General features: G+C 40.6%; 4 protein-coding genes across 5 annotated transcripts; 2 read left to right on the forward strand and 2 right to left on the reverse strand.

The window, feature by feature from the left end:
* Window positions 1-40,177: 40,177 nt before the first annotated feature.
* On the forward strand, window positions 40,178-88,280 carry tgfbr2b (transforming growth factor beta receptor 2b). 2 transcript variants are annotated; one of them, XM_063485801.1, is made up of 11 exons: window positions 40,178-40,421; window positions 51,499-51,637; window positions 51,758-51,948; window positions 52,585-52,611; window positions 65,970-66,286; window positions 66,363-66,611; window positions 66,705-66,818; window positions 67,499-67,636; window positions 69,992-70,133; window positions 85,586-85,713; window positions 87,184-88,280. In XM_063485801.1, exons 1-11 carry the CDS (start codon window positions 40,337-40,339, stop codon window positions 87,442-87,444), a joined length of 1,791 nt encoding a protein of 596 aa, XP_063341871.1. In that variant the 5' UTR covers window positions 40,178-40,336; the 3' UTR covers window positions 87,445-88,280. The 2 variants fall into 2 exon arrangements, with proteins under 2 accessions (XP_063341871.1, XP_063341872.1); XM_063485802.1 differs by lacking the exon at window positions 52,585-52,611.
* Window positions 88,281-94,351: 6,071 nt separating this feature from the next.
* On the reverse strand, window positions 94,352-111,055 carry LOC134637557 (potassium voltage-gated channel subfamily G member 2-like). The gene is made up of 3 exons (XM_063488012.1): window positions 110,792-111,055; window positions 101,736-102,515; window positions 94,352-96,293 (listed from the first exon to the last, which is right to left on the reverse strand). The coding sequence occupies exons 2-3, from the start codon at window positions 102,462-102,464 to the stop codon at window positions 95,415-95,417; spliced, it is 1,608 nt and encodes a 535-aa protein (XP_063344082.1). The 5' UTR covers window positions 102,465-102,515; window positions 110,792-111,055; the 3' UTR covers window positions 94,352-95,414.
* A 12,159-nt stretch (window positions 111,056-123,214) lies between these two features.
* Window positions 123,215-127,535, forward strand: LOC134636197 (acidic amino acid decarboxylase GADL1-like). Its single transcript, XM_063486073.2, has 13 exons — window positions 123,215-123,307; window positions 124,009-124,099; window positions 124,218-124,327; window positions 124,451-124,566; window positions 125,183-125,262; window positions 125,376-125,430; window positions 125,524-125,640; window positions 125,735-125,799; window positions 126,144-126,225; window positions 126,465-126,664; window positions 126,918-126,969; window positions 127,072-127,161; window positions 127,362-127,535. Exons 2-13 carry the CDS (start codon window positions 124,044-124,046, stop codon window positions 127,533-127,535), a joined length of 1,197 nt encoding a protein of 398 aa, XP_063342143.2. The 5' UTR covers window positions 123,215-123,307; window positions 124,009-124,043.
* Window positions 127,536-133,475: 5,940 nt separating this feature from the next.
* On the reverse strand, window positions 133,476-138,087 carry LOC134635404 (acidic amino acid decarboxylase GADL1-like). Its single transcript, XM_063484787.2, has 10 exons — window positions 137,989-138,087; window positions 137,584-137,663; window positions 137,350-137,404; window positions 137,147-137,263; window positions 136,425-136,489; window positions 136,238-136,319; window positions 134,801-135,000; window positions 133,972-134,023; window positions 133,758-133,847; window positions 133,476-133,649 (listed from the first exon to the last, which is right to left on the reverse strand). The coding sequence occupies exons 1-10, from the start codon at window positions 138,085-138,087 to the stop codon at window positions 133,476-133,478; spliced, it is 1,014 nt and encodes a 337-aa protein (XP_063340857.2).
* Between the last annotated feature and the right edge of the window lie 6,092 nt (window positions 138,088-144,179).

Here is a 144,179-nt window from a genome sequence, read left to right on the forward strand (position 1 = left end):
AGATCCTCCAGTCACTCCCAACTGCATGAAAGCAACATGTGGCACATGCTTCTCCCTGTGTAGAGTATGACACTTTGGAACCTTGTTACTGTGTTCCTTGTTATGCTCTACCCTCATTTTTGTACTCTTAAATCTCCGTCTTAATCCTTCTTTCTTCAGATCTTCACTTAAAAAGTCTGAATTTCATGCTCTCCTTCTCCAGTAGTATTTCTCTCAGATCAAAACATCTCTTGATATTCACTTACCACCATGATGGGGATGGGGGTGAATGTTTCAGCAGATGTGTGTGTGTGTGTGTGTGTGTGTGTGTGTGTGTGTGTGTGTGTGTGTGTGTGTGTGTGTGTGTGTGTGTGTGTGTGTGTGTGTGTGTGTCAGAGAGAGAGAGAGAGAGAGAGATGGCTTTGCCAGAGGAGCACAGTGAACTCCCGTTCTGCCAGCTTGAGTAATGAGACAAAGCATTTTACAAGTTGTGTGGTTCCATTACCTGATTCATGCTGTACATTTCAGCTTCCTTTATTGAATGAAACAATGTTCTTTAGTTTTTAGATTGGATCTTTAATAATTTAATGATCAGTGTTTAACCAACCATTATAGAAGGAAAAGGAAAGCAGCATCTCCATAAAACTTGTCTGCAGATTGATCAACAAACTGCTATCCTGACTTTGGACTTCGTAAAACACAATGCCCTCTCTGCTCTTCCACCTAGGACCACGATTACCAAATGAAATGCAAAATTTACTTTCATCTGAAAAGAGGACTTTGAACCATCAAGTGAGAATCTGAGTCCAGTTTTTTTCATCCTTAGCTCAGGTAAGATGTTTCAGCTGTTTCTGGTTCAGGAACGGTTTGATTTTACGAAATGCAAAAACCTGTAGCCCTGAAGACATCTGTGCACGATGGGCCATGTTGTACTCTCACTATCCTAAATCCACTCCTTGTGAAGGTCTCACGAGTTCTTGAGGAAAACTTGTCTTGATAATCTTCTCAGGCTGTGGTCATTCCTCCTGCATCTGCACCTTACCACACTTCGCTTCCAGTCAAGTTTTTTTTAACGGGCTTTGATACAGCACTGTGTGAACAGCCAGCTTTTTCAGCGACCACCTTCTGTGACTTACCTTGCTTGTGGAGCATGTCAACAGTTGTCATCTGGTCAACTGTGAGTGCAATGGGCTTCTCTTTAATTGTGATTACATGTACTGAATGAGACCAAGAGCTACCTGCTATTGCAATATTATTTATTCAAACCTGAAATTAAATATTCTAATAATTTAGGGCTTGATTCCATCCTTCCACTTCTATTAATTATCTGTCATAATAGCTTCAGAATGGCTTTGGCATTTTCAGAATATCATATGTAGTTTTCCAATCATTTGTGCATGTCAGGCAAATGGGTCCTTTTCTTCCTTTTTAGAGTTATACATGTTTATACTGTCTTATCACATTAGCTGTAAATTCTCAGTGAGTCCCCACAGTAACCACTAATCACAGTCATGTGTTTGTGGTTATTGCACAGTGCACTCCACTCCACTGCTTTGTGGTTGAGTGCTGATGGACAGTTTAGGAATCTCTGGAATTTTTGTAACATATTTAAAACTAAAGTGGTTCTGAATATGAACAGACAATTAAAAAAAAAACTTTTGTAAGATGTGATGCTGCTGTATTCTAGATGTGACCACATCAGCTTATGGGAACTAGTTACATGTTGGTATTTCATGGCACGCAAGAATGTTTTGTTTCTTTTTTTTCTAAATCATAAAAGAAAGAATTGTACACAAACTTCCCTTTTGGTAGAAAGTCCAATGATCACGGAAGACATCCAGCAGAAGGTTCCAGGTTGCGTTTCCAATGTCCACAATACCTTTATTTTGAAAGTATTTTTCAAACAAGACTTGATGTCCATAAAAGAAAGTCATGTGATGGTTATTCAGCATCACAATGTTTGCTGGGTGTCTTATTGCAGTAGTATTTATATGATCTTAAAGAATAATGGATAACTTTGAATTTTCTTCATCAATCATAGCTTCAGCTACTTCTTCATCTACAGATGTACTGGTTCTCATGCTTCAAACCTCCAGTATTAAAAGAAAACACTGCCCTACAACCAACAACAACCTGTAACCAACAATAACAAAGACTTTGCTGTGTCATTGCATCTATTTTAATATGCCTGTATTTAAATTTGCTATTTTAAGAGCACTCACATTGAGGAATATGGCTCCAGTGCACCATGAGAACCCAGATGATGTACTCACTACACTGTACACACTTCTCACCAATAATGCTGGCCCTCTTGGCTCTTGACCATTTTTGCCAACCTTTTGTCAGACTGTTGTTGTCCTTAATGGTATTTGTGCTATAATATCCTGTTTTTTTAAATTAAAATGTAATCATATTTATCAATAAATACCTAAAGGTTGGTACAGTTAAATAAGGGTCTAATAAGTCAGGCTTTTACAGGAAAGTAGGTAATACATAACTAATTTTAAGTAGTGCTGTAAATTCCAGGTATTTTACAGGAAAGGAGACACAAATTATACTGTAAGTAATTTTGGGCACTCCATAATAAGTGCTGCGCTTTTAAAAGATTTCTTGGTCATTTTCTGGAAAAACAATATTTCTCCATCTTACATTGTAAGTATGCTGTATTTTTTGGGTTGTAGATCATATTATGGAGTGGCTTAACCTTGCCTAACCTCCGGGTACTTTCTGTACACTCCTCTTGAAAGTTTGGTCTTAACAGTAATTGTGAAAGAAAAAATAAAGTTAAGTTAAACTTGGCTTCATCATTATAGGGATGGAAATATTAATCGTATAGAATAGTTTATTGTAAGTTGCTCAGGGAGAACAATCTCTATCACATATATTCAGGACAACTCCATAATACAGCCACACATTGAAAAGTACAGTGTATTCATGATGTCTGATGGGGAAATATTGCTTGTTTCATTTTTTTTGCAAAATTCCCTTAGAATTGCACACTACCTACCATTACTTACTCTGTTACTTATTCGGAAAGCAACTGATTAAGTAATTACTCCCTAGATACATAGGTAATTGGTACTTAATTAAGTAATTAAATGTCCTTACACTATATTTATTTTTGTTTCCTTTAAAAAAAACCTGACTTGTTGTCCTCTTATTCTAGTGTCCCAATGTGTCTGTAGGTGCATTTAATTTTCTAGTAATTTCAAATAAATCTGTTTGAAATTCCATGTAATTACAGGGGAATTGTGTCCTCTGTCGAAAGTCATATGATAATTGTGTTATCAGTTATCATAATCCAAATATTTAATGTGCCCAAAACTTTCACACAGTGCTGTACACGTCTGCCAGTTGGATTCTCCATGTTGTCCATAATTTCCCTGCCTGTATAAACCACAAGCAGCTGGAACTGTAAGTGGAGCTGGGACCAGGCTGGTCACAGATGTTTTGTGGTCTGTGTATGTGTCAGCCTACATGTATGTGCAGGCACATTCATTTGTCACCACATTCGTGTGTGTGTGTGTGTGTGTGTGTGTGTGTGTGTGTGTGTGTGTGTGTGTGTGTGTGTGTGTGTGTGTGTGTGAGAACTATATCATATTCTTCGTGGTCATGAATCAAGTCCTGAATGCAGCCCATTATGAGACATGCGCTTCCTCCCCTTCAGGAGTGAAAGCCTGAAGACTCCAAACAGCAGAGGTGAAAGGTCAAACATCTAAAAGCTAAGATGAGCTGTGACATCTGATGTCTGAGGTACACCACAGACACACAGCCTTCTGCTGGGGAGAAAGAAAAGGCAGGAAGGAGTAAAGACTCACACAGAGGTTGAATGTGCAGCTATGCTGAATCTCACTCATCACTGCAGTCTTATAGTAATCAGATAATCATTTTTGAATAGTATCAGGACTCATTAATGTGGCCTTTTACTTTTATAATGAACCTTCAGAGACTTTGCCATGTTCAGAGACTGTGTAAACAAATTCCAACAAGATGAAGAATACTGGATTTGCTGAGCTAACATATCAAAAACAAATGCAACAAAGAGAATCACAACTGTGATCAACAGCATATGATATATGCAACATAATGCATGTCCTATGAGGCTACACAGTTAGGACCAGGATGATTATCATGGTTGTGTTGTTCAGTATTGAGATCACAAATATTCATTGATTTTGATGACAGAAAATGTTTTCATTGCTGTTCTGTAAACAGAACACTGTTTTTTTGCATTAAAATAAAAACTAGTTCCCTTTATTTACCTACATTCAGTGCATCCCTTAGAAAAAAACAAAAACTGTACCAAAACCTAACATAAAGTTAAATCAACAGGGCACAGTTCTCACACTTATATTGTGGTACATTTATATTGCGCTAATCAATAGAAATATCTTATAAACCTCTACAGAGAGAAATATAAAATTCCTCTGAGTTCACTCATAGCAAACTACTCAACTCGAAGCTGGCAAATTAGTCCTCAACAGTTGAAATTTGAAGTGTAATGCCACCATGACAAGGAGCCAAATGCACCGGCTTCATGTTAGCGCTCTACAGGGGCTCTGCACACCAGAAAGAGAATATATTTAAATGTTTATGACTCAATGCATGAGCTTTTCATAACCATAACCAACTCAGTGAAAATGAAAACAAAAAAGGAGTGAAAATGAAACTTGAGGGAGAGTCAACACCAGTTTTCCAGGTTCAAAGTCTGGTATTTTTCCCTTTGCCTTGAGGTGATTGTTGCTGTGGTCACCTCAAGTCAATGTTATATAAATAACATTGAATTGAATCTGCAAATTAAAAAATTTCAATCTGAATATAAACTGGATTCCTTAAAAATACTCTCCACACATATGAGCAGAGGATTCTGTCATAACATAAGCCCCAAACTATCCAACAGTTCAAAACTTTCAGTCTGCACCAAAGAGTCAAACGGTTAACCAACATAGACTGCCACTGGGAAGATATTTGCTGCACATATGACTTATAGCCTATGCGCTTTCCTTTCCTTTCCTTTCCTTTCCTTTCCTTTCCTTTCCCTTCCTTTCCTCCCTCTTTGTTGTTGGTGAAATAGTCTTAATGCTCTAAACTTTCTGTATCCCCAAAAGCCCTCCACAGCACGCAGTCTTTCCCAACAAATCCACGCCCTGTGTTGCTGACGTCTCTCTTTCCTGCATCCGTGCCCGGAAAGCCCAGATAAGTGATTAATTAGAAGGGGAAATGCAGGAAGAAAAAGATTATGTCAAATGGCTTTTTACATTAGAACAACACAAATAGAAGGATACTTCTTTTTCAGGAGGAGTTTCTATTTTACTTCTCTTTTACTCTTCAACACTATCAAACACAAACAGTCTTGTGTAATCACTTTCTCTTTTTAGGATACTTTTAAAACACATAATCAATGTGTTCCATTTTGGGATTCTGATGTATGTCATTGATGACACTGTGCAGTTTGAGGCTGGGGTAAGTGGATTTAGGATAGTGTTAGATTAGACATGTGGTTAAAGTCATAGTAACTCAGTAACTCTCTAGACAGGTAATGTCTAGTTGGAGGTACATACAGTTAAGAAAAAGAAAGTTTGTACATACAGTCTTCATATCTTTTTGTCAGTGCTAGTGTTTCTAAACCATGGCGGCAGGTTTCACTACCATCTTGTAAACCTTCCCTTTCACTCTTTCTGCTGTCCTTTGTCATAAAATATCCCCCAACACTTGTCTCCATCACTCCACCCTGCCTTCAATTCAATTCAATTCAATTCAATTCAATTCAATTCAATTCAATTCAATTCAATTTATATAGCACTAAACAGCAAACAGCAGTCACCTCAAGGTGCTTTATATTTTGTATGGTAAACACCCAGTAGAATCAGGCTCAGGGAGGGGCAGCAGTCTGTTGCAACTGGTTGAAAGGAGCAGAATGAGACAGGATAAAAGATAAAAATGGGAAAGAGCCAACCTCACTTGCACAGAAACATTTTTATTTTAATCTTTAAATACTCTGACCTGCTGCACATTATTTCCAGTTCTCTCTGCCTAGCCAGTTAGAACAAGTCCAAGAACAAGTATAAGCCTTTTTGCTTCCTATCACCTCTGTATGCCATATACCAAGACTCCAAGGTACTTCATTTCCCTCATATCCCAGATTTTTCAATGCTAACCTTTTCCTTATAAAACTTTCCTGTACTTCCTGATTCTACCATCAGATCTCTTCAGGTCCTCTTTCCTCCCTCCAGAGGATGCACCAAACAGCTTCTTGGCGGTTTCCCTCACCAATTCAGCTGTACCTACCCTGTCATGTTGTAACATTTGCCTACCTCGCAGTTTGTTTCAATTCCTCTATAACCTATGTATAACATTTTTCCTTCTTCAACTTCCAACATTTAATCATGCCCTCTGCTTTCACTCAACACCTCTTTTTGAGTTCCAAAGTTATCTTACAGACTACCATCCAACACTTTCTAGCTACAGTCTCTCCTGCCACCATGTTGCAGTCTATAATCTCCTTCATATAGCACCATCTGCATAAGATGTAGCCCAGTCGAGAGGTATTATCTCTCCAGCGTGTCCTGGGTCTGCCCCAGGGCCTCTGCCTGGTGGGACATGCTCAGATCACTTCAGAATGCGCCCAGGAGGCATCCTTGTCAGATGCTTGAACCACCTCAACTAGCTCCTTTCGATGTGGAGGAGTAGCAGCTCTATTATGAGCCCTTCCCAGATAGCTGAACTCCACACTAAGGGTGAGGCCAGCCACCCTTCAGAGAAAGTTAATTTCCGCAATTGTATCCATGATCTCGTTCTTTTGGTCACTACACAAAGCTCGTGATCAAAGGTGAGGGTTGGCACATAAATCAACTGGTAAATCGAGAGCTTCACTTTTAACTCTCAGCCGACCACTAGAGTGTCCGATTCACTGCAGCCCCAGCACCAATGCGTCTTTTGAACTCCCGCTCCCCTCACTTGTAAACAAGACCCTGAGATACTTAATACTCCACTAGGTGCAGTAACTTGTTCTGACCCTGAGTGGGCGCTCCCAGTGGCGGTCCTAGCCTGTTTGGCGCCCTGGGTGAACACTCCCTCTGCCGCCCCCCCCCCCCCCCCCCCCCCCCCCCCCCACACACACACACATAAAACATATTAAGGATTGTACATTAACATAAAACTGTCGTCGGAACCATATTGAATTTCACCAGAGAAACACACACATATGAAGGGAGAGAGAGCATGCATTGTATGCAAACGGCTACCAAACAGCCATCATAATTCATCATACAATGAGAACAGGACAAATCAACAATTGACAATGACTAATTAATATTAAAATCTGTAACATAATGTATTGTTTGGAATTTAGTCTGTTACTGTTACTATTTTTACCATTTCTTCTTGGAGCAACTGTAACCCACATAATTTCCTTAGGGGTTAATAAAGTATTCTGATTCTGATTGTTTCAGGATGACCTGCCATTATCCAATGACACATCTGCTCTTGGGTATCTTTTGCTCGTTTCTCCTCCTCTTCTTTTCTCTTTTTTCTAAACTGAGCTCCTGATGGCTTTGAGCTTTTCTTGTCCATCTTCCATTGTTATAATTTTGCACTCCAGTATGAACACCTATCCCCCAACCCGAGGATCACCACAACCTAATAGACCTACACCTTAGTTCACAGATTCACTTTGTCTAGGGTTTATTTCTGGGATTTCACACAACCCAGGATGTTGCACCAGCAACAGGGCTCTCCTCCCCTTTCGACGGGTTGTGTGTGAGACTTTAAATCATCAAACTGTAAATTATAAATGTTAAATTGTTATTGATCCCTTTACCCCTAGTCCTAAAGTGTATATTTATTTTCTTACTCTTCTTATATTTATTGTTTGTTTACTTGCACTGCTGTAACTGGAGCCTCGTCGTCTCGTCTCTCTATATACTGGACTGTATGTAGCGGAGATGACAATAAAGTTTACTTTGACTTGAGCTGCAAACAGTCACACCGAGGGCTCTCGCGCTCACTTTTCGTGTACAGAATTTCGAAAAAACATCGGTGCAAGTCTGTATCATAATGTCTGGTGTTTTCGTGTTTGTTGGTTTGGTTTTTTTTTGTTTTATTTTGCGAGTTGGTTATTAGATGCTGCTCCAGCCAGCCAGAGAATCCCCCGCCGCCCCGCCCTCTCCTCCCTGTGCTGCAAGCAGCAGGCGCACCTCGCAAACGGAGGGCGCCCTTACTCCCAGCAAATGGGCGATAGAAAACCGATCGGTGCCTATGCCATTCCCAATATGCGCTAGCATGATGTCGGGGCAGCATGAGTACGAGCAATTTTTTTATTTTTTTTGCCGATGCCCGTGAATCCGCCCCCCACCACGATGCCGCCCCGGGCAACCGCCCGTGTCGCCCGTATCTAAAACCGCTACTGGGCGCTCCACCCTTTTCCAGCTGAGGACCCTAGCCTCAGACTTGGAGATACTGATTCTCATTCATACCACTTTACACTTGGCTGCGAACTGCTCTAGTGTGAGCTGGAGGATACCACCTGATGAAGCCACTTGACTAAGCCCAGAAATTCTGTCCATAAAAATTATTAACAGAATCAGTAACAAAGGGCAGCCCTGGCGGAGTCCAAGGCCCACTGGGAATAAGTCCAATTTATTGCTGGCTATACAGACCAAGCTTTTGCAAGAGTTGTACAAGAATTGAAGGAGCCAGAAACTCCATGCTCCCAAAGCACCTCCCATAGAACATCCCGAGGGACACGGTTGAATGCCTTTTCCAAGTTCACAAAACATATGTGTTCCACGACTTGGACAAAAACAGCATTGTTTGTTTCTCCTGAATTCGAGGTTCTACTAACACACAGACTCTCCTTTCCAGCACCCTGGCATAGACTTTCCTAGGGAGGCTGACCACACCCTCTGGTCTCCCTTCTTGAACGTGGGAACCACCACCCCGGCCTGCCGATCCAAAGGTACTGCACCTGATCACCACACAATGTTGTAAAGGTACGTCAACCAAGACAGCTCAACAGCATCCAGAGCAAACCTCATCCACCCCAGCGGCCCTTGCCACCAAGGAGTTGTTTAACTGCCTCAGTGACCTCACCCCAGTGTTGGGAAGGTTACTTTTAAAATGTATTACACTACAGATTACAAAATACATGCCCCCAAATGTATTTTGTAATGTATTCCGTTACGTTACTCAATGAGTGTAACATATTCTGAATACTTTGGATTACTTAATACATTATCAAGCTTTTTACAACTACATGAATGTACTATTGCTGTGTGATTTATTACTATTACTAAAGGCTACTCCCCATACCAATACCAACTAGATTTTTAAATCTTAATATAAAATGAGTAACAGTAGGGTGGACATTAGGTAAGGCTGCACTTTTTGCAGCGATCTCGTATAGAAAACTATTCCGCGCGTATATAAAACAGGTCCGCGGCTCTGAACCGTAGTAAAGGGACGTCTGGCTAATACATTGGATTCTATGTTGGGCTCGTAGCCGAAAACTAGCTTTACTTTGTTGTCTGGGTCAACTTTGGTAGCAAGAGACAGAGAGAGGCGTTGAAAGGCTGCTCCAACGGAACTTATTGTTTCGGAGGAAAACACGAACACGGTCGAGTCTTAACAGCTTACTTACAACTGGGCTACACTGCCCATGAGGCTACATTCTTTAGGGCTATGCCTGTAAAACTCTGCCTATTGCCTTCATATTAAATCATTTTTTGAACAATAATTTAAAAAAATATGTCTTCACGTCATTATGCGGGCGGCAAGTAGAGGTGACATGGGCCGCGAGATTGAGACATAGGCATTAGAGCCTCTTAATACGTGTTTTGTTTGGGTTTCCACCGGCGTGGAATTACCAAAAATAGAGAGGGCATAGCCTAACATATGAAACAGGAAAAGACCGCCGTGTAATTCCTTTATTTCAACAAAGTAACTGTATTCTGAATACCACCTTTTTAAACAGTAACTTTAACGGAATACAGTTACTCATATTTTGTATTTTAAATACGTAACGGCGGTACATGTATTCTGTTACTCCCCAACACTTCCTCACCCCAGGAGATGGACATCCCCCTCAACCCCAGACTTTGCTTCATCTACGGAAGACGTATCAGTGGGATTAAGAAGGTCCTCGGAGTATTCCTTGCACCACCCAACAATATCCTCAGTCGAAATCAGCAGCACTCCACCCGCACTATAAACAGTGCAGATAGAGCACCTCTTTCCCATCCTGAAGTGCCTGATGGTTTGCCAGAATCTTTTCAAGGCAGTCCAAAGGTTTTTTTTCTATGAGCTCCTCACACACTCGAGTTTATGCTTCAGCTACTGTCCAAGCCATGTTCCGCTTGCCCTGTTGGTACCTATCAGCTGCCTCCGATGACAGAGTCCCCAGGTGGAGCACCCTCAAGCAACCCACTCAGGGACTCCAAGAAGGCCAGGTGATCTGAACTGTCGTTCGGCGCATAGGCGCAGAAGAAAGTCAGGTGCCATTCCCTGATCCAATGGCGAAGGGACAAAAACCCTCTACTCCAGGGGGAAAACCTCAACATATAGGTAGAAAGCCGAGGGGATACTAAGGTACCCACCCCAGCCCGCCGCCAAGGGCAACTCCAGACTGAGACAGAGTCCAGACCCTCTCCAGGAAACTGGTTCTGGAGCACAAGCGGTGCTTTGAGGTGAGCCCGACTATATCTAGTTGGTACCTCTCACCCTCAAGCACTAACTCAGGCTCCTTCTAATGGGTTAGAAAAAATGTGTGTGTGTTTATTAATGTAAGTTTATGGTACGTGCACTGCAGGACATGGAAGTGCATTCCTCTCTTGCGGGGGCTGGATAATTCCTGCAAGAACAAGTGGTTGCCTTTTAAACTGACACACACACACACACACACACACACACACACACACAGACACGTACACAGTGTTACATCCTGTGAGGCTGTGGGAGTGTGTGGGCGTGGTGTTGTCTTCTCCCTCTCCTCCTCCTTCTTTCTTGCCCCTCCCCTTGTCTCTCTCCGCCCCTGCCTTCTCCGTTAGGACACACCTGCTGCTCATCTGCCCTCGTTACCACCAATTACCCTGAGAGGTGATATAAGCTGGAGGAGAGCAGTGTGGAGTTGGGAGAGGCTTCTGGTGGATTTCCCTCTGTGGTGGTCAGTGTGTGTTTCCAGCCTAGGTGTGGAAAAGGCCTGCTGTGTGTGTGTGTGTGTGTGTGTGTGTGTGTGTGTGTGTGTGTGTGTGTGTGTGTGTGTGTGTGTGTGTGTGTGTGTGTGTGTGTGTGTGTGTGTGTGTGTGTGTGTGTGTGTGTGACCAGCCCCACCGTGCGTGGCTTGCTGTGAGTAGCTCAACTGGGCAGTGGTTTTGCTTGAGTGACGGCGGCCTCCATTACTTTGTTTGGCCTGCCTAGTTATTGCTAATAGCAGCGTTGCTGTCTTTTTCTGTTGAAGCCTTACAGTTGTTTTCTTTGTTGAAGTGGCCACCATTCTCTCTGGGTGGACCTGTCTGAGTTATCATTAAAGCAGCGGTGCTGTCTCTTTCTGTTGTTACCATTTATATGATTATTGAGTTAATTGATCATAATAAAGATTTATTTTGTGTTAAATACCTCTGCCTGGCGTTCTTTTCATTTCAACCCGGATCCAACTGTTACTGTCCCCCACCCTCTTCGCCTAGCTTTCAAGTGGGGACGTAACAACAGATACACACAAATGAAAACACACACAGAATCCCCCCCCCCCCCCCCCCCCCCCCCCACACACACACCACATGCTCCTCCACCCACTCTTATCAGCTGTTATTTGTTCCCTTACTCAGATTACTCCTGGCCTCCCACATCTGTTACTGAGATAAAACAGTTTGACACACACCAGATATGCTGGCCACAGAATCACAACATGGGGTCACAAGTTTGATAAGCTAAGAGAAAATAAAGGACTGTGTGAATTTTTTTTTCTTGGGGGGGGGGGCAAATCGTGCATCCATTGTTGCAAAGATTTCCTAACCAACTGACCTTGAACAGTCTGACTCAGCCCCCACCTCTCCCCTCCACAGTCTCTCAGCATCAGATACTGAGAGGTTCTCATCCCTAACCCTAACCCTTAAAACCAAAGAACTTATTCAGGAGGCACAGACAGGTCAACACCAGTGTTGGTCAAGTTACTTGAAAAAAGTAATCAGCAACTAATTACTGATTGCTTCCCCCAAAAAGTAATCCTGTTACTTTACTGATTACTTATTTTCAAAAGTAATTAGTTACTTAGTTACTTTTTAAAAACATGATTTACAACCTGAATAGGTAATAAAGCAATAGATTTTTCAGCCCAATTCTACTTTTTCTGCATAATCCATCGTACAATCAAATGGAAAAGTCTCTTTTTAAAACTTGTTTTATTAGTTTTAATCTTTTAACTTTATGCATCAAGCAAAAATTTAATTATATGCAACATTCTCTGACTGGAAGAAATTTGTTTAACATTTAAACCTATTTTCTGCACATTCCGGCACATAAAATAAAATAGGTTTTTGTGTTTACACAAAGTCTTTCAAATAAATGCAAGTAAAACACAGCAGAAAATAAATAAAATCAAAGACTCAGCGGTCCTGTTGCTCTATTTTCACCTGTAAAGCAGGAGTGGGGCAGGCGGATGTTTGCCCTGGTGCAGGTGTGCTGCAGCGGTCAGTGGAAGAATCCGCGAGTTTCTCTGTGAATTTCCCATTCCATGGCAGCGTACTCGGTGCTTGCTCGGAAGTTTAGGGGGGTTTTTTCGCTGTAAAAAGAAGATTTCTTCCCACGCACTGTACAGCAGACGCTAATGTTTTTGTCACTTTTTATGGAATCAAACTCAAAGTAAGGTCAGTACTTCCATGCTTTAAACGCTGCACGCTCATATGCTCTCCCACACTCGATATATTATCCATTGTTGAACTGCACACAGCTGTTGCCACAAACGTCGCACTCGCTTATGTCATTGTCATGAGACATTCTCACAAAAAAAATCACGGTTTTAGTAACGCAGTAACGCAGCATGCTTACGGGAAAGTAACAGTAATCTAATTACCTTTTTTGCAATAGTAATCCCTTACTTTACTCGTTACTTGAAAAAAGTAATCGGATTACAGTAACGCGTTACAAGTAACGCGTTGCCCATCTCTGGTCAACACCCCTCCATTATAAATGGAGAACTCTTGGAATCTGTCTCCACCTTACAGTGGACCCACTGGATCCACAACACCAACGTCCTGGTAGAGAAGGCCTAGTAGCAGCTGCACTGACCGTACCCTGAGGAAGAATAATCTGGACCAGAAGCTGCTGCTGGCCTTCTACTGCTCCTCAGTGGAGAGTGTGCTCTTCCACTGCCTGGGTGTTGGTATGCAGGGGCCACAACTGAGAACAAGAAGTGCACAGGTGGTAATTGACAGCGCCCAAAAAAATCATTAGCTGCCCTCTGCCACCCCTGGAGGCCATGGACAGATTCTCCTGTCTCAGGAAATCCAGGCGGGTGACCCATTGAACCCTACCCACCTGTTTGACCTACTGCCCTCTGGTCGGCGCCTCAGGTCAGACTGACAAACGGCTTCTTCCACCAGGCCATTCAGACTCTTAACAAACACTATTGCCCTACACCCCACCCTTGTCCATTCACCTCACCAATCTGAGCCATGGTCTGAATAATCTTAACCACTCAGGCCACTCACACACTGACTGTATTCAGTCTTTTTGTTTGCACTACTTCCAAGCACTTTGCTACTTGCTCTCTATTGTGTGCCTTCCTCTTAGTTTTGCATGTATTTCTCTGCTTGTGTATATAGCCATCTTGATTGTATATTTTTTATCTTGTTTGTTATTTATTCCTGCTGTGTACTATTTATTTTTTATTTTGGCCCAGTTGGTGCCATAATTCTGTTGTGCATGTACAATGACAATAAAGGGCTATTCTATTCTATTCATATCAGACTTCCTTCTTTCTTTTCTGTCTTTACTGTAAACTGGTCGATAAAGAGAAAAGGCCTTTACTTCTCATATGAGTTCCAGAGAAAAGCTCATTTTACAGCATTGTTGGCACAGGTGAAAGGCGGGATTCATGATTTAGTTTGGGAAAGATTTTGCAATGGACATCAGACAAATGACAGAGTCTGCTGCAGGGTCTTGGCAATCACACACACTAAAATAAAGCTTGCTTGATCAGGCAAGTCCACACATATTTAGAAAGAAAAGCTGAAAAAAAAAAATACAACAGCTCGCTTAATGTTTTATAATTACAATTTACATTGATAATAACTCTCTCGCTGCTAGGGTGAGATGCAGAAAGAGAAACTGTGAAAGAGCAAAAAGAGGGGAAAGAAGATTTAGAGTGCAAAACCCAAAAAGTCTGCTGAAAACTAATTAGTTTGACCCAAAAGACCCATAAGAAACCCCAATGGCATCCTCTGTATCTTTAACCTGGACTAAGTAACATGCATGCAAGTACTAAAAGGTTGATACTGTCCACCTGGATGTAGCATTTTCAATGAGAGAAACGTTTCGTCACTCATTCAAGTGACTTCTTCAGTCTCAGTTGACTGCAGGTTTTCCTGACCATGTAGCATTTCCCCATCCTTATTGTGTTCGCTCTGTGTTGTAGGGTCCTGATGGCACCCAGTTTGTGCTCCAGAGGATGATGAGACAGACTTAAGTACTGATCCGTACGCGTAGGTTTACGGTACACATCAACTTTGAAATGTCCCCCATTACCGATGGAAATCTCACAGTCTAAGAAGGCTGACCTGCCACTTTTCATATCATCCCTGGTGAATTTGATGTGTTGATCCATGGAGTTAATGTGATCCGTGAAATGGGGTACATCCTGAGATTTGAGTTTCACCCAGGTGTCATCCACGTACCTGAACCAATGACTTGGTGGTGTTCCAGGGTAGGATAACAAAGCCCTCTTTTCCACTTCTTCCGTGTACAAGTTGGCCACAATGTGTGAAAATGGGGAACCCATGGCACACCCATGTTTCTGCCTGTATTACTGACCCTTGTATGTGAAATAGGTGGAATTAAGACACAGTTCCAAAAGCAAGCTTACTTGGTTGGTGCTGAGAGTGGTCCTGTTGCTGAGGTTGAGGTCATCCTGTAATCTCTTACACTCTTACCTCCACTGCTTCAGTGACTGGCACACAAGAGAATAGAGTAAATGGACTGATATAGCACTTTTTTACTCTTCGGGAGTACTCAAAGCACTTAATACAACATGCCATATTCACACTTTCTTCTCTTCTAGTGCTTACTAACTAACATTCACACATCAATGGATGCATCAGAAAGCAACTTGATATCTTACCCAAGGATATTTGGTGTGCAGACTATGGGGAGCCAGGAATCAAACCACCAACCTTCCGATCATAGATGATCTGCTCTACCTCCTGAGCTACAGAGAGGTATAACACCATACGAGATCATTGTTTCATCTGCCTCCATAATGACATCTCTCACCTTCTCAACAAAATCCAAGGTGTTCTGGATGTGATGTTCAGAGCTGCCTACCAAGATACACCCTGTTTATGTATCTTCGGTAAACCATACAGATTTGGTATAGATTCCCCTGGGTATAACCTATGATATGAGATCCGGTCAATAGCATTGTCTTGTTCTAACTCAGGGGTGGGGAACTCCAGGCCTCAAGGGCCGGTGTCCTGCAGGTTTTAGATATCACCCTGGGTCAACACACCTGAATCAAATGATTAGTTCATTACCAGGGCTCTTAAAGGACTTCAAGACATGTTGAGGAGGTAATTCAGCCATTTAAATCAGCTGTGTTGGATCAAGGACACATCTAAAACCTGCAGGACACCGGCCCTTGAGGCCTGGAGTTTCCCACCCCTGTCCTAACTGCTTCAGACAATCTATCACCCTCTTCCTGTAACTACTTCCTGGGTCTCGTTTCAGGGGCTCATAAGTATTTTTGTCACTGAGCAGTGACAAACTTTTTTCATGATAGTCTTTCTGGTTTAGCAAAACCGTGCAGTTACCCTTGTCTGCTGGAAGGATGATAATGTTGCTGTAATTACCAAGTGATGTGAGTGCCTTCCTCTCCTCCATGCTGATGTTGGATAGTGGAGGCTTTGCACTGCTGATTCAGGCCGAAATGTTTGTCCGCAGTTGCTCTGCTTCCACATCTGCCATGTTGTTGTTTCAAATCACTGTTTCCGTGGTTGTGATCAGTTCCACTCTGCATCACAACAAAGTTCAACCCTTTTGCTAGGATGTTTTTCTCTGCTTGGGTGAGTAGTCTGTCAGACAGAATTTTCACCCACTTGTCCCCATCCTCGGTGTGGCATCCTCCTCTCTAGTTTCAGCGTGCTAGTTGCAGTCATTGTGCAAATGTACTGTTTATAAACCTGCAGTCAGCTGATACTGAAGAAGTCACTTGGGTGAATGACAAAACGTTTCTCCCACTGAAAATGCTACGTCCAGATGAACAGAATCAACCTTTTGGGATTTACTTACCTGGATGACTGAGCAAGCATCAAGACAACATGCAAATATACATAAAATTGTGTCTATCTATCTAATTATTAAGTTATTTCTTAGTAGTTTTTATAACCCAATTATTAAAGCTAAGGACGTTTTTTATGGCATGGTGTAAAAAGCCAAGGCATATATCTGATTATTGGCAATAATTAAGTTTAATACAGTTTGACTCATTTATGTGTTTTGTATACATAATATTGTTTTTAGGCTCTCAATATTTGGAAAGTAAATTTAGTAAAAATAAATTATCATCATTTATGATCCAATAATCTTTTAAATTTAATTTTTTTTGCATATACGAATACTTAACTGGGGTTTGATGTATGCTTTTGCACCCTGACGGAGACACTGATGCTATCCTGATAGATCAACCACAACATGGGGGTCTGAGAATAGCTGTTGATGACAGTGTAAAATATACCAAACACTGGTACCGAGTCAGGGCAATCTCCTCTGCTTGCCTTTCTTTAAAAGTCATCACATATCACCAAGACCAAACTATCTTTGCTGACAAAAAAGATGGGATCAAAAGCTTCTGTGAGACACTATTTTGGCTCAGCAGAGGATGGCTCAGCCTGCATGCAAAGCTGATGCGCACTTACATATGGTCAGAACAGCACTACCAGGGAGGATTTAAAAATTGCATCTTCAGTAAAGAAGTAATTAAATCTGATAGGCAGATTACTTCATTAGTACTGTTGAGTGAATTAGTGTTGCTTCTAGCAAGTATAAAATTATGACATCACACAGTCCATCTTACTCCCTCAACACACTCCTTTGTCCTTCAGGGGTGGCAATAGACTAATCGACTAATCAGAAAGTTGCTGGTTCAATCCCTGGCTGCTCCAGTCTGTATGCCTATGAATTTTTGTCAAGATACCAAGTTGTTGTCATTGGACTATGAATTTTAGATTCAAAGCACAAAAGAAAAAAATGTTTGTATAAACATATGTGGGAATGCCACACATGTCTTGGAAGCTAAACCAACACATGGTGTATTTCTCACGAAGAAAAGAAATCATACTGTATTAATAAGCTCTCAGAGAAGGAGAAAATTGTAAGAAACAGAGGAAGATAAGACATTATTTTCAAAGCTAAGGACTGGTCAGTAAGTGACATTTGATCAACTGGAAATTTAAAGCTTACTTGTAATGTTCTAATTTATTTTAGAGCTTTTATTTTGAAATCATATCCTGGCAGTCATGTTTTTTTGTTTTCTTCATATTTTGAAACAAACTGAAGTGTAATAACTTTGTGTTATTCACAGATTAAATGAACAGCTAGGCAATTTTGTGCAGTTTTCTAGAAGAAGTAGTTTGCAGTATTGTGGTGAAGTCTAACATAATGCATGTTGGGCTGGTACAGAGCAGACTGGTGTAAGGTTGCATTAAGGTTAACAGACAACTTAAAGAGATGATGCTGATTAGATTCACTTACTGAATTTCTTACTATCTTTCTTACTAATGTCTGGCCGTTGGAAATCAGCTATTATAGCTTGTGAAATATCCACTTACATCTCATTGGAGCTCACAGTACAAATTATTGAGCAATTTCTTTCTAAGTGGTTATTTTCCCTACTCCTACACCCAGTCTTAGGGTTCCTTCACCTTCCAAATCACCCTTTTACCCCTTGTACTTAGAAAGCCACATGAGCATGAGCTAAATTCATGTTCATGCTCATGAGCTGTTGAGTTTAGAATTGTTTAATATACTTAAACCATTCTTGGATGCTTGCATGCATGTTTGTTTGACTTTCTAGCAAGAGAAGGTTTGAATTCAAGAACTGTTATCTTATATTTTCTGTCATCTTCTAAATAAATTAAGCAAAATACTCTGAACACTAGGAACATCAAAGAAAAAACATAGCATGATGCAACGGAAGCATATAGTTGAGGGTTTTGGAGCATATTTCTAAACATACTGGACTGATGATTACACATCACAGTTTATAATGATGATATTACAAGGCAGAGACGCGATGGCTGTGACAGTCTAGACTCATTAGACATGATTTACCAACCCAGTCTCGAAGCGGTTTGTGAAATAGTCATGACCTTTAAGTTATTGATTCACACTGACAGACACAAATATTTACCCGTTCTTTTTTATGTTCCTCAATACAAATTTCCCAACATTATTTTGTGTCCCTGAAAACGACTTGTCAACAGTACGCTCTCATATCCACATAGCAAGCAGGTCTGGCCCGGATCTGGTATCAAGCCGGCACTGCTGGCTGACTTCTGGCATGATAAGATGTATGTCATCCAGATTTGGGCCGGACCTGGCATAGATGTGATGGCATGTGATGGCATGCCATATCTGGCTGCAGTTCAAAAAAGCGCCCCTCCGACAGCCAAACCCATCTGTTCTCTGATTGGATTGTTACATTTGTGATTGACATGACATTGACCAATCAGATGAAAGGAAGAAAAATAGGGTCAAAATTCGTACTCGTAACTTGCAGGTGTTTTTTTGGCTAAGTCCACACACAAATCTTTTTTACGCACACACAAATTCTTTTTACACATACAAATCTTTTTTACGCACACACAAATTCTTTTTACACATACAAATCCTGATTTACAAGTACAAATTATTTATGACCACATTTTGAGCCCATACACATGGCCCACATACCACAAAGAATGACGGCCCTTTGGTGGCCCAGATCAGGTTTGCCAGACGTAGTCCACACATGGGCCAGCACAGGACCACCAGTGTGTCTGCAACTGGCCTTGTGCTGGCCCATGTGTGGGCCACATCTGGCAAAACAGATCTGGGCCACCTAAGGGCCGTCATTCTTTGCGGTATGTGGGCCATGTGTAAGCACATTGTGTGGGCCAGATCCGGGCCATACCAATTTTGCTATGTGGGTATGTATTGATTAAAAAGTAAAAAGAAAAAGAGTGGCTTTAGAGGTCAGAGGTGTGGTGGAGGAGTAACTGATGTTGACTTTCACACCACAAAATGATGACAAGTCAAAGTCATTATTTGGCCATGAAAAACTTCTTCATAAGGTTTGGAGAAATACATTAGGGGCTACTCTTTTAAAACTTTGCTTTTCTGGTTGTCATGGTGACATTTCCCCACTTTTTCTACAAAAAATATGTGCTTGTGACATGAAATATATATTGAACTAGACCAATTCTAGTGACTCAGTACGCTAAAAGAACTATTTTTATTCTGTCTCTGGAGGGTGGCCTGGACATCTGCCCATCTTACTGATCCAACACTGAACAGCACAACAGGAAGAGGCTGGGGAAGGCCCAGACCAAAATGCAGTTTTATAAGTTTAATTTAAATTACTGCAATTTTTAAATATGTTCTTAACATATTTGAAGGTGGATGCATCAAGTAAAAAAGCCAAACTATTGCTGCATGTTTTGGGAAATTATGCAAGGCCATGGCAATTATTTGGCTTAAACACATGCAATCCTAGGAATGGTCCTTCGAGCAAGTATTATTTTTTTTGGTTGATTAACAGAACTGCAGGTTTGTCTGTGTGTCTCAGAAAGCACAAAAAACACATCCTGACAAATGCTCACGAGTTCCTGTTTTCTGGTAATTACTATGGCGCTCTAATCCCATCAAAAAAGCAACAGAGGAAGGAAAGATGATCCCTGGATTACTTTTCAGGGCTTCTGTGGAGGCAGCTGCAGTGTAACAGTTCACCATGTTTTACCCAGAACTAGAAAATTAAATTGCCCACAAATGGGATTAAACCATCTTTTTTCCTTTACGGGACTAAATAAGTTGTAGATAAGTTTTTCTATAAACAAACTAAATCAGAGAAAGTATTCTCTGACTGTTAATATTTTCCTTATTTCTTTTCTTCTTTACCTTCTTCCTCTTCAGTCTTTTGTTTCTTTGCTCTAGGTCTTGCCCTTCCCAGCAGAATTTCATACTGAGTATTCCTCCTGCATATGATGGTTGCTGTAAAGAGAAACAACTTTCTTCCCTGGACACTGCCAGCAAAATGGGGTCAGATTACAAACAAAAATCTTTTTTTCCCCTCTGAATGGAAATAAAGCAAGAGAATGTGTGTGAACATGGAATTGTACCAAAGTCAGAGGGGACATCCTTGACCTTTGACCTATGCCATTTTCTCATTCTGAAACGTTGTGTATCGGCATGTGCTTGCTCTTCTGGCCTTTGTCCAAGCACCACCTCCCCAAAGAAGACAATGGTGTTTTGGAGCAAAAATAGGACTTAGTATTATGACTGACCTTAATTCGCTCCATGAGATTAGACCAACGTGATTTGTCATGTTACTGCCACAGACAGATCATCTACCTGCATTCATCATGTTAATAGCAATAAATAAATTAATAAAGAAATAAAGAACATTTTGTCCTCAAATGGGCAAGTGTAAGGATTTAAGCAACTTTGAAAACAGGCCAAACTGTGATGGCTAGATGACTGGGTCAGAGCATCTTCCAAACTGCAGCTCTTGTGGGGTGTGGGGTGCCTTATGAGAAGAGTCATTTAACTTGTACAATGCTTTGTCCTCAACCCTGCTGGCTGGAGAATACTGCTGGATAGGAGAGGATTTAGGTGTGGGGGTGAAGGGTACTTCCCAAAGCACTAAGAGCTGCTGAATGAGGGTATAATGAAAGGGTCTTGAGTTTCCACTGAGGCCAATGTGAAGTGAATGACCTCTATATCCTTATGGAGAATGACTCCTTTCTGGACTCAAAACACTGGTATAAACAATGGATAGAGAAGCAAAACATGGGGGAACAGAGCAGCAAGCTTGTGATGGCCAGTGTCAGCTGAATGTAATTGGATGGTAATGACCTTCGATTATGGTGTTCTCCTTCATAACATCGTTCCTTAAGGTCAGCAGAAAGGGTTAAAAGGTTGAAAATATGTCTGTGGATGAGCTGTGTCTACAACTTTATCAGTCATTCATTCTTTTCTTAGCACCTTGTGTTGTGGTTAATTTAATGAACATCTCAGCACAGAGCCATATGCTGAAACATTAGCTCCCTCTCAGTCCAGAAGAGAACAGGTGTACATGCACACATGCACGTTTATCTGCAAAGAGCTGTTATCACTTAGTATTATGCATGTGTGTGTGTGGTTGTGTTGGTGGGTGCATGCGTGCGTGCATAAGCGAACGCAGACCAGGACTTGTGTACACTCCCATTTTCATAATCTCGTGTCAAAATAATCAGCTCGGGATGTGAACGTCAAAGAGTGACAGAAGTAAGTGTGTGTGTGTGTGTGTGTGTAGTGGATGTCAGTGTGTGAGTGTTTTTGTGTGTATGTGTCTGGATGAGTAATGGAGCCGTTTCCATTCTGGTGGAAACAGAGCTCTAGAGTCTTTTTACACGATCCCACTGAGTTAGGATAAGAACGTTCATGAATGAACCTGAGCGTGTTTACTTTTCACTGTTTGGTAATGAGATTTTCTATGTCTTTAAGCTGACAGTTAAATTCCTTCAAAACTATCCTAAATCCTTTTTTGTTCAGAGTGAGATGGGACACTGCACTGCAAGACACAATGGCATGTATGTACATGTCAAACTAGGTAAGAAAGAGCTGTGCTTTAAGTTGTTTTGGTATTTTTATTTCTGTTTCCTGTGAAGCTTTTGGTAATTTGCTAGTAGCCCCCAAAGTAATTAGAAATGATGAATCTCTTTGTGCAAACATATTAGATCCAATAATCAGACAAACACATTTTTTCCATTGCACATTCTGCATATATTGTTTAGATAATAATTTAGATAATAAAACAATCTGAGATAAAGAGGTTGTTGCAAAGTAAAACACAATCTCAATCCACCACTCTTTGCTAGTAAAATGTGAAATGGCAGCACTGATTATAATAAGACTGAAAGTCAATATTTGGGATGAACATGTGATTATCCCACACAGTTTGAACTCTCTGATGCAGCTTTCTTGTGAATTCATTAAGTAGTCTTCAGAAATAGATCTCCAGGCTTCTCAAAAGACATTTCAAATCTCTTCTTTGGATGTTGCCTGTCTTTTGTTACAATCTCTGTCAGGACGATCCAACACTGCGTCAACAATGTTGATTTTCGGGCACTGTGGAGGCAAATCCATTCCTGATAGTGTTCCACTGTGTGTGTTCCTTTCCAGTGATACTTTCACTGTCCTGGCAGTGTCTTGGGGATCATTGTCATGGCAATGAAGTCTTTGCCAATCACACACTTTCCAGATGGTATTGCATTGTAGATCAAAATCTGACGGTACTTTTCCTCAGTATTCATATTTCTATTACAACACCACTTACTGGCATGCAGCCTGAAACTATGACAGAGCCTCCACTGTGTTTTACAGGTGGCTGTAAACACTGTACTTCTCTCCTGATCTCCTTCGTACAGCTTGCAGCAAAACTTTTAAATTTGGATTCTTTACTCCACAAGAACTGTTAACACTAGTATAAATTGGCACCTCAGCCTTTCATCCCTATTTTCTTCCTTAAGAGCGGCTTTTTGTCAACCACTCTTTCACTTAGACCATTATATTATTAGGTTTCAGTGAACAGTAAACGAATCAGATGGAGAACCAGATGCATTCCTGAGCCAGGTCTTTGTCAGATTTTTTCTTCTGTTTCTTAAGGACATGACTTTCAGATAAAGTTAATCTGCAGACAGTTTTTCTGAGGGAGGGCTGACATTTCTTTTATTCTCCAACTGTCCAATTCCTCAAATTTTTAAGGACACACTCAACATACCAAGTATGTCAATGACTCATTGAGAATCCAGTTATTGGTATGGTTTAGTATTATTATTCTTGAATCATTCATAAGTAGGGATGGGTATCGTTTAGGTTTTATCCGATACTGGTGCCAAACCGGTACTTTTGAAACGGTGCCGGTGCTTAAACGGTGCTCAAACCGGTGCTTAAAGAATGGAGAACACAAACTTTGTCCAAAAACCTCTCATGTTTTTATTTTTAGAAGTCTCTTTTTTTCTGCAAAATGATAACCAAGTTAGCCTATTCTGTTGATACAACATACCTCCTTTGGTTGGAACCGGTGCTTAAACAATGGAAAACACAAACTTTGTCCTAAAACCTCTCATGTTTAGCTGGGTTTTTTTTGGAAAAAGATAACAATGTTTGCCTTTTCTGCAGCTATAGGGCATATATGGTATCACTCTATCAAACAAGAAGACAGCCGCATGTAACTACGACGGTGTTTGCTAATTCACCTTACGTGCATTAATTTAATAACATGGTTAGCCTACTCAACGTAATTTACACACGAACAACATTAAGCTACTCACACAGAGAAGAACGGCTGCTGCTGCCATCATCATCCGTCATCATTTCTGCTACACTGGCAGGGCTAGGACCAGGACTCTACTCTTCAGGTTCTTGGGGGATGTTGCTAACTCCGGGTCCGATAACAGGCACCACACCCGTGCTCGGTGCTCGGTCTTGCAGCAAGCTATCAAATACAGTGTATTTCTCGGCTTTTAAAAAAACGCTATGCGTCGCCAGGTGTTTCATCAGATTCGAGGTTTTACTTCCTTTTCACAGTATCACCTTAAAGCACTTGTTGCAGGCTGCAGCCAGACTTTTGTCCGCTTTGCCTTGGGCATTTTTAATCTGTAGCTCTGCTCTAAAAGAACGTATGTACCTGGGCCCGCCTACTATCCTTGGAAAGGTAAAATGATTGGCTAGAATCCGAAGTGTATGACATCTCAAGAAAAAAAAACGCACCAAAATAAAGCACCGAAATGTGCGCTGCTTTTCGGTCTGGTTACTACCGTTTATATCAGAACCGGTGCCATTATGGCACCGGATACCGGTACCCATCCCTATTCATAGGTCAATGTTAAGTGGTTTGAAAAATAACAAACTATTCATCTGAAAATGGTCAGCTACACACACAAAACACAAAATGAGTGAAAAGCAGCAAAGTAATCATTCACAAAAATTATTTTCCTTCATAAGGTTTGTCAAATATAAGGCCCAGGCACCAGAATTAGGGCAGCAAAGATTAAAATTTGGCCCACTGGAAACTTTCAAAAATTTGAAGGGGTGCATAGATTTCATATATATTTATATATTTGGATCATCATGTAAAATGAGTTTGATAACCAACCTAGGACTTCGAGGAGTCCTCCTGTGTTCCCAACTCCTCATGTTAAGATCATTCATCTGCTTCCTTTAGATATGGTTCTCAGTGAATTAAAATGAATTGAATTGTCTCCATGTGTCTGTATTTTGGTCCATAATTCTTCCCTCTCTAGGGCACAGGGTGCAACATCAGTTTATAGACAGATAATTTTCTGCTTCATGTTAGACGTAGATAAGCAACAAATAGACAGATGGTTGCTCCTTTTAAATATTTAAACAGTTGTTTTCAGTCTGTCTGTCTGTGTGTGTGTGTGTGTGTGTGTGTGTGTGTGTGTGTGTGTGTGTGTGTGTGTGTGTGTGTGTGTGTGTGTCAGATACCATTGTGAGCTTAGGTTTCTATGTAAATTCTTTCGATCATGTCCACAGCTGTTCTCAACATTCCAAGCTAGAGTCTGGTGGACTTCCTGGAGCTCACATGCACATACACACAAACACATTTCTGCATCATGCTACTGTGAACAAAGGTCATCTGTGTTCTTTGATAGCTTTAGTTAAAGTAGTGTTAATGCTATGAATTATTGTAAGTGTGTGCTGCCTTTTGAGCGAGCAGTGAAACACTGAGCGCCTATGCTCTGAGGGATTACAGCCACAGCTAGCACATACAGGACATTATTCAAAACCAGGGGTCAGTAAGGCACTACTTGTTGAGTAGGTTGCCTAGGTGACAAACGATAACGACCTCAAGGAATGCAAGTGTGTTGATAGAGACTAACACAAAGGGGGGGCTGGTGGAGCTGACTCATTTGCAGTCGCTTCTGTTATGAGCAACAAATGTGTGCGCGTATTGGATTGTAGCTGTGAAACTGTCAGTGAGTGCAAGTGTGATGGTTGTAGCATAATGAGTAGCACAAATAGGGACTTTACAAATCAATTTGAAGGCACCCACATCACACCTCACATTTAGTATAAGATTAAAAAAAACGCTTTGTAGCAGCTCTCACACATTTCAGGCAACATGAATACATAAGCTGCAGTTTCCTGCGGGTGGGTTTTTCTTTGAAATGTTACTCAACTCTACAAACTCTTTTGGCTTCTCTGAAAACAAGTTAATCACTATAGGTATCTATTATATAGTATAGTGTCATATCACTGGTTTGCAAATGGTGCTCCAAGGCAAACTGGTATGCCATGAAGCAAGTACAGATAAACTGTGGAATTTGACATTTGACAACGACAGCTGCTTACTATATTACCATATACAAGTAAAGAGGGTCCAAATTTTCTGTTTGTGCCTCCAGATACTCCAGCTTCCTCCCACAGTCCAAAGACATACATGTTAGGTTATCTGATCATTTGATCACTTTTTTGTGCAAAGTAAACCACAAACACCACCTACAGAAAAACAAAGAACTGTCACTAAAGTCTATTAGAAAAGCTACCTGTTTTGGCTTCAGCTGAACAACAGATGCTGCCAGCCTTCGGCCTGAGTACATCATCTGTCAGCAGAGGCTGGGTAAATGCAGCGAACCAAACATTTCTTCCGAGAGAAACCTGCCCTGTTTAAGATTACTAGATCTCAACCAGAGAGAACAAAAATGTTTTTAGATTTTCTGTAAGTGTCTGGTAAAGAGTGGAAACGGATCATATGCATGGATCAACACTGCAGAAAAAATGCAAGTACATGTTGCTACAAATATTTTACCTTGAAAAATAGGTCAGAGGTCCAAAATAACATAATATTCAGAATCCACATATATCATTCCCTTCATGCTGTCAACACAAGTAATGGCAGTAAGAAAACAGATTTTAACATATATTCACCTTCAGATCAATCTGTTGACCTTCAAAGTGAGATCAAAGGTCAAATGTAACATATTTCGTTATACTCTCCTTTCAATATGTTGACAATACACACCACACTTGTAAGAATCAGAGTTTCTAAGTTACAAGGCTTTTTGTAAGTTTTCGACCTTGAAGACCTTTGTGGATGTAAGCCAGATATTAATGGATTGTTAACATAACCCCACTCTAGACCCCGGCAACTTCTTATGAGAATTCATTCTAAACTTTTCAAGCTATTTTATTTAGAATGAAAGAATGATGCAAATGCTACCAAAGATACAAAGATAGATTTGTGTTTGCTCCCATACGTAACAACAGAGTGAATGATGTGCTTGGCTGAATAGCAAAGTTAAATGGTAAGTTGGGGTAGAGTCTTGCTGGTGGTGTCTCTGCTGGGGAGTGACTCTAGGCTACAACTGTGCGACTTGGGGGGGGGGGGGGCTGATGATGCATTACGGACAAGCTTCAGAATGCTATGTTATGGGTGAGTATACTTGGCTCTTGCCTACTCTGGGTCCACTTGCCATCTGTCCAAACTTGGACCTAAATAAATAATGCACAACCTGCTTTCAGCTACTACAAATACAGGTCTTGATGATGTGCTGCTCAAATAGGATGACATCCACAAAAGCTGTTTAATAAATGGTCAAGTTTCAAATTCTTGATAATCCAAACTGGAACCAACCTAGAAAAGCAACAATATTGTTTTCTCCTTCATTCAAAACCAAATGTCCGGAGTATTTTCAAGTCTTGTGTCAGTGAAATTTGACACTGCTTGGAAGAAAGCTCAGTGTTAAAATGTCAAACTTGCACTTATTTACATGATTGGAGGCCTCAAAGTGGCAGCAGCTGGTTGTGAAAGCATGGAAATCCTGGATTTAAGTACATTTCAAATCAAGTAAAATATTATATAGTTGCTAAAATGTAGTGCAATTTGTAGTGCAAGTAACAATCCCTATCCTTAGAGATTTGACTAGTTTAAGGAAAAACTTTCCCAAATATACAAAGGTCTAGAAAACACAGGAAGACAAATTTTAATTAACCAGGAAAGAACGTCTTAATATTCACATTCTCTCCTGTGAAAGTACACACTGCACGCCCTCACTGTGGTAAGAAACCAAACTCCCACACAGGCAGAGAGGTAGGGGGTGAATACTTCCTGCAAGTTCTGCACTACAACAGAACATGTAGCATAAAACAAAGCAGAAACAAACCAGATCCTAAAAATATAAATATGTAATTCATTTATTCAGCCCGAATCTGTCAGATAAGCTGAAACATACATACACAATGTTTTTTCTATTCTGCCTTCACTGGGAAATCCCTTTCCCAGTCGACTTCACCTAATCCATATTTAAGAAAAAAGCCCCCTCTCATAATGTCACCATGAAAGCATTTCGAACACATTCATATGTGAGCAAAGAATGGCTGGATTGGGTTACAAGGATCTAAATCAATGTTGACATTTAGTATAAATAAAAAAGTGTGCTCATAATTGTTCTGAAAGCTTGCTTGGCAAGCATGCACTTATGGTTGCACAACAGTCTGATAAGGGAGAGTAGCTGGGACCAACAATTTTGGCCTCTATTACACTGTACATTTGGAATCACACTCAATTGCTTTAAGCTGCTGAAAAGCAAATAATAATTGAGGCATTTGAACAGCCAAACAAAGTTTGTTACTAATGTATATTATGTTATCCAAACTTTGGTAAACTTACAATTTGTTCCTGAAATCTGTTGATTACCAAGCTGTCACATTATGGTGTGATATTTCAAACATTTTAGTTTCTGATACAGAGAAACACAGTAGGCCAGATTTATTTCAACTCAGTGTTACGACCAAACATGTAATAGACACGATGGTCAACTGTGTCCATTTCATGCTTTGTCTCTCCAAAACATGAACTGGATACATATGCAGAAGTTGCAATACTCACGCAGAAGTTGCATTACCAGCAAGGGGAGATTATATATTTAAAGCCAAGAAGTTGGTTGTGAACAAAAAATACATGAATTGCATTCCAGAGTGCTTAATCATCAGAAACAATTTAATTACTGCTACCAAGTAATTAAACTGAGTCCTTAATCTCCCTCTGCTGTTACTGCAGATTACTCCAACTTAACACTACTTCTGCATACGTGTCCTGCATGCACGCTTTGGAGAGGCAAAGCGTCAAATGGACACGATGGACCAGCATGTGTATTGCACGCTTTGATAAGAGGTTGTCTGTTTTCACCTTGACTACTGGGATGTGGTTTCTACTCCTCTTACCAGATGTACCACCATGAGTCAATCCAGTTCCAGCATGGCCAAAGGTGAAAGTTGAAAGGTGCTTGCCTGCTCATAGGGACATACCAATTTCTTGATAGTTCCTTGCTCTTTGTGCCCGCTTAAACCCCTTTCTATGTATTTTGATTGTATTTGACTGTAAGACCAGAGTCTTTCTTATTTGTTTTATTAGAACGGGGTTGTCAAAACATGAACTCGAACAGGGAAAGTGTTAAAACATGGCTGTATTACAAAAACATGGGAAGACTGTGTTTCTGATATTTTCATTAATTGTGTAATTATGCCAGTCAACTCATATAAATATGTAGATCTTCAGAAAACAGTACAGTACATACCGGACTGTGTGGAGTTCAACATTTTGATTGCGTTTGTGTAATTTTACTGAGTAAAGCAAAATTTGCAATCAGATCTGGATCCAAATGAACTACAGGGCTAGATTTTGTCCCAGTGCCAGGTCCTTAAACATAGCGTATCTGCTTATAAGTCTCCTGGGGCAAAAGAAACAAAACAGATACCACATGAATCAAAATATTCTTTTAATAGCGCTCCAAAAAGTCTGTCCCATCTGCATCCAAGTTTCCATTGTTGCAAAAATTCCCCAGTCCAGAAAACCGGGAAAACATGATGAATCTGTTCTGTTGGAAACCGCATAAGGTTTTAATGTGTTGTCATTTAGTATCACGTACAGCTTGGTATTGAGCTTTTTGGGCCTGTTGTACATGACAGTTGGAATTAATACTGAAGAGATTAAACACACCGACACCTACACATACTGAGTCATCCTACACATCACTGTAGTTCTTGGGAATCAATTTACCACAAATAACCTCTTCGCCTGAATGCACTCCTGTGATCTCAGAGGACAGGTTTGCCTTATCTACAGTCTCCATGGAAATACATTTTTCCTTGTTTTCAGACTCTCTGACTGATAACGGAATTTTAGATATTATACCAGATATTATACTAGATATTACTAATTTTAGATATTATACTAGTGTCATGATCCGAGTGAGCGGTGGCCGTATCTCTGGGGCGGCTATGTTTTCCCGTGATATGCTTGTCTATGGAATTTATGATGTATCCTATTGAATCTAGTAGTGCCAATGATGTTGATCTGCTTGATATGAACCTGTACTGACTCTCGGTGAGTAGTTTATGTTTATCTATACATTTTTCCAGTCGGTTCTTAAACAGTTTTTCAAGAATTTTTGAGAACTGAGGTCGCAAAGAAGCAGGCCTGTAGTTTGTGAAATGGTGTTTGTTGCCAGATTTGTATCGAGGTACAACCTTTGCTATTTTCATTCTGTCTGGAAATAGAACAGTTTGAAATGATACGGATTATAGATGTATGTAAATGGTTTTTAACCACTATCATATCAACATCTTTACAATCCAAGGATTTCTCACTTTTACATTTATTTTTTGTTTAACAATTTCAAAAACTTCTATTTTCATCAACAGCTGTGAGGAACACTAAATAAGGATTTCTGTCTATTGAGGTATCCAGTTTTTCCTCTGCTTTCCCAGGATCAGTGATTGTTCCTGCTAAATTTGGTCCAGCAGTTACAAATTCTATTCTTCATGGTCATTATCAATGAAATACTTAGTTGTTTAGTTGATAGTTGTTTAGTTTAGCCCCCCGTTTTATAACACTGTTCAGTATTTCCCATGTCCTTTTAATATTATTTGTATTATTATCTATTTGCTTGTTATAGTATTCCTTCTTGCCAGTTCTTAGTATATTCATCAACTTATTTGTATGCCTTTTAAATCTAATTTCAGCATCTTCAGTTTTCTTTCTTAAGAAATCTCTGTACTCTGCCGGTAACAACCTCTCTCACTCTTCTGTCACCACTGCTAAACCTACTTCTCCTGTGGTGCAAACCCACTGCTTCAGTGACTCTCTGCCCCAGCACTGTGACAAGCCAGTCACCTGTGTTCACCTGTAGCCCCAGTGTTCCCCACACTGCTTTGTAAAAACTGTGATTAGCCAAATGTCACCCCAGTGATTTCCCACGCAAAATTTTGTGGTATTCCTTGTTTAAAATAGTGTGTAGAATAAAGAATTGTGAATCTGATCGCTATTTGCACATTGGCATCTGGATTTGGGTCTTTCTCTTATGGTGGTCAGAACAAGATGTATTTCTGGAAGTGCTGTAACCAAGTTTAAGAAAGTGATTTCTCAATGCCATGTGCCAACACAATGCAGAACAGCTAACTCAACGCTACTCCCACAGACGTCAATTATCTCATTAATAGTCTTACTGTGGTTCCTCTAAAAAAAAGAGGGCAAAGCAGATAACGTGTAATTTAGACTCATTTAAAAAATCTTTGTTTTATCTGGAAAAGTAGTGTGTTACACCTTTTTTAAGCCACCTGTAAAGCTAGGACTATTTCTCATTAATCAGGAAAAACAGGAACAGCCCCAAGTTTCTCTTCAGAGCTGTGTCGAGCAGAGTATTCATTTAACGTTAACTAGCACTTGACAGATGAAATTTTAACCACTGGAGAAAAAAATATTCACAGCCATCCCACAGATGTGCCATTAAACTCTTTTATTCTTTCAATCTTTCTGAGTTAACTTTAATAAGGTTTTCCTCTAAACCATCAATTTGCCGTTGTCTACAACATGGGGGTAGTTTTTAAAACAGTTAACTAATCATTTGCAGAGGAATGGTTCATTTCAAGTATTTCAGTCAGGCTTTAGGATTTTTTTTGCACAGTACTAAAAGTTACAAATGATCTTCTTATGGCTCTGACAGTGGGCTCATTTCTGTTCTTGTTCTGCTAGATCCCAGTGAAGGACTGGATTTTACTATAGATATTAGTAAACATCATTGTTGTTAAAGGAACTGCTCTACAATAACTGGAAGCATATCTACTTAATATACTTGAATTTGTGCATGTAAATGGGGAGTCTTCCCTGCAGACAAAGGTTAATCAGAGGTCTACAGGCATCTATGCTAGGATCAATACCTTGGACAGTATTATTACCAAACACTGGATACATTTTAATTGCTATGTAGACGACACTCAGCTTTATTTATCCATGAAACCAGATGATATACATCAACTAGTTAAACTATAGGCATGTCTTAAAGACGTGTCTGCACATAATCAAACTTTTTTCCACTCTTGTGTTCTTAGTGTTAGTTGTAGATCTTTTAGAATGAAAAGTCAGGTATATTAATTGATTTGCGTCTAGAATACACACCTTGCTGAGAACCGAGGAAAAAAGAATCTTCCCATTGAACTTTTTTGTGATTTCCTGCCTCTTCGGAGATAAAAGAGGCCACCCAAACACATGAGATATCAATGGAAAGCTCAGAATGTCCTCCATTTAGCACATCAGGATTTAGGGTAGCTAAAATAAGAACAAATGTCCATTACACAGGACATAAATGAATAGTCTGGTTCTCAGGAGGATACAGAGTTAGTATAAATAAAAAGCTTGCCCCAAAGACGTAAAGGCTTGGATGATCTCTAATGTCCTGTTTCTAAATTCAGACCAAACTTAGGTTATTGCACTTGGTCCTAAAAATCTTAAGAATAGTGTGTCTAAACAGGTATTTACTTTAGATACCACTACCTTAGCCCCCAGTAAACACAGAGGAATTTTGGTGTTGTTTTTGACCAGGATATGTCCTTCAGTGTACAGGTCCTACAAATGTGGGACCATCTTCATGTATTTGTGCAGTATCTCTAAAATTAGAAAACATCCTGTCTCAGAGTGATGCTAAAAAGCTAGTTCATGCATTTATTCTTTCTAGTCTAGACTATTGTTATTCTAGATTTTCCATTTAAAAGTCTAGAAAGTGATGGTCTTTTTCTAATATTATTGAGTCTTTACCTTACAATGTAAAGCACCTTGAAGTAAATGTTGTGAAGCTGAAGTGAATTAATTTAAAGTGACATAATAATGCCCACCTACTTGCCAGCAATTAATGATCAATAAAATTCACCACCATCAATCCTTTACCAGTTTATGCATAATGGAATGGGATGTCCGGTGTGGCTGTCAGTGGCCTGTTGGGACTCTGCTCAGGACAAACATGTACTTGCACATGCACTTTATGTGTTCTCAGTGTTTGTTGTAGATTCGTTAGAATGAAAAATCAGATATCTTAATTGATATTTGTCTAGAATATATACAGAGTTAGTATAAATCAAAAGATTGCCCCCCCAAATCCAGAAAGTTTGCTTAATATTGTTTGGGTCTGCATCAAGCCTTTCTATGATTACTTAAACTATGGAAAATATTTAAATTTTTGGAACGAGGTCATAAAGAAAAATTGAGTCCAAAGGTCATATAACATATCTTCTGACTTTTTAGGAAGGAATGCGTAAAACACAAACAACTGCAGGTTTGGAGTAGATACCAATGTCTAAAACACATGAAACAATAGTATAGTGTAATAAACAGCAATACAAGAGAACAGACTGCTGGGCAGAATTCTCATACCAAAATAGGATTCTGGTTAAAAACCCAGAAAATTCCCACTAACTAAAAAAAAGAGAGGAAAAAAATCTATTTTTAGACATTAAGGGAAACTCACTGTATTTGTACCTTCTGCCTATAAAACATATTCTACTATTGCTGTCTCGTGGGATCTCAAAACCAAAGGCTCGCTGGGCCCTGACCTGTGGCTTTAGGAGCAAGACTCTGGAGCACTGGTAGAGAAGAGGGGTCGAGAGGGGGGCTGTGAGACTCTGGAGACTGTAAGGCTCGGTTCCAATGTTGGTAGAGAGCAGCATGTTCAGACTTGCAGCATCAATTGAGCAGACAGATGGGCTCAGCTTCATTACCTCTCTGTCACTGGGCTCAGTGTTTGTGCTGCAAACAGTGCCACACGTCTGTCAGCAAGCTCATCAGTCTCACACACACACACGCACACACACACACACACACACATGCACAGACAGCTCAGTGTTCCGGTATTGCCATAAGAATACATTCATTTTAAAGTTTCATAGTCAGTCAGTTTTGGTTACTTAACTGAAACTATTATTGTGAAGTGTGTGCGTGTGTGCTTTGTGTGTGTGTGTATGTTAATCTTTCATCTAACAGCATGAGTTGGACATACAGACATGCAGTTGTGAAATAATCTCAGAACATCTTCTCAAATATTGTGCTTATAATGAGTTTACAATGCTCATTTGTAGTTCCCTAGTTTTGCTTATGGACTCTAGAAAAGGTCTGCATGGCTCACAGTACCAAATACTCCTTGTTTGTATTATACTGGGCCTTGTTGCAGCTGCTCAGTTCATCCACTGTCTGAAACAAGTTGTTTTAGCTCTCAGCAATGGTTTCAGAACCTGGTGCTCTGAAACCATGCAAGGTGTTACCACCTCCTCCACAGGTTAGAGTGAAGGGTCTAAAAGCAAAGTGTAAACCTACCCACCAAAAAAGAATCTCATCCTTTACTGGAAATGACAACTACACAATCACTTATTTCAAAAAGGTGAGATCATTTGAAGTAACTGAACACGATTTATGTGATGACATGAAATACAGAGTTTGAGTGATACACTATTTGATGACTAGACTCTGTTGAAGCTCCATAGCAGAAGATAGAGACTCCAAAAAGTTATTTTTTTATTGAACTTATGCATAGGTTTCACTTAAGTATACATGCATACACACTCCAGCCCTGATGAGAATGGACAACATAAACATCTGCAACAGAGATTACAACAGGAAGTCTCTGTTTAGTAACTATTACCTACTACCTACTGTGGGTCTTACAGTCGGTTTAGTCTTTTTATAACAGTCAGTGCACAACAGTGTCAGTGCTGTCCCTTTTAATAGCTGCATAAAAAGTGCACTGAAATGCTGTCTGAAGTGAAAAACCTCAGCCGACAGGAAATATCTAAGGTAAGGTACACTTTTCACTTCAGAGGAAACAGAATTGTTATGTATATTATATAATTTCTTACTGAATCACTTGCAAAAAAAAATGCTAATCAGATTATTTCCAGATGATCAAAATCAGACACTGATAAGAAATACTATTCTGTATTCATAATTCCAAGATTTTCAACACCACTAATGCAAAGGTGTAATCTGGGATGGGGTGTAACACAAAGTGAAAAAAAAACCTATTAACCACCGCATAGTTAATGTCAGTAAAACGCCATTTATTTTAAGATTAAGGCAAACCAACCAATTAGGACAACAATAAAACACAGGGAAGCGTCAGAGTCTCTGAAGCCAAAACAACAAACAAAACAGAACTTTCTAGCTAAATAAAAGACCACTCTATCTGCAAGAATACAATCTAGACAGCATACATAAGAGTGGTGTAGATAATGTACCTTCCTGGTGTGTCTGTGAAGGTTCTCAGTCATCCAGGTCATCGTAGTCTAAGGAGCTTGGAAAGAAAAGCGTCTGGACTTCTTAAAGTTGCTTGAAGACGTTTCACCTCTCATCCAAGAAGCTTCTTCAGTTCTAAGGTCAAATGGCCGAGAGTCCCAGATTTAAACCCAGTGGGAGTATCCCCCCAAAGGAGGTTCCTGGTGCAGTGTTGACCTCTCCCAATGAACATGGTGGTACTTCTTAAAGGAGTTTCTGTTTTACTCTGTGTGATGACACAGCCTCCACCATGTGTTACAGGTGATAGTCACTGTTATGCCTCTCTCCTGACCTCTGTGCATAGAGATCAGCATCATGGTGCTGATCCAGAAACCTTCCTTTATTATTTATTCCTAGTGCTATAATAAAAAAGACAAAAGAAATTAGGCAATAAATATAAAATAATACATTCATGATGATTCAATTTGTTTGACTATCCACTCTTTGTAAGAAAGAAAGCCAAGTAAATATTTAAACTGTCGAGCTATAAAAATTTTGCTGCTGTTAAATGAGCATTTTTGTCATTTTTGAAATATAAATTACTATAATCTGTTTCTTAATGTATTTTCTTTTAAAATACAGTGTGAGTATTTTTTAATATTGTAATTATACAAATCCGTAACTATGTGGATATTAGATAGTTTTTAGTAAAATATAAGCCATCTAGAAAGGCAGGGAAAGCCCTGTAACTTAGTTTAAAATGAAATATGTTCCCTAAAACGATGGGGAGATCTACAGAACCCTGACACCATTACCCAGTTAGCTAGCGGCTAATGACCAGCACTACTTTTGCAGTTAATAAAATGACAGGTAATGTTTGTCGGGCTGTTGCACACACAGCAATTTGTGTGTTTCTACTGCAGCTCCGCACCGCCCAGGGGCAAAAAATGTGCGTGCTCTTTGCCAACTCGTTTCCGACTCTTAGCCAGCACTGCCGTCAAGCTCAAGCAATGGTTAATGGTCATCATGTGACTGATGCAAGCCAGATTCTTTTATTTAGCAAAATTGTGATTCATAGTTAAATGTTTCTGTTGAAGGGTGAAGGCAGGACTCCACACGCACACGGACCTTTAAAAAAAACAAATGCCTCAAGAAAGGGCACTTGGGGCACCCAAGAGGAAAGGGGCAGGTGCTCAAGGTCTGAGAGCGAATGACTGTCTGTCTTTCAGCCCGGTGACAGACTGGCAACATGTCCAGCGTAGCTGGGGCGATCGTGGCTCAAGAGTTGGCTGTTCGTCTTGTAATCGGAAGGTTGCTGGTTCGAGCCCCGGCTCGGACAGTCTCGGGCGTTGTGTCCTTGGGCAAGACACTTGTGGTGGTCAGAGGGCCCGGTGGCGCCAGTGTCCAGCAGCCTCACCTCTGTCAGTGTGCCCCAGGACAGCTGTGGCTACAATGAAGCTTGCTATCACCAGTATATGAATGAATGTAGTGTAAAGCACTTTTGGGTCCTTAGGGACTAAGTAAAGCGCTATACAAATATAGGCCATTTACCATTTTACCATCTTTCATCTCGCCTATGATCCAGAACTGGATACGTGCACAGCAAATCTCTGGAGTTAAATATTCTGGAGTTAGGCATAAAAGTGCACAAGAGTTACATTCCGGGAGTTTATTTTTCACCTTATACTACAGTCAGTGTTGGGGAGTACTCTAAAGTGGTGTAATATTTAGGTGTTCATTCACTGAGTGCTAAGGAGTCTAATTCAACACATTGCTGGTGTTGTTTGTCTGTCGACCATTACCGCGCCTATCTGTGTTTCTTTCTTGGACTCCGAAGTGTAGGAGGTAAAAATACTTTATTTACCTTGGGATTTTCTGTGAGTGTAGTGATGTTATTTATATATATATTCGGTTACATGTATGTATAAGTAAAATATAAAGTTAACTAACTAGCACTACATGTGTTTTCTGTATGTTATGCTAATTTGGAGATAGCAGCTAGGCTAATGCTAGTCAAAAGTTAGCTAACTAACTTATCTTACTGTATTTTAAGATACACATTTCACGTTGTCAATGAAAATGTTTATTTCTATTTCTTAATTTTAACACTAACGTTTAATTTAACGTTAGCTAACTACAGTAATGTTCTGTTTAGACTCATGGTAATGGCCGTATTTAACCAAAGAGACGTGCAGCCTGCACTGATGAGATGTTGAGGTACCATTAACATCAGTTAGTTAGTCCTGCTGCACACTCAGATATGCACACAACCCTGTCTCCAGAACTGTAAAGACAAGGACACAGCAAACATACGGTCACATTGTCTGCTAAACCTAGCCTAGCTAAATAGATTTTAAGCAATATTTAGTGTGGACAGGCTAACTCAATGTAAGAAAGTGTTTATTGATTAAGTTATACACAGTTTACATAAAGTTACCATAAACAACCTCTTCTTCTTGTGTTGTGTTTCATATTAGTAAAGGTATTTTTTTCCGTAGGTGGCCAAGATGTTGATAAAAGTAAAACACAGAGAGACAAAGAAATATGTAAAATTGGAAGAAGTCAGCTTCACAGATTTTGTGAGAGCAGGTAAGTTATGGTTTGTACTAAGTCATTAAAGAGGAAATGATAATGTTGTTAGTAACTGAGTGATGATTTTACTTCAGTGCAGCAGAAGTTTCTCATACCAGAAAATGCAGCACTGAAAGTCACAGATGAGCAGGGTATAGAGGTGGATGAGGATGTCTTTCCTGAACTTGCAGCAGTCAAAGAGGTGTGTTTTGTCATCTATACAGGTGAAGGTAAGTAAATATATGCTCTGATAGATTTTGAAGGATTTGATTTGTACAGTTACTCTTAAATAAACATTTTTAATTTGTCTAATATCCTGTGGTAACAATCACAAAATGCTGTTTTCATGGCTCAACAGTAAGTTGGATTTATCACATGCATTTCAGACATCCTGGAAACACAATCATCCAAGAAGCTGCGTGACTGCTCAGACCTAACACACTATGTGACACTCACACCTTGTGGTATGTAAATTGTATATTACCATAATAAAATACAAAATAACCATCTGTTCTCCTGGGAGAAAGTATAATTTAATCAAAGCGTGCAATTTACTGGCCCTGTGTGCATAAATGGTATCTTTGTTGTGTTGTTTTTTTGATTGTATATACCTTGTATTCTAATATTTTTATTTGTCACCCTCAGATTTGACTGTCCTGAAGCAACATGTGGAAGAGCCCTCCTCTCCAAGTCTAACAGATACATTGTCTGTCTCAACCACCAGCAGTCAGAGCAGTGACACAAGTGATGCCGGACTTCAAATGGTTCAGCCTCTATTGGACAGCATACATGAAAGAAATGTAGATGCAGTACTTAATTGACTTATACTTGACTCTTTAGTTGCCATTACTTGAAAAAGCTTAAACACGAAGATAAAACAGATTAGAGAAAAATAATTTAATATAGTATTTCATGTAGTTTGCTCTGCAACTGTAGTGTGTAATAAGACTTGCTCTCTCTCTCTCTCTCTACAAATATATAGCTGTTTTTGTTATGTATGTTGACCATGAAACGTGTTTCCATGATCATTGTCCTGCTTTTCAGGTAAATGAAACCATTCCTAAGAAGATACTGGTCCTAGAAAGGGAGAAAGTAAGACATTTCAAATGTTTTGATGCCCAAATGTCATATGGGTGTGATTCACAATTTTATGTTCTGTGAGAGAGTTGCATTACTTAATTTGTTGGCTTGATGGAGACTTTACAGAGTCTTCCTCACGTTAACACTGCATTACAAGAAGTGCTTATTCTGTAGTCATTTTTTTTCTTTAATTCTGTTTTTTTTTTCTTTTCGCCCAATGTTAGGCCTATCTGACCACACGATGTCTCAACTGTTTAGCTGCCAATAATGGTGGATGTTATGCTATTACAGTACTGTTACACAGAATGTATGTTAATCCATGCAGCATTCATATTTGAATATGTTATTTTTGATAAATAAAATTCATACATTCATAATAATCAGTATTGTGTTTTTGTAGTAATTTGCACCTAAAACCTAAAACTTTTTTCATTTGATGAGTAACACTATAAAAGAGTTAATATCAAACTTAACTCTAGTTATGAGTTACATTTTACTCTATATGGTAGTAGAAATTTTACTCCATGAGAGTTTAGTTTTAACTCCTATAAAGAGTTGAAAAATCAACTCCTGGAAAAGAGTTACTCTAACTCTGCACTAGAGTTCATTCGATGGTCACGCATGTACACTCAAATGTAGTTAATCTGAACTCCCAGAGAGTTTATTCCAAAGACCAGAATTTGCTGTGTGGGGATAAAATGGATGTAGTAGTTTATGCCAATAATTTCCATTTTCACCCACAAGAGGCTGATGGGGTATTGCTGTCAACCGCTGGGTGGGCGGGCAGCATGGATACCCAACTTTGTGAACACAATAACTAGAGAATGAGGTGATGTATGATTTTTGTACCATAGATGCATCTTCTAAAAATTTGTGAATGAGTTTGAATCTCAGTGACCTCAACCTCAACCTCAAGGTCAAAGCTCAAGTTTTCTGAAAATCTTGTGAATGCAAAGAACCAGAGGGAAGTTACCTAGGTTTTTCAAATTGACACCATAGGTGCATCTACTTGGAGGCTGAAGGGTAGCACTAAGCCAATGTATTTGCACCTCATCTACTGTAAAGAGTTAAAATTAAGGAAATATGTTTCTTTAGTCTTATCATAAGGTGGCATAAAGGGTGACTGATTTAAATATTCTCATATGCTCATATAATATAGATGGTGTCCCTTACAAAATAACGATCCAAAAAGAGATGTCTGTATTTTGTGTGTGTTGTAAGAAAGAAGAAAAGTTTTTTATTTGTGAATGTAAAATATGTAATTTACTGTGTCCTGCAATCTTTAAGTGTAAACTTTCTGGCAGTTCTGTATAATTCCAGAAAATTTCCTGGCGAAGTTTCACAACTCACACACTATTTAAATATATAATGACTTGTTTACTGTTCCGATTTCCAGTATTTGGGTAGGCGGTTACACGCACGCACACACACACACACACACACACACACAGAGAGAGAGAGAGAGAAAGAGAGAGCCCCTCCTGCCTCCTCCGGTTTCCTGTCAGAGCAAAGTGAGTGTGCTTGCTTATAAACGGTGTGAGAGTGTGTGTGTGTGTGTGTGTGTGTGTGGATGGTTCAGCAGTGACTCTCCAGCTGCTGAGCGGAGTGGAGCGCACAGCGTAGCGGACGCACAAAGCCAACTCCCTGGACTCTCTTGTACTCCGCGGTTCGTGTGACTGAGAATCTCGGGCAGGGGGACACAGAATCATGAAGGCACGGCGCTGCTCTCTAACTTTCCGCGGAGTTTTATCAGCCTTTCTCATATCTGTGCTGCTGGAGTCCGGGGCTGCCGGTGAGTTACACAAACACCGAACTTTAACAAACTCTCTGCTTGTTCGCTGTCACGCGCTCTGATGTCACTATATAACGTATTTAACGCGAACTCAGAGTTCTGGAGCTGAAGGGGGCCGGGGGAAAGTTTTCTCTCTGGCGCTGTTCGCGTGGCTCTCCGCAGAGCCGCGAACAGCGAGGTGTAACAGGTGACTCAGAGCGGGCTGAGACGCTTCTCAGCTCTGCTGCCCGTGCACACTGAAGCGTACCCACTGAGCGCCTCAGAAAACTTTCCCTCTCGCTGTCAGATAACCTTTCACTGCTGAGGATCACAGGTTTTAGCAGACCGAACGATTATTTTAAACAGGAATCGGAACGATGATAAAAGGTGTGTGTGTGTGTGTGTGTGTGTGTGTGTGTGTGTGTGTGTGTGTGTGTGTGTGTGAAAATAATGGTGCAAAAGTAAGCTGTGTTGTACAGAATCACATTTCTGCCTCTTGCGCATCCATAACGTCAAGGCTTTTACTTTAAAGGGTCACTCCACCAATTTTAGGCTTGCATACAGCCTGAACAGGTTTAACGTTTCTCGTAAAACGCACTAAATAGTTATAATAGCATTATGGAATCTGTCAGCTGGAGACCTGTTAGTGCTAAAAGGCAAAGAAATGTGTGCATCTTCTGAGGTGTTCCGGTTCCTCACTTTGATCAGAGTGAAGAAATGTTTTCATCCATTAGGAGTTTGACTTTTCTCTTTAGCTGTTTGCAATGCAGTAGTGCTTCTTTCCCTCCCAACATGCCAATTAAATAGATCTGGCCACTTTCCATCTGTGACACCATGACAGCTGTCATGTCAGTAAACCACAGAAACTTCCCCTTGTTGACAAGCGGTTGGCTCAACTGTAACAATGTTGACAAGAAGATGAAAACTGGAGTCGTGTAGCTTGTTGTCCTCATTACACTTCTCCTTCCCTTCTCCCCCTCTCTCCTGTTTGTTCCTGCCCTCCTCCCACAGCAGGAGCCTATTTTGAACCTGGAAATCCCGCATACCACAAGGACTGTGTGGTCCTGCTGCATTACGTGTCACAAATAGACACACACGCACACAAGAGCAAGAAGACATACAAACTTGTACCCACATGAAGACACAAGCTCACACATAAACTTATTCCATGCCATTCCTCCAGAGCTCCTTGGGCTGCAGGAAGCTCCTCGCTGCTCTTCCACTACTGGACCAGCTTGACATTTTTGGTTATCCAAACAGCAGAGCTGGACTGTTTTTTTATCTTCTCCTTCTTTTTTTGCTTTCAACTGATGTCAATAACAATCCGCTCAGCAGGATTTCACAAGGTTTCGTTTTCCTTCTTTTCCAGGGAATCTTCATCGTGTTGAGGCAGATGTTGCTGTGCATTTCCTATTTATTGTGCACAGTACTACGTTTAAGCATGGAAAATATAACTTTAAGCTGCCTGAGTTATGCTCCTTTGATTCCTTTTAACCATATTTGTCAAGTCTTCATTCTCAACACGCTTCACTGGAGCGTTCGGGTTCTTAGAGACGAAGGAGGGATGGAGGAAGAGGGGAGGCCGAGAGAGGGAGTTAAACAGGAGGAAGATAATGACAGGGAGGAATGAGAGGATTAGGGCCAAAGTGGAGTGAGGGGTGGATTAAAAGAGGTGGGAGGATAACTTTCAGGAGCAAAGGGGGAGAGCCCAGCCGCCTGCTGTGGCAGTTATGTGGCCCCGAGCTGCCTTCTGCCAGTTGTCTTTGCACATTTCAGTGACAGCGCTGCAGGGAAAAGAAGAAGGGTTCTTGTTTCAACTCAGATTATTTCACTTTTTTATTTCCTGTGTTGCTCCAGAAAAGTGTCAGCAGTAAAATCTCTTTCAGGGTTTTTTTTATAGGATTACATCTGAAAGAGCTGTAGCTTCACATTGGACTGTGAGCTCATTAGGCCAAGCAGTGCTGTCATACCTGAAAGCATAGTTCTAATGTCATTATACTAAATACCTTAAAATGTTGTTTTTTATTAATTATTTTACAATTTTTTTACACATGAAACATTCATGAGTGAGTGTTTGAGCACAGAAATCTTTCACTTCTACTCACAGTAAGAATGCATTTAATTTGGAACAAATTAATTCAGAGCCTTGATGTGATACAAACCTATTAAATGTTTGCCTGGTTTGCAGATTTTTCCCTTTTTCCAGCACTCCTTCCTGTATAACGGTGATGAACTGCAGTCAGGTTTCCTGCCTGTCCTCCCATCCACACTTAGCTTAACGTCCTCAGTGCTTTGGAAAAATGGGGAAAGAGGAAGAGAAGCAGGGAGGAAACAGTTTAGCTGATGTGATAATGTGCTCTATATCCTTTAAGTTAGCATTTCTGTTTCTGTATATATTCGATTCAAATTAATTCAGTTTTACTTATATAGTGCCGAATTGCATCAACAGTCACATTAAGGGTAAAGACCCTAGAATGATATGGAGAAAACCCCCAACAATCAGACCATCCCCTATGAACAAGGACTTGGCGACAGTGGGAAGGAAAAACTCCCTTTTAACATGAACAAATGTCCAGCAGAAGAGGAAGCCATCTATTGCAATTGGGAGTGATGGGAGAAAGAAATAAGACAAAAGTTGCTCTGTGCAAGAGAGTCAGAGAGGAATACACAGATTTACTGTTGTCCAGATAATGTTAGAGACCACTGGATGTTATGGGATGCTGGATGTTCTTGCTCTAAACAAAGAAGAAATATCAGTACTATAAAGTAGTTAAAATGATTTATGTCCATCACACCAGTGTACAAATACGTTTAAAAAATTTTATGACTTGTTAGTATTCCTGCCAAGACTCACAAGTTGATATATCCTGTATGTATATGCCAGTCTGGATGAAACCTTACATGAACATCATCACACAAATAGCAATTATTAACAGAAGTTAATAACCACTGACTCAGTCACTCAGTCACTAACAATTGTACAGATGAAGCTCATTGATTCTTAGTGCTAACATTTTCTTCTGCAACATAACACTATTTAACATGCAAATCTTTAACATGTCAAATTGTTTGCCAAAGGTGAACAGTGATGAAGTGGCTCCTCACTAGCACCAGCGCAGACACTGACAGCGACAGTGCATTTTTGGAAATGCAGTCTAAGATTATAGGTGGAGCCTTCCGCCACCAATTGATGGTTAGCTCGTCTCAGAGGCTGTAGTACGCCAGGCCCTGCCATTAGGCCATTGAAGTTGCTCAGGTCAGTTAGTGGCCGCATTGTGTTGGCTGATTGAAATGGATTTTAAACACCATATCATTTATGCCCTTCTAAATCATTAAGCACAGTTGCTGTTAGAAAAACTGTTTAGCATCCAGAATTTTATAACACTCTTATTAAAAAATGTGCACTTAAGCATACTCCTTTATCATCTGGATAATAGATACTTCTCAGTCTTTACTTTCTCTGCCACTAACGAGTAGGTATTTATTGTGGTTATTCATTGGTCTGACTGCCAGATGGAAGTCAGTCACAGTAGCATGATTTCCCTCCTGCAGCACAGAGAGATATTACATTTCAATTACCGCTCCTTCAGAAGCCATCAAGAGCATAGTTAATGACAGCCCACACTTTTCCCCCTCCACTTTCTCGAGACGCACTGAGGTCACTTGTGTTTTCATACTATAATCCTTGCACAAGGACTCGCAGCAGGGAAAGAGTGCAGCAGTAATAAAAAAAAGACGCTTTAGAAGAGCTTTAGCAGCTGGAACAATGACCCAAATCACAATGCAGACCTTCATGCACAGTTACCCTTTAACTTGCTGCACCAGCACAGTCTGCTGAAACTTCAAAGTTAAAGCTCTAAGGCTGCCAACACCACCCATCGAAGATCAGAAGTGCTGGTAACCTAAATTCAGAATTTAAAGTGATTTTTCTTTCCTAATCTTTGTTAAGGATTCTGTTATACACTGTGCAAAAATAGACCTAAAGTCACTGTTAATGAGCTCTTGATGTGTAATCAGTATTGCACAAGAGTACAATAAAGATCCATCACCATCGTAAAATATTTGTGCTCAGCGTGTAACTCTAGCTGTGTTACTTATTCAGATTGATGTAGTCTCGGTGGCACTTTGCTTCACTAAATCAGCCACTTTTATTTGTCTCTGAGGTTGTGTGTGGGTGTGAGCGCTCTGCTATTTCACGCTCTCTGTCCTGCTCCAAACTAGGCTCAGTGTGATGGAATGTGCCTTGAAAATATATTAACTGCGCTTCCTGTTAAATGAATAACCCAGTCTGTGCAGACTATGATCGAGTGTCACCCACCCATGTGAACACACACTGCGAGCTGAGGCCTTGCAGTTGGTACTGCATAGGGAAGGTAGCGAGCATCTGTGCATCTGGAAGCCAAATCCCTACTCTGGTCTGGTCGGGTTTTACACTTTGACTTTGCAGAGTTGATCTGACAATAGTGCAGACTGCAGTTGTTTTGTCTGTACCTGAGATTTCAGGCCTGTGAGGGCTGTTGTTGTTTGGAGCTGGGGGCCCCTTTCATCAGATGGAATTGGTTATCTATCATATCAGTCGTCATCTTTCTTTACTCACTCTGTGAAGGAGTCTTTTAAGGATGTGTTTATCTGAAAAGTAAGTAAAGGAAGTAATCTAGGAATTCTTTACAGCAGTGTGGATCATTAGCTCAGGTAGAGAGCTTAAGTGGAATCTCATGACCGGCATAAACTGCTTTATTTGCACTTCTGAGTCAGTGATTGTGAATGATTGACTCAGAAGTAATTGGACAAATACACATGATGTCAAAGTAAATCATGATGCTCTCCCACTGCGACCACTCTCGTGCCATCCTGTTGTAGCATCCATCTGCTTTTAGTCTGGTCCTCGGTAAGCAGACTGCACTGCACTGAGATCAGAAGACTGACTACCTCATCTGGTGGTCAGATTTTCGACCTCTTCCTCCCTGAAACCTGCTATTGAGATATATATTTTACATCTTTGACCTGCTGGAGAGCAACCCATTTCCACCAGTAATTCAATTACATTTTCAATTCAATTTTATTTATACAGCACCAAATCACAACAACAGTTGCCTCAAGGTCCTTTATATTGTAAGGCAGACCCTACAATAATAGAGAGAAAACAGAGAAAATCCCAACAATCATATAAGCAAGCTCTTTGGCAACAGTGGGAAAGAAAAACTCCCTTTTAACAGGAAGAAACCTCCAGCAGAACCAGACTGAGGGAGGTGCAGCCACCTGCCACGACCAGTTGAAGGTGAATTGATGAAGACAGGCCAAAGACATGCTGTGGAAGAGAGCCAGAGATTAATAATAACAAATAATTAAATGCAGAGAGGTGTTTAAAGACATACTGAGTTACAAAGGTGACTGAAGAAGAAAAACTCAAGCTGAGCACCTGAAAGATGAAGACTCTGCCTCCCATTCTACTTTTGGTCATTGGACTGATTCTTATATAGCGCTTTTCTACTCTCCCGGAGTACTCAAAGCGCTGTATACAACATGCCACATTCACCCATTCATACCCACTCATACAAGCACTTTCTTCTATACTTAAGTGCAATCTATGCATTCACACACAGTCAAACTCCAATGGACGCATCAGAGAGCAACTTGGGGTTAGTATCTTGCCCAAGGATACTTGGCATGCAGACTGGGGAAGCCAAGGATCAAACCACCAACCTTCCAGTCAGTAGCTGATCTGCTCTACCACATAACCCACAGCCACCCTTTTCACTAGCTGGGCTCACAACCTCAGGACGGTGGGGCACGAAAACAAGAACAGGTGTCATATATAGACAAGAACCAGAAGGGGAATGTTTGGAGGTGTGGTCCCACTCCTGAAATTCAGATAATTTATGTCTAATCAAATACTCAACAAGTAAGCCCGCAGTCTAAAAGTGAAGTGCTCTAATGGGGTTATATGGTACTATAAGGTCATCAAGATAAGATGGGGCCTGATTATTTAAGACCTTGTATGTGAGGAGCAGGATTTTGAATTCAATTCTGGATTTAGCAGGGAGCCAATGAAGGGAAGCCAATATAGGAGAAATATGCTCTCTCTTTCTAGTCCCTGTCAGTACTCTTGCTGCAGCATTTTGGATCAACTGCAGGCTTGATCCTGATAATAATGAATTACATTAGTCCAGCCTAGAAGTAATGAATGCATGAACTAGTTTTTCAGCATCACTCCCATAAGAGTTTTTCTTTCTCACTGTTGCCAAAGCACTTGCTCATAGGAGGTCATATGATTGTTGGGGCTTTCTCTATTTTCTTTGCATTATTATAGGGTCTTTACCTTAGAGTATAAAGCAAAAAAGGTAGAAAAAAGAGGGAAGAACCCCCCCTCCCCCTTCCAAAAAACCCTTAAATAAAACTGAATTGAATTGAAAATTGACTGATAATTCAAAAGAAGGGCACCTTCGTTTAAAGCCGATTGGTTGCCCCTCATTAGCAACCAATCTCAGCAGCAGTGTGTACCTGTGTACCTGAGATAGCCAAAAGAGCTTTGGATTCATTATAAGTTTAGATGGCAAAATAAGGACAAGTGTAGGAGAGCCACTAAAAGCTTACCAAGGAGCATACCAAGTATCTTGTGCTGAACCCTCTGAGGTTTGAAATATTATCAGTTTTTGACGATTGCTACGTTCCCCCATGCTGAAGCATGATCTGGATTTTCCGCACACTGTTTGTTTACCATGGTAAAGCTTTTTTGAGAATCCATAAGACTTTTGCCAAAGGCAAAATGCCTTTGACGTGTCTGTAGTTTGAAGTCTAGTTTCACTATGATCAATACTAGCTACATTGCCCACAAAGTTTTTAGTGATAAAGAAAACATATTCAAATTAGAAACATCAGAAAGGGTCCAGACTGCAGTAACTTGGGTTTTTTTGAATTTTAGAAAATAAATAATAAAACTCAGGGACTCTTTTTGTTCTCTTTTTCAGTTATTACTGTGCTGAGGTAGTGTAGCTAGTAGAAGAGCTGCTGCAGTAGATCGAGCATTATCAGGACTGCAAACACAGACTGTACATAAACGATGGGCATTGCCACTCTGACCCTAAATCCTGGACTCGCATTTTGAATCCTCAGTGATACAGTTTTTCAAGCCTTAACCGCCATGTTGCTTTTACAGAAGTCAGAAGTGATTGGATGAGAGAGCAGAGTGCTAAGTTACCAGGAGGTTAGCAAGTTTTCAGTCCTAGGCCGTAAATATACTTTTTAATGTACTACAGCTGGGTATTTTATTATGAGTCAGATTCAAGCGGCTCCACTGCAGTTTTTGGTACTTCTGCTCATGAGTTCATTTTTCAGCCCCAAATCTTGGTTTTAACCTGAGGTGTAGGAAAAGATTAAAAGTTCAAAGTTCTGCTCAGTGAAGTTGAACCATGACAGCCTTAGGAGCAGACCTCCCAGCAGAGGAAGGCTTTCCACAACACTAAAACCATCCATGTGTACCACAACACCTGCACACTATACACAGAGCTTCTGTCCCACCCAGAATCTAAAGATTATTTGAACACGAAGCCACACAGAGAACTCTTCCTGCCCTTCCCAGATTTCAAAATACAGCCATAAAGCCTAAAAAGCCCTATGTCGTCTCAGGAACTGTCATATGACATCGTGGCTTAGCTTGTTTTTTACATTTTCTCCTAGGCCAGCAGTTTGGCAGCTTGGAGCAGACAGGTCTGTTCATGTCACGAAGCAGGGAAAGATCAGAGAGGCGTAGGCGGGTCGAGCCACGCAAAGGAGAACGGCAGACTGTGCTGATTACACGAGCCACCGTACCGCATGCAATACTTCTCAGATAACAATCATCCAGAGATTAGATCAAACAATATCTGAAAGCTGATTGTTCTTTTTTGTGAAGTAGAAATGAAGACAGAAGAGGCTGCTGTGGACGTTTGTCAAGACGGAACATGAAAACCGATCTCAGCTCAAACTTTGTAAACATGAAAAACACATCTATTAAATGACAAACGACATCACGTGACGTCATTACCACTTCTAAGTCTGTGGCCCTGTTTCTAATGTCACTACATCATGCGTCAGATTCTTTGAAAACCTTGTGAGTCACTTCTTGCACAGTTTTTACTTTACAAGTCACAAATTGGTTCTTTTATCTCTAACTTCCTATAAAACTTAATCGTTTACAACATAAAAGTACAAACTGTTTTTCATTCATGGATTATAATTTAAAAAAGACTTTGATTTATTACTTTTGAGTGCCTTTCTTTTAGTGTACAGTGTCACATGTACCTGGCAACAAAAATGCTCACATGCAAGTTTATGGTTATGTATCTGAAGCATCTAGAGGAAAGAAAATGCTGTCGCTTGATAAAGGCTGACTTTTGATTTAGTTGTGGTTGTCTGTGTTAGTGCTTAAGTGTGGTTTTGACCTGTTTCTGTATAGCTTCCTGGTTTCTGGGGTGACCGTGGCTCAAGAGTTGGGAGTTTGCCTTGTAATCGGAAGGTTGCCGGTTCGAGCCCCGGCTCGGACAGTCTCGGTCGTTGTGTCCTTGGGCAAGACACTTCACCCGTTGCCTACTGGTGGTGGTCAGAGGGCCCGGTGGCGCCAGTGTCCGGCAGCCTCGCCTCTGTCAGTGCGCCCCAGGGTGGCTGTGGCTACAATGTAGCTTGCCATCACCAGTGTGTGAATGTGTGTGTGAATGGGTGAATGACTGGATATGTAAAGCGCTTTGGGGTCCTTAGGGACTACAAAAGCGCTATATAAATACAGGCCATTTACCATTTACCATTCTGTAGGACTCATTTAGCTCATTTGTGGTGGCTGATCCAGGTACAGAGTGTGGCTGTGAGACGGAGATGTTTCCCTGCTAGTGGCTGTCTATGTTGACAGTTTTTCATGGTTCAAACCTCATTTAGGTCAGGCAGATGATGCTTTCATGTTGCTCCGCCCTACTGTTTGTGTAACTAAACTTTAAAAAAAAAAAAAAGAATAAAGACCTTACATACCAGATGCATAAAATCTGTGCAATTATTTTATGCGTTACAAATGTTTTTCAGACTCACCTATTCTTAATGTAGTACTAGTTTCACAGGACAAATGGAAATAAAAACGTCCACCACTACTGAAGTTGTCAAACTATACTACTACTAGTCGCTGCTCCGGGTCAGTCACCAGTGTGTAAATATATTACATGCCAAGTTCATGCTCAAAAAATTTGGAAATGCGTGTCGTTTATTCACAAACATTCAGTGTGTAAAGGTGTTTATTCACCAGCCTCTGATATGTGAAAAGCTCCATTGAGGAACCCACAATATTAGCAGTTCAGAGACCATTACAAACATGAAAGAGGAGTGAATAGTTTAAGTAGCAGGAAAAATAATAATATGAAATAGCTTGCTAACATTTTCCTAATGTGAACTATTCTTTTTTTATGCCTGAGACGAAAAATTACCAGTCAAATACTACTAAAGAACAATATTACCGAATTATGTTTCAGCACTCATGATATTTCAAAATTTTCAGCTGTAGTTATTCATTTAGATCAGGGGTGGGGGAACCCCAGGCCTCAAGGGCCGGTGTCCTACAGGCTTTCGATGTGTCCTTGATCCAATACAGCTGATTTAAATGGCTAAATTACATCCTCAACATGTGTTGAAGTTCTCCAGAGGCCTGGTAATGAACTAATCATTTGACTCAGGCGTGTTGACCCAGGGTGATATCTAAAACCTGCAGGACATCGGCCCTTGAGGCCTGGAGTTCCCCTACCCCTGATTTAGATTGTATCAAAGATTCTGAGCACATCTTCTGTGTGCCATTTATGTATATTGTTTTTCCTTTATACTCAGACCTGCTAACATAGAGAATGCACTCAACTTTATTAAGAACACACTGGTCCCCCTTTGCCTTCAAAACTACCTTATTTCGACCATGATAGAGAGTGAATATACTCTCTATTATTCATTACCTCCATTTTTGTCGTAGCATTTGCTTGCATGTATGCGTAGAACACGATAGCTTAAAAAGTTTAGAATGAATTCTCATAAAACTTTGTTAACAACACAGTAAACTTTGCTACCAAGGTCTTCAAGGTTGACTTAATGAGTTATTGGTCAAAAACTGACAAAAAGACTTAGAAACTATTCTTACAGGTGTCATGTGTATTGTGAACGTATAGAAAGTACTGTATAAAGATTTAAAATCATGTCACGTTTGACCTGTGACCTCTACTTCAATGTCAATAGATATAACTGGTCAAAGTGATAATAATCCTAGAAAGAGCTATTTAAAACTATGTGTCTTACTACTATTGTTTGTAATTACAACATACGGGCATATAAGGGGAATGATAATGGGAATTCTCAATACCACCTTATTTTAAGACCTTGCTGTGTAAATTAGAATACGTGTACAATGTTAATAAATAAGTATTAATTTTTTGGAAGACAGGATAAACTGCACATGTACAATATATACATATGAGGTTTATCAAAATTGGTTTCAACAAGTCAAATAACAAAAGCCTGCACTTTGCGCTTGTTTTTACTGAACTACAAACTCCTTAAAGTACTGCTCAGACAATGAGCTGCCTTGGCAGAGGTTTGCACTCTCTCAGTGCTTCTTGTTACTAATATATTAATTTGTTTTGTCTTGACTTTTTATACTGCAGTCTTATTTTATACCTACTTTTCTCATTTGTTAATCATGAGCTCTTGTTTAGTTTTGGTTCATGTGTAGCTTGGTTATGTGGTGCATTTTGTTTCAGTATATCATTATTGTCCTTACACTGTGCTGTAAACACAGCAAACATTTTTTTGTGAAGCGATTTTTCAAAAAAGTTTGGCTGAAACTTTAGGTTTTTAGGCAGAACTTTGGTAATGTTTGGAGAGTACAATTCCAGGAACTTGCTCCAGCAGTCATAACAATGTCAATGCTCTGAACATAAAGCCCGCAATGTGATTTTGTTATAATATATATAAAACAATATATCAAATTTGTGATAGTGCTTGTGTTTCCTGTACAGGCAAAAAAATTGTGACTTGCTGTATGTGACAGCAGCACTTGATGAAACATGAAATTAATGTGTGTTGTTGTGTGTGTTATTTGCAGGTCCTGTTTTTCAACTACATGAACTTTGTAAGTTCTGTGATGTGGAGCTTACCTCCTGCAATGGCACAGGTATCTGCAAGACCAACTGCAGCATCTCAGCCATATGTGAAAAACCAACTGAGGTCTGTGTTTCTATCTGGTAGGTATCCAAGAGAAGTAAGCAATCTTCATCTCTGAGATGTGATTGACTAAGTGGATGGTATCCTGATAGTTCTTAAGGTATACACTGTTAAACATTATACCTCAATGTGTGTTTAAGGAGAAGGAACGAGACAAACTTGTCCATCGAAACTCTCTGCCACAACCCAGCAGAGCCATTGTACGGCATTACCCTGGATGACTACAACAGCACCACCTGTGTGATGAAGGAAAAGAACACAACAACGGGGTTGGCTCATTTCTGCTCCTGTAAAGGAGCAGAGTGCAACGAAGAGCTAATATTCTCCCAAAGTGAGTACCTAAAAAATTTGAAGAAGCTTAAAACTGTAATTAGATTTTCCTGAAGCCAAGGAGAATAATTCCTGGAGTTCCACAGTTTAGCATGTTTCAGCTCTTTGCTTTGGTTTCCCAAACTCCAGCTTCAGTGCTCACATCTACTTCTTGCAACATGCTAGCCAGTGACTGTTAAAAGTAGTGGTTTGCACTTCCATTTATCAGAAAATTCCAAAGGACTGTAGCTTCCTGTAACTGTTTGCTAACACCATTAATTTCACAACATGTGCCTTGAGACAGTTGTTGTTGAGAATTGGGACTGAACTCTGTGTGTGACAGTGTTTACAGCTACCTCAGCTCTTTCCTGAGGCCCAAAACCTAATTACTGCTGCTTTCAAGTCTGATACTACTTCTTAATGATCCAACCCTGCAATGCCTTCCTTACCTGGTCTGTAACACTTATCCCTGCGCGCAGTTATACCTGCAAAAAGATCACCAAAAACTGTTTACAGACATGCAGGCTCAGCAGCTGTAGGGACCAAAATGTATTTTTTCATTATTGTTCTGACTCACATTTGTCGCCATGGTGATATCAGTTTCTAGTAGTTGCTACAATGGGTGTGGTTTCACCTTATTTACCTGGTTGCTCAACAGGTGATAGGATCATTGAGGATGGAGAGGGTAAGTAGGGCTCAGGTATTTTCTGCTGACCGTCTCCTCTGGTCCTGTTCTCATCACTCACTGGCTCATGGCAATGTCATGTTCACTGCCAATTCATTCATTTATTCATTTATTCCATTTCCTTCGATAACATCATCATCCGTCAATTCGTCATTTGTTGGAAACTGTTGTGTAGTGCTGTCACAAAAAAGTTTGGTTCCTTCTCTTGGATTTCTTTTTTTGGACAGCAAAAAAGTACAAGCAGTGTCATTCTTTGAAAAATACGGTGTTTTATATTCTGGTCTCAGTATTTGACTACACAGGAAAAAACAATGAACCCACTCTAACCACACCAGCTTTCAGCTAACCAAATGCAGTTAAGTGTGACAAAAGAAACAGTTAAGAGAAAAAGACGCATTTAGCAGATAGATTATTTCATAGTGGCTGCACAGCCGTTTCTGCTGACATGCTTGGCCAGTTCTAAAATAGACCGGTTGTTAGAACAGCACATCTGTATTCCTTTCTCAGTGTGTCAGTAGCTCTTTGATTCTCCACATTATTTGTTCAGTCATTCGCCCATCCCTGGTACTTTCATTTATTGATAACCGTTCATTCTGTCATCTTATCACCTCCACCTTCTTCTCCTCCTACGCTAAGCTTGCTTCCAACCACTGACAAGGAAACTGCTGTGTGTACCTTGGCATGTACAGTAAAGCTGCTTGCGAAGTTCAAAATGTTGTGGGCCTACTTTTTTTAGGGTCTCATTACGGTTGCTACTGTCTTGTGGAATGATTTGAGAATCCACCATCACCGCAAACAGGAAGTGGAAACGCAGTACTCACACGTAACGATGTTTGGGGAATCCTCAGTGTGGTCATAGAAACACAGCTGGGTTCTGTGTGCCTCTCACAGTGCTGAGAGGAAAAAGTGGGTCTTTCTCAGTGTGTGTGTGTGCGCGCGCGCGTTGTCGTGTAGGCCAGCCGCACTGTAGAGCTCAGACATATGGTTTCCTGTCTGTGTTTAACTCGAATCAGAAACATCTCTTGCACATGGTGAAAGGCTGCGTAGACTTGAAGCACCTCTATGATGAAGTACAGCTGTTTACTCTTCTCCTGCGTCAGTCTTCTTCTTCTCACCTTATTGACTAAACCGTATCTTTAAGTTGCTTTGTGCACATGCTTCAGCTAATGTGGGCAGGATGGTTACAAACTGAAACACATCAAAACACCTGCAAGCTGCATTTGCTAAGCCTGAGCTGCTGCTTTGTTTCCTTTAAATTCTCGCTTCATTTTTGTCCCTAACATGTAGCAATACCATGCAGAGGCTTTTGGATTCATGAGCTTTGACAAGTCTCAGCCTCCTGACATTCAGTTGTCTACCTTTGTTGCATTGTGTCTGTATCTAGTCACTTTCAAAATCACAGCTTAGACAGGCTACACATGCCAACTTCATTAGGTAAGACTTGAAAAGTGCTATACAACATCTGTACCTAAGTGCTTTCGATCTGAGATTCACACTCCCATGAAAAGATTGGAGACCAACTTGTGCCCAGTGATACTTTGATCAATCCATGTTTTTTACTTTCATCTCAACATTTGAGGTTTGGTAGGTATACTGTTAGTTATATAACCATGTTAGACCATTTCCTGATTTTTAAACAACACAAGTGGATAAAAACAGGGGAAAAAAGAAGTTAAAATGTGTGCTGCATTTGAATGTAAACCTAGCTACAGTCTACAGCTAGGTAAAGTAGACTTTCTACTAAAGTTTATTAAATGTCCTGGTGGATTGCCTCATGATAGGAAAAGAAATGACTCTGGGAAGTGTTATGCTGGAATTTTCTCATGTAGATTGTTAGATAATTTCAGTAAAACATGCAAGTTTATGTTTTGGTCCCTTACAGTACATCAACCTTACGTACCTTCTACCTGGGCCTGTGATGATGAGCTTCACAAATCCAGCAAAAACATATTTGTTGCCACGATTTAGTGGGTTTTTGTTTCTACTCGAGCAAAACATGACGTGCACGGCCTCCTCAACAAACAGCAATTCCCCGGGGACAAAATGAGCTCTCATTTTTCACTCACTGCACACGTTTCATAAACATGCTGAGATCCTCATTTTCTTGTGTTTAGTAAGTGAGAATGTTTTCTTCTTGTGTGCGGTCTGTGTGGGTTATAAAGCTGTCTGATATCTGAATTCATCAGCTCCTCTTTCTGATTTTGGCAAGTTCAAGTGTTCTGTCAAGGATGTATACAGCACTTTGTGTAAATCGTAATCAATCTTTCTGAAACACATCCGCACACATACACACACACACTGAGATCCCATAGGGTAAGGGTTGTGGTTCCTTCCTCCCATTGAGGATGCATGCAGCAGGAAGTCCTTGTTTGTTTGCTGGACCGCTGCCATGGCTTACTCCCCTCCAAATACCTCACATTGTTCTGCCCCTGCGTTACATTCTTGTGACATGCTTGCAACAGCATTTGTGCATCTGGTTTATTGATTGAGAGCAACACATGTGGATTCTCCCGAGTGAGAGTGAGCGTATTTGTGGGTTCAGATGTCTTAAAAGTGTCACAGTGAGGGAGTGAACATTGTGATCCCACAGCAGCGAACGCAAACAGGGCCCGTTGTGTTCAGCGAGAGGCCTGTTAGGAGTAAATCAGATGGGGAAGTGTCTGCTGTGTTGTCACTGACACAGTGTGGTAAGATGACAAAATAGATCAGTGCTGCTGTTCATCAAAGCCACTTACAGCGAGATCCACAGCTGTGTCCACTTTAGAGATTTAGCCACGGGGTATTAGCCCTGCTAATCTTTCATGTTGGCTAAATAAAGCTTTAACGCTCCACTAATCATTATTTTTATAATAATAATGGCTCACATAGCTATACTGAGACGTGTTGCCCATAATAAGGAAGCCACAGAAAATGATCACCTAAGGTTACTTAATTTCTCGATTCTGCAGAATTTTATATTCCTCATGATTGTATTTTTTTTAGGCTCATATTTTTACACTTCTCTGCATTCTCACTAACCTTGTGTCCACATTCAACACCCAGCTGAAACAGCACAAAGATGTATGTGAACGCCAAAAATCTACCCAACACTGACAAAGGGAAGTATTTAGAGGCAGATATTTTGCTGCTGATGGAGAGGATTCAAGGAGCTTTATTGTCATTTCGTTCCACTTCATGTAAACATGTGATGCAAATGACAATAAAGCTTCTTAAATCCTTGAATCCTTGAATCAAAACACTAAAAGGAGAGCAGATATTAGAGTACCTAAGTTCAGACAAACCAGACACAAGTCCTAATATAGATAAATGGACATATCCCCTGATGTGTCCTGTATCATTGGCCACCCACTGTACAACCAACAAACCAAACAGAAATGTAGCACTTTGGTCGGACACCAAACAGGATTTAAGATTCAAGACTTCTTATTGTCATTATGCAACCATAACACTGTATTATTGTAGGGTCTTTACCTCACAATATAAATTGCCTTAAGGCAGCTATAAGTATAAATACAAAACATGACATATTCAATTCAATTCAACTCAATTTTATGTATACAGCACCAAATCACAACAACAGTCGCCTCAAGGTGCTTTATATTGTAAGGTAGACCCTACAATAATACAACAGAGAAAAACCGAACAATAATATGACCCCTTATGAGCAAGCACTGTGGCGACAGTGGGAAGGAAAAACTCCCTTTTAACAGAAAGAAACCTCCGGCAGAACCAGGCTCAGGGAGGGGCGGCCATCTGCTGCAACTGGTTGGGGTGAGAGAAGGAAAACAGGATAAAGACATGCTGTGATAGAGAGCCAGAGATTAATAACAAGTATGATTCAGTGCAGAGAGGTCTATTAACACATAGTGAGTGAGAAAGGTGACTGAAAAAGAAACACTCAATGCATCACGGAAATCTCCCAGCAGCCTACACCTATTGCAGCATAACTAAGGGAGGATTCAGGGTCACCTGATCCAGCCCAAAATATAGAATATAAACTTAATATAAATATAAATATAACATGCTGACATGGCATCTATAAAAAAGTGTAAGAGTTATATATATATATATATATGTGTGAGAGGAGACCATGCAAACGACACACACAAAAGCCCTGGCTGGACGGTGGATTTGAATCCAGGATCTTCTTCATGTAAAGCAGTAGTGCTAACCACCACCACCCTCTTTGGTTTCTATGATTCAATAGCACTTGGGAAAAAAGACACATAGTAGGTAACTGTCCTCTTTGTTAAATCTTAAAGCACGTTTACAACTTTTCTATTCTTCGCATTAACATTTCTGTAATAATTTCACCCACTCATAAATCAGCCACATTACACCATTTTTAACATTTACGTGTGGCGTAGATGTCACAATTTTAAAACAGATTTACATGACAGTGTCTCCTCAGATTCAGTGTTACAGCAACAGCGGTTTTAGCTTGACTGATCACACTCTACCATCCAGTAAGTCTGACTGTTTTGAACAAAGCCCAGAAAGAAAGTCTATTCAAACCCACTCAGTTTAATTGGTTATTAATAAGTGTATATTAAAGACTGGCTTCCAGAAAACAATAGCCTCATTGATTCTTTGCACAACCATTAAATTATGTCTGGTGCATTTTATTGACCTGTAGTAGCCTGGTAAAAAAAACCAACAACAACAACAAAAAATAACGCATCAGTTGTTTTAGGAATTGGCCCAAAGCTATTGCAAATCTTACCAAATCTCACTTTTGAATCCTCATTTTGACTCCCTGCGTTTTCTCAGTCACTGTGCCAAGAGCATAAAAAGTGGTCAGAGATGATCCCTTGCACCCTGACAAGGCTGAACTTCTTTATCTGAAGTGACAGTTGCTTTTAATTAGGAGCCTTGTAAAAATGATTCGGCACAGACTAACACTGCCTTCCAGTCAGTATCAGCTGCACATGTGTTTTGACGCTTGTGGATTCTTTTGAGTGAGAGGGGAGGATAGTAAATACTGCCTTGCCATAATAACGTGCTATTTTTTTATGCTATATTCACAGCTGTGTTCTTGTGAAGCTACAATCAATTGATTTTTTTACTTACGGTATATTTTTGCACAGATGTCGCCTGGTCTCTTCCAAGTAATCTCTTCCTTTATTTTGGCATCGCTCATGATAAACGCTATTTCCTCATGACATGGAGAGGGGATTTTTGGTGCCAGTGAGGTCTCTATTTTGATGACAAAGAATAACAATAGATAAAAGTGGGAAATGGAAAAAATAATGATAATTACAATGGCTTCTTTATCCAGCTTGAAAAAAAAGGAAAGAGAAGACGACATATAAAACTGACCTTTTTTCCAAGATGTGCTTTTTTAAATCCTTCCTCCTTAACTATGGAATCTTGGCTTGTCATCAGTGAGTACATCAGTCATTCAGTTACACAGCAGAGCGCTTTATAGAGAAATGACTCAAGCAGGCCAACTCTTAGATGCATAAAAAGAAGGAAATGGGAAGGACAGTGTGAGACTAAAAGAATGGTAGCCAGAACAGACACTGAGATGGGAAGATGAGATGGAAACAGAGCAAGTTGGAGGAAGGGGATGTTGGAGCTAAAGAGATATAAACCATGTTTATGGTGTAGTCTGAGCTTTGGAGCCTGCTGTTACCATAACAAGTAAATAGTAAGTATGATACTCAGTTTTAGTTGGTGTTACCAGCCTGTCTGCGGCTGGTGAAGCATGGCCACAGTCACACACACACATAATATGATACCAGCCTGGATAAAGCCAGGTTATTTTTATACATTTGGGAGGATTCAGACTCCACCAACAGTTTAAGTCTCAAATCAAATATTCTGACATGAATATTTATTTATTAAATGGACATGTGACTCCAACGCCAAAGCTACAGTTACTTCTTTTTTTGGTTTGTTTGTTTTATTCTGTTGAGGAAGCAGATGTCCATATCAAAAGACAAATTATCACTATACAATGGCTACCATGGTGATCAAGTTTGCCAGAAGACATAAATGGGCATGAGTCATGTTTCCAGCCAGGTCAATATTCAATCTATTAACAAGTACCTTATAACACAATGCAAGTGTATTGTAATATTGAGTATTTTTAATCTGATAAATGTTGCATACAGCTGGAAATGTTGTTCTCTTTTGGCCTTTATCTGCTTTCAACTATATTATAATGTGTTAGAAATATTTGACTAATGACATTGTATCATTTCAGGATATTAACCATATTTTCTTTTTCAATAAATAAGACAGAATAATACTTTGTTAATAAGCATTTCATAAGGATTTGCAGCTAGCATCTTACCTTTTGACCTTTTGACCTTTTAACACAATAGAAATGTATTCCTTTCCGTGCACTGGTGGCTCTGTTGTGCTGGCTCCGGGTCCATTGTGTAGCTGACTCCACCAACACTTGACAGGATGCTTACATTAGAGCCTCTTATTTCGTGTTTTGTTCCGGTTTCCGGCAATGCGTGGAATTGCCAATGCGTGGAATTAGAGAGGGGATAGCCTAACATATGAAAAAAACACCATGTGATCCATTAATTTCTTTTTCTTTTTTTTTTTTGCCTGTCCCTTTTGGTTCTTTTGCCGTCAGAATTGTTGTCTGAAGACCAACAAGGATACCCAATGGATTTACTTTGCCAAATGGATCATCACGACCTTGCCATATTAGTCCATTTGATCGACCTTTGTTGTTATTATTTATTTTATTTTATTTTCAGTTTTTACAGACGGGACAGACATGACAGAGGGATAGGAAAGGGAGAAAGAAAGATGAAGGAAAATAAAAACAGAAGGGAAGCGGGACAGTGAGAGAGGGCACTTAAAAAGAGAGAGAAGAGAAAAAAAATCTCCTGGATCACCTGTTGAGAGAAAAAGAAGAGAAAACAAGCAAAAAAAACAGAGCAACATACTAAACACAACACCATCGTATTAATCTAGCTAAGTGTAAACAGCAGTAAATACTAAATATTGAATGTTGCTGTGCAGCACGCAGGACCGACAGCGCACAATGTGCTTTGAAGTAGCAGCCAATAAAGGTGTAGTTTATGTCTATGAACAGTGAACACCCGTGTGCACACCTGTGTGGATCAGCGCGCTTGTATTCAAAAGGTTTCCCCATGTAACGGTCTGCTAGAGGGTGTAGGGAGCCATAGCCCCGTCCCCCAGGGCATGAAGCAGGCATGGAGGAGATCCAGGCTCCAGACATCCAGAGGCCCCAGAGTGCGAGAGCCCAAGGAGGACCACTGGACGGGCATCCGTGCCACCCTCCTGGGAAGACCTGAGGAGAGCCCCAGATGAGGGGTCACCCAGTAGCCACGGAGCAGAAGCCAGAGGGGGCTTCACTGGCGTGCCTGCCGGCTCTGCCGGCAGCCAGCTGTGCCAGAGTGAACTGAGCCGCAGGCCCAGAGGCCTGACCGAGCAACAGGCGCCAGGCCCCGCCAAGTAGCCACCGGGAGTGAGCTGGTACATACCTGAGCGTCCAGCCCCGGACACCAAGAACCACCAACGCACCGACCCCTGAGGGCATCAGTTACCGGCAGGGAGTGTGGTGAGGGGAGATAGGCCTCCATACTTTGGAGGGCCTGGGAGTTCCCAGAGAGGTGGAGTCTAAGGCCCGACCTGACATATAGACACAGACAAACAGGCACACACAGACACAAACATGCATTCCCACCCTCATGCACACATGTACAAATACTTAACACTCACCCAACGTAGGGATAGACATACATGGACATGTACACACAATCACACACCCCAAACATACTCTATACCCCGGGTCCAGGTACCCTCACCCCCAGAGGGGGAAACGGCACCTAGACCCAGCAGATGTCCATATCAAAAGACAAATTATCACTATACAATGGCTACCATGGTGATCAAGTTTGCCAGAAGACATAAATGGGCATGAGTCATGTTTCCAGCCAGGTCAATATTCAATCTATTAACAAGTACCTTATAACACAATGCAAGTGTATTGTAATATTGAGTATTTTTAATCTGATAAATGTTGCATACAGCTGGAAATGTTGTTCTCTTTTGGCCTTTATCTGCTTTCAACTATATTATAATGTGTTAGAAATATTTGACTAATGACATTGTATCATTTCAGGATATTAACCATATTTTCTTTTTCAATAAATAAGACAGAATAATACTTTGTTAATAAGCATTTCATAAGGATTTGCAGCTAGCGTCTTACCTTTTGACCTTTTAACACAACATTTTAATATACTCATTATTCACATAATAGCATCAACTGTTTAATAATAACAAAAAACTTAATGTTACAAAGCACTCAACCAAACAATAATGAAAATAGGTTTTTGTATGATATAATGACATAACACAGATACTTTGGCTTAATGGTGACCCAGACAAACTCTGTTAAATCCTGCCTTAAGAGGTAGAGCAAAACAGCAACGTTTTAAACCTAGTTGTTGGAATTAAAAGATGTAAAAATGGCTGACAGTTAAGTGGGTCCCAGGTAACTACCACACCTAAAACAAGGTAGTTGCAGTAGGCTAACGTTAGATTTTAAAAAAGAACTTACTTCCTTATGTTTCTTTCGGTTGGAGGTGGAGTTTTTTGACGCTGAGAGCAGCTTGGTTTGCACTGCACGGTCAGATTTCATCCATCCCTTACTTCTTTAAATAAGAAGTAGTGTCAGAATTTCCAAGTAAGAAATGTATTCCTTTCCGTGCACTGGTGGCTCTGTTGTGCTGGCTCCGGGTCCATTTTTACTCAGTTGTATATAGCATTTTTATCTTATTGTATATTTTATTCTATTTTATTCTAGTGTATATAGTATTCTATTTTATTCTATTCTGTACAGTTGTGTACTGTATTTATTCTTATTTTATTTTATTCTAATTTTTGCTTCATAACTTTTGCACTGTCCACTTCCTGCTGTGACAAAACAAATTTCCCACGTGTGGGACTAATAAAGGTTATCTTATCTTATCTTATTGTGTAGCTGACTCCACCAACACTTGACAGGACGCTTACATTAGAGCCTCTTATTTCGTGTTTTGTTCCGGTTTCCGGCAATGCATGGAATTGCCAATGCGTGGAATTAGACAGGGGGATAGCCTAACATGTGAAAAAATTCATTAATTTCAACAAAGCAACTGTATTCTAATTATCACCTATTTAAGCATTAACTGTAATGGAATACAGTTACTCATATTTTGTATTTTAAATACGTCACACTGGTACATGTATTCAGTTACTCCCCAACACTGGTGCTACAGTATCAATCATAAACCTACTGGAGCACTCTCTTATCAGTTTCCGGCCAAAACTCCCTTGTCTAGACATCATAAAGCTATCACTTGTTAAACATTACATCATCCCTCACTCGTTACCTGTTATAGGCTCCATACCTGTGTTATGGTTGGTTCAGCAAATGCATTAGGAACAGGCAAAGCTGGGAGCTTTCTTTCAGAGAGCGGTGAGGAGAATTTACACCACATTTACTTTTAAATCTGAACCTTCAGCTTTCCATGACGTGACCAGATAATTACCAAAATCAGGGGCTATGAATGGAAATGTTCAAACAAATCAGGATGAATACTGATATTTAAAGTGTTTTGCTGGCACAGTAAACAATCTGGCACAGTGGAAGCCCTGTTGAAAGTGTGCTTCTGCTTACACTGTGTTTATAATGGCTGCCATCTATCCACCCATCACCTGTTTTAAACATGAAATCATGTCTGGCTCTGTCTTTTTTCCAGTGAAAATAGTTCCTCTTTAAAATCCAGCTCGTAACTTCACTAAGCGTAGTAAGCAAGTAAGTAATTAGCAATTGGTCAAAGCATTAAAAGTGTGATTCAGAGATGGCAGGTTCAGTAATCCCAGAATTCACTTCCTGACACACGAATACACACTGATGATGTGAGTAATTACAGGCCGGAGGCAGGGATGCCTGCATTTGGCCAAATTATGTGTCAAACCTCTTTAAACGCCGCCTGAGAACACTTTGGCATCCTGATTGGAAAAGGCAACATGATTCTAATTGCCAGTTTGTCTTGGCACTGCGTGATTGGCTGTTTCTACCTGAAACACACACCCTTACACACTCCAAACATGGCTGCAAGACAACGAGGAAATAAACTTAAAACCCCAAAAACCTCTAAGCAGTCTTAAAACCCTTAAAGCATACACACGTCTACAGACACTAGGAATTTGAGTAGAAATGCCATGTCTGACTGTCTGGCTGGCTTATTTTGCAACCAACTTTACTACTGGTCTTTTGAAGTTGTCTCAAGCCTAAAAAAAAAAACTAAAAAAAAACACTGCATGAGCTCGTGTTGGGTATTTTTGATTCACTGCATCTGCGGTTTTGCCCGAAGTGATCTCAAAAAGATTTAGTGCTGTATGCCCACATACACAAATACACACCTACACGCTCACAACCACAAAAATGAACACAATACTCGTTCCTCTTTTACTTTGCTGAAGAGAAAGCACATCAGGCAGTTTAAATCGGACAGTTAATGACGCTCTGTGATGTGGGCCCAGCAGTTCGCAAGTAACAAAGATCAGAGCGAGCGTTGACATGACAAATACAGTCTTACATTTTTATCTAATGTAATGGTTTAGTTTTTGCTGGGCGACATCACAAATAATATGTGTGTTTATGCAGCTCTAAAGCTGACAAAATACAGAAGTGTAGGCTATCAGATCAGTGTCTGTCTAGTTAAACTGAAACCAAACACACAGAGAACCAGACATTCCAGCAGACAGCTGTAGCCAGTCCTAAATCTGCTATCTGTCACTAACAAAGTGAGCTCGTTTAGACTAACTACAGGTTCACAGATGGCAAGCTTGCATTTTTGTAGCATTATCTTTATTGTCTTTGTCTTCTTCGGCAAGTTCCCTCTTCAAAGACAAGACAAAGACAAGTGTTTTATAGTTTTGCCTTTGTGCACCACCACAGTGGCTCTTAGGTCAAACTATTAATGTGTGATTGAAGTGGCTTTGTGCACTTGGCTTTAATTCAGTTAATTACAAAAAATTACATAAACTCCTTAAGAATTACAGCAGGCTAGCATTTTTAGAGTTTCAACATTCATAACATAAATTTAAAGAAACTTGAATGGAAAATGTTTGGAGCCTAAAGTCTTGAACCCATAGACATCACTAAATGCTCAAAAGTCCAGCAACTGGTTCAATTCAATACATTTCTATTTATATGTCACAAAATCACAATGCCAGTCACTTCAGGGCACTTTATAGAGATAGAGAAAACCCCAAGAATCAGACAACTTGGCGACAGTGGGAAGAAAAAACATACTTTGAAGAAACTTCCAGCAGAACCAGGCTCAGAGAGGTGCACCCATCTGCCGTAACCGTTTAAACAAGACGGGATGCTACAGAGTGGTCAACATAGGCAATTCCTAACTTTTTTGAGACATTACTAAAAAATGGTTAATTTTCTCATTTTGAACATTTGATATGTGAATAAATGTTTTCAAATAATTGCATTCTCTTTCTATTTACATTTATACAGCATCCCAACTTTTTTGGAATTTGGATTGTAATAAACAATAGCTGTAGCTAGGTAGCTTGCTAAAAAGGCCAGTGCATAGTGCATTTAACTGTATTTAAATGGACAACAGTTCTCTGCTTTCCAGATGTGGAACCATTCTTATTCATGGCCAGTAGGGGTAGTCAGTTAGTGTCTGGTTTAACAGAAGTTTCAGCTCCCTTGTTCTATGACCTCAGTACATACTTTCCTGATAAGTTTATTACCCAGTTTCAAGTATTACTGAACACAACAGCATGTTCAGTGTGTAAATGATGGTCCCAAGTAGAGCCTAAAAGGGCAATAAAGTTTATGCTTAGATGGACATGCAGTATCTTAGAAATCTTGGTTGTCGGACAAAACACTGAGCAGACTTCACAACAGTTAGATTCAGTCACGTGGCTGAGTCTACATTTTATACATAGTCAGTGATTACATTCAGTCTATGATATACAGAAGAATTCACAGAGTATCAAAGCTCGAAGTTTTTATTTTTGCTCTATATGCTGATGTTTGCTTTGTATACTTTGAGCCTCTGTAGTGCTCACTAATACATGTACTGTAAGTGGAAAATCTTACTGCAAAGTAGATGTAGGGTGGAGCATTTTCTTCAATGGTCAGTCCTTGGCCTGCCCTCCTTCAGCTCGCCAATGTGGCAGCTTCGCTCAGGAGGGTAATGTTCCCTTGGGACTATGAGTGAGACACTCTTTGAAAAGGTGCCCGGCTAGAGCAGATCAGTCCAGGCCAGGCCAACGCAAGACAGACAAGCTTTTGACTGTTCTTTCACTGCCGCTGGAGCTCCGAGGCTTGGCTGCCATTCTGTCCCAGCTGGCAGTCAGAGTCAGTGGATGGAGTTAATGCTATAGCTCACAAAGCCTGCTCAAACTGTGAACCTTCTGACTGCACAGTTAGGTCCCAGATCAGAAACCAAAAGGTTCAAACTTGCACTTCTTGTTATGATGGACAGTAAAAGATTTAAAGCTGTCTGTGGAGTGGGGAACACAATGATGTTTTTATAGTGCAGGGTTTAAGAATGATTTCCCTGTGGTGTCCTCAGTGTGTTGGCAGTGGGAGGAAACTGACGTGTGCTGCTGTTGCATCCATCGCACAGAGCACAGAAACTAGCCTGCGTGTCCTTTTCAGTAAAGGTCGACCCTGGCATCATTTTAAAGAAAGATCTACTAATTAGTAATAGGTGCCAAAAAAGTTGTGTGAAACTAACACGAGCTGTAAGTACAAGCTGTTCAAATGCAAAAGTTACTTTTCCAGAATCCACTGATCAGTGTAGGTTGTTAATGCATCTCACCAAATCAACAATACCAACTAGAATCACATCAGCATCATAAAACAGTCTAGTGAAAAACTGACTTTGCATTAATAGCTTCATGACAGTCCCGAGAAGACTATTATGCTCGTTCTTTAACAGAGCTCTGACTCACGTTGGCGGTTTCAAAAATATCTACATCTTCCCACCTTAGCTTCAGATAGCTAAGGAAAACTCTGAGCAAACCTGAAGGCGTTTTGTGCAGCAGGGAGAATTGTTTTTTTGTTTTAATAGCTTGACTGCAAATGATGGTGAGTCATTTTTTAACAATATTCTTAACATATCCTCATAGCTGACTTTCATGATTCAGTTCAAAGTCCACCCACGAGCAGTTTAGCTCTTACATGGGGAATTTTTGCGTTCGGCTACTATCTCGATACATTTCCATTTCTGATGTCACACAACCTTATGTTATTGTTGTACGTCTTCTTTCTCAGTTGGGACTCATGAGCTTACGCATCTCATGCTCACACTTTTTTCATGTTTTTCATCTTCTCTCCCCAGCTTTGGATCCAACTCCAGATCCACTGGAGTCCAACCACTCTTTGATGTCTGCAGTTCTGGTGAGCATGCTGCCCCTGCTGGTGATGGTGATCGCGTTTTTTGGAATGTTCTACTGGTGCAGAATCCATCGGCAGAGGCGTCCCAACCGCCAATGGGAGAGCAGCTTTAACTTTAAGCGCAAGCCAATAGCCAGTGGGCTGGACTGCAGTGACGCCTGCGCCATCATGACCGATGATGATAAGTCCGACAGCAGCTCGACTCATGCCAACAGCCTGAACCACAACACAGAGCCACTGCCTATAGAGCTGGATCTGCTGGTATGCAAACATATTTGATACATATGTGGAGCTGTGCTGCTTCAAACTCTAATCTTAACTTTTGCTTGTGTCCCAGGTGGGAAAGGGTCGCTTTGCTCAGGTATACAAGGCTAAATTGAAGCAGACTACGTGGAATCAGTTTGAAACAGTAGCTGTAAAGATCTTTCCCTACGAAGAGTACGCCTCCTGGAAGAACGAGAAGGACATTTTCTCCAACACAGACCTCCGACATGAGAATATCCTCCACTTCCTGACAGCTGAGGAGCGGAAGGTGGAGAAACAGTACTGGCTTATCACGGCCTTCCACCCCAGAGGAAACCTACAGGTGAGCGCACAAGTGTCCGGAATATGAAAGCGGTATTACTTTAGTTTGTAACTTCTCAAAATGCTAACACGCCGTCACATCTCTGTCTTCTAGGAGTACCTGACACATCACGTGATCAGCTGGCAGGAGCTGCAGGTGTTCAGCAGCTCTCTGGCACGGGGTGTTGCCCACCTCCACAGTGATCGCCTCCCCTGTGGACGCCCTAAGGTTAGAGATCACAAAAAAAGTCATATTTTGCAGTAGGGCAGCAACCCATCCATGTGACTGCTATTAGTCACGTTAGCAGCATTCAGATGACACTTGTTCCAATGAAAACACTTCAGCCTTTCTTCACCTGTTATGAGTACTGCTGTCCATCAAGTTTTTAGCAAATATTAACTGGATACATCGAATTGTTATAGTGAGACGATGGCATTAATTCAGTTCAGTTAAATTTAGTTTATGCAGTGTAGAAAGTACAGATCCTACACTGTACAAAAAAACTCAACAAACTCATAATCTCTGACAGGAAGAACTCCCTTTAAACAAACAGAAAAAAAAACACAAAGTACAGGAGGGAGCAAATAACAGTGAATAACATGCAGGGAGTGAGATGAAGGGAGGTCCTCACAGCAGCCCAAACCTGTAGCACTCTTAGAATTAAGTAAAAATGTCAAATGTAAAGCCAAGAGGGACTTTCTCAGCATCAAATCACAGCTAGATTAAGGTTTTCTAAAAGACACAGGACACAATGCTTAATGCCTGGTGACACTAGGGGAAAAGTCAACAGATCAACATCCTGTAACTCAGGCTACATACATCGTATAATCTCTTTACCATTTTGATCTCTGCTTTCATGCTTATTATTTTTATTCATTTGGACGATCAAGTATCTGTTATTCTCCTAGGTGCCGATAGTCCACCGAGACCTGAAGAGCTCCAACATCCTGGTGAAAAACGACGGGACGTGCTGTGTTTGTGACTTTGGCCTGGGACTCTGTCTGGACAGCAGCCTGTCAGTGGATGACCTTGCCAACAGTGGACAGGTTAAATATCATTATGGATTCCTCTTTTTAACAAATGGTCTTTAAACACAACCGCCAAGAGATATCAAAAGCATAACCTGCAAATATCTGCGGTAATAGATTTGTAGCTGTCATATCTCACCATATCTGATGAGATATGAGCGGGTTGTGTTTGTTTTGCCTTCCTCCTACTTTTCCTGAGAATGTGTTTGATTGTCTTTCTTTGCTGACAAAAGAAAACTGACAGACTGATCAGTAATCAAGTGATGAAGGAAGAGGCTTTGTTGTGACATGCAAACTCTTCAAGGCATCTCTCTCCTAGTTCAGTCTGTCAGCAAGGCATTGGTCATGCTTCATGTTTAATGAATAATAAATCGAAAGTTACAAGAGCACTGACAACCTTTCTATCTGAAAAGAAATATTTAAGTGAGGTGAGTGCAACCACAACAAAATCCTGGCTGTTCAATCTTTTCTTCCTTTTTTGGGGGTTTTTAACCTCAGCTCATGTGTAGGCCAAAGTATGATTGTTCAATGTCACTATTGGTTCCACTCACAATTAGAAGTTGGAAATTCCCAGCTAGTAGGTTGTAATTATAACTTCCGTGACTGTGTGTGTGTGTGTGTGTGTCTCTGTCAGATATCATCCTGAGCTTAGGTTTCGGTGTAAATTCTTTTCAATCATGTGTGTGCGTGTGGTCGAACTTTTCTTTGCATAAAAATGCAACACATGCAACCACTCGCAAAACCATGTCAGCAGTATTTTTGCATATACAGCACATGGGAAATTTGATGTTATGTAAATCTCAGATGTTTTATGGTTATTAAAGCAACAGTGAAAAGACAAATTTGGAAAATGCTCATGGTAAGCAATAATAAAAGGTATATATTTATGGAAATACGAATTATACTAATTCATGTAAATGCACTACAAAGCTGTTGAACTGACAGAGTACCTGTGGTGGAAAGGACACAAGTCTTGCATTAGCATTGCAAGCATGAATTTGCAAATACAGTCAGCTAGCTTGTTTGACCAGTTTGCACATCTAACAATAAAACTCAAAGCCATTTGGATTACTGCTTGGGTTACTGTGGAACAGTACAAGCCTCCGTTTTACTGGTGGGAAAGTAGATGGAATGCAAAACAGTTATGCTAATTGACTTTGATTGATGCAAAAACGTCACTTTTAAAGGCAGAAAGCTGTACCACTTTCACTTTCAGCTTATACGTTTCCATTACAGTCCATGATGACTCCAAACTCTACTTTACAAAATCAAGAGATTAGCCAGTTGAAACAAATTCTTTTTAATTCACCAACAGTTTTGAGCAATTTGGTTAGATAATATGGCGATTAAAATTAACAGGGGTAAATAGTACAATAGGTTTTTTTTCACCTTTGCTGAAAACAACCCTTTTTAAGTTCATGAATGTGGTTTTAGACTTGCTGGTCTGAATTTTTTTTTTTTTTTTTTTATTGATTCTTTTTTTCCAAGTCCCAAGATTTGCAAGCATACAGTTGCAAAGATGTGCAAACTATTAGATTTGACGTGCAGCGACTTGATGAGAATGGTATCCCTCTACTTTCAGTAAAAACTGGGAAAGAGTATGTTCTAAATATTCACCTAAGCCACTGAGTTTAAGCTGAGACTTGAAATAATACTTAAATAATTCAACATTGGACTTGAATCTTGTTTGGTTTGAACTCAAACTGATTTTTCCTGACAGGAATTTGTGATTTTGACTTGGAAGTCATTGATTGTCTTGACTTGTGATTTAACGTGAGGCTAAAGATCTTTATTTTGGACGTGACCTTGAATTGAGTTTGTCTTCAGCTGAGACTTGACTTGAGAGTAGCTGTTGATCGGGTCTTGCTTTTAGAAATTCTATATCTGCTTTTAGTTAAAACTTTGACAACTTGTTGATCTTGGCTTGAAGGTTGACTATTAAATGTAGGACTCTGCAGACTTGCAAAAAATATATATTGTTCCATGTCTGGCTGTGAAGAAATGCATCTGGAGTATACAGAAACACTGCAGCATAACAGCAACATTGAAAGTTGTCTCGAGCAAACAGTGCAGTAGCTACTATGTGTAATTTAACAGCACACATCAAACAGATGAATGGCTAGAAAAGGAAACAACCAGCGTAAACTAGAATCTCTCTGTTTTATGATGTCAAATGTCATTTCTTTATTATCTGTTTCTGAATGAAGCAAGGAGTGAGTCAGGTCTTCTGCCACTGAGCCAGTGCTTTGATTTATTGCACCAGCACCATTAATCAGGCTTTGAGAGAGAGTGTAGTGATAAGGTGATAATCTGTTTAATGCTTGGGTGTGCCTGTTTGTGTGTTAACCCCTGTTTGCTGCCTCTGTTCGGCAGGTGGGCACTGCGCGCTATATGGCACCAGAGGTGCTGGAGGCCCGACTAAATCTGGAGAACATCGAGTCTTTCAAGCAGACTGACATTTACTCCATGGCTCTGGTCCTGTGGGAGATGACGTCAAGATGTGAAGCTATTGGAGGTCAGTGCACACAGTGCACACTGCACACACATGTAAACACACAAACGTGTTCAGTAATTACCAAGCTGTGGGAAGTATGATGTAATGTAACACATAAGCGCACACTCACTCTCAGAATAAAACAGATCTGCTCAGGTGAAGTGTCTCAGCAACTGAGATGACTCTACAGTGACAGCATGCTCTGTGTCAGAGCAAGCTCAGCAGAAGAAGCAGTTGGGCAGAATGATGTTAACATGTCACATAATGAAGGTGTGTGTGAGGTCTAACTCAGTTTGTGCCGTGTGTAATGCAATGTCATAAAAATGACTACTTATCTTCTACCTTCCTTTCTTTCCAGTCATCTCCCTTCAGTCATGAAACAACTGGAAGTATTTGGCTATTTCCTATACGTCACAATTACTAAAAGAAAAGGAAAAAGTCACTTTAATCAGCTGACTTCATGCAATATGTTTGAAGGCCAATGTGTTGAAAGCTGCTTGAAACTGCTACTGTGTGTGTATGAGACCTACATAGTGTAGACAGTAGTTTCAGGACTACTGTTTCCTGTTACGTTTTTGTTTTTGATGGGGGCAGCAAGGAGGCTGATGGCTTCATCTGTTGCACTGCACCTCAACCTTCAGCTTTAGCAGCAGGAATTTGAGGAATGTCTGATGTGTGAGGGAGACAATCTGAACTGTGCGGTTGCCCTTCTTTGGGCAGGAAATCAGGGGGAGAGAGCTGGAGTGGTTACTGTACCTGCTTCAGCTGTGTGTGTGTGTGTGTGTGTGTGTGTGTGTGTGTGTGTGTGTGTGTGTGTGTGTGTGTGACTGTTGCTATACTTGTGTTGACCAACGATCCCTTATAGGGCCCAAAGTTTTAATTTATTTTTGAGGCTCAGAATGTGGTTTTAGTGTCGGGGTTACAGTTAGGTTATGGTTAGGTTTAGGCTCAGGGTTAGGCTAGGGTTTTAAATTTGACTACTTTGTCATCTAAAATAAACGTAATGGCTTGTGTGTATCACCTTTCAACTTATCTGTTTGATTTTAGTGATTTATATACAAAATGTTCACGTCTTGAGTCTCTATGGATTTCAGATCCAAAAAGAGCAGAAAAAACAGAGAATTTAGCAGTGCATCATTTTGTTTGCTTTCATCATCAACAACAACAGAATATTACAGGAAGGAACAAGGGGAATATTGTTTTTATAAGTCTGAAGGTTCATTGCTGAAAGGAAAATAGTTATTTCCACATATGGAACTTCAATTATGTCAAAGTACTATTGAAACTGGCCTGTTTTTAATGTTTCTCTTTTAAGCTACTAAGGGGTTAGGGTTAGGGTTACCTATAGGTGCTATATTTTTCCATTATCAGCGTAGACTTCCTTGAATTTGGTAGGACTCAAAGTGTTGTGAACTGTGAACTGTTTTAACTCTTTTCAACACAATTTTCAGTTTCCTCACCTCTTTTCAGCACAATTTTCAGTTTTTTCAGCTCTTTTTAGCACAAATCCCAGATTCTTCAGCTGTTTTCAGTAGAAAGTTCAATTTCTTCAGCTCTTTTCAGCAGAAAGTTTAGACTGTCAACTCTTTTCAGCACAAATTTCAGCCTCTTTTGCTCTTTTTAGCAGAATTGTCAGCTTGTTCACCTCTTTTCAGCACAATTTTCAGTTTTTCAGCTCTTTTCAGCAAAAATTTCAGCTCCTTCACCTTTTTTCAGCTAAAAGTTCAGCTTTTTCACTTGTTTTCAGCACAAATTACAGTTTCTTCACCTCTTTTCAGCACAAAGTTCTGCTTCTTCACCTCTTATCAGTAAATTTCAGCTTCTGCTCCATAGTGCACATTTTTTCTCTCATCATATCTTTGTTTGGGACCAGAACTGGTTTGGCTCTTCCAGCCTCCTGAGAACCAGTTTGGCTCAGTGAGATGAGCAGCTGCCCTAAGACCAGGTGGTACAGGTTCGAATCCTTCCTGTGGCTCTTGCCACAGATCTTCCCTCCTCGTACTCTCCCTGCTTTCTTGACACTCTTCAGTGTAGTCTTTCAAATAAAGGGGTTTTCAGTAGAGTTCAGCTTCTGCACAGTGTTTTCAGCAGATAGTTCTTCTTCTGCTGTTTTCAGATTCCACTACACAGCATTCACACTGCAGGAAATGCAACTTTTTCTATTGAGATCCTGTTTCTCTTTATTCTTTATTCTTCTACCTTATTATTATTCTAGTTGCCACTTTCTTTGCTGGTTAACTACTCCCTCAGTTTTCAGACGATTTTTACAATTCAAACTTTAAACTGTTCTGCTCCTTCTGCTAATGCCTGCTATATCTTTTGGTGCTCATAACTTTTATACTTTTTGAGATATTAAGCTTTTTATGCCATTTTTTGGCCCATTTTGCTGAATGGGACCACATTATCAGTGTGATCACCAGTTTTGCTTGCCGGGCTGAGCCATGTTTTAGCTCAGTGAGATGAGCAGCCGTTCTCAGAGCAAGAGGCCCGGGTTCGAATCCCGCTTTTGACAAAAAAAATTTCAGTTAGCAGTTCAACTGTTTACATTCTTTTCCACACAAATTTCAGCTTTTTCCCCTCTTTTTTGCAGAATTTTCAGTTTTTCACTACTTTTCAGCACAAATTCCAGCTTCTTCAGCTGTTTTCAGCACAAACTTCAGCTTCTTAACCTCTTTTCAGCGAAAGAATTCTGCTGGTTCACCTCTTTTCAGTACAATTTTCAGCTTTTTCACCTCTTTTTAGCACAATTTTCAGCCTCTTCTGCTCTTTTCAGCACAATTTTCAGCTTTCCTTATCTCTTTTTTGCCGGACATTCAGCATTTTCACCTCTTTTTAGTAGAATGTTCTGCTTCTTCACTTCTTTTCAGCACAATTTTCAGATTTTCAGCTCTTTTCAGCAAAAATTACAGTTTCTTCACCTCTTTTCAGCAAATTTCAGCTTCTGCTCCACAGTGCACATTTTTTCTCTCATCATATCTTTGTTTGGGACCAGAACTAGTTTGGCTCAGTGGGTTGAGCAGCTGCCGTGAGACCCGGTGGCAAAGGTTCAAATCCTACCTGTAACAGTTGCCACACATCTTTCCCGCTTGCATGCGCTCTGCTTTCTTGACACTCTTCAGTGTACTCTTTCACATACGGCCGTCGTCAGCAAGCACTTCTGCTTCTACACCTCTTTTCAGCAGATAATTCTGCTTTTCAGCTGATTTCAGCAGATTCCACTACACACTGCATTTTCGCAGGAAATGCAACTTTTTCTAGTTGTGTGAATGTCTCACAGGCATTCACACTATTGAGTTCCTGTTTCTCTTTATTCTTTATCCTTTATTCTTCAAGTTGCTGCTTTCTTTGCCGCTTAACTACTCCCTCAGTTTTCAGCCATTTTTCACCGTTCAAACTTTAAACTGTTCTGCTCTTTCTGCTAATGCCTGCTATGACTTTTGGTACTTATTACTATTATACTTTTTAAAATATTACACTTTTTTCCTTTTTTTGTCCCATTGAAATGAATGGGAAACTTCCACAATTCTGCTAAAACTTTCTTGTTTTTGAAACTTCACTACATCCCCATACTTTCACCTAGAAACTCCATTCAAACTTTAAAATATTCTCAAATTATTGAGCTATTCATGTATGATTCAGCTTTTTCATATCTGTTACCGTTTTAATTTAATGCCTCTTTAATTTTTCAGTTGCAGCTTTGTGATTTTTCAGAAAATACATGCATTGTTATGGTTGCTGTGCAATTAACTAAGAGTGGACACTGGTCTTTTCTGAATTTTCTCTTCATGTCCGAACAACTTCTTGGTACTCGCTCCATTTTCATTCAACCCCCACAAATTATACATCAAAATGTAGGTATTTTTGCTGGCTTTCAGGAAATGTCAGTATTATTGTTGTGGGAGTTACAGATATTTTGCTAATCTCCTCAGAGCAACACAATGTCTGAAAACTCTCCATAAACAGTCAATGGAGAGTTTGTTCAAAATCACTGCTGGAATTCTCTAATGAGACGCATTTTAAAAACGTCATATCTCCTTAATGAAGCAAAGTTAAGACATGAGGCTTGTGCCAATATATCTTCAGACACTCCTGACGCTCACAATTCAAGAATTTCTTTATCACCTATTACCGTTTGGCTATGAATTACATTTGTTTGAGGGTAGGAAATTCGTCATTCGCTCAGATTTCTTCAGATTTCAAACTCTGGAAATGAGGCACTTTTTTCTCTCGTCATATCTTTTTAATGGATTTCAACAGAGTCCTGAAAATTTCCATGACTGTTCACCAAACCCTGCTGTTTCTTATGGTAAAAGAATGATATTGATGCTCTATATAGATTTAGAGTTGGAAAATGTTGTTTGAGGGCAAGTCAAGGCAGTTTTTGCTTCGCCTCTACTCAGTTACAGTGTATTACAAGTCATATATCTTTAATAATTTATATTTTAATTATGAATGATGAAGACCTGAAGATTCCCCAATCTGCTCTGAACAAAACAGTGTCAGAATGACCGTTCTAGCCCTTACGGTTAGGAAATTATGGCCATTTGTTCGAGGGGAATTCTGAATGTCAGACATACACTGAAGAAAACTCATACCTCTCTCTGTGTTTGTGTGTGTGTAAGGGCTCACTACAGCAGGTGCAGCTAATTTGACTGACCTAGATATACCAAGCCCACACTCTTAACAGCCCATGTTCACTTTACGTGTGTATGTGTGTGTATATATCAATATTTCTCCTATGTTAAAGTATTACTGCTCAATCGTAGTATTTCTGCCAAATCAAAGTATTTCTGCTACATCTTAGTACTTCTGCTCAATCATAGTATTTCAGCTAAATCATAGTATTACAGCCAATTCATACTATTTTTGCTAAAACATAGTATTTGTACCACATCATAATATTTCTACTATGTTGTAGTATTTTTGCCAAAACACAGTGTTTGTGCAAAATCATAGTACTTCTGCCAAATCATAGTATTTATGCCAAAGCATAGTATTTCTGCTAAAAAGCAGAATTATCTGCTAAAAGATAGTATTTATGTTAAAACATTGTGTTTCTGCTAAATCATAGTATTCCTGCCAAATCATATTATTTGTACTGAAACATAGTATTTGTGCCAAACATAGTATTTGTGCCAAATCATAATATTTCTGTTATGTTATAGTATTACTGCTAAGTCATAGAATTTCTGTTAGGTTATAGTATAGGTGCTGAATATAGTATTTGTGCTAAAACATAGTATTTCTGCCAAATCATCATATTACTGCAATTTCATAGTATTTGAGCAAAATCGTACTATATGAGCAAAAACATAGTATGTCTGCAAATTCATAGTATATCTGTTATGTTATAGTATTACTACTAAGTCATAGTTTGTCTGCCAAAGCATAGTATTTGTGTTGAAACATAGTATTTCTGCCAAATCATAGTATTTGTGCCAAGGCATAGCAATTGTACCAAAACATAGTATTACTGCTAAATCATAGTATTTGAGTCACATCATAGTATTTGTGCTAAAACATAGTATTTCTGCCAAATAATAGTATTTGTGCTAAATCATAGTAATTCTGCTCAATGATAGAATTTCTGCTATGTTTTACTATTTTTGCTAGATTATAGTATTTCTGCTAAATCAAAGTATTTCATGTAAATCATAGTATTTCTACCAAGTCTACCAAAACATAGTATGTCTGCAAATTCATAGTATATCTGTTATGTTATAGTATTACTACTAAGTCATAGTATGTCTGCCAAACCATAGTATTTGTGTTGAAACATAGCATTTCTGCAAATTCATAGTATTTGACACTGCAATGACAAATACATTGCAGTGTCAAATACTATGAATTTGCAGAAATGCTATGTTTCAACACAAATACTATGGGTTTTTTTAGCACAAATCACCGTATTTCAGCCAAATCATAGTATATGGGCTAAAACATAGTATTTCTACCAAATTATTTTATTTCTGCTAAATCATAGTATTTCTGCTATGTTGTAGTATTTTGGCTAAATCACAGTATTTCTGCTATGTTATACTGTTTATGTTAAATTATAGTATTTGTGCCAAATTGTAGTATTTCTGCTAAATAATAGTATTTCAGCCAAATCATAGTATTTGTGCTAAAACATAGTATTTCTAATAAATCATAGTATTTCTGCTATGTTATACTATTTCTGCCAAATCATAATGTGTGTTCCAAAGTATGGTATTTGTGCTAAAGCTTAGCATATATTCCTAATCATACTATTTGAGCCAAATCATAGTATTTGTGCTAAAATATAGTATTTCTGTCAAATCATAGTATTTGTGCAAAAGCACAGTATTCCTGCCAAATCATAGTATTACTGCAAAAACATAGTATTTGAGCCAAATCATAGAACTTGTGCTCAAACATAGTCATTCTGCCAAAGCATAGTATTTGTGCTAAATCGTAGTATTTTTGCTCAATCATAGTATTTGACCCAGAAGATTAAGTGTCTTCACTTCTGGTTTTTTCTGCAGAAAATTCAACTTTTTCAGCTCTCGTCAGCTAATTTTTCAGCTCCTTCAGTTGATGCCTGCTATATCTTTTGGTGCTCATAACTGTTATACTTTTTGAAATATTAAGTTTTTTATGCCATTTTTTGGCCCATTTTGACGACTGGGACCAAATTACTAGCGTCTTCGCTTATTTGGCTGTCCGGGCTGAACTGTGTTTTAGCTCAGTGAGATGAGCAGCTGTTCTCAGAGCGGGAGGCCCGAGTTCAAATCCCGCTTATGGCAATCTTTTTTTCAGTGAACACTTTAACTTTTTAAACTCTTTTCAACACAAATTTCAGCTTCTTCACCTCTTCTCAGCAGAATTTTCAGTTTGTCATCTCTTTTCAGCACATTTTCCAGATTCTTCAGCTGTTTTCAGCACAAACTTCAGCTTCTTCAGCTCTTGTCAACAGATTGTTCTCCTTCTTCTGCTGTTTTCCGATTCCACTACAAGGCATTCACACAGCATTTTCGCAGGAAATGCAAATTTTTCTAGTTCTTTATTATTATTCTAGTTGCTCTGACCTTTTGCTGGTTAACTACTCCCTCAGTTTTCAGACGATTTTCACCATTCAAACTTTAAACTGTTCTTTCTGCTGAAGCGTGCTATGTCTTTTGGTGCTCACAACTTTTATACTTTTTCAGATATTAAGCTTTTTATGCCATTTTTTGGCCCATTTTGCTGAATGGGACCACATTATCAGTGTGATCACCAGTTTTGCTTGCCGGGCTGAGCCATGTTTTAGCTCAGTGAGATGAGCAGCCATTCTCAGAGCAGGAGGCCTGGGTTCGAATCCCGCTTATGGCAACATTTTCTTCAGTTAACACTTCAACTGTTTAAACTTTCCACACAAATGTCAGCTTTTTCACCTCTTTTTAGCAAAATTTTCAGTTTTTCACTACTTTTCAGCACAAATTCCAGCTTCTTTATCTCTTTTCAGCAAAAAATTCTGCTGATTCACCTCTTTTCAGTACTCAAAGGAGTTTGCAAGGAAAGCGTCTGGACTTCTTTAAGTTGCTTGAAGACGTTTCACCTCTCATCCGAGAAGCTTCTTCAGTTCTAAGGTCAAATGGCCGAGAGTCCCAGATTTAAACCAAGTGGGAGTATCCCCCCAAAGAGGGACAAATCCCCAAAGAGGGGATACTCCCACTTGGTTTAAATCTGGGACTCTCAGCCATTTGACCTTAGAACTGAAGAAGCTTCTCGGATGAGAGGTGAAACGTCTTCAAGCAACTTAAAGAAGTCCAGACGCTTTCCTTGCAAACTCCTTTGACTACGATGACCTGGATGACTGAGAACCTTCACAGACACTCTTTTCAGTACAATTTTCAGCTTTTTCACCTCTTTTTAGCACAATTTTCAGGTTCCTTATCTTTTTTTTTTTTGCTGAACCTTCGGCATTTTCACCTCTTTTCAGCATGCTTTTAAGCATGCTGTAGTCCACCCGATTCTTAAAAAAAGAAACTTTGACTGTTATGACCTTTCAAACTACAGACCGATCTCTAAGCTTTCGTTCTTGTCCAAGATCCTGGAGAGACTAGTTCTCTCCCAACTCCAGGTGTACTTGGACACGAACAATATCGCTGAGAAATTTCAATCTGCCTTTAAGCCATTGCATAGCACTGAAACGGCGTTGGTTAGAGTTCTTAATGATATTCTTGTAATCACTGATACTGGACGCTCTATGGTCCTAGTTTTACTCGACCTCTCTTCGGCCTTTGATATGGTGGACCATAACATTTTATTACTAAGACTTGAGCACACTGTGGGTATTAGAGGCACTGCCCTCGACTGGTTTAAATCACACCTCGCTGATCGATCCTTTTCAGTTAACTTAGGCACCTTCTCCTCTTCCTCCGCTCCGGTCTGTTGTGGTGTGTCTCAAGGATCAGTTTTAGGCCCTATTCTCTTTTCACTGTATTTGCTCCTCCTAGGCACAATCTTTGAAAAATACAATATCGCCTTCCACTGTTACGCCGATGACATACAGATCTATTTTGAACTTACTGACGACCTTGCTGTGTCCCTACACTACTTTCAAGAATGCATGCGGGAGGTCAAAGAATGGTTCCTGAGTAATTCTCTTGTTTTAAATGATAAGAAGACTGAGATTGTGGTGTTCAATAGTAAAATCCCTCGTGCCCGACTCTGTGCTGCCCTGGGTTCCTTTGCTAACTTTTCTTGTGACTATGTCAGTAACTTGGGTGTACTGCTGGATAGCTCGCTCAAACTCGATAAGCAAGTATCTGCTGTAGTGAGATCTAGCTTCCACCAACTGCGCCTTATTTCTAAGGCTAGGCATTATGTTCCACATGAGGACCTGGAGAAGCTTATTCACGCTTTTGTGACCTCCAGGTTGGATTATTGTAACTCCTTGTACTACGGTCTTCCCTCTTCTCTTCTTCTTAGACTGCAAACAGTCCAAAATGCAGCAGCCCGCCTCTTGACTGGTACCAGGAAATTTTGCCCTATTATTCCTGTTTTAGCTAGCTTGCATTGGCTGCCCATAAGGTACCGTATTCAATTTAAAATACTACTCCTTACATTCAAAACTATTAATAAATTGGCGCCAAGTTATCTTAGTGAACTTCTCAAACCACATACTCCTGCTAGAACACTTAGATCTGCCACTCAACAACTTCTGACCCAACCCAGATCTCGGCTGAAGTCCCGAGGTGACCGTGCGTTTGCTCTGGCTGCCCCGGTACTGTGGAATACCCTTCCTCTCGACCTCCGCGCATCTGATTCCATTGCACTGTTCAAATCAAGACTAAAAACCCACTTATTCAATCTTGTCTTCCCCTCTAGTTAATATTTCTTTTATGATTTTATATTATGCACTTTTATGCTCATTTAATTTCTTGTTTGCTTTGTACCTGTTGCTTTCCTATGTATCAGTGACAGCTACCTGCTTGCATACTTAGTATTTGCTTTGGTCCTATTTCTATTATCTTCCTTCTATTCTTTATGTTACTTGTTAAGCACCTTGGCATACCCTTGGTTTTTAAGTGTGCTTTATAAATAAAGTTTATTATTATTTAGCTTCTTCTGCACATTGAACAATTTTTCTCTCATCATATCTTTGTTCGAGACCAGAGCTGGTTTGGCTCAATGGGAACAGCAGCCGCTGTGAGATCTAGTGGCACAGGTTCGAATCCTACGTGTGACATTTGCTGTACATCTTCTCTGCTTTATTGACACTGCTTAGTGTACCCTCTCAAATACAGCCATTTTCAGCAAAGACTTCTCCTTCTGCACCTCTTTTCAGATAATGCTGCTTTTCAGCTGTTTTCAGCATATTCCAGTACAAGGCATTCACACTGCATTTTCACAGGACATGCAACTTTTTCTAGTTTACATTGTATAACATTATAAAAGTTGTTTTATTAAAAAAAGGCTGTATTAAGTTAATTTTCACTTGTTCACAACAACATACTCACTTAAGGCAACAACTTCTCCTCTCCTCAGTTTGTTTCTGGCTCCTACCTTTGAACTAAGGTGTAGGCCACGTGAGAAACTATGATCCCTGAAACTTGTTCTGGTCTTGTCTTGCTTTTTCTGCCAGTTGAAAAAAGTAGAAATAGAAACTCCTAATCCACCAAGCAATGAACTGCAGTCCAAGCAATCAGATATTCGTGGCCTAAACAGGGAACCGGTGACACACAACCGAGCTGTTTCACATTTGGCTGCATGCTGTATAATGAATAGTACCAAATCATCAGTAAAGAACAGAAAGGCAATTCTTAAGCCACCAAATCAAATGTCAGTGGAAGATCACGAGAATCGAGGACAAGGAACAATCTGTAGGGCAACAACACACTACTACCTTACAGTAGCTAAACACGCACACAATTAGGAAAGTGAGTTTTGATACCACCAGTTTTGTTTCAGTGCTGGAAAGGAATCATCTCACTCTTATGTACATGAGGGTGTGTGAGTCCTGTATTAAGGTCACTTTGATCAAAAATCTTTCTATCAGTAATTCTCACCTCGCAAAATTAGATTGTACTATAGACTTTAAATCTCAGATAGGACCTTTTAATGAAGTACAGCTCACACAAATTTGTTTTGTGTGTTTTATTCCAGTCTCCTTAGAGTAGAGAGGGACTCTCTGTGGTTTATGTTGTTCCCTCTGTCTCTTGGGCTTTTCTAGACAGTCTGAGATATTTAGAATGAGACAGTCACATTCCAGTGTGTGTGTGTGTGTGTGTGTGTGTGTGTGTGTGTGTGTGTGTGTGTGTGTGTGTGTGTGTGTGTGTGTGTGTGTGTTTATTTCCTCTGTCTACACAGAGTGTGTGTGTTTCTTCAGAGTAAGAGAGTCACCTGGAGACAGTGTAACAGAAATGGAGGTCTTAGACAGATGCCCTCATCTCATCCTGTTTCCATGTCTCAATCTGGGAGTGTGTGTGTGTGTGTGTGTGTGTGTGTGTGTGTGTGTGTGTGTGTGTGTGTGTGTGTGTGTGTGTGTGTGTGTGTGTGTGTGTATTTCCTCTGTCTCCACCGCAACAACAGGGGTCAGAATGGTGGATCGAAATACTACCCTGCTCTGGCATTGTTGTTGTGGTCACTTATAGTACATTCTCCGTGGGTCTCTGAGCATTTTATTTACTTATCCTGAATTAGCCTGCAGGGCGCGGCAGGGCCCGCATGTTCAGGCTGAGGGTTATGCAGAGTAAATGGAGCAGGGAGAAAGGTTTGCACCATGCCAAGCAAAAGCCTTGTGGGCCACGTAGGGACACTGCCATTAGCAGCAGCTCGTGAGGGGTTGATAAAAAGCTAAAAGAACACAGAAGTTAATGATCAACATTTTGGAAATACGCTCACTTTTTACCTTAGACAAGACTGATACCACTCTCTGTAATTACTGTAGGGTTATTGTAATCTCAGTTGCCAGTTCATTCGATCCGTTTAGCTAAAAGTAACGTGGTCAGCCCTTAAGAACAATCCTGCCCTGATGATGTTTAAATTGAAGAATTTCTCGACACTGAGTGTGTAGGACTTAGTTTGTGACTAATTTTAAAATTATTACACGTACGGTGAAGAATATTTACAATTTTATTACAATGCAATTTTCTACTGGGAAATCTTGGATACATCTGTGCTGCTTACTTTAACATTTAACACCCCTCTAACTGTTGCTGTACCTCTGGCAACAACAGGGGTACGCCATGTTCCCTAGCAGGATATTTTGTTCAACATTTCCACAGGAAGTGGAACTCTTAAGATATACTCCTTTTCTCATTTCTTAGTTTGCACGTCCTCCCTTTCCTCTCATCCTCTTCTCATGTCTTACTCCCTCTCATCAGAGATGCAAAGTAAGGAGGGAGAGAGACACACAAGAAGAGAAGAGTTGAAGCAACAGGTGTTTAATTCAATGAAGCATCCTTGCATTGGAATCTCATTTTAAAGTGATGTATAATCAGTAGAAAATGGATGGTTGGGTGAACAATAAATGCACCAGGTGCAGGAGAATGAGCTCGACCCACTTAAGTCCTACAACGAATAGGCTCCCACAGGACACCCTGAGAGGACCCAGGTCCATGCGCCACATCATTTTGATGTCATAGCTGTGCAATATATTTTATATTACTATAACATCTCTGTTGGTGGCTTTTTTTTTCTTTTCTTTTTCTCTAAATTCTCTAAATAGCTTTTAGTTATTTTTAGCTAAGTGTATCTTACATAAACTGGCAGCTGAGTGTAAACATTTCAAGATAACTAAGTGTGTCATCTCCGGTCAGATACTAAATTATCCATTAAAATAAAAATAACACAGATAAAGAGCAATAACAGTAAAAGACAAGTCAAATAAGACTAAACAGACAAAGAGCTGAAGAATACAGTAATTCCAAACAAACCAATCAAATGAGAACAGACATGAAGATAGGACTGACTGCTTCTTTCTTTTAAGTTTCAGGTATTCATTTGGAGGGAATCTGCTATTTCAACTTGTAACCCCCCCCCCCATCAAAGTACTACTAACAGCACTGACATTAAACTTCACAGCACCCCCAAGTGCTAGCCACAAACCTGCCACAGGAATTCAGCCCACAACTTTCTCTAGAGATGGGCGGATTCTTTGTTTCTGTGGAGAGGAGATTTTGTTTCGATGACAGTGTGGTTCATTAGAGTTTACGCAGGTTCATTTCTTGCAATGTAGTTTGTTTTGCATCAGTGTGGGATCAGTTTCATGTTATACTTCTCTCGAGAGTCTGAAATCTCTCAAACGCCAAACATGGAGATGTTTGTCTGGAGATAGCAGATCCCAGACAGCGTAGCCAGCCACGGGGTTTCTGCTAACCTTCAGGCCACAAAGGTTTCAGACAGATAATCTGAAAAGGAAACTGTCGTAAACCACTTTCCAGCACTTAGATTGAATATACCGGGATTTTAACTGCGGGCCCCAGACAGCAAGAGGAAAGTGAGACTGAAGCTGAAGTTGCAGTCTCTTTTGAAATCTCCTCTCAAAACACAGATGAAATTCTTCTCATAGCTTTTCAAAGGTCCAGAGAAGGAAAACAGGCCCCACCTCATGTAGACCGCACGTGTAGTCCCCGTATATCATTCACAGAAAAAGGACAAGTGTACAAGAGCCAAATCAGTAATGGAGCATGAAATAGGACCTTTTCCACTCTGTGATGTCTTGATGTTTAGAAGGTACTCCACCTCTTTTTATTTCTGTTTTCAACTCTGTGCTTCAGCTGTATGCAGTCCAGGAAAATGTGTGGTATTTATACCAGCTCCACAGCAGGAGATCTAAACAGCAGAAAGCAGAGGACAATACCAGGCCTGGCATAAATAGCCCTGCAGGGAATGGGCCATGCCCGGCTGGGTCCTGTTTTAAAATACTAAAACTGAGGGAACTTCCACATGTCAAAACAGGAAGTGTGGGTCTGTAGAGTCAGCGTTTCTGCACATAGTCCCAATCCTAGCCCTCCAGTTTCCTGTCTGCGGAATTTTACCCCAACCTCCTAACTTCCTGTATTTGAGGATAAGCAGCAGGGCTGCACGTGGTTATATGAAACTGCATCACTTATCATATATTTCACCGCATCATTCTGCTAACCACTACATCAAAGCATCTAGTTGATATGGAAATATACATAGCTATGTAGACATTTACTAAGTGCTTTGAGATTAAATGGGAATTTGAACAGCTACAAGTGCCGCTTTCCTCAACTCTGATCTTTCTGAATTCGTGTTTCCACTCTCTCACTGTACAAAAATAAATTTAAAATGGGGAATTGACACTCATCACTTAAAGCTTATTCAGATAATAAGTCCTTTATTAAAGATACATGCAGGAAAAAAAACACTGGTTAGCTTAAATGACAGCTGTGTGTTAGCATTAGCTAATTAGCCTAGCTTGCTCTGGTAGTGCTTCATAATGCAGCCCTTGACTTCCAGTGTAATCTCCCATCATTTCTAGTGTCATTTTAAACAAACAAGGGAGTAAAATTTGTAGCTGTAGTTTTAACGGTAATAGCAAATTATAGTATAGCATAATTTATACTGTACCAAAAATGTTTAGGTAGTGAAAATATAGAAAAATGCATGTAGATGGTAAATATTGAGAAATGACTTCTGTATCTCATAAAGGATATTGAGTTTGGAAATTTAGGATTTTACTATAGGTAGTGACATACCAATGACTGCATCTTTGGTCAAAGGTGGTAAATACACTTTAAGTTTAGAAAAATTTCCAAGTTCTTAAAGTGCTGTTGCAGACAATGTGAGATGATTTGAAGGTTCAGAGGTGCCAGTTAAATGGTTGTGAGGCTGTTGAAAGTTCACGAATGAACATTGAGCAGCAGGCCTTTAAGAACTGCAAACCAAACTAGTGAAACGAGAGACCGAATGTAAAGGGAAACCGAGTACTTAGCCCAAATAGAGTCAAGGATATTTAGACCTGGTCTAAAATGTGGTCAGCCTCAACTGACTAAAACACCCAGAGATCCACCCAGACACCGGACTGTGTGTGACCTGTGTGACTCACCAGGTCAGGATTTAGTTCCCTTTAGAATCAAATGGACTTCCAAAGACCATTAGTTTGGAGGCAGCAGAACAGAGAAAAGTTTAACTGCAACAAAATGTAGCACAAATGACAGTTTATTAGAGAATAATACCCAGTGTTTAACAGGTTGGGAAGAACACTTTGTTATTAAGCATAAGAACACTGACGTCCAGGGATAGATTATTTGCTAATTATTTGTGCATCATTTCCGGTGTCAGATGGGCAAACAGAAATGAGTTTGCAGTGATTAGTATCTCATTACACAGCAACTGTGAGATCCTGGGAGCCTTCCTTTCAGGGCTGGAGGCAGACTGCAGCTGTTGTGAATTCGGTTTCATGAGGTCTGGACCCAATCCCAGAGCCTTGTTTTTCATTTTTCATGGTTTCAACATGATGCCCTCCCACCCCCTGCACCCCAGCTATTTTCTGAGCATAAAAGAGTAAAAAAAATAACAGGTTGCTATTTTGGTGTTCTTTGCTCTGAGGTTGCAAATAATGGCTTGTTAGCGGAAGCTGATTTGTTTGTTTTTAGACACGATCGTCATTCGAGTGCCAAAGTGGGCATTTTTCCTCCCGCCAAAGCTTCATAAAAGCAATTCTTTCCCACTGTCAGCATTATTGGTGCCAGTGCACAAGGCTCACAGCTCGGGTGGAAATTCAAGCTCAGTGGTTTTGGGGTGTAATGACCTCATACCAGGATGCTTTTGCACTTTCTAATAAGGTTAACTCAGCCACCTGTCACACTCAGTCTCCCTCTCCCTCTCTTTCCTTTTCTTCTTTATCTTACAATTTTCACATATCATCATACGCACCTTTCAAGATTTTGAAAATGACAAATACTGGTACATACACGTGGCTGTAAAGAAGGATGTGGCAGCTCAGTTTAGGGTCTGCAGTCCATGTCTGATCTGTGAGTTGTGCTTGTGTTTTGCAGAAGTAAAGGATTACGAGCCGGCGTACGGCTCTAAAGTGCGAGAGCACCCCTGTGTGGAGAGCATGAAGGACAATGTGCTGAGAGACAGAGGGAGGCCTGAGATCCCCGACAGCTGGCTCAGGCACCAGGTGAGTGCGTTAGACTGCAGTACTAATCAAAATTTTAGATGCAGCTTTCTACAATGTAGAACAAAAGTTAGGATGAAAATTAAAATAACACAATCAATCAATTGAGTGTGAACACTCAAATAAGTTTCATATTTTACATTAGTAAATATGTATCTATTGTCACGAATTTTTGCGCACATAATTTTATATAACACAAGTGTACATTTTGAATGTAATAGTATGTTTAACTAATTTATACGATAATGTATCCCCTTTTGTACATTGTACTTGTTGTAGTTTATTTATTTTTCTATGCTTATTATTATTTTTCTTTGGTTTAGTTTAGTTATTTTACCTGTGTGATGGACTCTTAGCTAATCAGCACAATGGAGTGAAAACAAGTTTAAAAAAATAATTTTTGCAGTAAAAGAGTAAAAGCCAGCCTTTGACACTTGAAAACATTTCTCAGCATAGGCTCGTCTCTTTGCTCTTTAAACAGTTTTGCGTTTAACACTTTCCCTATATTCAATCCATCTTTTTGGTAAATCCTAATCATAAATTGCTTTGCTTGTTTGTGTGAAGACAGCAGAGACAGAGAGACATGTTAATGCTGATATAAATGCCAATCACATGAGTGGAAGATTCAATTCAGCGCCAAATTACAATAACAGTTGCCACAAGGATCTTTATATTGTAAGGTAGACCCTACAATAATACATACAGGGAAAAACCCAACAAGCATATGACCCCCTGTGAGCAAACACTTTGGTGACAGTTGGAAGGAAAAACTCCCTTTTAACAGGAAGAAACCTCCGGCAGAACCAGGCTCAGGGAGGGGCGGCCATCTGCTGTGACCGGTTGGGGTGAAAGAAGGAAGGCAGGAAAAAAAGAGCATCGCTCTCTAACAAATGTGATGCATTAAAGTTGAAGTACAATAAATACTACAACCTTTTTAGTCACGGCGGTTCCAGGCAGCCTCTTTACTGACTGTGCTACAGTCAGCCACCTTCTAAATACGGAGACGGGTTCGGTTTTAATAACAGTTTAGTCCCAGTAGAGGTGCCTCCAACTTTACTCTGCTCACTGTAAAATGGCAATTAGCTAAACTTTGGTTTAATGAGGTGAAAGCTGCCTTATGCATTTGTAACATGTAAAACCGACTGAGTTCACTGCTTCTAAATAATGAAAGTGTTGCTTTTAATTTGCTTTTTAACTTCAGTGCTTGTACATTTATAACTTCTCTTAAAACCACTATAACTGGTTTGATTTCATGTGTAAGAAATTTTTAACTAAACTAACCAAGTCTCAGCATTCCGTGACTATCTTGGAATTATCTGACTTTTATTTCAGTGGTCACTGGGATATAAAAACTACATATATAGAATAGTTTTATTTCTGCACTCATCTTTGCTTTTGTAGAATTCTCCTAGCACTCTCTCTCTTTTAAAAGGTTTCTATCTGATAACACATGCTCTCTGCCTCCCTCTACAGGGCATGGCAGTGATGTGCGCCACCATTAAGGAATGCTGGGACCACGATCCCGAGGCCCGCCTCACTGCACACTGCATTGCCGAACGCATCTCTGAGCTGGAAGACGAGATGGGCAAGCTGTCCAGCCGGAGCTCCTCGGCGGAGAAGATTGTAGAGGAACTAAAGATCCCAGTAGAGGTGGAGATCCCAGAGGAGGAAGTGAAAATTACAGAAATACAAAACATCATAGCTGTGGACTGCTCCATTAGCGACAAGAAGTGAGAAAAATGCCACTTCCTGGGATGGGACTGAGGACTGAACTCTGAATAGTGTCCTGGAGCTCAGCTCTTCTAGGACTTTGAGCCAAGCCGAGTGTGAGTCGCAGCGTCATCTGTCATTGTAGCCCAGCAAAGATCAACTTTTGGATGCTTTTGGTCTTCGCCACATCTAAGATGTGGCTCGACATAATCAGCTGATAGCTACAGAACCAAAAAAGATAACTGGAAGCTTCTCGAGATACGCTGAGTGTGGCGAGTCTGACAGGCTTCTCTTCAAGGTCTCTCCATGAGAAACAAACTGGGCAATACATCCTATACCAAAGATATTCAGTGTGCACTTTACCACCTAATACTTATTACAGATGTTTTTATGTACTCTAACGTGCCTTTTCCTTGAAAGTGCCTTTGTGTGTTCAACTTTGAGCCAAACTGTCAGCAGCACCTTAACACTAATGATGCTACAGATTGAATCCTCACCAGCAGGAAATTAAAGGAATACGTGTCTGTGGGTGTGTGAATGTATGTGTGTGTTCTCTTTTTCTTTCTACCAAGCTATGCCTTAACTTTTTTTTCCAGATAAGCAGGCACGTTGTACACAGAGACATAAACTGTAATGCAGATGACAAATCAAAGCTAAAAGGGAAAGTCTTCCTTCTACAGCGCTTATGCAGAGATCAAAAGACTATATAAAGATGTATTTTTTACAACTGTGTATGTTTTCTGTCTGTATCACCAGGAAACTGAGTGTGCCAAAGATCGTTTATCCCGCTTTTCAATAGAATATGTACCATATGTAAGATATTGTAAATCTTTTAAGAATTAAATATATCTGTATGCTGATTCTGTTGACACTGATTTTTTTTTCAAAGCAGTTAATTAAAACTGTGTCATGTTTCCTATTTATGACTGTTTTGTTCACATCTAACATCACTTCTAACTCCAACTGTATCATTAGTTTATGAGACTTCTACATCATCAGTGTCATTTCTCTAGCCATAACACCCTTATATGTTTTTGTTTGCTTAAGATCAAAAGCTGTAAGCAATAAACTACACAAAACATGCCAGATGTAGCAAAAAAACTATCAATCAAATATGTAAATTTATATTAAATTTTTTGGGGTCAGAAGTACAATAAATGTAATTTTAGTGGTTTAGGCTTTAATGTATTTGGATCAGGTAAGTGAAACTAAAATGATTTAAAAGTGAAAGCTGCATTTATTCATGTTTGACCAGTTAGAGGCAGCAGAGCAATCCCCACCTCACAAAGTTACGGTAACTACATTATCAGCTGACCTATTTAGATACAGAGCTACTTATCTGTTTGTTTCACTTTCAGCTTGACTTTGTCCTCCACAACTGAGAAAATATCTGCTCTTTAGTTGCTAACTGCAAAGGCTGCAAAGCTTTATCAATCATTCCATTTATATATGCATGCAATGCCGAGATGCTGAGGTTTTCTGCAATTGACAATACAAGGATTCCCTTTCATATGCTATAAAGAAATCTAATCCACTGCACATGCATCAGTATAAACAAATGGATTAACAGTGGTCAGTGTTGGGGAGTAACGGAATACATGTACCGCCGTTACGTATTTAAAATACAAAATATGAGTAACTGTATTCCGTTACAGTTACCATTTAAAAAGGTGGTATTTAGAATACAGTTACTTTGTTGAAATAAATGGATTACACGGCGGTATTTTCCTGTTTCATATTGTCGCAGGTCAGGACTGTTTGGGTTTTGTTTGACAGCTATATTCCGTGGTTCCAGGCGGCAGCGTTACGGTTACCATGGTTACAGGATGACGCGCGCTCTCTGCGACTTTGTGTTTCCTGGGTGAGAGAGCGCCTTTTCGTTGTTGTTGTTGTACTAAGCTAATAGGCAGAATGCTACAGGCATAGCTCTAAAGAATGTAGCCTGATGGGCAGTGTAGTCCGTGCTGCAGGGAGAATGGACTGCCATACCCGTTATGTGTCTGTCAGCGAGAAAAAGGAGAGTGGGAAAGTACGAGCTGTCATCGAGCAAAAACGGGAGCTGGAAGCATGTAAATATAATAATAACCACTGCAGCCAAGAAGAGTGCCTGACGAGCCCAGTTGTAAGTAAGCTATTAAGACTCGACTGTACACTGTGTTCGTGTTTTCCTCTGAAACAATAAGTTCAGTTGGAGCAGCCTTTCAACGCCTTTCTCTGTCTCTCGCAGCAAAGTTGACCCAGACAACAAAGTAAAGCTAGTTTTCGGCTACGAGCCCGACACGGAACCCGACTTATTAGCCAGAGGTCCCTTTACTACGGTTCAGAGCCGCGGACCTTCAGTAAAAGTAATAAATCACACAGCAATAGTACATTCATGTAGTTGTAAAAAAGCATGATAATATATTAAGTAATCCAAAGTATTCAGAATACGTTACTCTCATTGAGTAACGTAACGGAATACGTTACAGAATACATTTTGGGGCATGTATTCTGTAATCTGTAGTGGAATACATTTTAAAAGTAACCTTCCGAACACTGACAGTGGTAAGGGCTCTAGATTTAGATGGGGGAAACCTGTTTGGGTTGCAGACACTTAATGCAATACCATGCTTCCACCAGCATGTAGACATAAACGTAACAAAGTACAAATACTTCATTACTATTAGAATTTTCAGGTAACAACTTTTTACTTTTACTCCACACATTTTATTTTATGATGTGCCAATCTGAGACAAAGAGACAAAAAATATGTGATTTATGCATCATTTATTCCACGTGGGGCTGAAATGGTCTGGAACATTTACATAATGAGTCGTTTACATAATGTGTCTGCAAGCTAATGAACAACTAGAGAGAGAAAAGAATGGTAGATGAACTGGACTCAGAGATGGAAACTACAGGACAGGAGAGGAAAAAGGGAGGCTGTTTTGAAAGGCAAGGACTGCTCATTTGATACAAACTTTATAGGTAGCAAACATTTGCTGCATTAGGCGTAGGCTGCTGGGGGATTCCCATGATGCATGAGTATTTCTTCTTCACTCACTATATGTTAACAGACCTCTCTGCACTGAATCATACTTGTTATTAATCTCTGGCTCTCTTCCACAGCATGTCTTTTATCCTGTCTTCCTTCTCTCTCCCCAGCTGGTCCTGGCAGATGGCCCCGCCCCTCCCTGAGCCTGGTTCTGCCGGAGGTTTCATCCTGTTAAAAGGGAGTTTTTCCTTCCCACTGTCGCCAAAGTGTTTGCTCATAGGGGGTCATATGATTGTTGGGTTTTTCTCTGTATGTACTGTATTATGGTAGGGTCTAGCTGATATAAAGCACCTTGAGGCGACTGTTGTTGTGATATGGCACTGTAAAAATAACATTGAATTGAATTGAATAGGATAGAAACACTGTTGGGAAAAATTCCATAGGAATTTAACAGGCTATATTAAATTTCCTCATTTATTTCAGGATTTTTAAACACACAATGGGCCTACATATGATATTGTTCTGAAGTTGTGTTTTTCATTTAGTGAAACAACCTGCAGAACAAACGGATATCTTACAATTTTGTGTTATTCAAAGGTTACATCAAATTACCAGGAAGTGTACTGCTAAAGTGTTTAGTTTGTAGTACTGTGGTAACGTTAACAGTGATGTAATATATTGGACTAGTGCTGAGCAGCAGCGGTGTTCATGTCAGTGTCACAGAGTCATTAAATTCTACCTTTATATACACTTTGTCATCTGTAGGGCTTGGAGAATCGCCACGATAGCTCTTGTAACATCGATTGAATTTGGTTTGCTAAATCCACAAAGAGCAGCAGAACACTGGTCAGCCTTGTATACAAAGAAAACATCCTGGAGCTCACAGTAGAAATTATTGTGACTTGTATAGAAGTTTTCATCACCTAATCTGTCTTTGTCACTTAGTCACATCTTGTTTTTGTGTCACTCTGTTTTCTATTCTTGAGAGAAATTTGTATGAAAAGAAATCAAGCATAATTTAAAATTGCACGCTAAGAATTCTTTTCCATTCACTTCATAAGACTTTATAATGTCCCTTTCCAGACTATTCGTAGCTGTACTACATTTCATTTTTTTTTGCTGTAATGCTGCTGTGGCTACTGCTTCACCTTGCTCCTGACACCTTGTCAGGAGCTGAGAAAAAAGCAGTTTTCACATGCAAATGCAGAGTAGGTCCAGTGTTATTCCACTTTTAGCTCTAGTTTTGATCTTCACCCCATCTTATTTGACTCTTTAACTTCTAAATGCTCCACTAGATCCATCTAGTAGAATCTAACTATGTCTGTATGTTTGCTTATTAGAGGCTTTCACTGAAAACAGGCGAAAGAATCAAAGAATTTTGGATGGAAAAACAGCAAAATATACTTGCCAGAACACAAAATGAATGAACTGAAAGATGCTATCAAGTTCTGCAGACTTAATTCAAACTAAAGAGCTGTGTGATCATTTCCTTTTCCTTTCATTTACATTTAAACTACTCATTTGATCCATTTTTATTATAAAATTAGAGTAAGTAATGGTTCAGGTTCTCTTTTTTTTATGTTTGACTTGAATTCAGGCCTCAGAGCTGTAGCTTAAGATCTATTTTGTGATTATTTTAAATAGCACACTCTGATTTGGAGCACAGCTGCTGTTGCTGTTACTGGAACTTTGTTTTTTGTAGTACAAGCCCTCCTTTACTTTTAAAGACACAGTTACAGTGACTGAGAGCAGTCAGCAGCTTCCAAGCAGCCTAGGGTTGAGGGTCAGTTGAGCAGACAAGCTGTTTTTAGTGCAAGAGGCTTTTGGGGGCAGTGTGGAAATGGTTTTAGTGGGATGTCAGACAAAGTGTGTGAGTGTGGTGCAGACATTCCTCTGGTGATTTTATATCAGGAAAAAAAGTAATGACAGGCCTGCGATTCCCATGAACCAGAGAACAGAGGGTACCACATCACAAGTAGTCATATAAACACACGTGCTTACATGTTTCTGTCCCTCCAAAGGACCTAACCAAAACATCACCCCAACCTAAACGTAAATCTTCTAAGCCCCCAAAGATTACGTCATTTACGATTTTCTTTTTGCCCCCAATATATTGCTATGTAAACAGATTCATGTTGAAGCGACAAGTGTACAAAGAAACACATGTACATGCCTACAAAAATTCGGGTAACCTGGGGTTATTAAATATTTTAAAATTATAACTTGCATAAAATAATGGCATTAATCTGTCTTACAGGTTCCTATATCTTTAACTCTTTGCCTCTTGAAAACCTACCAGAAGTAACCCTTGAAGCATGTATTTGCATCAGACATTAGTGGAGGTGATCTCTACTGAGATATACTGAGGTGTCAGATCTCATCATTAAGGATACAGGGGAGATCGTCAAATGTCACCTTTATGAAGTAAAAAGTTCGGATTTTCATTCACGTTCCAGTGGCTCAGCCGAGAAGCTTTAGTGTATTTTTGCCTCACTATATAATATCTATCTGGACAGCTTCCAAGCTACTCATTGATACACAACCTGAGAAACCTGAGAAGACCATAGGTCAACTTCCATGTTTAACAGCTGGTGAGGTGTTATTAATTGTTATTTTTTTTACCCCCATTTTAAACCCAACATACCTTTGCTGATTATGGCTTATTTTAAAGCAATCTGAGTCATCCAAATGTTGCTCCACAGACTTTAGGCCTTTGTGATTATAAAAGGGGGTCCTTTTGATCTCTTTTGGTAATGAGATGTGGTTTCTGTTTGTGCAAAACTGCTGCTCATTGGAGTGGACAACTACTCAAGTTTCAGCAACACCTTCCTGCAGCTCCTCTGCAGTCAGGTTAGGTTGCCATGCTTTTACACCTTGCAGACATGCAGTTTGATCTTCAAGCTTTTTGATCATGATTTTGTTTTAATGACATTTATTACTGACATTTTAGTTGGTGCAAATGTTGACCTGACCTGGAAGTACTATGACTAGCCAGCTGCCCCAGAACCATTCCCAATGATCAAGAGTCATTGGGAATGGAGCCATTCATTGTCTGTTTCAATGCAATGATGCTCTGACACTTTGTAAGTAAAAGCAGGCCAAACTATTCTGAAAGAAAATAAAAATAAAAAAAGCAAAGTTACAGTTTTATTTGTTCAAGGTTGGCCAAACTTTTAAATCCAACTGGCCTTCATTCCCTCCTCCGCCTCTGTTTCCCCTCCTTCTCCCTGGCTCACTCCTGTTCTTTCCATCTTAAACCTCATGCCACTCTTTGTTGGTGAACTCCTGGCATCCCTGTCTCTCATCAGAGGCAAACATTCTGCATCCAGAATTAACTTTTTTCCATTCTTTTACAGGCCTCTGTAGTAATCCAGGGTTTTGTGCATATCCCAGAAGCCCAACTCTGCCTTCCTGTTGCGCTCAAATCACCAGACCAGATCAGTCGCTTTCAGATCATTTCCAGGCATGATGCACCTGCGTGGCACAGACTTTAGTGATAACAGCTTCAAGAGTCCACCTTGTATTAAGACTATAAACTAATGTGGGCATATCTTAGATTTATGTCTCCCTTCAGGGTATAATCACTGAAACAATTACTATGTAATTATTGTACTGCAGTCTGCAGCAGAGAAAATCCTTTCCACAGTGACATGCTGTAGTGTTCTTCAGGGCTTGTTTAGTGAACATGTCTGCCCTCTGTTGGACAAAAAGTGGTTTCTGGTTAATAGCATTAAAGCATTAAAACACATTGATTTTCAACAAACAGTGTTGCATCAGCATTTTGTCAGTAACTATTGTTAAAGGAGTTGTCTGCCTCTACTTTCCACTATCAAATGTAGGGCTATCCCCTTTTTGACCAAGAAACTAATGAATTTGTGGATCGTTTTGTCAGAAGGCTGAAAGGCCGAAGCGAAAAGGCGCACCCAAACACAGACTGAACAGATAGGAAGTTTCACAGAAATTCAAGGTTTATTTAATCTTTTCCTCAGAAGACTTAATCACAGCGGTAGGAGAAGGACTAGAGCCACTGGTGTGATGTTTACTGAAACAGAGGGAGATGTAGCTTAAGTTTTGCAAAGATAATGAAGGAAGCAACTGTGGAAATGAGAAGTGTACTCCTTACTTTGTTCAGGAGAGATGTGGAGCTTGGAGGAGGAAGGGGAGGGTCCAGGTAAGGTTTGAGGTGTCCAAATAGAGAAGGTTCCAGGAAAGGAATTCCTTCGGCAGGTGTTTGCTGGAGCAGAGAGGCAGGTGAGTGAGCCGGGGAAGCTCCGAGAACAAGTGAGCAGGTGAGTGTTTCAGCAACCATGGATGTTGCAGGAATGGCCAGAGGGACAGCAATCTGAGGAGTTGTTAAAATGTAGGAAAATACGTCCTTCGTCCACCCAAGACGGGCAAGGCTAAGGTGCAGGAGCATAACACTTCCCTGGACCGTGACGTGCTTCACAGCACATATAAATATGCATACCCAAAGTCTATATAAGTTTAGGTAATGTATATTACAGTAAATGTTCACAGTACTATAATAATAAATCAATTATACACTACATTTACATTTAAGCAGACATGACAAAGGTAGGTGAACAATGTTGGGAAGATTACTCAAAAAGTAATGTATTACACACTGATAATATAAACCTTAAGCTACAATCCCACACACCAACACAAATCCCTGTCCTACTTAGGACACATGATTTTTTTGTACCATTTACATATGAACACTACTGCAGGAACTTGAAGAGGAAAAAATAAAGGCTACATTGCTACAACCCTGACTGCTCATCACTGCCTTAACATTAGTTTCGGTTCTTGGCTAGCTTTGTGTTAGCATCTGTCTGTGCAAATGCTTCCTGAGAGCGGAAGTTTTGTTATCAGTATAATGCAGCTGTTTCTGTTCTAGGTGCAGTTTCCAGTTTGCCATCACAATCATCACAAAAATAATGTCCATATCCATATTTTCTACCTCCTACAGCTTTTCTGAGTGTACACCAAGTCCCATCAGGAATGTATTTTCATATAATCAAAATGTAGCAGGAGCAATAAGTGGTTGATGGCTTGTGTTCTTATCCAGCATTTGAATGTCTTTCATGAAGAGGTAATAATGATCATCTAGACCAGGCAGAAAATCAGTTTCAGGCCAATTATCAGGCCATGTTTCTCTTTCTTTCATGCTTTCTTCAGCCTCAGTGGCAAGCTCAGCACCCCTCTCTTCCTTCCACAGCCTCTTGCGCTCTTCTTTAAGTTCATTATAAGTGCGGTTAAAGGTGTGGAAGATAGATGTGGAAGGGAAAGACAGGATGAGGATCCCTGCTAAGATGATGATTAGCGCCCCCACTTGGCCGGGAATGCTGTGTGGCACCATGTCTCCATACCCCACGGTGGTCACGGAGATGATGGACCACCAGTATGATGCTGGGATGCTGCTGAACATTAGCTGGGGGGTTCTAGCAGCATTTGGAGCCAGCTCACTTTCAGCAAGGTGGACTAGTGGAGAAAAGAGGGCCACGGCGACACAGATGAAGAGCAGCAGCAGGCCAAAGTCAGTCACGCTTCTCTGCATGGTCAGCCCCAGAGTCTGCAGACCCATAGAGTGACGGGCCAGCTTCATGACATACATGATACGCAGGGCCCTCATCACGCGCAGGATTAGACCCAGTTTATCTAGAGTGCTCTTCCCTGCACCAGCAACAATATCGTGCACTGTTTCGTCCTTAAACTCAAGAAACAGGGAAACATAGTAGGGCAAGATGGCGGCTATATCAGTGATGTTGAGTGGTCCCTGAATGAACTCCAGCTTGCTCTGTGCATGGAGAAATCGCACCAGAAACTCCAAGGTGAACCAAGCCACGCAAATCGACTCTACCAAGAACATGTTTCGGCACTTCTGAGAGCATTCACCCTGCAAGAGTAACAAAAGACAGAAATCCATGGGTAAGTTTAATTGATCTAAATGTACACAATTTAATAATTATCTTGTAGGCTGATAACCAACATTGGTGCAAAACACTAGTTTAGTACCTTTCTTCCACCAAGGTTATGATGATGGTTGTGCTAATATGTAGCCTGTTTTCCCTTTGAAAACCAGACCACATTTTGACCGGTTTGAGAGCTAACTGTTGCATAGTGTTGGTCAAGGTAATTTCCATCTGTAAAAAATTGCCACAAAATTGCTGATACCACTCCAACTGTGGGCTGCGCAATTTTGTGGTGCCATGCATGTGGCAGATTATTGGCATACGTGCAGGGCTGTTTTGGTGGAGATTCATAAAAGTGGATTTAGTTTAGGTAACGCGTGTCGCAAACAGCAGTTCAACTAGAGTTTGAGGACCCAAAAAACAGGACGCTAGAGGCAGAGTTTTCAACAAAAGGCGAGCTTTAAAAGAGGACATGGAAGACAACATGTATAAAGGCTGATGCACACTATGGCGTGGCTGTAGCTCAGGAGGTAATGGAGGTCATCTACTAATTGGAAGGTTGCTCTACTCTGCATGTTCAGTATCCTTCGGTTTAGTACCTTGGGCATGCTACTTAGGTTACGTTCACACTGCAGGCGAAAGCGCATCAAATCCGACTTTTTTGACCCTATCCGACCCATATCCGATCATGGTATGACAGTGTGAACAGCACAAATCCGATATTTTCAAATCCAATCTGGGTCACTTTCGTATGTGGTACTGAATCCGATACATATCTGATGTTTTAGAAAGCGACTGCTGTTTGAATGGTCATGTCGCATTAAATCCATCTTTTACATCACTGAAACAAGACAGACGCCAATAATCAGCGCCGGAGAAGCGCCCGAGAAGACATCGTGAACGCTTTCTGGCCATCCAGTGTAGCTGTTAGTGAAACTGTTGGGAAGACAACGTTGGAGAAACGTGAACATTTTATTTGTACTGTACAATCTGCAGATTCTGACAGAAATCTGCAACTATCGTTTGAAGCACCACTCCTTGCTAAAACAGCAATAAGGATAATTATTAGGCCATATGTAAATAACAAAATAACTTTATAACTTAAGGCAAAATTGGGAAACGTAAAGTCTGAAACAAGTCTTTATATTAAGGGCCATCAGTCAAACAATACTGTTTGCTCTGGGTCTAAACAGAGCGCGTTGTGTGTGACGTCTTCTTTTGCGCATGCGGGCTGCTTTGAGGGTTCACACTAGAGCGCGTTTGCTGTCACATTTTATTTGTAGTGTGAACAAGAAGACAAAAAAATCGGAATTGAGCATTAAGACCTGCAGTGTGAACGTAGCCTAAGACACCACGTCACTGGAAAAAGTGTACAAAAGAAGCTCTTATGTCAGTCTTGCAAATCATACCCTATGTCTGTCTGACACCAAATGCGCCTTTCTTCCACCAAGGTTGTGCTAATGGTTGTGCTAATATGGAGCCTGTTTTCCCTTTGAAAACCAGACCACATTTTGACCAGTTTGAGAGCTAACTATTACATAGTGTTGGTCAAGGTAATTTCCATCTGTAATAAAAAAAATTGCCACAAAATTGCTGATGCCAGTGGTTCCAACTGTGAGCCGAGCAATTTTGTGGTGCCATGCATGTGGCAGATTGCAGCTATAAGCTCTTTTTATGTCTACCTACTAGCAACAAATAAATACATGAGCAACTAAACACTAAAATCTTATAAATACTGTCAGAAACTACAGAATCTAATTCTTTGGGTCAAATCTGAAGTTCCACACATGGTTCAACTTAGAAACGTAATGAAAGTACATAAGTACATTAAGTACTGACTGATCAAAGAGGTCTAACTGAATTTATTTACCATCTCTCTAAAGGTAAATAGCACTTTTCTACTCTGACTGATCAATCAAAGCACTTTTTACTCCAAGCCTCATTCACCCAATCATACATCTATTCATGTAAGCGATTTTTTTTATACCTAAGCACCATCGCAGTCTGATGGATGCACCGGGGGCAGTAGGTTCAGTATTTTGCTCTTGGATACTTTGACATGCTGGCTGGAGAAGACAGAGTGAACCACCAACATCTAGTGATGTGCGATACCACTGATTTCCTTTCCAATCCGATACCAAGTAAAATTCAGGGTATCGACGATACTGATCCGATACCAATGCTGTGTACAAAAACTTAATGTTTCATTGTATAGGGTGGGCCATTTATATGGATACACCGTAATAAAATGGGAATGGTTGGTGATACTAAAGTCCTGTTTGTGGCACATTAGTATATGTGAGGGGGCAAACTCCTCAAGATGGGTGGTGACCATGGTGGCCATTTAGAAGTCGGCCATCTTGGATACAACTTTTGTTTTTTCAATAGGAAGAGGGCCATGTGACACATCAAACTTATTGGTAATGTCACAAGAAAAACAATGGTGTGCTTGGTTTCAACGTAACTTTATTCTTTCATGAGTTATTTACAAGTTTCTCTTTGTTCACAGCCATTGACATGTCGAAGAGGTTAACACGTGATGAGCGGATCTATCTGGTGAACGCAGTAACCGGGTCTGTTAGAGTGAATTGTTAAATGTTTGTCATTTTTAAGCTTACCATCTACATTGTTTAACTGTGTGAGGAAAGGAATTCTTTCTGTCCTCCCCTCCCTAAATTCTTGAGGTTCTGGGTGGGGGGCTGTAGTCTTTTATTACAGGCAACATCCTTGTGAAGGTCTTTTTGATGTAAGCTTCCTGCCCAGTAGGAGGTGCACCACACACACACACACACACACACTCTTACATAAATACAGAAGTTCACACATATACATTACAATGCCTTGTCTTAGAACTATGTGGGTGTTGCTTTACTGTGTGAACTGGTTCTCAATAAAAGGCAGCGAGAGGAGGCCATCGTCGGGGTCATTTTCGTGGTGGACACAGACAGGCCTCCCTTGCGCAAGTAATCGATCAATCGCTGACTGTCTTGTTTTCTTTCATGATGAATAAGTCTCTAAAACTAGCAGGGCTTGTGGAAACAGACCCAACAGGGTCATTGCAGCAGATTTCAATGCAAGACACCCTACGAGACCACCCATCTCCCATGCTACAGTTAGCAAAGTGCTTGCTAAGTTTCATGAAACTGGTTCAGTGTTGGATTTGCTAAAATGTGGACGCAAGAAATCTGTCACTAATGAAGAAACATCAGTGGCTGTCCTAGCTTCATTCAGCAAGAGCCCACAGCGTAGCACTCGCCGCATGTCACTGGAGAGTGGCATTAGTCGAACATCCCTTCGGCGGATATTAGCTACTCACAAATGGCATCCTTACAAACTCCAGCTACTGCAGCATTTCAACGAGGATGACCCAGATCGGCGCACAGAATTTGCAGAATGGGCAAAACAAAAATTGGAACAGGACCCTCAGTTCATGCAGAAGATTTTGTTCAGTGATGAGGCAAACCTTTATGTGAATGGTGAAGTTAACAAACAAAACCACCGCTATTGGTCTGACACTAACCCACATTGGATGGATCCCTCCAAGACTGTTGGAACAACAAAAGTGATGGTTTGGTGTGGTATATGGGGTACAACGATAGTGGGTCCATTCTTCATCAATGGAAACCTCAAGGCCACTGGATATTTGAAATTGCTACATGATGATGTGTTTCCCTCTTTATGCACTGAAGCTGGCACGTTCCCTGAGTTTTTCCAGCAAGATGGTGCACCACCACATTATGGGTGCCAGGTCCGAGCATTCCTAGATGAACAGTTTCCTGGAAAGTGGATTGGTCGTCGTGGGCCAGTTGAATGGCCCCCAAGGTCTCCCAATCTGACCCCCTTAGACTTTTATCTTTGGGGTCATCTGAAGGCAATTGTCTATGGTGTGAAGATACGAGATGTGCAGCACCTGAAACTACGGATACTGGATGCCTGTGCTGGCATTTCTCCTGCGGTGTTGCTATCAGTGTGTGGGAGAAGAGGGTTGCATTGACAATCCAACACAATGGGCAGCACATTGAACACATTTTATAAGTGGTCAGAAACTTGTAAATAACTCATGAATGAATAAAGTTACGTTGAAACCAAGCACACCATTGTTTTTCTTGTGACATTACCAATAAGTTTGATGTGTCACTGGCCCTCTTCCTATTGAAAAAACAAAAGTTGTATCCAAGATGGCCGACTTCTAAATGGCCACCATGGTCACCAGCCATCTTGAGGAGTTTGCCCCCTCACATATACTAATGTGCCACAAACAGGACTTTAGTATCACCAACCATTCCCATGTTATTACGGTGTATCCATATAAATGGCCCACCCTGTATTTCATAATACAATATATAATTGTATTATGTAATTGTAATAATATAGCTTCATAATGATTACAGGACATCATACTACTTGTTTTTATTGCTTAATAATGCAGAATTATCATATAGAAATAAAAAAAAAACCTGAAGTTGTGCGCTATTTGAACACATTGCCTGCCTGCAGCACTAAAGGACTCTGCGAGAGACGTCTGTCTTGCCCCAGCAGCACCTGTCCCTCTCCTCCTCTTCAGTTCGCCTCAACATAAGCTCATCATATTCTGTGATATGATTTACTCTGAGGTGTTTGACAAGGTTAGTGGTGTTGCCACAACACCTCACTGTCTTGTATGTATGTATGGCAAACCGCGTCTTGGCTGTATGTGGAGGTAAAATACGTCCACACATGACTCCGTTTACACTCAGCCATTGTTGTGAGTGCGCACGCCAGGGGCCGCGACACATTTATACAGGCATATTTCGCATATGACCATGAAAGGCGTAAGAGGAAGTAGTTCCTTCCAATTTAGACGATCCGAATGATATAGTTTCTTTCCACTGTGTTCCTGTTAATGAAAAACTACAAATTTACCCCAAAGTACTAAAATATCGATATTTTAATATGAGAATCGATTCTAGAACATAAATTACTAGTATCAGAAGAATCGATATTTCAATATCGATCCTCACACCACTACCAACATCCCAATTTGTAGACAATTCAGACTACGTCCTGAGCCACAGCTGCCTCCACATTAAGACATGTTCCCTTAAAATGACCCCACTGGCCAAAGTGGCCAATACTAACAAAAAAATATGCTTCCACTCCGACTGAAGCATTAAGCTATAGTATTGCAATACAAGCAATACACTATAATATTGCAGTTCAAACTTAATACCTAGTGTACCAGGGCTGGTAAAATGCAGATAATACCAATACGTACAGCGAGGGTCTTTGAGCTTTAAATGGGACTTTAAAGAGTAGCTTTGCATGATTCACAGTTCAAAATGACCCTTATTTATCATAAACTGTGCCACAGTGCAAACTCTCATTTCATATTTGAAGTTAAAAAAAAATACATGGTTGTGCACACCATTGCTTTGGTTGGTACATACCATAGATTCTTGCTGCTGCTGGTCTGGCATGGTGCTGATGCACAGGCTGACTACAGTGACCACAACCATCATGACAGACATGAAGGCAAACACTTTGCCTGCAAAACCAGAGTGGGGGTTCTCCACTGCTTCTCCCAGCTTGTGGAAGAGGCTTCCCTGCTCTGCATTTGCTCTCCTCACTCTTCTCCTCTCCCTCCACTCTTCCTCCTTGCGCTGGTGCTGCAGCACCTCATCCACAGAGCACATCATGCGGTGGTGGCAGCAGGGTGCCATCTGTCCTACATCGATGCCCCAGTACAGCAGCTCAGTATGCAGAGCTACATTGCAGACATCCTGCAGCACGCGGAGCTTCCCACGGCCCAGGAAGTTGAAGATCACCTGAAACGCGTAAGGGTCTCGATCAAAGAAGAATTCATGACACAAGGAGTCGTAGTCATCGCAAAACTCTGCTATCTCTCTCAGGGTGGTGCAGGAGCGGAGGTGACTCAGGCGACTCTGGGGGAAATCTTCCAAAGTACTCCAGGGAAAAGCATAACGGATACCTCCCACATTGATGAGGGCCCGCAAGGAAGGATCCACAAACCAAGAGGCATCACGTCCACGGAGCAGCTGACCACGCTGGAAGTACAAGCCTTTGACTACAGTGTTCTCTGTGTCTATGAAGAGGTGGTTGTAACTCTCATCACTGCTAAAGGAATGGTCATCAAAGCCAGCACCGATGATAGCCATGGTGGTACGTGGGTATTTGGCTGAAGAGCTGGACTGTAGTTATGGTAAAGCCTGAAAAGATTGATTACATTAAAAAATTCATACATGGTGATCGATGAGTGGCCTACCCTGTTATATTTGCTGTATATTAACCATCATACACTTCAATGCCAGTATTTCACTGAAACTGCTCTTTTAAAGGTCTACAATGATCTTCTAATGGCACCTAATGTAGGAAATTGTTCTGTACTCATACCGCTTGAATTTAGTGCTGTCTTTGATACTATTGATTACTATTCAAGATTTTGGCTTCTATCTCTGAATAATCAGTAGATTCATCATCCTCCTTTTCTTCTAGATCAGGGGTGGGGAACTCCAGGCCTCAAGGGTTGGTGTCCTGCAGGTTTTAGATATCACCCTGGGTCAACACATCTGAATTAAATGACAGGGCTTTGGAGAACTTCAACACATGTTGAGGAGGTAATTTAGCCATTTAAATCAGCTGTGTTGGATCAAGGTGTGACAAAGTGGAGCAGTTGTAAAGCTCTCCATTTGTCCCCCATATGTGTTTACTTTATTTTGCACATTATACACATTATTTTGTTTCTATGTATTTGCTTCCATTTGCTATTTGTCACGTAACATTGCTTCACTCACTATCCCGGGTTTGTTTGTGTAAGCGTTCTGTTGCCGGCAAATTAACATTCTGCAAATCAAGACAGATACTAAGTTATGTTTCTTTATATTTTATTATGTTACAGATTAAGTCATTTGTTCATATTTACTTTGTTTGTCCTTTCAGTCTTCATGAGGGTCAGGTGTGGGGAAACGCCCGCCTGGCATTTCCTCATTTTAAAATCCTGATGATGTCACGCATGACATCAGCGGGTCAAACTAAGTGGAGGGATTTCTTTTTCCATAGAGATGCTTCCTTTTGTTTGTGTTAAGGTTTAAAGGAATTTGTTGAATGTTTTTCCTTTTGTTAATATTGCCATTTAGTTGTGTGAATGTGCATATTAGAAGTTTGTAGAGGTTTTGTGTTTTTAATCATCTGTGTAGAGTTTTACATCCCTCAGTTGAGTGAGTGGTACTGGCTGGGCAATTGGAGGGAAATTGATGGCCCTATTTAAAGCCAGTCTCTACAAGATGTAAGAGAGAGGAGAGGTGAGCTGTGTTACCAGAGCCATGTTATGTTGAGTTTTGTTAACTGAATTGATTTGGGGGGAAGTTTTGTTAAGTTCTATTATATTGAGTTCACTGTAAATAAATTGCTCACCTTGGAAATCTGAAATGCCTGCGTAGTCTGCTTCCCTACCACCTTCCTTGACGTTCGTGTCTGACTACTTCACAAATGGTGGCAGCAGTGGCTCCAGGCCAGTAGGTAGCAGCAATGCAGAAAGGGGCAAGACCAAAAAAGCACCAAGTGCCAATGGACTCTGCAAGTGAGGAGCCTCCAGTGCTCAATCAGCTAGAGGAAGCAGAGCAAGAGCAAGGTACTGAACTGCATAACCTTGCTGAACTTTCTAACCTCTTGCGTGGTTTTATGAGGCAACAAAGTGACAGAGAGGCCCGATGGGAACTGGAGAAGCAGCGGCAGGAAGATCGCTGGCGGAAAATTCAGCACCAGTTCACTCAGCTCCAGCAGGAAGTGCAATCAGAACGTCGAGAGCACCAGCTGCTGTTGGAAGGTGCAACAGCTGACACAGAGCCGCGTTTGAGGCCTACTGCGGAGCATCTAGCAATGCCTCATCTACAATCTAATGTCATGGAGGCCACAACAGCAACTCAGTCTGCCTCCTTAGCAAGACCACCAGCTTGGAAAGGGCCTAAAATGCAGCCTTTTAATGAGGATGAAGACATTGAGCATTACCTAACAACTTTTGAGAGGATCGCAAGCGGGTGCCAGTGGCCACACGAGGACTGGGCACTACATCTTGCTCCACTTCTCACTGGTAAGGCACGAGCTGCTTTTGTAGCCATGGACATTGATGAGATTATGGACTATGTAAAGGTGAAGAAAGCAGTTCTTGAAAAGTTTGAAATATGTGCAGAGACTTATAGACTGAGATTTCGCTCCACTACATTGGGCGACGGTGAGACACCTAAAGAGTTAAGGACACGCTTGAAAGAACTGTATGATAAGTGGATTGTTCCAAAAGAAAAGTCCAAAGATGAAATTGGTGATGTCATTGTTTTAGAGCAGTTCCTGAGAGTTCTCAATCCTGAACTGCGCACGTGGATAAAGGAGCATAACCCAACCACGTCTAAGCAAGCAGCAGAGCTGGCGGACGCTTTTCTTGCAGCCCGTCGGCCATTAAAGAACTATGCAAGTCCCAAACCATTAGCCCCAGTAATAGCGGGTAGGACGGAGAGTGGGAACAGTCAAAAAACTAGGAATTTCAGGCAGGGCCCCCATAATTCCACTAGTAGTCGGGCTAGGGAAATCAAGCAACGTGGGCCTTTAGTGTGTCACTCTTGTGGTCAAACGGGTCACTTTAGGGCAGATTGTCCAAGTCAGACTGTCAGTAACACATATATGTGCTTTTCTTCAAGGGGTGTCGAAGGTCGGGAAGATGAAGTTGAGTCTTTAGCGCCCTCTTCTCAGCATGAGCGCACCACATGCGTTTTTATTGAGGAAAAGCCATGTGTGGCTCTTCTGGATTCAGGAAGCAGCCGTACCTTGGTTAGGCAGGAATGTCTTCCCAGGGATGCTTCGTTTTGCGGCAAGGTAAAAGTTTGGTGTGTTCACGGTAATGATGTGGATTACCCGATTGCCAACATTAATATTCAGATTGACGGCAAGCTGTATTTACTTTCAGTGGGTGTTATGAGTAAACTGCCATATCAGGTTGTGTTGGGTCGTGATCTTCCCATTTTGCGGGCTTTGATAGCCAGGGAAGAGGAAATCAACCCAAGTGTTACAGCTGGGTCCATGGTAGCCGTCACCAGGTCAAAACATAAGCATCACACAGAAGAAGGTTTGGGTTGGAGTGAATTTCCATTCGCTAACAGTGATGTTCCTGATTTTGAAGGATCAAGTCAGGGTCGCATAAGAAAGAGCAGAGCCCAGAGGCGACAGGCTAAGGTGAGAGGGACAAAGTTCACTGAACCAGTTCCAGTGCCACAATGTGACGAATTACCAGTCGTACCTGGTGAAATAGCTCAGCTTCAAAGAGAGGATCCATCTTTAGCTCCCCTGTTTTCAAAAACTGTCACAAATGCCACAGAGGTCATTGAGAGAGGCAGAGAGCTATTTTTCCTAAAGGGTGACCTATTATATCGCCGCAGTAGGGTGGGAGACCAGTTGGTTGTGCCTACGAGTTTAAGATCCACAGTACTGCAGTTAGCTCACTCAGTCCCTTGGGCAGGACACCTGGGTCAAGCCAAAACCTTCTCTCGTATGTCAACTAGATTTTACTGGCCACAGCAGTTTACAGACACTGTTCAGTTTTGCAAGTCTTGTCCAGAGTGTCAGTTAACAGCACCAGGAAGGAAAGGTGAGAGGGCTCCCCTGATCCCTATGCCAGTTATAGACACTCCATTTTCCCGTGTTGCGATGGACATCATAGGCCCATTAGAGAGGAGCAGTGCAGGGCACAGGTATATTTTGGTAGTATGTGACTATGCTACAAGATATCCCGAGGCTTTCCCCTTAAAAAAGGTTAAAGCTCGTCAGATTGCCAACTGCTTAATACAAATGTTCTCGAGGGTAGGCATCCCAAAAGAAATCATTACTGATCAAGGGTCCAACTTTACATCTAACTTCATGAGAGAAGTCTATAGATTGCTGGGGATCAAAGGTATTAAGACAACTCCCTACCATCCACAAACAGATGGCCTTGTTGAACGTTTCAACAAAACCCTTAAAGCCATGTTGAGGAAGTTTGTGAAAGATACAGGAGCAGATTGGGACCAGTGGCTTCCTTTCTTGCTATTTGCCTATAGAGAGGTACCTCAAGCTTCCACAGGGTTTTCTCCTTTCCAGCTCTTGTATGGCCACACGGTCCGGGGTCCCCTTGATGTGTTGAAAGAGGCTTGGGAGGCTCCAAATCCCAGAAAACAATGCAATGTTCTTTCATATGTACTGAAAATGAGAGATAAGCTTGAGGAGCTCCAAGAGCTGGCCAGTACTCATCTGGTTGGTGTCCAACAACGTCAGAAGCAGAGTTATGACAAGGCAGCTCGAAGGAGGATTTTTCAAGAGGGACAAAAGGTTTTGCTGCTTCTTCCATCATCTGAGAACAGTCTCCTTGCCAAGTGGCAGGGACCGTATGCGATCAGTAGGAAAGTGGGTCCAGTTACCTATGAACTACACATGCCTGAGCGTCGCAAGAAGCATCAAATATTTCATGTAAATTTGTTGAAAGAATGGTTTGATCGGCCAGCATCTTCGCTAGAGTGTTGGGCCCGAGCCGTGGTCGAAGAGGAGGAACCACGGGAGCTGTTCTTTCCTTCTCCAGCAGGTCAACAGCCAGTTCCGGATGTGAGTCATCTTACTTCCAAACAACAGAAAGAGGTGAAAGCAATTATGCCTGCCGATCTTTTTAGCACCAAACCAGGTTGCACCAATCTCATCCAACATGAGATACGACTCCACTGTCCGAATCAAAAACCTATTAGGGACACCACCTCACGGGTTCCTGCAAAGCTGATGCCAGCATTAAAACAAGAGGTGGAGGACATGCTTGACATGGGAGTCATTGAGCCATCTAGAGGTGAGTGGCGTAGTCCAGTGGTGCTAGTGCCGAAGAAAAATGACTCTAAACAGAGATTTTGTGTGGATTTCTCTAAACTCAATGCTGTTTCTGCTTTTGATGCTTATCCGATGCCGAGAGTAGAGGAACTGATTGAGCGCTTAGGGAACGCTACGTATCTTACAACACTAGACCTTTGCAAGGGCTACTGGCAAGTACCTTTGACTGAGTCTTCCAAAGATTTGACAACTTTTAGAGTTCCCAGCGGACTTTACCGTTTTAGAACAATGCCTTTTGGTCTGCATGGTGCACCAGCCACATTTCAGAGGTTGGTGGACGAAGTTTTGAGAGGTGCAGATGGGTATGCTGCAGCATACATTGATGACATTGTGGTGTTTAGTGAGACATGGGAGGATCATGTTCAGCACCTTTCTGATGTCTTCCAACGGATTAAGAGAGCTGGACTTGTGATAAATGCACACAAATGTCACATTGCTAAGTCTGAGGTGGAGTACTTGGGTTACGTCATCGGGGGTGGGCTCATCCGCCCTCAGGTGTCAAAGATTGAAGCTCTGAGTGCCTACCCACCTCCTACAACCAAACGAAAAGTGAAATCCTTTTTGGGTCTGGCGGGGTGGTATCGTCGCTTCATCCCCAACTTCTCTGCCAGGGCAGCGGTCCTTAGTGACCTTACTCGTAAATCCAGCCCAACAAAGGTTAAATGGACTGCCGAGTGTGATGCTGCTTTTGTTGATCTTAAAAACTGTTTGTGTAGTGAACCTGTTTTACAGTGCCCGGATTTTACCCAGCCATTCACGTTGCAGACGGATGCTTCCGGGGAAGGACTTGGAGCAGTGTTGCTGCAGGGTGAGGGTGAGAATAAACGACCAGTGGTGTATATAAGCCGTAAGCTCTTTCCTAGGGAAATGAAATATTCCACTGTTGAGAAAGAGGCACTGGCAATCAAATGGGCTCTGGATACATTAAAGTACTATCTAATGGGTGATGAGTTTGTTTTGGAAACTGACCATCGTGCATTACAATGGATGAACAGAATGAAAGACTCTAATGCCAGAATCACTAGATGGTATTTGTCCCTACAGCCATTTCGTTTCAGGATCCAGTATAGGCCAGGGCATAAGAATGTGGTGGCTGATTTTCTGTCCCGTTCCATGGAGGAGTAAGTGCCTTAAGGGGGGGGGAGTGTGACAAAGTGGAGCAGTTGTAAAGCTCTCCATTTGTCCCCCATATGTGTTTACTTTATTTTGCACATTATACACATTATTTTGTTTCTATGTATTTGCTTCCATTTGCTATTTGTCACGTAACATTGCTTCACTCACTATCCCGGGTTTGTTTGTGTAAGCGTTCTGTTGCCGGCAAATTAACATTCTGCAAATCAAGACAGATACTAAGTTATGTTTCTTTATATTTTATTATGTTACAGATTAAGTCATTTGTTCATATTTACTTTGTTTGTCCTTTCAGTCTTCATGAGGGTCAGGTGTGGGGAAACGCCCGCCTGGCATTTCCTCATTTTAAAATCCTGATGATGTCACGCATGACATCAGCGGGTCAAACTAAGTGGAGGGATTTCTTTTTCCATAGAGATGCTTCCTTTTGTTTGTGTTAAGGTTTAAAGGAATTTGTTGAATGTTTTTCCTTTTGTTAATATTGCCATTTAGTTGTGTGAATGTGCATATTAGAAGTTTGTAGAGGTTTTGTGTTTTTAATCATCTGTGTAGAGTTTTACATCCCTCAGTTGAGTGAGTGGTACTGGCTGGGCAATTGGAGGGAAATTGATGGCCCTATTTAAAGCCAGTCTCTACAAGATGTAAGAGAGAGGAGAGGTGAGCTGTGTTACCAGAGCCATGTTATGTTGAGTTTTGTTAACTGAATTGATTTGGGGGGAAGTTTTGTTAAGTTCTATTATATTGAGTTCACTGTAAATAAATTGCTCACCTTGGAAATCTGAAATGCCTGCGTAGTCTGCTTCCCTACCACCTTCCTTGACGTTCGTGTCTGACTACTTCACACAAGGACACATCTAAAACCTGCAGGACATCGGCCCTTGAGGCCTGGAGTTCCCCACCCCTGCTCTAGAAGGACATTTTGTTTGTGCGTACACCTTCTCCTCTTAGATTGCTTGTTTAACCTCCACAAGGTTCAATCCTGGGTCCACTGTTATTCTGATTTTACATGCTTCCTTAAGTAGGTATCATTTAATCTTTGCGCCTGCCGTTTTTTAGCATTTCTATGCTAATGACATTCAACTGTATGTGTCTTTTAAGCCTCACCAGCTGCATAGGCTATACACCCTAGTTGACTGTTTATCCCGAACCAGTGAGTTTTCACTTTTCTGTTTCTTTTATTTAAGGAATATTTCAAAATTGTGAATTATAGTCTACTCTTCTGAAATGTTAATGCTTTTGTGTCACTGCACCTAGATTATAGCAGATAAATCTCAGCCATGTCTCCAAGCAACACAAAATGCTACGGTCAGACTCTTAACAGACTCTAGCAAGCAAGCTGACATTTTATTCTCTTTATTGACTCCCAGTTTATTTTAGAATTAATTTTAATATTCTCACCCTTGCATGGACAACCTCCAGACTACATGACTCAACTTCTTGTTAAACACAATGCTGTTTACTGTCTTCGCTCACAAGCTCAAAATCTATTAGCTGTCCCTCATAAGACTGAAGACCAGGGGAGACAGGGGAGCTTTTCAGTCTGTGGCTCCAATGCTTTGGAACAGTTTAGCTCCATTTAGCTGAATCTGTGGAGTTTTTGGAAAAAAAACTGTTCAAATCTTTTCCGGTTAACCAGGTTAATCTGCTGTTATTTTGTTTAGGGTTATTTTTATTCTGTTTTTACATGGTTGTCTCTGGATATTAATTGTTGCACAAGGCTTTTATATCTGTGAAAAGTGATATATAAATAAGCTTTGCTTTACTTACTCTTTTGTGAATCACTAAACCACACTTTAACTCAACTTTGGTCACCATTTCACAGTCACAGTTTTAGCTCATTGTTTTGATCTTGGACAAACATAAATGCATGCAGATTTAAAATCTATTTATTTCTGTTATTTTCTTTCTCTTTTTGCCTTTGAGTTTGATGTAGCTATTGATGTAGCTGGTAATCATTCTTACATCAGACGCACAACAATGGTGACAGACATTAAGTAGCAAAGTCAGACATTTTTTTTCATAGGAGTGGCCAGACTGAGACCATTACTCACTTAAACTTTACATCTTGAAAACCATCCCTTATAGAAGTCTACTACAAGGAAGGTGTTTCAGATCATACACTAATGTCAAATTTAATCATGTGGACAGTTTTTGTTATAGCCCATACAAATTCCAATAGGTGGTTGTGTTGTTTAAATAATAAAGAAATTATTTTTAGAAAATCTGCTAGAAAAATAGCTTTTACTGGGTGTAACCAGTTCTAAGAAGGGTGTAGGATGGCCACTATTGGCCTCTCTTTGGCTCTGTGCCTGCAGTTATTTTCACTACTTAAATATCATTCAAACACTTGGGTTTTTTTTCTCACATAACTACAATTTGCTTAACCAACATCTCTTAGCAAAAGCACAACACGTTTTCTGGTAAATCCACCACTTTAGTCATGATAGGATACGTAACTCACCTTAAATCTGTGTTGCATGATACCAGTCCGTTCAAAATGCCTCTAAATATTCCAAATATTGCTGCTGTGTGTGAAACATTTAGCATTGAATTTCATAAGAAGTAATGTCCAATTACTGCAGGGAAATTTGTCATTAATTCTTACACGTCTCAAGTGTAAGAGAAGCTCAAACCCAGAATGAACAAAGCCGTCCCAGATGATCCATCTGTTTATCTTTTCCTCCCTCTCTCTCCTCTCAATGGTCCACCGTTTGGGTGACTAATGCATGACCCTGTAATCAGTCTGAACATAATCACGACTCTTTGAGTCTGATCCAAACATCATCCATTAACTTCTGTCACACTGCATCTCTAAGCTTTGGGCTTAAATGTCGAAATGCCAACTCATCTACAGAAAGTGGGATTAATGAGATATATCAAGAGGATATAAAGAGAATAAAGAGCCAAACATGCATTAAGTGTCATCATAATACCAACTGTAGTCAGATTGTGCAGTTGGAGTTTATGCTGTATACATGTGTGTATGGCATGAATGTGCACAACAGAACTCATCATTTACCGATACATACAGTTGGAGAAATAAGTATGTTGAATTTGTAAGTCTGCTTAGTTACAAAGAAAAGAGCAGTCTCTGATTTTTATGACAGATTCATTTTAATGGGGGGAGATAAACCAAAATTCCACAATAAAACTAAAGTTATGAATTGAGTATTTGATCCCTTACAACCCAGCCAGAATTCTGGCTCAGACAGATTGGCTGTGTCCTAAGGTGGCATGTCTGGGACAAGACTGTAGACCTGCACAAGGCTGAAATGAGCTACAAGACCGTCAGCAAGAAGCTTGGTGAGAAGGTGACAACTGCTGGGGCAATTATTCAGAAATGGAAGAAATATCAGTCGCCCTCTGTCTAGAACTCCATGCAAGATCTTGCCTCATGGGTAAATGATGAAAGAACTGATTCTTATACAGCACTTTACTACACTTCCGGAGCACTCAAACAGCTTTCTATCACACACATTCATATTTCAATTAATCCATTGGAGAGCAACTTAGGGTTAGTATCTTGCCCAAGGATGTTTGGAATGGAGACTGGAGAAGACAGGGATCAAACCACCACTACAGCTATGAGGTGCAGACGGCCACAAGAAAGCTGGTGGGTCAGCTCAAAATGGGAGGAGCATGTTATTAATATCAAGGTATCTGGGGCCACAGTCAGTAGGAACACCATTGGTAACACACTACACCGTAATGGGTTGAAATCTTGCAGATCCACAAGAAACAATTTGATAGATAGTTTCATCCCACTGCAACAGTCAAAACCTGCAGCTACAGTTTATCCAAGCTGCATCCTCTGCAGCAGAAATGCAAGAACTGCATTACCTCTGAAAGAGTCATCTCCATGGATTCCCACACTTTAAATATCCAACAGAACCAAGCAGAACCAAGAGTATTTGCAGCCTCATACAAAAATAGCCATTTTCCTCTTTAAACAAATGTACAGTGGGTGAAATCTAATGACTTACTTAAACTTCATTAAGGCTTAATTTTAGGAACATAAGCACGCTGATATACAGGTGGATGCCAGCTATAGCCAGCAGTTGTCTTCTAGGCTTTAACTATATTATTTTGAGACACTTATGATGATGGTGATGCAAATGGGTTGTGTGACAGATAGAAAGGTTTTTGCTCCAGTTTTAGTGAGTAAAATTCTACCCTTTAATCTGTCTATTGCTCAGCATAACTAGCAACTAGCTGTGCTTTTGTGATGTACCCAGATCTGTGGATACACCTCGTTATCCAAGATTGCCAATGAAACTCCACCCTCTTAGTCAAAGCTTGTCACCTGTGGCTCTAAATACCAACATGGCAGTGATCAAACACTGAAACCTTAAAATGCGTTCCACCAGAGTCAATTAAAGGATACACGTTTAAATTCCTATTTATACCATTGCACAGCACAGAGGTTGCTCACAGGATAATCCTGTAGGAGTAAGCTGAGAAAAACAACTAAAATAATGATTAACACTAGCTTCTAGACAAAAAATGACAACGTTTAAATGTGAACTTTGGGGGACACCTTAGCCCCTAGCTTACTTGAGTCTCTGTGAAAGTGGTAGTCTAGAGAGTGGCTTCACAGTGGCTAATTCATGAGTCTGTCTCGGTGAGAAAGCTGGTTTACCCGGCTGGCACATGACCTGCACATATGACCTGCAGTCATAATTCTAAGTAAAAGCAAGGAAGTATTATTACCTTAATGATGTGCAAGTAATAACAGAAAGTAGCAATAAACATAGCAGTAAACCATTGTAATGTGGATACAAGATACTCATAAGACAGTTTAGATACAAAGAAAACAGAAACAAATGTAAGGCAACTTTAATAAAGATATGAAGAAGAAGTGCAAAGGGATACAGGGAGACGCAGAAAGAGAAAGAGAAAATGACGGAAAAAGTCCAAAAAGGCCCATAAAAAAAAAAAACAAGCTAGACAATCAACCATGAAGAGATGTATAATTACAAAAAAGAAGGTCACAAGGACCTTAAAGTAAATAGTGGAAAGTTTGCGCCTGTTTGTCGTTGCCTTTTCACTAAAATGTTCACAGAAATCATAACATGTGAAACCACAAGAGGATAAGTGTAACCGGTGTGTTCTTGCGTTGTGTCTGACAAAGAAAGGTAAAAGAAAGAAAGACATCCAAGTAAATAACTTGCCGCTCCAGCTCCTCTCCCACAGGGGAATTGTAGAAAAGGGCTGCATTTATTTTTACATTAAACATAAAGTACGAACTTACATGGAACATATTTGACATAAGATAAAAAAAAACACCAACACAAAATCCGACATACCTGACAAAGAAAGGTAAAAGAAAGAAAGACCTCCAAAGAAATAACTTGCTCGCTCCAGCTCCTACGACCAAATACAAACAGTGGGGAAGAGGGTTAGCTCAACCCATCACAGCTTCCAAGCTAGCCAGAATTATATATTCACGCTAGCATTAATGGCGCCTAAAACACATTTGTGGCACACACATACTACACATTTCTAGCATCTAACAAAAGCAGGCACAATGATGACAATAACTGAACTAAAATCACAATCAGAAACATCAGGGTGGATAAATATACATTATATGAGCATTTTACAGTGCTGGGAAAGAAATGACACCAACCTCTCCCACAGGGGAATTGAAGAAAAGGGGAGAGGCCAAAGGGGTACACTGTATTTATACGGTTGCACCGAAGAAGAAAAGAAAAACCAGCAACAAACAACTTAAACATAAAAAATCACAAAGAAAGAACAATACAGAATCCACATCTGAGCCAAAGAGTAAAACAGTGAAATGTGGATTATTAAATATTAGGTCTCTCTCCTCCAAGTCTCTGTTAGTACACGACTTAATAATTGATCAACAAATCGATTTACTCTGCCTTACAGAAACCTGGTTGCAGCCGGATGATTATGTTAGTTTAAATGAATCAACACCCCCGAATCATTCTAACTACCAGAAATCTCGAAGCACAGGCCGAGGGGGCGGTGTGGCAGCAATTTTTCACACCAGCCTATTAATTAACGAAAGACCAAGACAGACTTTTAATTCATTTGAAAGCCTGATGCTTAGCCTTGTCCAGCCCAGCTGTAAAGCTCAGAAACCAGTCTTACTTGTTATCATCTATCGTCCACCTGGGCCTTACACAGAGTTTCTGTCTGATTTCTCAGACTTTTTATCTGATTTAGTGCTCAGCTCAGATAAAATAATTATTGTGGGTGATTTTAACATCCATGTAGATGCTAAAAATGACAGCCTCAACATGGCATTTAATCTGTTATTAGACTCAATTGGCTTCTCTCAAAATGTAAAAGAACCCACCCACCACTTTAATCACACTCTAGATCTTGTGTTAACATATGGCATAGAAACTGAACATTTAACAGTGTTTCCTGAAAACCCTCTCCTGTCTGATCATTTCCTGATAACATTTACATTTACAATGATTGATTACACAGCAGTGGAGAGTAGACTTTATCACAGTAGATATCTTTCTGAAAGCGCTGTAACTAAGTTTAAGAATATAATCCACCCACTGTTATCATCTTCAATGCTCATAGAGCAGAGCAGCTACCTGAACGCTACCCCAACAGAGGTCGATTATCTTGTTAATAATTTTACCTCCTCACTACGTACGACTCTGTATACTGTAGCTCCTGTGAAAACTAAGGCCTCAAATCAGAAGTACCTGACTCCGTGGTATAATTCTCAAACACGTAGCCTAAAGCAGATAACTCGTAAGCTGGAGAGGAAATGGCGTGTCACAAATTTAGAAGATCATCATTTAGCCTGGAGAAATAGTTTGCTGCTTTATAAAAAAGCCCTCCGCAAAGCCAGAACATCTTACTATTCGTCACTGATTGAAGAAAATAAGAACAACCCCAGGTTTCTCTTCAGCACTGTAGCCAGGCTGACAAACAGTCAGAGCTCTTTTGAGCAAGCCATCCCTTTAACGTTAACTAGTAATGACTTCATGAACTTCTTCACAAATAAAATTTTTATCATTAGAGAAAAAATTACCAATCATCATCCCACAGATGTAATATCGTCTACAGCTACTCTTAGTACCATTGATGTTAAGTTAGACTCTTTTTCTCCAATTGATCTTTCTGAGTTAACTTCAATAATTACTTCCTCCAAACCATCAACGTGTCTTTTAGACCCCATTCCTACAAAACTGCTCAAAGAAGTCCTGCCATTAATTAATTCTTCGATCTTAAATATGATCAACCTATCTCTAATAATCGGCTATGTACCACAGGCTTTCAAGGTGGCTGTAGTTAAACCTTTACTCAAAAAGCATCTCTAGACCCAGCTGTCTTAGCTAATTATAGGCCAATCTCCAACCTTCCTTTCATATCAAAAATCCTTGAAAGAGTAGTTGTCAAACAGCTAACAGATCATCTGCAGAGGAATGGCTTATTTGAAGAGTTTCAGTCAGGTTTCAGAGCTCATCACAGCACAGAAACAGCTTTAGTGAAGGTTACAAATGATCTTCTTATGGCCTCTGACAGTGGACTCATCTCTGTGCTTGTCCTGCTAGACCTCAGTGCAGCGTTCAATACTGTTGACCATAATATCCTATTAGAGCAATTAGAACATGCTGTAGGTATTACAGGTACTGCACTGCAGTGGTTTGTATCATATCTATCTAATAGATTCCAATTTGTTGAAGTAAATGAAGAGTCCTCTTCACCCACTAAGGTCAATTATGGTGTTCCACAGGGTTCGGTGCTAGGACCAATTCTGTTTACATTATACGTGCTTCCCTTAGGCAGTATCATTAGAAGACATAGCATACATTTTTTCACTGCTATGCAGATGATACGCAGCTCTATCTATCCATGAAGCCAGGTAACACACACCAATTAGTTAAACTGCAGGAATGTCTTAAAGACATAAAGACCTGGATGGCCGCTAACTTTCTGCTTCTTAATTCAGATAAAACTGAGGTTATTGTACTCGGCCCTGAAAATCTTAGAAATATGGTATCTAACCAGATTCTTACTCTGGATGGGATTACCTTGGCCTCCAGTAACACTGTGAGGAACCTTGGAGTCATTTTTGACCAGGATATGTCCTTCAACACATATATTAAACAAATATGTAAGACTGCTTTCTTCCATTTGCGCAACATCTCTAAAGTTAGAAATATCCTGTCTCAGAGTGACATTCTTTATTATCAGGATGTCCAAAAAACTCGCTGAAAAGCCTTCAGTTAATCCAAAATGCTGCAGCAAGAGTCCTGACAGGGACTAGGAAGAGAGAGCAGATTTCTCCTGTATTGGCTTCCCCTCATTGGCTCCCTGTTAAATCCAGAATTGAATTCAAAATCCTGCTCCTCACATACAAGGTCTTAAATAATCAGGCCCCATCTTATCTTAATGCCCTTATAGGACCATATCACCCTATTAGAGCACTTCGCTCTCGCACTGCAGGCTTACTTGTTGTTCCTAAAGTATTTAAAAGTAGAATGGGAGGGAGAGCCTTCAGTTTTCAGGCCCCTCTTCTGTGGAACCAGCTTCCAGTTTGGATTCGGGAGGCAGACACTATCTCTACTTTAAAGATTAGGCTTCAAACTTTCCTTTTTGCTAAAGCATATAGTTAGGGCTGGATCAGGTGACCCTGAATCCTCCCTTAGTTATGCTGCAATAGGTGTAGGCTGCTGGGAGATTCCCATGATGCATCGAGTTTTTCCTTTCCAGTCACCTTTCTCACTCACTATGTGTTAATAGACCTCTCTGCATTGAATCATATCTGTTATTAATCTCTGTCTCTCTTCCACAGCATGTCTTTATCCTGTTTTCCTTCTCTCACCCCAACCGGTCGGAGCAGATGGCCGCCCCTCCCTGAGCCTGGTTCTGCCGGAGGTTTCTTCCTGTTAAAAGGGAGTTTTTCCTTCCCACTGTCGCCAAAGTGCTTGCTCATAGGGGGTCATATGATTATTGGGCTTTTCTCTGTATCTACTGTACAATATAAAGCGCCTTGAGGCGACTTTTGTTGTGATTTGGCGCTATATAAATAAAATTGAATTGAATTGAATTGAATTGAAAAGATGAGGAGGGGCTCTAACTGATAATGAATCCGGTCTTTAAGTGATGACCTGATGAATCCTGCTTCCGGGCCCAAAGTAGTCTGCATTTAATAAGGGTGTTGTGTTTTTAACATGTTTTAATGCTTTGTATCTTGTTCTATTTAATCTCAACAAGCCCCTAAAAACAGTCAGTGATCACTGTCGGCTTCTCTCGGTTTTTATTACCGCTAATCATTTTAAAGCTCAGTTTTTAAACCCTTACATTGTAACTACAACCCAGCCCATGCAGCAGTATATTAATGACTAACCTCGTATTGTGGATGGATTATCTCTGTGGTTCTCCTGACTGACATTTGGTCTGTTTACAGCATCCTGCATTTGCCCCTAACCATTGGGAACCCTCACATTAACTTTTAACGAGTGGAAAAAAGTCCGTTCGTTAGTGTTTGTCCTCCAGCTTTACTGTTTATGTTATGCTAACATAGCTTTGTCGCGCTAGCGATCATGTAGCACATCATTATATACCAGCTAGCCTAACTTCAGTAACCCTACAAACGTCGCTGCTGTTTACTTTCCTGTCTTCATTTATGTTGGAAGTGATAGCAGAGCTGTACGTTTTAATTTTTTCATAAATCCCTCAGTCAGAACGTGGTATATTGCATTTAGATGGAAGCTGGTGAGCTAACTCCCTGCTAACTTCTAACTCCGTTAAATGTCATAAGTTCCGTTTTCATGGATGCCTGGATGTTAAATTTAATTGTTACACCTGGTAGAGCAGCCACACTGATCATTTTGTTACAGATGAAAGAATTTAGACAGTTTTTCAACTCTCAGTAATGCTGCAATGATCATTTGACTTAGGGACCTGCAGCGGAGTTTGGGCCCAGACATGGCTAATGACGTCAGACTTAAAGACCGGATATAACTACAGGCTTGGAGGTCCTAACAGTCATGAAGACAAAGAGAAGTGCAAAACGAAAAAAGATGAAAAATAGATGAGACTGCAGCCAACAAAGTGGCAAAACAGCTGTGGACACTTTTTTAACAGGATCAATGTGTTTGGAAACATTTTTTAAAAAGTAAATGGCATTTTACATTTTTGCATGAGCTCCCAGGACTATAATTAATAGTTAATGATAAATCAATCTTTTCCATTTAAAACCTTGTCTCTGGATTGCGTTAAGGGATATTGATGCCGCTTATTTCTTATCTTATCTCTAAGATGAAGGCTCCAGTTTCTCAGAAGCCCCTCCTTCTCTCTAGGAAGGCAATAAATCAGTAGCAGAGGATTCAGGATGGTTGTGGGTCTGCAGCAGCATAAACCTGTTACAGTGCTGTACTAAAGCTGCAGGGCTTTATTGCTCAACTGCTCCACGTTGCATGTAGGTTCAATAATGGGTAAGGGTTACAAACTGTATGAACTTTATCATTCTTTAATGATTTTTTTTCCAAATCAGCTGCCTGATAAAGGCAAGAGGTTAAAGGGAAAAAAACTGCTGCTGGACTTTTGCTATGCATGGATCCAACTCCATGTATGCCCAGCAGGATATAATGCTAAGTAACAGACTAATAAAATACTAGAATGCTGCTCACCAAAACTCCCATTAAAAATGATCCAAAAGGCGCCAACGCCACAAACATGGTTGAGACGTCCACATCAGTGACTTGATTTAGAAGGACTGAAACACCATGGGTTACAACTGCCTGTGCTCGAACATCTGTCAGTCAAAGGAGCCGCAAGCTTAACTGAAGGCCTTATCAGTATAACTCTGTGATGATTTCTTTTCACCCACCCTACAGTTTCTATGAAAGAGAGGTTATCCATACAGGATACCACGCTGTAAACGTGCTGTTTAATGCTGTAAAGTTGGCCATCGTGTGAGTCCACAGGGACTGACTCATTGGAGCAATCCTCAAGTGGCAGCTTGAGGAAGTGCAGTTTTTGGCTTCATTTGTCAACCCAGTTGAAGCGAATGCATTCTGTAACTGTCATTATCATCCTAGTTACAATCATCGCTGTTTCTGCCACTTCTGAGCATCCTTGTAATGCACACGCTACCTTGGCCAGAAATCTGTTTTCATTATATTTTAAGCTAAAGATTAACCACTTGGAGTCCTTTTCCAACACACACAAAAAATACTCCTTCTCATGTCCTGTCTAGGACTTTTTGTGCACGTCATTTTGCTTTTTTTGCTGTTGCTAATTGCTGAAGCTCATGCATTTAATTATGTCCTCAGGCTTACCCGTGCAGTGTTTCTTCCATGGTTACATGTCCTTGGTTACCGCAGGTACACATCCAGCAACAGTGATGACGCTAGTGAAGTATTTTTTGTGTGCAGCTGGTGCTTTATCCAGATACTCAAGGAAATGTAAGGAACTCTCGTGGACCTTCCTGTGAGTGGAAAAATTAAAGTAAAAGCCAGTGAGTCAAAATGTGGCACCTTGTACACCGTCAGTATGTGATGAGGTGGTTGTATTCTCTATGCTTTTTTTTTTTTTAGCTATCAATAAAATATACCACAAAACCGAAATTGAGAGATTCTGTAACTTTCCACAGTAAGGGCAGTTTCAGTAATTTTCCACAACAGGGGTAAAAGGACAATGTTCAGTCCAGCAGTTTGGTGGTGCTCAGCTGCATGCAGCTACCTAAACGTTTGTTGCACAACCTTGAGATCAATTGCACTTCTCTTTGATGCGCTTTTGCACGTCTATTTCTGTGTTTCACGGCCATAACTGTACAGCTGCATTGTGCAGGGTTTCTTTTTTAACCTCCAATCAAAGAACAGTAAGGTACAGTAAAAACATAAGTCAGCATAACTATCAGTGGTATTAGCTGGTAACTTTGTGTAGTGGTGCAGATGTTACTGATTGCTGTGCATCCAAACCCAGATCTGGGAAATTCCATGACATCAGGAGAGTCCGTCCTTCTGTGTATAAATAGGACGGCTTAGTGGTAATGTGCAATAAAGTAGAGGCACAAAATAAGGCAGCATCACAGCTGGGAAATTTCATCAAATATGGAGAGACACATTAATGGTAAGACTTTTTCAGTGGAACTTATAGTTTAGTTTGCAAAAGATCACTTATAACACTTATGTTATATGCACTTCACTTAGCACAAACTATCACATGCTGCATCTTTTTAGGCGCAATAAATTATATTCTTTCATAAATGTAATGCTCTGATATGTTTAAAGTCATTTTGTATTTTTATTCTTTATATTTTATTCATGCACAGTAGAAATCAATCAGTATTCCTGCAAGAATAACAACTAAAAATGATGTTTTGAGCTTGATAACCTCATCAAATTTTGGAACAACACTCAGAGGGAAGGAAAAACATTTTAAAAAGTAAAAAAGGATTTTGAATTCTTTAACTCAGTTCCTCAGAAAGCCTTCCACACATCTAAACTTGTCGCTTTAAAGACCTTTAAATGTTCTATTTGTTATCTCTCTGCACTGCTCTGTATCTGCTGGAAATAGCCCGGCCTTGAGACAACGCTAAAAGGAAAAAAACTGAATTTGAAATTGTTCTTTTCAAAATGAAAAGTAACATTTGTCTTTAATTGAATTATTGGAATGAAGTTCAAAAGATAAGCAGCAGTTTGTTTTGAGGGTGACTGAGTTCATTTAGTCCTACAATTTGGACTGTTGCCATAACTGACAAGGCCAGAGGTCAGTCAGCTCAGAGGTCAGGTGACAACTTGGACAATCATGCCAGAAGAGTGCAAGAAAGATATGACAAGACATGAGAGGGCATAGCAGACAGTGAGATCCCTGTTACACTTACACAGGGAAAAAGTAACGTAAAGTACAGTTAAGTGGCAGGTGACGCTTGAGCACAGGGTTAGTTCAAGCAATCCGCAGAGTCAGGAAGGGCTGCAATCAGCCTATCAGCTCATTTCAGTGCCAGCCCACATCATCTGGTGACTCAGCTGATATGTTATGTGCATCCTATTGGCAAATTAGATCTGGTGTGTGCTATTTATGCTACTCCAACCTGCATGGAGTCGCTGCTGCCTCGACATGCTACTTTGCAAACCCACCTCCCTCCACTGTTCCTTCTTTTCATGTTTTCTGTGCTCTCTCTGCCTTTTCGGTTCCCCACATGTGCATTTAGAAGGGCAGAGCAGATGGATCCTGCCAAATATGTGCATTTATGCAGTTGCTTTATTTTTTGATGATAATTATGCACCATTAAACTGGAAGTAACATTTGTGCAAAATCACAAATGTATAAAGCTGCCATCACATGAAAGCTGTTTCTTTCATTCATGATCTTAATGCATCAAAATGAATTTGAAGTGAATCAAGAAATCGTTGGAATCAGTGGGAAAATTAAGAAACTAGAAGCAGGACTGGGTAATGAAGTGACATGTGTTGTTCCTTTCTTTTATTTTATGCAACAAGGGGACAAAAAAATGTTGTACTTATGAGACAGAGTAAGGCCCTTTTTTTTCTTTTTTCTTTTAAGGGGTGAAGTCCTGCAAAAGCCAGGCCCCTGTGGCACAACCTGAAAAATGTTCTCCAGCTGGCAGCTTTGATGTGAACAGCTCCACTGCAGATGAACAAATAGCAGAGTCCTTTATCAGACAAGCAATGGAAATCATTGTGGACGAGGCAGTGAAGAAGGCCACTAACGTCCAAGAGAAGGTAACGCATTGTTGTATTTATTTATTATTTGAAATCCAGGGTATTTAAAATGGATTTAAAACATGGAATTCCAACTACTTTCTTTGAAAGTACAGTGCAATTATATTTACCTATAAATATTTAAAAGTTGGCACTCTAGAATAAGGGGATAACAAGTTTGTTTTTTACAAGAAACAGTTATAGTGTAAGTAATTTTACATGGATGGATGGCAGCACGGTGGCGTGGTGATTAGCACTGTTGCCTCACAGCAAACATTTGAATTTCAAAAGGAGTTTACAGGAAAGTGCAGCGTACTTACAATGCATGATGTTTTTCCAAAAAATTACCAAGAAATTAGCTTGGCAGTACTTAAAACGATTATAATAATTTGTTACACTTGCTGTAACACACCTGAAGATATGCAAGACTTAAAATTACACATGCACCACCTAAAATTAATTATGACTATTTAAAGACTACATACACTTACTTACAGTTTAAATATTCTTTGTTTCGTGTAGAAACCTGACATATTTATTATAGTGTACCTACATTTAAGTATTTGTGAATTTGTATGAAAACATAATTACATTTTAATTTCAAAGAATATTCATTCAAATTCCATTTAATTGCAGGGGATTATAAAATCCTTGATTATTTTATCTTACACTGTGCTTTGGCACAGCCCTTAAGTTTGAGCTGTTTTAGCTTGTTTTTGTTTACTTGTTAAACCATTTACATTATAGACCAACTTACCTGTGATTGGCTGGCCCTCCCTAACAAAGGTTGGTGTTCTCACATTTTAAAGACATCGACCCGTCATACAGAACAAAGACAAAGCTGTGAGCTGACACTGTAGTTATATTTAATATAAACATCCATCATTGTAACAGTATGTAAATGACCAACAATAAAGAAAAGCACTGGTTAGTGGTTGCATTTAAAAATCAGCAGCATTTAAAAAACAGTAACAACAGAACTGAATCTTAAAGTTATAATTATATTATTTGTTTCTGTCTAAAGTAATCAAATTATATGTATATATATTTATATTTAATTTATATTTAACTTGCCTTTTTTTAGTTTTGTCTCTTTAGATGGTGGATAGTGTAAAATATGCTTCAAGTATGGTTATTGGTTGACCTTGACAGTGACACCTCTGTGCCTGTTTTCCAGGTTTGTGAGTGGCACTCCCCCGAGCAGCTGAAGAAGCTGCTGGACCTCGAACTGAGAGACGGAGGAGAGCCGGAGTCTGAGATCTTGCAGAGATGCAGAGACGCCATCAGATATAGTGTCAAGACCAGTAAGTGTTCATAACTGTGTGTATTTATGTTATGTGCATTTTTAAGCACCTGCTTTGGAGGAAAAACAACTAACATAATGTGCCCAAACCAAAAAGAAACAAACCAAAACTCTTATTGTAAACTTAAACTGAACATAAATTTGAACTAAACATTTTCTTGCCTTTACAATTTGTCATACTGATTTCTAATGATGACAGCTTCACTTTTGGTGCTTCTTCTGTTTCCCACAAGCCATATGCCATGCAGTATATACCTGATTGTGTGATAATAAGCATCAGTGCTCAATGAAGCTCTAGCAATCTGTTCAATGCCCCAGTTTACAGGACATGAAAAAGCACAATCAGTCAGTAACTGAAGACAAAATGAATATCTCTGGGCTCTACAGACAGATTTGATGTAAGCTGTCTATATGCAATGCTCTTGGATTTAAAATTTAAGAGGAGAAAGTGTTAAGATCTGACAAATTTGACTAACTTCCCAAATTTCAAGATCAGAGGAGCCTCTAAGTAAGTCTCCTGACAGCCAGATACATAATTGTTCATCGATTTGCTTGCATACTGAGTGACTGTGACACAAATTTGCATTGCACCAATATGAAGTGTATGATTCAGCACAAATGTTATCAAATTAAAAGGAAAGCCACACTAATAGTTAGTATATGATCCTAGCTGTGTACTGTATTTCTGTCCCATCTCTGTAGGTCATCCCCGTTTCTTCAATCAGCTGTATGCAGGGATGGAGCCCTACTCTATGGTGGCAAGCTTCATTGCTGAAGCAGTCAAAACCAATCTGTGAGTCATACAACTTACTGTAAACCTGTAAGTCACACATGGAAATATTTATGCTGTCCACTGCTCTGTCAGGAACTATACTACACATTAAATCATTCACATATGTGGTTTCCGTCAGGTACACATATGAGGTGGCTCCAGTGTTTACCTTAATGGAGGATGCTGTGCTCAGGAAGATGATCAAGGTGATTGGCTGGGAAGAAGGAGGTGATGGAATCTTTAACCCAGGTACACTCAACACGGGCCCTTTATACTTGTGTGTCCAACTGGACATCAATAAATGGGATGTTTGAAATCAAGAAAGATCTTTATCTTAACAAGTAAAGTCATCTTGGGACAATTTCCTTTCAGGTGGCTCATTGTCCAACATGTATGCTGTGAACTTGGCCAGGTACCGCTACTGCCCAGATTTTAAAGAGGTCGGCATGTTTTCTGCTCCGCGACTGGTCATATTAACGTCCCAGGAGGTAAGTGTGGATAAGAATTAGGGAAGGCCTAGAGTTGATTTGGTGTTATTAGCTGGTTTTCCAGAAAAAATGTCAGTGCCTGCATAAGATTCACTAAAAACAAGCAATATAATAATACTCAGTATAACTTACCTCCAACACATAGATCACATAGATGACCACCCCTCCCTTAACCTGAACCTGGTTCTTTCTGAGGTTTCTTCCTGTTAAAAGGGAGTTTTTCTTTGCCTTTTGCCAAGTACTTGCTCATAGGGGGTCATATGATTGTTGGGGTTTTCTCTGAAATATTGTAGGGACTTTACCTTAGAATGTACATGTAAAGCACCTTGAAGCAACTATTGTGATTCGGTCCTTTAGAAATACAAATGAACTGAGCTGAATGCACAAGTTTAATGCTGGAAAGCAGTGATACTGTAGCCTGTTTCATACAAATATTAACTGAAGCAAACGGTCTCCTTGCTTGATTCAAGATTAAAGAGTGATTCATTAGGAAACATTAAAATAAAACCCATGAGTTATCTGGAAGTATTTGGTGTGGTTGTGGAAGCCAGCCAGAGCAACAGAGGCAACCAGCACAGGCATGCATATTTACTGACAAACTCTTTATCTCTTTCAGTGTCATTACTCCATTTCCAAAGGAGCAGCTTTAATGGGGATCGGCACGAAGAATGTTTATACTGTCCCAACTGATGAGAGGTGCACTGTCTGTTTCACGCACTTTCCTTTTTTCTTTAAAATTCCTGATAATCTATGGATGCAGAGAGACAGAGTAGAGTGACTGAATTGAGGTTGTCTCGTGTCTTTTTCAGAGGAAGGATGATTCCCTCAGCCCTTGAGGAGAAAATAAAGTTGGCAAAAAGTGAGGTTAGTCAACCATCTTATTTTTCTGAGCTACCATACAAAGAGTCTTGAAATGGGAAATGAGCCAAAGGATAATATCTCATTCTGTGTGCACAGGGTGCAGTTCCCTTCATGGTAAACGCCACCGCAGGAACCACGGTGCTCGGAGCCTTCGATCCCATCGACGAAATTGCTGACATCTGTGAGAAGCACAACTTGTGGCTACATGTGGATGTGAGCTCATTATTTAATCAAGTCGTTCATTTAATCCCTCCTGTCGCTCAGCGTTGCTCATCAGTACTTTCCTCTTCTGTCTGTCTGTGCTCAGGCATGTTGGGGAGGAGCAGCTATCATGTCTAAGAAGCATAAACACTTGTTAAAGGGCATCCACAGGTAAACACTACGTACAAATCCCCCTAAACATACAATGTAGTAGCTGATTTTTTTCAGCGTGACACACAACTGCAACTCTCTGTATAATACATAGAAATACATTTTAATTTCTACAAGTAAGCATTGACATTTAATCGTGCAGATTTTTATTGTAGTCCCTATAATTTTATCTTGTGATTTTCATTCTTTATCAAAAGATCAAGACATACTATCTATACATCTGCAAACCAACCTTTCTGTTACTGGTAAATTTGGGCTTCAAAGAAGAACGTAAACTTGTAGAACTGCAGCCTACTGAGGTGGAATGTAACCTTGCTCTGTCATCTTTCATTTGTTTGATAAAGAGTTGACTCTGTTGCTTGGAACCCTCACAAGATGCTGATGGCCTCTCTGCAGTGCTCTGCTTTCCTGGTCAGAGACAAAACGGTGAGTCTGATAAGTCATATTTGCTGAATGAAAAAACGAATACCACCAGTAAAACCAGCAAGAGTGACAGCAATGTCATAATGATCCACAATGATGTGCCACATCAACAGAATGTGAGTCAGGTGTTCAGCTGGGACAGATGCCCTTCACATCCTCTATCCTGTGTTATCATTTCAGTATAATCACAAGAGATGAAATTTCTTTTTTCATGTTAATTCTTCCTTACTCTGCTCCCTCAGAGTCTCCTGCAGCGCTGCCACTCTGCACGGGCCTCCTATCTCTTCCAGCAGGACAAGTTCTACGATGTCAGCTACGATACGGGGGACAAGTCAGTGCAGTGCAGCAGGAAGCCAGACGCCTTCAAGTTCTGGCTCATGTGGAAGGCTTTGGGAAGCAGAGAGCTGGAGCAGAGGGTGGACAGAGCCCTCGCCATGGCAAGGTCAGTGTGGGCAAATAGAAATTATCAGTTGTCCTTCACAGTAAAGTTATATTTAACTTTTACGTTTACTGTCTCACAGCCATGACTGCTGATAACAAGTACAGTTTTCCAAGTTTCCTTAATGTAGAAGTCAGTTTAGGCAGTGCAACCACGTTTCATTGTAATATTAAAATTTCAGATCAATCAAGAAGACATTTTGGTTTCTGTCTCTTTTTTAAACTGAACACTGAAACCTGGCGTGATGCAATTGTAGGTATCTTGCAGAGGAGATCAAGAAAAGAGAAGGATTCCGTCTTGTGCTGGAAGTACGTCCTTGCATATTCATACATGATTTGAAACTAAACCCCTAAAGCTAACCTTCATTTCCATCTTTAAGGCAGTATTATTTAAACTGTTTTTCTCTGCAGCCTGAATATGCAAACGTTTGCTTCTGGTACCTTCCGCCAAGCCTGAGGAACCTTCCTGAGAGTCCTGAGCTCTGGAAGAAGCTCCACACTGTAAGGAGTTCATCACTGCAGAGGGTTATTTTAATGTATTCTAATGCTGACATGAAGAGATTAATCAGTTTTAGTTTGGCAAATGCATGAATTCTATTGTGATAAACAGGAAAAGTGTGACCCTCTCACACACTGCTGCCGGCGTTTGGGACATAAATATGGAGTAAAAAGTCACTGCAGTTTCTACCCTGCTCCTCTAGGTGGCCCCAGTGGTGAAACAGCGAATGATGAAGACAGGCAGCATGATGACAAGCTACCAGCCTCTTGGAGAAAAAGCCAACTTCTTCAGGATGGTTGTGATCAGTCCTCAGGTCAGCAGGCAGGACCTGGACTTTGTCCTGGATGAGATCCACAATCTGGGAAAGGACTTGTGATTAATGATCGGCGTATGCAAAGAGCCTTCCTATGGCACAGATGGATCTGTCAGGGAATTCTCACAGCACTATCAGACGAGTGATGTAACTTAATAACTTACAAAGATGTCTGATTATCTGTAAATATTTCATCTGTAAATACCAACCAGACAACTAAAATAAATGTCAGAATTCCACACGCTGTATAACATTTGTGGTTTGTTTTGTTTTATCTAAATATATATTTGTCTTTCAGTAATGCCCATGTGTTTTATCTCCCTGAATAATTATGTTATGCATTGTTATGCAGGCCAGTAACAGCCAAACCCGTCTTCAGGTTTTCCATCCCATTCTTGTGAACATGACATGGTGTCAAAGATACCTTGAGGGAAATTTCTTCAAATTTAGCATGAAACATCAGAGTCACTGTAAACCCACAAAGTGCAGCTTTGGTCATAAAACAAGATCAACCTATGTAGTAATTATTCACACAAATATCTAGTAGGATAAAATGAGGAAACACTGATATTTCTTAGAAGGTGAAAAGTCAATGTGAATTTAATTCAATTCGATTTTATTTATACAGCACCAAATCACAACAACAGTTGCCTCAAGGTGCTTTATATTGTAAGGTAGACCCTATAATAATACATACAGAGAAAAAAACAACAATTATATGACCCCCTATGAGCAAGCACTTTGGCAACAGTGGGAAGGAAAAACTCCCTTTTAACAGGAAGAAACCTCCGGCTGAACCAGGCTCAGGGAGGGGCGGGGCCATCTGCTGGGACCGGTTAGGGAGAAAAAAAGGAAGACAGGATAAAAGACATGCTGTTGAAGAGAGCCAGAGATTAATAACAAGTGTGATTCAATGCAGAGAGGTCTATTAACACATAGTGAGTGAGAAAGGCGACTGAAGAAGAAACACTCAGTGCATCATGGGAATCCCCCAGCAGCTCACACCTAACTAAGGGAGGATTCAGGGTCACCTGATCCAGCCCTAACTATATGCTTTAGCAAAAAGGAAAGTTTGAAGCCTAATCTTTAAAGTAGAGATAGTGTCTGTCTCCTGAATTCAAACTGGAAGCTGGTTCCACAGGCGAGGGGCCTGAAAACTGAAGGCTCTGCCTCCCATTCTACTTTTAAATACTCTAGGGGGAAAAGAAAACAAGTAAGCCTGCAGTGCGAGAGCGAAGTGCTCTAATGGGGTGATATGGTACTACAAGGTCATTAATATAAGATGGGGCCTGATTATTCAAGACCTTGTATGTGAGGAGCAGGATTTTGAATTTAATTCTGGATTTAACAGGGAGCCAATGAAGGAGATATATAGGAGAAATATGCTCTCTAGTCTAGTCCCTGTCAGTACCCTTGCTGCAGCATTTTGGATCAACTGAAGGCTTTTCAGGGAGTTTTGAGGACATCCTGATAATAATGAATTACAGTAGTCCAGCCTGGAAGAAATAAATGCATGAACTAGCTTTTCAGCATCACTCTGAGACAGAATATTTCAAATTTTAGAGATGTTGCACAAATGGAAGAAAGCAGTCCTACATATTTGTTTAATTTGCGCATTGAAGGACATGTCCTGGTCAAAAATGACTCCAAGGTTCCTCGCAGTGTTACTGGAGGCCAAGGTAATGCCATCTAGAGTAAGAATCTGGTTACGTCACTGTGTGTGATGCATTTACTGTAAGAGTCTGGAAAAGGCATGGATGTGATACTTGACCAGTTGTTAGTGGCACATTACCACAGAGACTGAAGTTTTCTTTTGATAATTATTCTATTATCTGTGGTTTTTGTGGCTTTGGTTGCATTTGTTTGTGGATATTTTTCACACACCACCACCAGCATGTCATAAATTCTACATACAATATATATATATATATATATATATATATATATATATATATATATATATATATTTATATATATATACACGCCTTTGGAGCAGAGGATCGTAAGTTCGATTCCCGCCTGGGGCGTCTGTATCCAGTAAGGGTCCTAAGGCTAGACCCCCTATGCTAAGTGAGCCTACCGCAGACATGAGCGAGACAGATAAATATGAAGGCATGCCGGCTCGGACGTCGCCCGGATCAACAAGGTCCGCGTCAGGTGTTGAGGAACCAGGGCACCCTGACGAGAAGTGGGCTACTGGAACAAGAAGACATCGGTGGGCAAGACACGAAAACAGGGCGTTGTTGGAATGCTACTACGCAAGTAACCCTGGCGGAAGGGGTTACGGCAAGGGGGAGCCAGGACGCCAGGTCAGGGGGGAGATATCATCACCCCCACCCGAGATTGGGTACAAAGCCCCAAGTGCGATAGGAGAAGGATCGTTGAGTGCGAGAGGAACTGACCTGAAAGATAGGATCATGGCCAAGCTTGAAACCTGGACCCCCCCGTAGCTGGTTACCAAGATTACGTGAAGTACCCTCAGAAGGTCTGCTCGATGATGTTAATGCAGCACTACGGACGATACCTACAACCACGATTACCGACACTAACAAGCTGATCTACACTACGGCAGCAGTGATCAGTGAGATGCTTGGCTATAAGTTGAACAGCCACAAGGAGCAGTACCCTCCATGGAGAAGGAGGCTAGAGGGCAAGATCAAAGTAGCACGGAGGGAGGTTAGCCAACTAACGGAGTTGCAGAAAGGTGCGACAAAGAAGGTGCATAAAAAATACAGCAAGCTGTCCATACCTGAGGCCTTGGAAACTGCCAAGCAAAGACTCACAGCCTTGGCCAGCCGCTTGAGGAGGTACACCAGAGAGATAGAAGGCAGGAGAATAAACCAGCTGTTCTCCACAGAACCAGCAAAGGTGTACTCTCAGTGGCAAGGGAACATTAAGAGAACAGCACCACCAAGGCTGGAGACGGAGCAATACTGGAAAAGCATATGGGAGAAGGACGCAACCCATAATGGCAATGCTCAGTGGCTAGTGGATCTGAGGGCAGACCATAGCAACCTCCCTGAACAGGGTCCCATAACCATCATGGTGGCAGACATCCAAGCAAGGCTCTCTAGTATGAAGAGTTGGACAGCACCAGGCCCCGACATGGTTCACGCCTACTGGCTGAAGAAGCTGACTGCACTCCACGAGCGTCTGGCAGCACAAATGAACCAGCTGCTAGTTGACGAGAGACACCCGGAATGGCTAACCGAAGGCTGGACGGTCCTGATCTTCAAGGACCCCAAGAAGGGACCGGTCCCATCCAACTACCAACCAATAACCTGCCTCAGTACTACATGGAAGCTCCTGTCAGGCATCATATCAGCTAAGATGAACAGGCACATGGGTCAATACATGAGCGGGGCACAGAAAGGGATTGGCAAGAATACCAGAGGCGCAAAACACCAGCTACTGGTAGACAGAACAGTCAGCCGAGACTGCAAGACCAACCTGTGCACAGCCTGGATTGATTACAAGAAGGCCTATGACTCAATGCCCCACAGCTGGATACTGGAATGCCTAGAATTGTACAAGATCAACAGGACCCTACGAGCCTTCATCAGGAACTCAATGGGGATGTGGCGTACAACACTAGAGGCCAACTCCAAGCCCATAGCACAAGTCACCATCAAGTGCGGGATCTACCAAGGAGATGCTCTGTCCCCACTGCTGTTCTGCATAGGCCTGAACCCCCTCAGTGAGATCATTAACAAGACTGGCTACGGATACCGACTACGAAACGGAGCAGTTGTCAGCCACCTCCTGTACATGGATGACATCAAGCTGTATGCCAAGAGTGAACGAGACATCGATTCACTGATCCACACTACCAGGCTATACAGCAATGACATCGGGATGTCATTCGGGCTGGAGAAGTGTAGTCGGATGATAACAAAGAGAGGGAAGGTAGTCAGAACTGAGGGGATCAAGCTACCAGAAGACAACATTGCAGACATAGAGGACAGTTACAAGTACCTGGGGATCCCGCAGGCGAATGGGAACCATGAAGAGGCCGCTAGGAAAGCTGCAACCACCAAGTACCTGCAGAGGGTCAGGCAAGTCCTGAGGAGTCAGCTGAACGGTAAGAACAAGATCCGGGCTATCAACACCTACGCCCTGCCCGTGATCAGGTACCCAGCTGGTATAATAAGTTGGCCAAAGGAGGAGATAGAAGCCACTGACATAAAGACAAGAAAGCTCCTTACCATGCATGGAGGGTTTCACCCCAAGTCCAGCACCCTGAGGCTGTACGCTAAGCGGAAGGAAGGGGGCTGGGGACTGGTGAGTGTCAGCACCACAGTCCAGGATGAAACAACGAACATCCAAGAATACATTGGGAAGATGGCCCCAACTGACCGAGTGCTCAGTGAATACCTCAGGCAGCAGAAACCCAAGAAAGAGGAGGAAGACGAGGAACCATGATGGAAGGACAGGCCCCTGCACGGTATGTACCACCAGCAGATAGAGGAGGTGGCTGATACCCAGAAATCCTACCAGTGGCTGGACAAAGCTGGACTGAAAGACAGCACAGAGGCACTAATCATGGCAGCACAAGAACAAGCTCTGAGTACAAGATCCATAGAGGCTGGGGTCTATCACACCAGGCAAGACCCCAGGTGCAGGCTGTGTAAAGATGCCCCTGAGACAATCCAGCACATAACAGCAGGGTGCAAGATGCTAGCAGGCAGGGCATACATGGAACGCCATAACCAAGTGGCCGGCATAGTATACAGAAACATCTGTGCCGAGTATGGCCTGGAAGTTCCGAGGTCAAAATGGGAGACGCCCCCAAGGGTGGTGGAGAATGACCGGGCTAAGATCCTGTGGGACTTCCAGATACAGACGGACAAAATGGTGGTGGTTAACCAACCGGACATAGTGGTGGTAGACAAACAGAAGAAGACGGCCGTAGTGATCGATGTAGCGGTTCCGAATGACAGCAATATCAGGAAGAAGGAACACGAGAAGCTGGAGAAATACCAAGGGCTCAGAGAAGAGCTCGAGAGGATGTGGAGGGTGAAGGTAACGGTGGTCCCCGTGGTAATCGGAGCACTAGGTGCGGTGACTCCCAAGCTAGGCTAGTGGCTCCAGCAGATCCCGGGAACAACATCGGAGATCTCTGTCCAGAAGAGCGCAGTCCTGGGAACAGCTAAGATACTGCGCAGGACCCTCAAGCTCCCAGGCCTCTGGTAGAGGACCCGAGCTTGAAGGATAAACTGCCCGCAGGGGCGAGCTGGGTGTTTATGTGTGTGTGTGTGTGTGTGTGTGTGTATAGAGAGAGATAGATAGATAGACAGATAGCTAGATGTAGATATATTTTGTCTGCTATCTCTGTTTGCTTTTGTCTTTCTTTCATTCTGGGCCCTGCATAAAGATTCATTTATTTGTGAAAAGAAGCCAGCTAAGATATTTTATTTCAATTTCGCTGGGGTATTTCATTGATGTTGACTTAAATACCCTGCTGCCAGCTGCTGCTTCCATTATGAACTTCTGCAGAGTCACAAAGGATTTTAGGTCACTGGCATCCACAAAGATATGCTCACTTAGCGAGATAAACATGAATGCATGCTGTGGCTGTTAAGCCACAGTGATTGTGTGGGGCCTCTGCTGACCTGCTGTGTTCTGGTAAAACATTAACACATCTTTGTTGGATTATGTGAGCACTCTTAGTGCAAGCTAGCAGATTAATCAGCCATTCACAAATTAATGAGTGAAATCAGTTTTGGGACTTTAATAAAAATCTAAGACAAACAGCATGTCACTCTCACATATAAAAACTGTAACAAAAATAAATCAAGAGGAAATCAGGTAGCAGGTAAACAAACATACATCTCTGCCCCTGTCACTTCCCTGCCTTACTTACATTTAAATAGATTAAATAAATTTATTGTAAACAACAAAAGGAAGTGAAAACTGAAAGGTGGAGGGGGCTGCATAATGGTGGTGGTAAAACTGGCCCTGTTCTCAACAAGCCTGCCCCTGATGTGCAAAGCTGGAGAGTCATCACAAGTCCTTTCCCAGATTGTGGATCTCATCCAGGACAAAGTCCATGTCCTGCCTGCTGACCTGAGGACTGATGATGATCATCCTGAAGAAGTTGGCCTTTTCTCCGTGGGGCTGGTAGCCCACCATCATGCTGCCCTTCTTCATCATGCGCTCTTTGATCACAGGTGCCACCTGCAGGAGGAGGGAGGAAACACTCCAATGACTGGCACAAAACACACTGCGGAGGATTTGGTCACTGTCAAATTTTAGAAAGTCACTTTTAGGTGGTTAACGACTTACTTTGTGGAGCTTTTCCCAGAGCTCAGGGCCATCTGGAAGGTTTCGCAAGCTCGGTGGAATGTACCAGAAGCAAATATTAGCATATTCAGGCTGTAGAGAAAATACAAACTTAAGATGTATGCACTTCTATAAATAAATAAAAACATGAATGAAATGTTTCTTTTCATAGTTCGTAATGACATGAAATTTAGTGGTTTAGTGTGAATTAACTTACTTCCATCAGCAGACGGAATCCTTCTCTTTTCTTGATCTCTTCTGCCAGATATCTGCGATGAAGAAGATTTAGCTTCAGATCGCAACACAGATTTAAATCGTCATTTCCACCGCTAAACATACAAGCCATAATAATACTTAGTCTTAGGGGTGCAGCCTGTCCCAGCTGTCATAGGGAAAGTCTTTGCATTTATCACAATATTTTCAGAATTGGGGTTAATAATAATGTAACTGTTTTTTTAATTCAATCATTAGTCTTTCATATCGATAATTAACTACATATTTTTGATTTATTAAAGCAAATATATCTGTAAAATGCATTGAGAATGCACTATATAGCCTAGGGGTTATATAGTGTGCCAACCAATCATTTTAAAAAGAGTAATATTTTTCATTAATCAAGTAATTTATTATAATGTTACTGTATATTTTGCATTTTTATTATTTTTATTTTATTGAAATTAAACATAAATGATAATAATGCCATTCCACATTTTGCTTATTACTGAGGTCATTCACAAAAATGGCCACTAGAGTGCACTGTGCACCAGCTTGGTCACCACAGTCGTGCACATAGTTTCATATTGTCAGTTAAAGTTAGAGCAGTTAGCTCACTGCAGTCCTCAGTCTCTGTGCATGAAGCACTGCTGGGTCTGTTCTTTTGTAATTTATGCTACAAAGCCTGTATTCCATGAATGAGCAATACTTCTGTAGTGTGAAGGACCACTACATAAATTTTTGGTGCATATTTCTGTGATGAGCTGATTTAGTAAATATTGCCATGCGGTCACTGTGATATTTATCTGCAGCCCATGGTTCCTCAGACTGACCTTGCCATGGCGAGGGCTCTGTCCACCCTCTGCTCCAGCTCTCTGCTTCCCAAAGCCTTCCACATGAGCCAGATTTTGAAAGCGTCCGGCTTCCTGCTGCACTGCACAGACTTGTCCCCCGTGTCGTAGCTGACATCATAGAACTTGTCCTGCTGGAAGAGATAAGAGGCCCGAGCAGAGTGGCAGCGCTGCAGGAGACTCTGAGGAAGCACAAGGACACAGATGAGTTATATAGAGTACATTTTATATTTTAACAGGAGGTAATAGACTCTGGTATATCAGTCGGAGAACTTTTTTTATTTATGTCAGCACAAGAAAGACAGGAAACCAGGACTTGTAGTCTGCACAAGACTAGATAATGATGGGTATTTCGGACTGTACTGAATGTTACCTTTTACTCTGTTTAAAGTTGTTTTCCTTCAGTGATTCTTAATCAGTTTGGAAAAAGTGTAAGCCTACACATGTTGACAGCATAATGCAACTAGGCCTTTATGCGAGCATTTAGCATTATATATAAATCCAAAATGTGGAACTACAAGAGAACTAGTCTGCAGTGAACTGTACTGGCAGGTCCACCCCAGGCCCAGAGCTCTGCTGAATGACTGTGCTGAAGCACATAGCTGTCTAATGCTCCACTGTTTATATAGACAGATAGACTGGTGATCTGTCCTAGCCTCAATTTGTTAATTAAGCGTATGTGGCTGGTCATATTTCTCTGATGTACATTCATATTCCAGTCATGTTTGCTGAGTTGTGTGAGCTGGACTGTAACACTAAAGTTTTCAGCAAGAATTTCAACAACCACTGATGGACCGACATAAAACAGGCCTCACCTTTATCCTCATTTCTATAGGTTAACCTTAAAGTATTCATTAAGGTACATAGATATAATTCCATATGAAGCAATGTCCAAACATAACTCAGTTAAAAAAAAAACAAAAACAACAACAACCAATATATACGTATGTATATAGGGTGTATGGCTTATGTAAAAATGAAGACGGGTCCGGACACGTAAAGAGTGCAGTTATTGTCTAGAATGGTAAACTCTACATTTCCAGTTTGAATTTCTGTTAACAGAAAGAGCACAAGAGCCGAGTGAGAGATTAACGACGGTGTGAATTTGCAGAATCACCGAACAGCCCTGAGTCTGTCTTTAAGGCCTTGAGAGAAGTGAGTGGGAGCCAAACCTAACATTCAACTGACCTTTTGTGTTTGACTATAACTTTAATGTAGTTTAAAGTTTTCTTTCTAACTTGTGTAGCTAACACACAAGTAGTGACAAGCTTGTTATAATTTATAACTTTTTTCCTGTCAAAGATTTAGCCTGACTATATGGAGCTGTAAAGAGGCTGAAAATGTAAGAAGTCACAGTCACATGTGCTGTTTTCTGGACCACAGCTGAGGAGTCTGTTGATGAGGATTATATATGCTTACCGTTTTGTCTCTGACCATGAAAGCCGAGCACTGCAGACATGCCATCAGCATTTTATGAGGGTTCCAGGCAACAGAGTCCGCTCTGATCAAAAGCACAAAGCAGGAGGAGAGGTTACAACAGGAAACGATCAGCATTTCACTTTACTAAGAGGCAATGATGCTTTCATCCGTACAGCTGCCTGTTTACCTGTGGATGCCCTTTAACAGGTGTTTATGCCTGCTGGACACCAGAGCTGCTCCTCCCCAACATGCCTGAGGAAAAAAGAGAATATTATAATAAGAAGAGCTGATTGTCAGACATGGTTACTGTCACGGTTCTGGGTCTGTTGGACCCAGTATTTTGAGTTATGGTTTGGTTTAATTTTGAATGATGGATTGTTTTCTTATTCTCTTGTGATGGTGATGATTATTAGAGTTTCATGTTTCTGTTATCCATGTTTTAGGAATTGTGGTTTCATGTATAGTTCAGTTCCATGTGTCATGTTCTGTCTGTCTCTCTGTGTTGAGTCCGTGTCTTTGAGTAGTGTTTCATGTTTCCTGTTTTATTGTGAAAGTCTTTGTCTTATGTTAGTGTGTGCTGCTTTGTTTCCCCTGTCTCGTTAGTCCTGATCTCTCCCAGCTGTGTCTCCCTCCTGTTGCCCATTCCCTCATTACTACCCTGTGTATATAAGTCCTGTGTTTTCCCATGCTCGGTGTCGCGTCGTACCATCAGATCATGCCTGTGTGTTCCCGGTTCTCAGTGTTTGTGTCTTGTTCATGTTTTGTGCTTTGCCAGCAATAAAGCTGTGGTTTTCTGTTGAAATCTGGTTTTACGAGTCCTGCGTTTGGATCCTCACCTCTGCCTGCCGCACACAGAGCCCTGACAGTTACAGGAAATTAATAAATCGATTAATTAATCATAGGGCTCACATCCACATGCAGCCACAGGTTGTGCTTCTCACATATGTCGGCAATTACATCGATGGGATCAAACGCTCCGAGCACTGTGGTTCCTGCGGTGGCGTTTACCATGAAGGGAACTGCACCCTGAACACACGCACAGGAACATTTTGTTCAATAATTCTGTAACTTTAATAAAAGCCCATCACAACAGCCAGCGACTGCTCGCTCACCTCACTTTTGGCAGACAGTATTTGCTCCTCCAGAGCAGAAGGAATAATCTTCCCTCTGAAAAACACACACAGCAACTCATCATTCAGTCAGCTTACTAATTCATTTTTACCCCAGCAGATTAAGTGTCATTTTCACTGAAACACAATGAGGTATTCCCACACCAACTCTGGACCTTGCATTGCCAGGTCCCTCTGTAGGTGTAAACAGACGGGAGTGTGCGAGTGGCTCTTTACCTCTCATCAGATGGTATCGCGTAAACATTCTTTGTGCCAATCCCCAGCAAAGCTGCTGCTTTGGAAATGGAGTAATGACACTGAAAGAGATAAAGGAAGAATTACGCAACAATTACGATCGTACAAAGCAGATCTAATTTCACCGCGCGAACCGTTGTTCAAAGAATCTGGTAGATTTGCAAGGCGAGCATCCCCTCAAGAGATGCAAGATTTGTCTGCTTAATCAAGCAAGTAAAACATTGATGCCAACATTCATTTGTGTTTAAGAGGCCAGAAAAGAATGTTCTGCTTATTACGAGGGTTAGACAAGTTATATTTAGGATTTTCTTTTAGGAAGTAAGAAAATGTGGCCAAAAAAAAATCAGTGAAAGCATTTTTTTTGTGATGACACTTTATAAAACGTACCTCTTGTGACGTGAACATGACCAAGCGTGGAGCTGTAGAGAGACCGTTCTCCTTTATGTTAGGGCAGCAACGGTACCTTGCTAAGTTCACAGCATACATGTTGGACATTGAACCGCCTGAAAGGAAAGCAACATAGGAGATGTTTATTTTCTTAAGGAAAGATATTAACATTCAACTGTGTGTCCAAAAAGGTTTTGACAAAGTGCAATGATGCACAAATCAAAGCCTTTATTTTACTGAAACGTGGCGCACACAGTTCAAATCTGTGACGGTGTGGAAGCTTTTGTGTGTACGGCATGGGCAACCTTAACAATTGTAGAGGTAGCGTAATCAGAAACACATACTATCACCAAGATTATCGTTATTTCTCAAAGAATCGTAATATAACACAACTGATTGACTCATTACAAGAAGTTGCTAAACTGGCTTTTCTGTAATACGAACCTGTCACCCTCACTGGATGCATTATCACATGAAAATATGTCAAAGCAGGTTTTAAGCTGTTGAGCAGTTAAATTTCTGTATCAGCCAGTATAGTATAAGTATTTGGTTTTCATCACTACAACAATTGGCTATCTTCTAAAAAATGTGCAAAAGAAGAGGTGATGTCATAGTCTCATTTTTTTATCAGTTTCATGACTTGATGACGTTCTTTCTCCAACTCTGGTATACCTGCTGTTATTATCTGTCGGCGATTATACCTGCATTGAAGATTCCATCTCCGCCATTCTTCCAGCCAATCAGCTCCATCATCTTCTTCAACACAGCCTCCTCCACCAGCGTGAAGACTGGAGCCACCTCGTATGTGTACCTGATTAAAAACCAAACATTTACCAAATATTACAACAGTACTGAATATTGAATGATCCTGGATTTAGCTGTAAATAAGTGCTGTAACTCACAGGCTGGGCTTGAGGGCCTCAATAATGAAGCTTGCCACCATAGAGTAGGGCTCCATCCCAGCATACAGTTGGTTGAAGAAACGAGGATGAGCTAAAAAATATTAAAAGCTGAATCAGGCAAGGTAAGAATCAGGTAAGGGCTAATCAAACATCTTGAAGTAAGTAAGTAAAAATGCATCAAAGTGTCATTTCTTCATTCAGAATTTACATCTTCAAGAGTTCAACACAACTCTGCATCTTTTTTAAGTTGAGATCCAACTGACTCAAAAATGGAATTACAATATAAAGAGACACAAAGAGAGTTAAAAAAAATAACAAAATTACAAAAAAAGGAGTTGTAAAGAGACTGAAGAAAAAGCAAAATTACAACAAAGACAAGCAAAGAAACTACAAAGAAATCCAGTGAAATACAAAACCTCGGCCAACACAAAACAGCTACAGAGACATTAAAAACTCCAGCAGACTGATGTCAGAAATATAAAAGAAAAGAGGTGTCAACAGTTAAAGAGGTGCTAAATTACATTAAGGAGATGTGAGGGACCACTAAACGACATATAGCTTCTTGTGCCTGAGGCGTAACATCCCGACGATTTGTCACGTCCCGCGGCGTTCCTGAGGAGCGTGAAAGGTGAACTTCCGCGTTCTTATGCTACGCACCGGGTTATGGATGAAATCAGTAGAATTATGGTCCCCCGGTAATACACGTTCCAGCCATGTATTCCAGCCCTAACTCTATCCTTATCCCTAACCCTAACCATAACCTTCTCCCTAACTTTAACCAGCACTTTAATGACGTTAAATAGTGTTTTCCAAAGCGATTTAAGTAAAATGAACGAACATGTGTAGATTGATTTCAAACGGCACTGGCGTTTCCTTATTTTTCCGATCTCGTCATTTAGGGACATGTTGGGTGCCCAGAGGTGTAATATGTTGACGATTTGTCACCTAGCATCAAATATTACGCTTTGGGAGTGAGAACGTGTTGTTTGTGCCTGTTTATGCCCAGAGGCCATTGTCTCCTGATCTACCCATTATTCTGATGATTGTCTGCAGGGTATTTGGTATCTACACCTGGTAGCATGGGTTCATTAAATGTCCCTCCACATCACTGCTACAGAAACACCAGAATAGCTCAGGAAGCCACTTTCCTAAAGTGGTGTCTCTGTGTTCGGATCTCAGTTCATTACATTTCAAACACTCACTAGTCTTGACGCTGTATCTGATGGCATCTTTGAAGCGCTGCAGGATCTCAGACTCTGACTCTCCCCCATCTCTCAGCTCGAGGTCCAGCAGCTCTTTCAGCTGCTCGGGAGAGCGCCACTCACAAACCTGATCAGCAGGAACAAACATGTCGAAGTCAAACAGAGCAGAATTTGCTGTCATATAGTTACATATCCATACATTCATTGTTTACCTTTTCTCTGACATCTGTGGCCTTTTTCATTGCATTTTCCACAATGATGGACATGGACTGGTGAATGAAGTTCTCTGACGCGAGTACATTCAGAGTGGGTCCATTCAGAGGAATATTGTCAATGATGACTGGAGAACATTTCACCGGATGACCTGGATCTGCTGAGCTTTGGACGTCACTGGTTTTCTCTTCTGAATAAATCCAAATTAAATCATATGAGTTCTGACATCAGTGGCTTTCTCAAAAATTAGATACATTTTGAAAAGGTCAGCTGATGCAAATTATGTACAAACATGACAGCCTTCCGTGTAAAGAAGGCTCTCCAAAGCTTTCCTCAAAGCTGGCTGAAGTAAAAGATTGTTTGGCAACAAAGTGCTTAACGAATGATTTAGCAATTCATCTTTTTCTTCCAATTTCCCATTTTTTTAATTCTTAGTGTGGAACACTTCCTCATTCAGCTGACACAGACCTTCTTCTGTAATCTGCTTTCCTGTAAGATTTTTTCTCTCTTAAAGCTGATTTCACTTCTGCACTTCACCTTCAACACCGACTTAGTTATAGTACTGAGAGAAATTTGGATAAGAGTGTTTTATCTTTCAAACACAGAAAAGAGGAGTGAGGTATCAGCTTCATTAAAACAGTATGACACCTTGGTATAACCATAGTAGCATAATTATAACATCAACATGGATAATACACTAAAGAAAAGGTTATAAAAGCTCTAAATCCAGTTAAGAGAAAATTTTAATTTTACATTTCTAAATTCCAGTTAGAGTTCAATGCCCATTGCTCTGCAGGGTAGTGAAGTATGGGGTCCATCCAGTCATCACAGCTATGGCTGTTGGGGTAAACACCCAACAGAAACTCTGCCGATAGACTTTACGCAAACACACAAAAACACCAACAATTGCCGGTCAGCCAGAGTTAAGTGTTCACATTTTTTAGTCAAGTTTTAAATCCAGTTCTTAAACCACACCCCATTCCAAAGCCCTCCAAAGCCCAAAAAGGGTCCCAGAAAACAGTCACCTACGTCAGCTGGTGCTGAGACTGACCAACCGCTTTCAAACACACCCTAAACAGTCTCCCAACAACCCTGTTTCCCAACAACACTGTTTCCCTGACACCAGTAGGAGACGAATCAAAGCAGCCTCTCTGGAACACAGCAAAGAGGAAACTAAAAGCCAAAACAGATCAGAACATTATCGCACCTTAAAGTGAGATTAGTAATTGGCAGAATATCTCTTAACTATAGTGGCTATAGTGAATATGATACAAATTAAAACCCATATTTTTTTTTTTCTCTCATTTGTCAGAATAAATAGTCCAGTATCAAAAAAAGTAACTTTCCTGGCCCTTATTTCATAGTTCAGGCGTAAAAGGGTTAACTATCAGAGACAGAAAGCAGAGACATCAAGCACTGGCTTTTTTAACTTGTATTCTGATACTTTAATTTTACAATCTGTAATGCTAACAAAGACCCAGAACTGTAATACCTGGCCTCAGAGTACTGAAAGAGTAGCTGCCTGTAGCAACATGATATTTGACATGAAATTTCATTAAGGAAGACATTAGTTAAGCATGATTGCCTTTTGCACACCTATTTGAACCAAATAGCTGGATTCTCACCACTAACACAAAGCTACCACAACCCATTAACCCTGCTATGAGTTTTATACAGTAAATTTCTGTACAAAATCACAGTTGGACAGTTAGGATTAACTTGCACCAGTGCACAAGTTCAACACTGTAGGCAACCAATAGTTCGTTTAATAACATTGCAAGCATTGTTGTTATCGTCATGATCATCATTATTATTATTAGAGTGCTTGGTGATTTAACACTCTTCCTGGTTGTTAAATTTAGCTCTCAATCTATATAAAGAATAACTTCCTAAAGTCTTACCTTTGTGGTGTCCTTCCATGTTGCTCTCATACAGGTGTACTGTAATGCTGTGTAATTACTGCATCGTGTCTCGTATTTATATCATTCTCAGCCACCTACTGACGCTGCGCCCACAGGTTGCGCCATGTCTGATGATTACTTCCGGTAAGTTTCCATTAAGACTCCACAGGTCTGTATTCAGAGAGGAAAATTCCAATAATTCGTTTTCTCCAAGTGCTCGAGGAAGCTTGTGAAACCTGCATCATCCGCAGAAGGTGTCCTAACATTTCCGGCCATTTTCACGTTTTATGCTTTCATTTTTGTTATCCATGCTCCACAGTCCCGAGGTTAGGGGCATTTTCCTGTCGGAGCACCTGACCAGCATCCGCTGGAGTCGGCCACTGTTTCTAAAAGTGGGCAAGTACCCACTGCTTTATTAGTCCACGTTGATAAAGCAGAGTATAAAACAGGGACTCTACTCCAGCTGTTCTAGCACTGGAGAACCCTCTTTCTTCTTTTCAAGCTCTTATGACTCAACTGGATGACTGAGAACTTACACGGAGATAGGAGATTTTTGACATGCATTTAGCATATTTAAGCATAATGTAGTCATGGAAGGACTATTTTTACTTCTTTTTTAAAATTGTTTACACGTTCAGCTCTATCGGATGAATACATCAGTTGGAGTGTTGAGGTAATATTGTGACTTGAGCTGAGTCAGTTTGTACAGTTTGTGCACTGAAGTCAAATTTCTGTTTTGTAATTGTCTTCTCAGCAGCCATGACTCACCTCTCGAAGAACAGAATGTATATGGAGATTGTCATGTTGTGGAAAAATCTACTGTGCAAAATCCAGGACAATTAAAAGCAATTCCTTCAAATGTCAGCACAAAAGACAGCGTTATGTAATGAAAGTGTAACTAACATGCAAATCAGTTGTTTAAACCATGTCCATAATTTACTTCTTAACCATAAATCATGTGACAGAGCAGTAAAACATTTGTCTGTCAAAAAGGAGAACATGCATTCTCACGTTATACACTACACAAAGCAATCAAAAGGTTCTTATCAGAAGCGTTATTAATCCACCCAGTTTCACAGGAATCAGTCCTCATTCATTAGAATTGACTTTGCACTTCCTGCTAAATTATGTCACCTCATGAGTCCCATTCTCTCGAAACTGGAGGATTTAAGCAAAGCTACCCATCCATGAATTCTCTTTTTTCAGTGTCTTTTTATTGCATAAGCAACATTTGCATTTTTTCCAGCTGCTGTGAGTGGGTGGGACCATCACTGTACAGTGCCCAGGCATCATGCGCTGGACAGAAAGGAGGCTTCCACATTTACACATCTTAGATTGAGGCCTAGCAGAGTATCTGACCATTGCCTTACTTTAGAAAATGACACTCATACACAAACACACATTTTCCCTAAAAACATCATATCATATGCAATGTTCCCTCTAATTTTTCATTTGTCTGAGCGAACACACAAACTCCCTGAGCGATCCCTTGGACCACTGTGAGCGACATCAGAGCGACATCCAATCCATCCAAGTTACATGGTGTATTAAAATAATCAAATTACAGCATTTACATTTATGTTAGACTACTTTTAAACTGCTTTAGCCCATTTACAATGAAAATGTAAAAAAAATCTAGCCATTGGCCTGTGTAGTATGTTAACACTATTGGAAGTAAAAATAACTTGAACTCCAATTTCAAAAACACAACTTTCTTTTTTTTTATTTTTTTTAATACAGCTCTGACTTGTATTATGAGTATGAGTCTGTGGTCTGGGAGAGAGCCCTGTAACTCTGTCTGCAAAATATAGTATATAATGACCAATGCTGGGCAATTAATTATATAGTTACTCCTCAAAAAAGTAACTCAGTTTGGCAAACAACAAAGTTTTTGCAGCTATTTTTTAAATGCAGCCAAGGCGTTTTTAAATAAACATTTCAAACTATTTACAGAACAATCAGCTGTTCTGCAT

The sequence above is a fragment of the Pelmatolapia mariae genome, linkage group LG10_11, assembly GCF_036321145.2.
Source record: "Pelmatolapia mariae isolate MD_Pm_ZW linkage group LG10_11, Pm_UMD_F_2, whole genome shotgun sequence".
Classification (NCBI taxonomy): Eukaryota; Metazoa; Chordata; class Actinopteri; order Cichliformes; family Cichlidae; genus Pelmatolapia; species Pelmatolapia mariae.

What these genes read in the sequence shown, in the direction of transcription:
- tgfbr2b (XM_063485801.1), top strand. Translation starts at nt 40,337, where the DNA reads ATGAAGGCACGGCGCTGCTCTCTAACTTTCCGCGGAGTTTTATCAGCC. An exon ending in GAGGTCTGTGTTTCTATCTG is followed by an intron (nt 51,638 to 51,757) that starts GTAGGTATCCAA and finishes TGTGTGTTTAAG; the next exon opens with GAGAAGGAACGAGACAAACT. An exon ending in ACAGCTGGCTCAGGCACCAG is followed by an intron (nt 85,714 to 87,183) that starts GTGAGTGCGTTA and finishes CTCCCTCTACAG; the next exon opens with GGCATGGCAGTGATGTGCGC.
- LOC134637557 (XM_063488012.1), bottom strand. Translation starts at nt 102,464, where the DNA reads ATGGCTATCATCGGTGCTGGCTTTGATGACCATTCCTTTAGCAGTGAT. An exon ending in AGCAGCAGCAAGAATCTATG is followed by an intron (nt 96,294 to 101,735) that starts GTATGTACCAAC and finishes TTACTCTTGCAG; the next exon opens with GGTGAATGCTCTCAGAAGTG.
- LOC134636197 (XM_063486073.2), top strand. Translation starts at nt 124,044, where the DNA reads ATGGAGCCCTACTCTATGGTGGCAAGCTTCATTGCTGAAGCAGTCAAA. An exon ending in GAAGCAGTCAAAACCAATCT is followed by an intron (nt 124,100 to 124,217) that starts GTGAGTCATACA and finishes GGTTTCCGTCAG; the next exon opens with GTACACATATGAGGTGGCTC. An exon ending in TGATGGAATCTTTAACCCAG is followed by an intron (nt 124,328 to 124,450) that starts GTACACTCAACA and finishes ATTTCCTTTCAG; the next exon opens with GTGGCTCATTGTCCAACATG.
- LOC134635404 (XM_063484787.2), bottom strand. Translation starts at nt 138,087, where the DNA reads ATGTATGCTGTGAACTTAGCAAGGTACCGTTGCTGCCCTAACATAAAG. An exon ending in CTGTTAAAGGGCATCCACAG is followed by an intron (nt 136,320 to 136,424) that starts GTAAACAGGCAG and finishes GCTTTTGATCAG; the next exon opens with AGCGGACTCTGTTGCCTGGA. An exon ending in GATTCCGTCTGCTGATGGAA is followed by an intron (nt 133,848 to 133,971) that starts GTAAGTTAATTC and finishes TTTTCTCTACAG; the next exon opens with CCTGAATATGCTAATATTTG.